Source organism: Adiantum capillus-veneris, chromosome 1, assembly GCF_014529385.1.
Source record: "Adiantum capillus-veneris isolate H3 chromosome 1, ASM1452938v2, whole genome shotgun sequence".
NCBI lineage: Eukaryota > Viridiplantae > Streptophyta > Polypodiopsida > Polypodiales > Pteridaceae > Adiantum > Adiantum capillus-veneris.
Genome location: NC_140931.1, coordinates 1,785,415 through 1,929,593, shown reverse-complemented (window position 1 = coordinate 1,929,593; position 144,179 = coordinate 1,785,415). Strand labels below are relative to the sequence as shown.

Genomic DNA, 144,179 nt, shown 5'->3' with positions numbered 1-144,179 from the left:
GGAAATGATTTTGGTAACCCAGGATTTGCTATTGATAGTATTCAGGCTGGTCTGGAGATTGGTGTACAGTAGTTAATTTATTGATGTCAGGCAAATGGAGTTGGAGCGCACGCATGGGGGAGGAGGGTGCTCTAGGAAATTTTGTGTCCTGTGCATATGGACTAGATGTGCCACATAGACATGCTTTTATGGCCTAGAGCTAACCGTTCTTTGGAAAGTCTAGGTGACCGTGTAGTGGAACCTTTGTGAGATGTGCATGACCTATATGTCCGAGCTGATCCAGTAGAGTAGTTGAACGTGTGCCTCACCCTCTTTGCATGGATGGTTTGTATGAGGCCAGTTGGTTAACTGAGCAATTTTTCCGGCATTCAACAGAGTTGAGATGTGGCCTAGCACTAGTAGAATACTTGGTTGCGGTCCCGTATTTGTTGGAATCGTAGAGCATGATGTGTGTGGGCATGTGCATGTGTAAACCCTGTGTGTTCTTGTTGGTACTCTTTGGAGGTCAACTAATGATGACTTGGGGAGAGTAGTAGGCATTCCACATAGAAACACACAAGGACGTGATTTCTTTGCGGTCATCCTCATCTCCCACAAGATCGTTGAGCTTCTGAATCATCAGATAACACCATTTTAGATGAAATTGGAAAATCTCACAACTTTGGGATTAATTTCAACGCCTATGGATTCCTATTTCCCATTAAATTTGAAAAATTTTCATTTAATTTGGGAATGTGACAAAGAGATAGATTCTCAAGAAAATGGTGGTGTTGAGAAACACCTTTTAAAATTTTTATTTTTATGTGGGTGTTTCAAAACACTTCATAAAAGAGATAGATTCTCAAGAAAATGGTGGTGTTGAGAAACACCTTTTAAAATTTTTATTTTTATGTGGGTGTTTCAAAACACTTAATAAAAGAGATAGATTCCCAAGAAAATGGTGGTGTTGAGAAACAACTTTTAGAATTTTTATTTTTATGTGGGTGTTTAAAAATACTTCATAAAATCATACATAAGTTGGGGAAATAAAACAATGAGCAAGATATGAAATGCTATTCAATTTCTCCTATTAAGCTAGCCTGTGCTTTCTCCATGACATTTGATGGGATCTTGATTGTTTCCGCAATTCTTCCACCCCTTGGAGTCCATGACCATACAATTGTATCAACACACTCCCAACGCTTTGGGTCAGCAAGATTGTAGCACCAACTCTTTTTCCAACAATCCTCATATTGTTCTTGGATTGTGGGATTTCGTTTTTGATGTTTTGATGCCCAATACTGAATCAGAACTTTCTTGTAGTTAGGAGATGATTTGTCTACATCAACGTTTGACTCTGCCACTCCTAGCCATATCGGATATTCAAGATCTGCGGGTTTCACAAGAACAAGATCCCCTTTTCTTACATCAATTTGAGGCCTAAAGGCCTCTTGTGCCCTTGCACTTTGAGGACCAACATAGTGATCATTCAATTCTTCATATCCTTGAAACTCATCTCTGTCTTCCTCTATCTCTTGCATTCTATGACTCCCTACAGTCTTTGGCCAAAATGTTGTATATTCACCAATGTGTTTATTGGTTGGTTGTTCAAGCTCATTGATTATGTTTTGCCAATAAGTGATAACAGGCTCCATGTATTTTGTGGAGTCATGGTCCTTTCCCTTTAATAGAGAACATCTTTTCCAAAATTCAAGATATGACTTAATCCCTTGAATAACAAGCGGACTATCTCTCACATAGTCTGCTATAGGTACCACATCTGGACAGCCTGTTGGTAATTTTGGTTTTCCCTAGTCATATTTTTTCCATAACTCAATTCCCGACTCCTTTGGCATCTAATCGGGTGATTTGGGATGAATTTCGTACTGCATTACTGGGACTTCACCTTGCATATAGAAACGAAATTGAAGTGGCTTAGAGTGTCCGACTAGAGCATCTTGTCCGTCACACATGTACCCTTGCACAAAGGATTTAAAGTCGGGAACTTGTGTCATCAAAAATGGTGCTGGAGCTGAGCTTTCACATTTTTGAAAATGTTCCATTAGATGTGGAAAAGTGAATGTCATTCCTGTTCGCAATCTTTCTGAGAACCTACTAAACATTGTATCTATGTCCTCATGTGTATGACCCACCATTAAGAATCCCAAATGCACGGTTTTGAAAACTCCTTTTGCTACTAACAAGGATAAGTATGCAAACAAATATCGATTTTTATTCTCTCCTGCACAATTATCTAGCTGTAGCAAAAGATTCTCAGGCAATTTTTGAAGTAAGGAGTGGATATGGTATCCACAACACATTGAGAGGAAGTTGATTGTATGTGTACAATCTCTTCATTACATCCCTGGATGGCCAACGGTGGTGTCATTGTTGATGCATTCCTCTCACGCTCTTGTTTCATTTTGTTTTGGAGGTCTAGAGCTCTCCTTGAGTTCAATGCATTGAATAACGTCACATTGCTACGTGGCATACCGTCATGGCATAAATCTCCTTGTCCATGGTTTTCTGTTCTTTCCAGATTCTGTAAGCATAATGCAAGGGAACCAATTGTAGCATTGGGATCTGAAGGCCATAGACCATTAAGTGAGAAGTGACCATACATTCCATGACCATGTCCATGTGTTATCATACCTGCTAATGATACTTGCAATTGATATGCGTTCGCATAATCTTTTGAGTTCACACGCAACCTAGGTATTGCTGTCTTTTTTTGATCCATTTTATCATGTATAATGCATAAATACTTATTCTTTTGCAACTGGGAGAACTAACGCCAGGTGTAGTACACATTCCTACAACTTTATTGTTGCAACATGTGAATTCGACGTTCATCCTTCAAACGTGCAATCATCTCGTGATCCTTTGTTGACTCTAGTTGAGACTTTATCCGACTACACACAACACATTTGGAGAACTCACTTGTTTTTGACAATGTCACATTAGCAAACTCTGTATTCCAAATCCTATTGAATGTTGTGCTAGACATTGGCTTGAGACTCATACTTTCAAGTGTTTTATTGACATCATGTAAAATGCCTACTTGCTTGTACGTGTTTGGTATTGCAAGCAAAGTTTCCCTAGTACCATCTTCCATGGTTCTACTCTTATGTGGCATTCTCTCTGAGTTTTCATCAACAAAAGAGTGCATCAATGCCCTTCCCATTTCTGTATGGTCTCTTCCTTTTCTCATGACACCATCATTACCATGCACTGAGCGTCTAACCCCATTCTCAAAATGTTCACGGTAACGATAAAATGAAGTTTTTGGAATGCCATGAATTTCGTACCAAGCTCTACTGCAAACCTCACTGCCATTAAAAGAAAACACATAGCATGTCTTTGTAGTTGTTTTGTTCTCACACCATGTAGTCAACATTGTATCATACACATAGTTTGTTCTATTTTGCAAACTCTGTCCCCAAAATTCATTGTGCATAGCCATGACCTTATCTCGATTGGCATATTGACAACACCTTTTGGAACAACAATCTATGGTTGAAACAAGCTGGACAGATGCTAGAGATGCTTGATTGGATCTCTTAGAAGCTTTCACTGACATTTTTGGCTTCCTATTTACAAAGCAATATTTCCGCTTTTTTGAAATAGGCTCTACCAAATAAGCTGATTCAATGCATATGTCTTGTGACGCATGCATAGCATGTAGATCCTCATAGCATAACAATTCTTTTCCATCCATAGTTGTCACTCTCTTGATAGGCCAACAAACTAGATTAATGCTGCATACACTAGCTTCTGCAGAAATAGTAGCCTCATCTGCATAGGATGTTTCGATACCAATACCAATGTTATCTTCACCTAGCTCACCAAAGTTTACAGAGTCAAACGGACACACGTACATGACAACCCCTTCGGCTATTATATGTGTTTTGCTTTCATCCCAAAGTTGAACCCTCTTATCCTTCCAAACCTCTCTGTAGCTCATTCCATTACATTGTGCATCCAATGCTCCTTCTGCTTTGTCAGCCTCATGCATAGAAGCCCCTTTGTACTGCATCTCATTTATATGCTGCAACAACCCACTACTCCATTTCACAATACTATGAAAAGCATCTCCCACTGTCAATGCATCCATTGTTGGAAAAGGGATGAGTGCTTTCTTTTCAAAACACAAATCAACTGACACCAATACATTGCCTTCCCCAATAAGCATTCCAGAACAATATGCACTTGGATTTATTTCAAATACAGTCCCAATGGCAACCTTTTGTGTCGCTACAAACATGCACACTCTATCACCATGATTGAAATTAGCCATACCTGCAAGAAGATTGCAAGAATAATTTTTAAACAAACCACTTGCAGAGTATATTGATTTACGTAGCATAAAGCATAACAAGTATGTATGTGAGTGTTTCATGAGAAGCACCCTGTGGCCTGAAGGTCATAGGGTTCCCTCTATGCTACTAAGAATCTCTTTGTGCTCTATGATCTATCGTATATACTCTGTGATCTATATTGACTTCCTATGGCCCCTAGATCACAAGGCGCCCTCATTGTTTTGCTATGGCCCCAGGGCCATAGCTCTCTATGCCGGTATAAAGCATATTTGCTCTATATTAGCTCCCTAAGGCCTGAAGGCCATAGGGTTGTCCTCAAGATCACCTCACGGAGTTTCATGTCAAGTATATATACATCCTATGGCCTTAGGGCCATAGGGAGTTTCATGTCAAATATATATACATCCTATGGCACCCCATGACCCTAGGGCCATAAGATCTCCAAATGAAACATACGACAATGTATGGCCCTTGAGCTTATACATTGCAACCCCATGACCCTAGGGCCATAGGATTGGCATATGAAACATACGACAATGTATGGCCCTTGAGCTTATACATTGCAACCCCATGACCCTAGGGCTATAGGATTTCCAAATGGAACATAGGGCAATGTATGGCCCTTGAGCTTATACATTGACACCCTATGGCCCTAGGGCCACAAGACTTAAAAACATACAAAAAGACAACCTATGGCCCTAAGCCCAAGGGTGTGAGTATTGACACCCTATGGATCTAGGGCCACAAGACTTCAAAACATACAAAAAGACAACCTATGGCCCTAAGCCCAATGGTGTGAGCATTGACACCCTATGGCCCTAGGGCCACAAGACTTCAAAACATACAAAAAGAAAACCTATGGCCACGATGTCAAAGGTGGCCAAGATATCAATGCAGCCCCATGGCACTAGGGCCATAGGATCTCTATATGGAACATGTGTCACCCTATGGCCCTCGAGCTTATACATTGCCACCCCATGACCCTAGGGCCATAGGATTTCCAAATGGAACATAGGCAATGTATGGCCCTTGAGCTTATACATTGCCACCCTATGGCCCTAGAGCCACAAGATCTCACAACATACAATAAGAGAACCTAAGGCCCCTAAGCTCAAGGGTGTGGGTTCAAGGGTGGCCAAGATATCAATGCAGCCCCATGGCCCTAGGGCCATAGGATCTCTATATGGGACATGTGGCACCCCATGACCCTAGGGCCATAGGATTTCCAAATGGAACATAGACAATGTATGGCCCTTGAGCTTATACACTGCCACCCTATGGCCGTAGGGCCACAAGATCTCACAACATACAATAAGAGAACCTAAGGCCCCTAAGCTCAAGGGTGTGGGTTTAAGGGTGGCCAAGATATCAATGCAGCCCCATGGCCCTAGGGCCATAGGATCTCTATATGGGACATGTGGCACCCCATGACCCTAGGGCCATAGGATTTCCAAATGGAACATAGGCAATGTATGGCCCTTGAGCTTATACATTGCCACCCCATTACCCTAGGGCCATAGGATTTCCGAATGGAACATAGGCAATGTATGGCCATTGAGCTTATACATTGCCACCCCATGGCCCTAGGGCAGTAGAATCTCCATATGGGACATGTGGCACCCTATGGCCCTTGAGCTTACATATTGTCACCCCATGACCCTAGGGCCATAGGATCTCCAACTACAAAGTAGGGCAACGTATGGCTCTTGAGCTTATACATTGGGGTGGACCTAGGGCCATAGGATCTCCAACTGGAACATAGGGCTACGTATTGGAGCTTATCTATTGTCGCCCCTAAACCCTAGGGCCATAGGATTTCCAAATGGAATATAGGGCAACTTATGGCTCTTGAGCTTATACATTGCCACCCTATGGCCCTAGGTCCACAAGCTCACATTGCCACCGTAGGGCCACAAGGATCTCACAAGATAGAAGAAGAAAACCCTAGGACATAGGATTTTCAAATGGAACTGAGTGCACGCTTTGATCCTTGACCTCCAACATTGCCGTCCTATGGTGTGAGCCCAGGGGTTGCTAAGGTGTCTTCATAACAATTTCGGCCATTCAAGGGATATCCACAAGTGGCATAAATTTAAAAAATAATTAAAAAATATATATATATTTTTTAACGCTACTACAAATTTTGTCATAATGGGTTTTCAAATATACTTATTGATATCGTACAAAAAAATAGCGCATAATTTTTGGGATAATTTTTTTAAAATTTAGATGTTTTTAGTGTATTTTTTACCATGCAGATTATGATTCTGAAGTCAAATTTTTCTTCATGGGTGTCGTTCCACTCGTACTACAAAGATATGGACATTGACAAAGCCTTGCATCAACTTTTTTTTTCCATACTCTTTTTTTTTATAAAGCTCTTTCAAGTTCGGAGCCGACGAGCTATGTCTCATTTTCGCACAAAGCTTAGAAACTCTAGTAATCTCGACTGCAAACCCGTGAGAACAACCCCTACATTCAAAATTCAAATTTTGAATTTCTAACCTAACCTAACTAACCTTATCTCTCTCTTTCTCTCTCTACCACAATTTTTTCCGCGCTATCGCTCTCTTTCTCTCTCTCGTTTCTTGCTCGAAACCTACACAGAACCCTGCACACACAAAGCTTGTCTTTCTCTGTCTCTCTCTCCCTCTCTCCCTACGCATACAGTTCTACGCCATCATTGCGATGCGCACACAGATCTACGCGATGCCATCGCCACAACCTTCAACAGAAGGACTGCTGTCTCGACCTCCCAAACACAGATCTGTTACCATCATCGTCGCGGCCTCAACACACCTAAGTTACTGCTTGCTACTGCTACAGCCGGTTTTCATCAAACACAGATTTACTCAGAGGTAACCTGTAGAAACTCTAATCTTTTTTCTTAATTCGGTTTTAACTGTTCTTAATCTAATTACGTTTTAGCTAAGTTGTGAATCACCTCTCTCTAGAACAATAAACAAAAATCATTAATTACATCTCTAAAACTGTAAAATTGTAGACTGTAGAACTATAAAACAAAAAAATCTCTAATTAGAGATCTAAAACTGTAATATAAAATACTCTAATTAGAGACCTAAAAATATAAAACAGAAGACACTAATTAGGGACCTAAATTTGTAAAACCAAAAACTCTTATTAGGGACCTAAATCTGTAAAACAGAAAACTCCTCATAAGTGACCTAATGCTGTAAAATTGTAAAACTCTAATTGCAAACATCTCTAATTACAACAAAAAATTATAAACGTGCAAATGCAAAAGACAACAAGTACTACAGAAAATGGTGAAACTATGGATACCTGTAATTGGGTTGTGGGGAGTTGGGTACACGTTGTAAGAGGACGAGTAGAGCACGCTGCTGTATGGGGATGGATTAGGGTTCAGTTTTGCAGGAGGATGGGGAAAAAAAAAAGGCAAGAAGGTGGGAAAGAAAGTGTACACTATATGTGCTTGTAAGATATGGTGTAATATAGTTTCTTTAAATTCATTTGTAGTCACTAAAATAAAACTAGACATTGAATCTTTAGAAGGGCAGACAGGGTGTGGCTACATAGGGTTTCACCTCATACTAAAGAGTAACATATGGCCCTAAGGCACCCTATGACCATAAGGTCATAGGGTGGTCTCACATCGTACTATAGGGTGACCAATGTCCCATCTGGCCATAGGGTGCCAATGTACAATCTCAAGGGTCATAGGGTTCCCTATGTTCCTATTGAAGATCCTCTGGCCATAGGGCCATAGGATCTCCAAAACATATATATGGAACTATGGCCATAGGATCACATGGTGCTCTATGTCCGATCTAGAGACCTTGTGGCCCAAGGGCCTTAGGGTGGCAATGTACAATCTCAAGGGCCATAGGGTTCCCTATGTCATTAGGAAAAAAATGGACTCTCCATGGGCCTTGTAAGAATCCCTAATTTAAAGGAAGCCTGCCAAGATTAAGGGGGACAAAGGCTTTGAATAGGGGCTATTTTGGTAGGGTCTCCTCCACCTTTGACCCCTAAAAAGGTAGGGGGGGGGGGGGGGGGGGGGGGGTAACCATTTAAAAAGTAGGGAAGGGGGGGGGGTAAACCATTTGAAAAGTAGGGGGGTAGGGGGTCTTCTCTCTCTACCTTTTTGGCCAACTTGTAAGTGGCCTTTTAACTCTCCTATGCCACCTAAGCAAATCCGTGGGTCAAAGAGGTCAAAAAAATGACTTTTTTCAAAAACTTTCAAAAAAACTCTATTCCCCCCTAAAAAGTACCCCCAAAATATACACATAATAAAAAAAAGTTTTTTAAGTTAAATTACTCAAAATTCAACATTTTTTTGACTCCCTCCAAACTTTTAGAAAATTCCCCCCAAAATTGAAAACTCTCTCTCCTAATCTAAGCTCCTCTCCTACACCCATCCCCCTTGCACCTGCACCTGCTGCTGCACCTACGCACCCATCTCTCCATCCTTCAAGCTCCATCTCTCCATCCTACAAGCTCTATCTCTCCATCCTTCAAGCTCCATCTCTCCATCCTACAATGCCTCTTGACGACGTGACCAATGTCCCAGCAAGCTTCATGCGGTAGGTCTCCAGGGCTTTTCCTACGTCTACCTCAAGAGTATGTTCCGACAAAGAAAACTTGCTTGGGTACATTACCTTCAGCCAACGAACGCCGCGCTCAAGGGGAGAAGAATGTGGATCTCTGGACAGACGGATGCTTGTATCCAAAGGATCCTTCTCTCAATGTTCATCCGTCTTTTACAAACATTCCATCACTGTTGCAATACGTTGGAAATGGAGAGCAAGGTTTGTTGGGCTACTGCAAGAGACTCAACAAACACGAGATTGCGCGGTCCGAGATCTACTTGCGTCATTGGCAGTTGCTCAATGGGAGTTTCCACAATCTTCAAGCTAAGCTGCAAACAGCTACTAGTGCACTTGAGGAGGCAAAGAGCACCATCACAACCAAGGAAAATGTAATTAAAAAGCTTGAGGATACTCTTTCACACATGAAGAGTACTGCCATGGGAGGTAGGGTGAGGAAACGAGAGTTGTTCGAAATTCAGACTCTTGCACCACGTGGAGGTGCAAGAAAACGAAGGGTGACAGCTATGAGGTAACATGTTCTATCCCTCATGTTGTTTAAGTTTAATACGGCTCATCATTGTTGTTTTGGGCAATAGGAACTTCGTCCAAGAAACGTGCGGCGACGAGAATGCGTCGGCTAGGGCTACTTTACTTCGTTCTTGTTTCAACAAAGAGGATTTTATTGGGATGCTTGATGCTCCAGAGGCAAAACACTTGAAAGACGCAATCACTAAGAGAGTTCTTAGAGATTTTTCTAATATTGTCACTGATCTAGATGTTCAGGATATTTGTGATGCTGTTGGGATTAGTACCAAGGGCTATCAAGCAATACATCAAGTGTTAAAAGATGCATTAAGAAGTCGAGGAGTCACGGAAAACCTATTCCCACTTCCTCACAGAGTGCAGATTGCCAAGAAGGTGTCAAATGAAGATGTTGTTCACCGATTAGGGGACTACTTGTATATTGAAGACACTATGCCTCTTCAGCCGCTCCGTAGCAAATCACAAAGAAGGAAGGGCCGCGGGAAGGGAAGCGGTGCTGTTTCTAACAGTGTGTTGCGGACCGAAGGGTTTGTTTACACCAAATTCAACAATATCTTTGTGGACTTGATACGATTGCAGCAGTCCATGGCTGTTTTCTACAATTTGAGTGATGTAGGTTAGTTTAGAGTTGCCTACATGCTCTATGATGTGTCATAACATGCATTCTGAGGTTTATGTTGTTGGCAGTTCTTGAAGGCAAGCTTGTGTTCGTGCTGAAGTTGGATGAGTGTGTAATTGTTAAAGGGAGAAAGTTGGAGAGAATGAGCATCACGCTTATGAATGAAGCCCTAGCTTATGCCAAGCAATCTTGCAGTTCAAGTGAAGCGACAAAGCCCTCTTTTAGTGTGCAATCAGAGAAGGATATATGGTGGCTTGGTGCAATTGAAGTTCCGAAAGAGACACATGAAGTCCTTGCATGGATTTTCAGTAGAATCCCATGGGTCACATAGGTCATTAAAGCTCAAATAAACGGTGAGAAGCTCATGGTTCCAGGACGTGGGGAGTTTGATGTTGAATGGCATTTAGGTGGTGATCTAAAGACCATAAAGTGCATGCTTGGATGCAAACAAGGTGCAAATTCTTTACTTCCCTGTCCATTCTGTACAAAAGAGCACAAGACAAGTGGAGCAACTCAAGTGGAAGGTCAGGACGATGATAATGATGACCGTATAAATAGGGAGTGGCAAAGTTCGGTTCTTTCATGTGATATGCTGCAGGTGCCCAATAGGGATAGCAAAGATCTTGAGTGGAACCCCATAATTCCCTTCTCCCTCAACAATGTTCACTTTTGCACATTGCATGCGTTTATGCGAATATTTGATAGGATCTTAAAGCATCACATCGATTATGCTTTCACAATGAAGCCCCTTCAACGGTCAAAAGAATCCTTGCAGGGGGTGGAGACGCTCCTTAATGAGATTGGATGTCACCGATCAAGGGTGAACATTGTAGCAGAGACTTGTAGGGAGAAGACATATGAGGTGGCACAGAAGGTTTCCATGAATGGAGCCAAAGCACGTCGATTTTTCAAGAAGATGTCAAAGTCTCCAATGCAGGTATCCAAGGCAAGTGTCGATCTAGCAAGTGAGAAGTGGTGGGAGTTGTGGAAAGATTTGTGTTCATGCACGACGGACAAAGATCCCAATGTGGAGGTTGCTAACCAACGCAAGCTAGTATGGTCATCCTTTCAAAAGGTTGTGCAATTGATGAATCTTTCAAGCACCACCGTTGAGCAGCGAGAGGAGTTCAAGAAGGTTATTTATGAATTCACAAAGGCCGCTAAGGACGGATGGTCTGAAAGCAAGATTACACACTACATGGTTCTTTGGCTTGAACCTAACAAACTCCGCTTTAAAGCTGTAGCTTGACAAAAAAGTAACAGGGCTCACCCTTGTTGCAGGCCAGCTCCTACAAGCAGCTTCCAATATGCCATAAGGTGATACTCATCCACTACCATTGGTTGTAATTTTGTGAATTTGTATCCTCATGCCAATAGAGGGCAAAAATCTGTCAGCATTCTTCTCCAACCGAAAATGATCTCAACTCAAAGCTGTAAATCTCCTTGTGGTTCATTAAGGCAAATCAAGCTGGCTCTGAGTTAAATTACTGCTAAAACCTGTAATTAGTGGCGAATCAAGCATCCCAAGGAGATCCTCAAAACCTAATCATCTGCTACCAGTGTTTCATCCAAATATTTACAGGAGCACACGTGTAACATTGGACAGTTCCTTTGTGTATCGTGATTCCATTTGTTTGTGTCACACACAGAAGTCAAGATTGCAGAGCTCTTGGACTTCTGATCTCCCAAGAATTTTATTCATCCTTGAATGCCATGAAATCCTGCATGTGGAAGACCATTAAATTTCACACCTCACATGGATGAGTTAAGGTTCCAGAATATTCAGAGAGATACTTATGCCAAATGCATCCAAAAGGGCATTACTACAGAAGATGCCATCCCGAGGACAAGTAAAGAGTTTCCTTGTCTTTCCAAAAAATACAGGTTTAGACACTTCCCTCATTGAAAGATGCTGAAAATAAGAGTTTGGTGTCACTCATCTCTGTTGTCGGGTCTACTTCTCTCTTCTTGCACGATATTGAGGGCATTGTATATGGGAGGCTGGCAATGCTAGCTTACTACCTATGTACACACATTAAAGGAAGGCTTCTTGTAGAACCAACTTACTCATAGTAACAAGGGGACGGGGACGGCATGCTAGGGCCGGGGAACGGGCGGGGTCAGTGTCGGACGGACAAGCACACCCTTTTGCCGCCAGATAACAGGCCAGGACCATTTGGAATGCCATTCCAAAACGGCATCCGGACTCTCTACCTACTATCTCTGCCTACTATCTATTCTAGTGTCTTGAGTCTCTATCTGCATCAATGGCGTCCTCTCAACCCATCACCTCTAGAAGATGCCCCGCCGTGCAAACACGGACATGGTGTGATGAGGCGAAGTGAAAGTAACGTTAGTTTTGGCTTACCTAGTATATACATACCTAGACCGATAGACTAAATTCTCTCATATCCAAACAAAGTGTGCGTTCAATATTTGCATGAAGAAGTCCACGAGGTGAGGTTTTGTGACAGCACCCCCAAAAAAAGAGCGGACCTTCTTCTTGAGAAGCTCAAGGCATTTGAGGCCGCCGAGGCGGCGAAAAGAGTCCGACATGTTGCCATTCATCCTCCACCATGACAAGACCGAGAGCGCAACCAGCAACGATGATGGAGATGGAAGGTGGCTTGCTTCTTCTAAAAGGACCACATTGCCTTTCATACGGCTCAGTGAGTAAAATTTATAGTTTTATGCAACATGGCAATTTGCAAAGCCTCTTTGATTGCATACTAATTGGATAAGGATACAAAAATATAGGAGTAAGAGCCCTCTCATGTGCCCCCATCATCAGAGACACTCCGCACAACTTTGCTTGATAGGGAGAAGCAGAATGTAGGGCAAGCCGCACAAACAACAAAAGAAAAATAGGCTACCAATGGGGTCTCCCTCATTGTCTATGGATGGAGCGACACCCGCAAGAGGTCCGTTTATGGAGTGGTGGCCTATTCTCAACGGGATGTACTTCATCGACTCTCATGATGCATCCGGGTAGTGGAAAGGCTGTTGACGTGCTTGCGGCAGAATGGGTGAGCCCTTCTTTCTTGGGTTTCTTGTCACTCTTCAAAAACACGATTAGGAATCGACATGCCCAAGAGAACTTGGGTTACGTGTGAATTTAACAAGCAAAGAAAATTCTTGTGGTTCTTTCCTTGAGTGATACAGAACACTGCCAAAGCTTTGATACCAATGTAAGGTGCAGCGGAATGAATGTTGAACTTTGCTCAAGATGAGTGCTCCAAACTGTGCTTAAGGTTCCTTTTACTTAGGGAAGGAAGAGCCTTCAGTTCTTTAATGAGAGAGTGCAAGTGATCAAAAACAAAGTGGATGAACACTGTGAATGAAGGTGCTGAGACTGAGAGATAGAGAGAGAAGAGAATACAACACCGAAAAGTTGTAAAACCCTCCTCCAAGGGCCCCTCTCTCGATGGCGAGAGAGGTCTACGCTATTGATTACACAAATCTGGTACAAGTGTAGATGCGAAGCTAAGTGATGCTAATGCGGGAAACTGAATGCTTCGAAGGCGACGGTGACGACGACGACGACCTCTATCTGCTGTTGTGGCCTTGAATGCTAAAAACACCTAACTCCTTGCTATTTCCAAAAACGCTGATTTGCTATTCAAAAGACGTTGATTGGCTGTTGACAAAAACGCTGAGTTGCTGAATGTATTTGCTTGAGAAAAATGTCGTTCCTGCTGCTGTTTTATTCGCTGAATTTCTGCTGGAAATGCTGGCCTGATGGGGTGAAACGCTGCTGCAAAACGCTGATCTATGGCTGCTGAAATCGCCAAGTTGTAGGGGGCTGAGATTGTTGTCTTGAAGGCTTTCAAAATGCTGAAGTGGATGCTTGGAATGATGATACACACTGTCCCAAAAACGCTTCCTATGGCCCTATGCCGGTGAAAGGGTTGCTGAAAACGTTGGGTTAATCTTGTGGAAAAACGCCAGCCTAATGGGGGGTCTTGCTTGAGAGAGAGAGAGAGAGGGAGGAACCTGCTGCAACCTGTGCCTGTGTTCTCCTTGCTCTTCTGCCAGAAATGCTAGCGCTAGGGATTGCTTATATATTAGCTTAGTCAAATTGCCCTACCCAGTTCTCAACAAAAGTCACTTAAAAATAATAAGTGAAAAATGTCAAAAATAGGGAAAATAGGTTCTGTGTACTGGAAAATTCTCTTGATGGATTCTGATGGTAATGTTGATGATCATGCTGTGTGCAACCAGAGGATATGCATCTACTCTAAGTGTCTGGACATGCACGGTCTACAAACAGACTCACAAAAGTGCCAGATCACTTCCTATTCTAGACAGACTTGACTGAACTGAACCCTGATCATGCTGGAGCTTGTCCATGGACACATAGGGCTGGATGTGTCACGTGACAGGAACATCGTTCCGAAACGGCATCCGGACTCTCTACCTGCTCTCTCTATCTACTATCTATTCTAGTCTCTTGAGTCTCTCTATCTGCATCAATGGCATCCTCTCAACCCATCACCTCTCGAAGACGCCCCGCCGTGCAAACACGGACATGGTGTGATGAGGCGAGTTCCAATGGTCGAGGCCAAGGTGGTGGTGCAAGAGCTTGGACTTGCAAGCTTTTGCAACTACAAGAGGACCGTCGGCACCAAACAAAAGTGTGCATTCACTATTTGCATGAACAAGGCCACGAGATGAGGTTTTGTGACATCACCCCCCAAAAAAGAGCTGACCTTCTTCTTGAGAAGCTCAAGGCATTTGAGGCCGCCAAGGCGGCGAAGAGAGTCCAACCTGTTGCCATTCATCCTCCACCATGACAAGACCGAGAGCGCAACCAGTAGCGCTGATGGAGATGGAAGGTGGCTTGCTTCTTCTACCATGACCACATTGCCTTTCATACGGCTCAGTGAGTAAAATTTATAGTTTCATGCAACATGGCAGTTTGCAAAGCCTCTTTGATTGCATACTAATTGGATAAGGTTACAAAAATATAGGAGTATGAGCCCTCTCATGTGCCCCCATCATTAGAGACACTCCGCACAACGTTGCTTGATAGTAGGGAGAAGCAGAGTGTAGAGCAAGCCGCACAAACAACGAAAGAAAATTGGGCTACCAATGGGATCTCCCTCATTGTCCATGGATGGAGTGACACCCGCAAAAGGTCCGTCCATGGAGTGGTGGCCTATTCTCAATGGGATGTACTTCATCGATTCTCATGATGCATCCGGTAGTGGAAAGGCCGTTGGCGTGCTTGCGGCCGAATGGGCGACGATCATTGGGCCCCAGAATGTGGTGGGCATGGTTTCGGATGGAGAGGCATCAAATGGGACGGCCGAGACTATCATTGAGCGCATGTACCCACAACTCACCTCCTCGTTTTGCATGGTGCATTGCCTCAACAACCTTCTCAAGGACATAGGGGCATTGTCATGGGTTGCGCCTACCATTGAAGAGGTCAACCATTTGGTCACCTTTGTCCGGTGAGGCATGAGTTCTCAAACCGGAGCTCTCTCTCCCTCTTGAAGTATTTAGAAACCTGCTTTGCCTACAACTTCCTCATGCTTGCCCGCTTGTCAACTTGTGGTGGAGTTTCTTGGAGAAACTTTGGAGTGTGTACAGCCACATTGCCTCTAGGAAGAGAATCCGTCTTGGGGTCCAAAGAGCATAGGAAGAGGAGCCGTCTTGGGGTCCAAAGGGCCAATAATTTAGAGTTTATGACAGCTAACTTGCGCATGCTTTGCAAGGAACAAACAAAGAAGGCAAATCCCTTCACTGAGTGGGAGATGACTCAGGATGAGGCCACTTCGGCCAATGAGTATTGAGAGGACGAGAGGACAGAGACCCAGGCAGAGGCGGCTCTTGATCTCATCCTTGATGACTTCGACTTCCATGACGTGGAGATTCATATTTTGCCTTCTCATGAGGCAAGCATTGATGTGCCATTGTGGGCTCAAGCCTCATCCCCTCTCTAGTTAGGCTTTAGCCTTTTTTTGCCTCTTTATCACTTACCATTTTGAGCCCTTGAGGCATGTACTTGTCTATTTGTATTCACCATCATGCCACCAATGTTTTTTATTGGCATATTTTGCTACTATAAGATGTTTCTTGTCTTTTTTGGTGCAATTCAATTAGCACTATGATACACACTTGCAGCTGGAAAAAAATCGTGCCATTCCGAGCCCCGAGCCCGTTGTCATGACGCTGTGCATCCATAGGAGGGAACTCAGAGAAGATACCTAGGTGATATCAACTTCAGACAAATTGTGGGAAGTTGTTATTGGACTATTGCAGTTGCTATGTATGCCAAACACGGGGCTTTGGAATGCCTTGATTGATATGCATAACAAATAATGTATTTGGCAATGCATTAACCGAGATATGCAATATGCTTAGCTAATGTGAGGATCAGCAATGCTTTAGCCGATAAGTATGTCTAATATGATACTTTAGCATGGACTTGGTCAGTGAATGTGCCTAATGGGTGTACTTCAAAAAGCCAAAGAGAGCTTGAGGATGTTCTTTTACTGAATGTGTCACAAACGGGAGCGCATAGCAATATAAAATATACTCGGATAAATAAAATTTTTCACTTAATATTGAAGCCAGAGGATATAGAGAGAAATAGATAGAGAGTGAGAAGATCGACACAGTACTGGGGACTAGAAGATGGGCTGGTCCCCCCCCTTAAAGAGAATCCTTTATTAGGGAGAATCTTTTTACAAGCACAAGAACCGGAGAAAACCCCTCCGTTCTAAATCTCTGACTCATTGGTCATTCCTTCCCGTAAGGGAAATCCGAGAGACGAGCTCTCAATCCTTTTTCCGTCTGTACTCGGAGTCGAGACTCCGCAAACAATTTCTGAATTCCGTTTCCGGAATTCCGAAGCGTAGGCCGAAGCCTTCTCGCTTCTCCTTCACGATGAAGTACCTGCAAACACACACGCAAACATACGACAACAATTCGTATGGAGAATCCACAATAGATACCTGTCGCTCTTGCGCGGGAAAAGGGACTTCCGTGCTTCTTAGTCTCGCGATCTCTCGCGTCTTCTGGCGGCAAAGTCTTCTCTTGCTACCATTGGTAACTCCTTTTCAGTGAGGGCATGTGGTGCTTTTATAGCTCCTTCACCACGGCACGAATAGCTGCTCACGTAGAGATCGCGGCCGTTTTTTTTTTTCTTTTTTTATGTTCTACCCGAAATAGGGAGAGAGAATTCGCTAGCTAGTTTTGTTGCTTTATTTTCTAAGTGACTGTCCACTTATTAAGTGGATTTCCTCTCGACTATGGATATCCCCTTTACGATGCACCTGTCACCCACCTTGTGACGCATCAGGAATACCCATCACCTAGTCCTTTCCTACCGAACTTACGATACAATCCCCTTCACGATGCTCTATGTCACCCATCCTATGACGCATCAGAGATATCTGTTCCCGGATGGTCGGATACTTCTTACTGATGCTCCTTGTCACCCATCCGTTGTGATGCATCAGAAGTACCCTTTCCTGTTGTCCTTACAGATATTCCCTTTCACAGTGCTCCTGACATTATTTTGAATGACGTACTAGGGATACTCTATACTCGGATGTCTCCAGTGAGAAAAACCCTCTCACTTAAAATTCCAATAATTCATTTCGAATTATTTTCTTGGTGTTCCAAGCGAGAAAACCCTCACTTATAAATCCAATAATTCATTCAGAATTATTTTTCTGTAAGATAAAGCCAATTTAGCAACAGAATGTTTACTCTTACAATGCACTGATAGTGGAATAAACCAAATGTAGAGGGTAGTGGCCGCCCAAAAAGCATAGCAAAGTCTGAAGGTCGCCACAAAATGTCCGCCCAATGGGGGGGGTTAGTAAGTGTGAATAAGGAGGGAAAATAAGAAAGGGCGAGGTCAAACAGGGCAACAGCAAACCCATCCTCACGATCTGAATCCTTCTTGCGGTCCCGCCGTCGTTTATAACATTTTGCTGCATAATGACCTTTCTTTCCACAATAGGTATAGATAATGTCAGGGCAAGAAGGTGTTCTACCAGGTCCAGACTATCCGGGAGCACTACCACCCCTACTGGATGTAGAAACCAATGCAGTAGCACCCACAGAGGCATCTGAGGTGGCTCTGTCTTGAATGCGCGAAGCTATCTGCTGCACAGCGGGTAAGAGCTCCTCCCAAGTGATAGAAGTAGGGCACGTGGAGGTAGTAAGTGACTGGAACAAGGAATCATAAGTTTCGGGAAGTTTGAGCAACAACCGAGTTTCCATGCCCTTAGAAGAGATCTGGTGACCACAAGCTGCTAGCTCATCACGGAGCAGAAGCATGCGGGATATAAAGTCCAGGATAGTCGAAAATGATGAGAATTGTAAGTCCATGAAAGTCTTTTCTAGAGCGAGGATCCTTCCAAGTGTCTTCGCCTCGTACATGTTGCAAAGGAAACCCATACCTCATGTCCAATGGTATGAGAGCGTAAAGACGTCAACACGCTATCCCCGCACAGTTGATCAGTAAGCAAGAGTAAACTCTGCGATGATTCAGATTCCACTAATCCACCATAGCGTGTGTAACCATAGTACCTGATCTGCCAGAAGCAGTACCATAAGAAGAAGTAGATGAGGAGCCAGCACGCGTAACTACAGAAGAAGTGGTAGCTAATGATGTCGATATAGGAGCACCAGATGCAGGAGCAAGGCCAAGACACATGGCATTGGCAGGATCGGTAAGCCAATCCCAAAGGTCAAACTGCATAAGCATTACCATGATCTTCATCTTCCAAACAACAAAGTTGGAGTCGTCAAGCTTTTCGCCCGGAGGAAAGATGGGCATGGCTGGGAGTGTTGTCATAGATACAGACAATAAATAACCAGAGAAGTCTCTTGTGTGAAATCAGAAGCAAAGGTGAGAACAGGATCGGAAAACCACGCCGGATATTACATCAAAAGACCGCAAAGTAGAGGGTAAGTGACGGGAGAGGCAAGGGAAACCCGAAGAGATGCCGATGAAGCAAAGTCGAGGTGTTGTCCAAACCTGAAATCGCAGCAAAAGGGAGCTCGAAACACCGCGAGAATGCACGGGTTTGAGCAAAAACGCTAGGTGATGAACATCGGATGCCGAGAAGGTAAGGTGAGGGTTGTAAATGCACCAAAAAAAGCTGAAAATCTGCACATAAATGATCAGGAAATCGCCGGCAATAGTCACGACTATTCAGCTTCCAAGCGGGAGACCAAGGGACAAGGAGCGGGGCTCCGACTGTTTAAGATCGTCAAGAAGAAAATGTTGAAGTGAAGGTTAAAATACGTTGGTCCAATGGTGTCCTGATTGCCACAAAAAATGCCAGGAATGCTGGCTGCTGTCCTGCCCAAAAACGCTAGGGATTAGGGCTGAAAAACGCAGATCAGTGGGCTGCCGTCCTGCAAAATACAATAGGCCAAGGATGGGAAAAAACGCAAGGCAAAGGAGAAGGCAGGTGGTGGTGATGAGGCAAAGGGAGGGAGGGCGAGAGCAGAGGCTTGCACAAGAAGATGGTTGTCCACAAAACGCTGGTGTTGTAGGCAAAACCGCAGGTCCGAAGGTGAAAATGCTGCTACCTAGAAAACACTGGTGGAGAGGGAAATCCTTCGCGATGAAAAGCTCTGCATGTTAGGTGCAGCGCAATGAATGTTGTTCTTTCTCAAGATGAGTGATCCATATTTGCTCAAGGTTCCTTTTAGTTCTTATGGAAGGGAGAGCCTTTCGTTCTTAATGGAGAGTGTTGTGATTACGAACAAAGTGAGTGGACACAGTGCGTGCAAGTGTATGAGACTGAGAGATAGAGAGAAGAGAGGTACGAAACCAGAGACGTTGTAAAACCCTCCTCCGAAGGCCCCACTCTCGTCGGCGAGAGTGGTCTACTTATGATTGCACAAATGGGTACAATGATGATGCATGTACTGATGCAACTCGACACTATGTCGGTGATGACTACGGGAATGGCGACACTCACCTAAGGGCTGAAATCTGCAAGCTTCTGACTGCTATCCAAAAACGCCAAGGCTAAAATCTGTTGCGAGTTGAAACGTTGATTTCGAGGCTGTTTTTATGTTGCTGAAAAACGCTGCTGTGCCTGATGGAAAACCCTGATGTCTATAGAAATTTAGGGCTGAAAACGCAGGTTTTACCTGCTGCTGAAAACGCTAATTTATCTGTTGTCGTTAGTGCTGAAAACGTTGGTGATTGGCAACCCTCTGATGGTGATGAAAACGCTAGATGCAAGGGAGGCTAAGCGGTTCGGATAGGGCTGAAAACGCCAAAGCAAAGAGCTGTTGGCGATGCTACAAACGCTAGGGCTGAAGCTGTTGGAAAAACGCCAATGGCTATGAGAGGGAAAATCGCCGAGGCTAGGGGGTTCTTGATGGTTCTTGTTGAGAAGGTGTCTGTTGAGCATGGAGCTCCTGCTGCCTCTTCTTCCATTTAGTGTTAACTTTGGTTTGCTTATATATTTTCTTACCCAAATTGCCCTACCTACTTTTGTTGGAAAGTCACTTAAATTAATAAGTGAAAAATGCCAAAAATAGGTAAAATAGGCTAAATGCACTGGAAAATTCCCCTGATGGAATCTGATGGATTCTGATGGGAATACCGATGATCATGATGTGTGTAACCAGAGGATATGCATCTACACTAAGTGACTGGGCATGCACAGTCTACGAATAGACTCACAAAAGTGTCAGATCACCTCTAAATCTAGACTGACTTGACTGAACTGAACCTTGATCATGCTGTAGCTTGTCCACGGACACATAGGGTTGGATGTGTCACGTGACATCCCCTCCTTTTCAAAGTGAGGTATTGGTACCGAACTGTATGGCGTCGAGGGAGATCGCCAATAGCATCCGGAATCCTGGAAGGGACTCTTCGCCGGCCCACTCTGATGTGTGGGTCGTGCGGTACTTGAACTTCATAAGGGTCTACAACGCTTGCTTCTTTGGGCCGCGCCGAAAGCGACACAAAGTCTTATGTGGCTCTTTCGATGCTTCAACTTCGTCTAGAGTCATGCTTCTTTCTTCTTCAAGAATCTCCATGGCTGAAAATTCCTAAAACCACTTCCAACACAAAACCATGAACATACCCATTCCATGTAAAGTGAATGGAAAAAATCTTGTCTTCTCTAAAGACTGTGTATGCAATGTAGATGAACATAGAGACGGAGTGACAAACCGTTCATCAAACACATGCAAACAATGAGATCGAATCTTTCTCTTTTGATCTAGAGCAACCAACTGAGGCAATTCACAACGGAAATGCCCATGCTTGGTGCTCATACTTTTATGTGCTCTTTCTACAACTGTGTCATGCCAACGAAGAGACATGGAATGTGACTTCCTTACATACATACTTTTCAGCTTTTCATGTGAAATCCGCATACATTCGTGCTCATCCATGAGTGAAACGTGCTCAGCGTACAATATGTCATGCCTACTAAAAGGGATCACATAAAGACGCTGACTAAAATACAGGAAACGATCACGAATGAAACACTCGAACAATGCGTGCGTATCAATCATGCGAACACATAATACTTCCTGTGAGGGTTCTTTGGACCTAGGCTCGAGAGCCAAGATCGATCCTTCGTGATTGATCGAATCTGCAACGAGGTTAGCTTCGCTAGAAAAAGCATCAACTAACACATCATCCTTGTGAACAATCACATCTTCTTAATGCAACTCATCATGCTCGTGAGAAATCACACCTTGATCATGCAAATCATCATGCTTATCTTTATCATAAAAATCATCATGCTGATCATTGTCAATCAAATCATCATGCTTGTCACAATCATGCAAATCCTGTGTGTCATGCTTTGTAGAAAAAGAGACTGAGAGAGTTTCCTTCTCATGAATCCGTTCAATCTTGTCCTGCATATTAGCAATGAGAGATGGAGAATGAACAATGTCCTCTCCATGAATGACAATGGGAGAATCACTTTTGGCATTGAGAGTGAAAATGTTAGCCTTCCAATCAATAAGAGGGTTAGCATCACGAAACCATCGAATGCCCAAAATCATATCACATCCCAAGAGAGGAGAGACAACAAATCTTCTAGTGAAGGCAGCTTTTTGAATTGCAAACAACACATCAAGGCACTCCTCCGTGATGAGAGCGTCCATACCAAGAACAAAGCCAGAGACCTCGATACGAGATCTTTGACTAACTTCTAGGCGGGCTCTCGCAACAAGAGAGGGACTGATCACATCATGCATACTACCTGGGTCAAACAATATGACAAAACGCTGCCCCGTTATATGACCATAACATTTAATGAGAGAATCATCAATGGGAGGGTCATGAGAAACTTGGGGCACACTCGTGTTATCATTAATTACATGGACAGAGGAAGTGGGTTCTGTGAATTCTTTAGATTCATTTGATTCAAGCTTAGGACATGTTCTTTTTATGTGACCCTTAATGTGACAATGAAAACAACGACCTTCCTTAGAATAAGTGCTTTGCTCTTCCGACGTGATGTATCCTCCTACAATTCCTTGTGCTACCTTTTCATAATGGTAAGCTCAGGTTTAGCAATTGTGTTAGCCTTACCCTTAGATTCATTGGAAGAATTCTTTTCTGAGAGACTGTTGGAAAATTGGTTAGAAGAGTTACCATTCTTACCGTTCTGAGGGTTCTAAGAAGTCTGCAAGGTTCCTTGAGAAGTCTTGTTTTCCTTAGGCTTTCCCTTGTTGTGCTTCATCTCGTGTACGAGAGCAATCGCTACCGCCTTGTTGAGATCGATTGGATCAAGTACCTCGACATCATGCTTGATATACTCGTCCAATCCGTAAAGAAATGCCTCCTTGCGCTCCGAATCCGATTTGCGTAATTGAGTGCCGAGCTGCCAAACACGATTAGAGAAAGACATAACCGACATACCATTTTACTTGAGAGCGCGCCAATCATCCTTCAATCGTGCGCGGTATTGAGGTGGCATAAACCGCGCCTTGAGCTTGTCTTGGAAATCAGCCCAACTGAAGGACAGGGGCGTGAGTTCGTCGGCTTCCTCTAGGTGCGCAGCTAGCTATGCCTCTTCCCATGTGTGGTACCAATTGATGGCATCACCGGCAAGGTCCATAGCTGCCGTCAAAACCTTGCTATTTCCTGTCTTCTTAGTTGTCGCAAAATAAGCATTGAATTGATGCAACCAAGAATGAATAACCGTAGCATCCATCTTACCATCATACTTACTGAAAGTCAAATTCTCTGTGACTGGGTTATTAGAATCCACATCGCGGCTTGCGCCACTTGAGGAACTCCCACGATCTTTGGCTGGTTCGGATTTCGAGGCAAGTACTTCTCGAATCAACTCTTGATTGCGTAGTTCCCTTTGAGCCTCGCGCTCGGCCTCCAAGGCCACTCTTTGAGCTACACGCTCGGCCTCCAAGGCTGTGCTTCGTGTTGCCGCTTCCTCTTTTCTTTGTTCTTTTCTTTCTTTTCGTTCATCGCGCTCGCGTTCTAAAGCAAGGCGATTTGCTTCTTGTTGTGCCAACGCATTTCGATTAGCTTCTTGTTGTTAGGCCATCATATTCATGCGACTCTCTTCTTGTTTGGCCATCATGTCCATCTTCTGCTTGACCATTGCCTCCATAGAGTTTGGTACACTTGGTAGCGTAGATGGCGAAGCGGGAGGGTCGAAAAAATCTCCTGGTGGGGAAAATCCTTCGTCACCTCTCTCATGCTCATCACCTGTATGCGAAGTATCCATTCCGCTTCAGGTGATGACCATGCACTATGATCTTTGGTTCTCAAGTCCACGAGGAACTTGGGTTCTTGAGGGTCTTGAGGTTCTTGAGGGTCTTGAGGTTTTCTTTCGCTTGCAAACCATGTTTGAGAAGGATCTTCTCTTCACCTGAGTTCCACTCCTTTCTGTGGGCGCACCCCTTGGCGGCCTTGCGCTCACACCAAGGCTGCTTTTTCCCACCTCAGGTCGATTGGTAGGCCGCTAAGTACACAGTCCGCTCTCAATGAGTGAAAAGAGACACAAGGGGAGGCTGGACGAGCCCTTCTTTCCTGGGATTCCTGTCACTCTTCAAAAACACGATTAGGAATTGACACACCCAAGCGAACTTGGGTTCGTGCGACCGCAACAAGCAAAAAAAGATTCTTGTGGTTCTTGTGGTTCTTTCCTTGAGTGATACAGAATACTGCCAAAGCTCTGATACCAATGTTAGGTGCAACGGAATAAATGATGTTCTTTCTCAAGATGAGTGATCCATATTTTCTCAAGTTTCCTTTTAGTTCTTATGGAAGGGAGAGCCTTCCATTCTTAATAGAGAGTGTTGTGATTACGAACAAAGTGAGTGGACACTGTGCGTGCGAGTGTATGAGACTGAGAGATAGAGAGAAGAGAGGTACGAAACCAGAGACGTTGTAAAACCCTCCTCCGAAGGCCCCACTCTCGTCGGCAAGAGTGGTCTACTTATGATTGCACAAATGGGTACAATGATGATGCATGTACTGATGCAACTCGAGGCTATGTCGGTGACGACAACGGGAATGGTGACACTGAACTAAGGGCTGAAATCTACAACCTTCTGACCGCTGTCCAAAAATGCCAAGGCTGAAATCTGTTGCGAGTTGAAACGTTGGTTTCGAGGCTGTTTTTAAGTTGCTGAAAAACTATGATGTGCCTCATGGAAAATGCTGATGTCTGCAGAGATTTAGGGCTGAAAACGTAGGTTTTACCTGCTGCTGAAAACGCTAATTTGTTTGTTGTCGTTAGGGCTGAAAACGCTCGTGATTGGCAGCCCTCTGATGGTGATGGAAACGCTTGGTGCAAGGGAGGCTAAGCGGTTCGGATCGGGCTGAAAACACAAAGGCAAGAGCTGCTGGCGATGCTACAAACGCTAGGGCTGAAGCTGTTGGAAAAACGCCAATGGCTGTGAGAGGGAAAATTGCCGAGGCTAGGGAGTTCTTGATGGTTCTTGCTGAGAGGGTGCCTGTTGAGCGTGGAGCTCTTGCTGCCTCTTTTGCCATTTAGTGCCAACTTTGGTTTGCTAATATATTTTCTTACCCAAATTGCCCTACCTACTTTTGTTGGAAAGTCACTTAAATTAATAAGTGAAAAATGCCAAAAATAGGTAAAATAGGCTAAATGCATTGGAAAATTCCCCTGATGGAATCTGATGGATTTTGATGGGAATATTGATGATCATGCTGTGTGCAACCAGAGGATATGCATCTACATTAAGTGACTGGGCATGCACGGTCTACGAATAGACTCACAAAAGTGCCAGATCACTTCTAAATCTAGACTGACTTGACTGAACTGAACCCTGACCATGTTGTAGCTTGTCCACGGACACATAGCGTTGGATGTGTCACGTGACAGTGCAGAGTCCTCCCAGGTGTAGGTGAGTGTTGTTCCTCACGCCTAGAGCTCTAATACCATGTCAGAGTGAGCAGAGAGAGAGAGAGAGAGACAGAGAGAGAGAGAGAGAGAGACAATGGTGATGGACACACAAGAGACAGATGGAAAAGGCTGGCAAGCCCCAATAACTCCATATGGTAAAAACTGATGTGTACAAGATGGCAAGATGAATGGGAGAGTGCATCGCCCCCTCCTATATATAGGAGAATAGGGAGTAGGTAGGGCAGACCAGAAGCCCCAACGACCTATGCACAAAAAAAAGCCATAAATGAGGAAAAAATGAAAAAGGACCAGAATAGGTCTGACGGGACAAAGTGTTGAGCAAAACCCTAAATGTGCCTCAAGATCCCTATCTAACAGGTGTACGGGTGGCCAACCCACAACCAAGGGCCAGTGCACATGATGTGTGTGAAGCGTGTAGGCAGGGTGCAAAGCATCTGGAGATGAAGAATCTAACAATTATCACCTTTATCGTGCATAGCAATAACTATGACATCCCTACTCACGTCGTCAATGTCCAAGAGTAGGTGCAAGTTTATACAGAGGGCATTCATGCTTTGAACGTACTCTACAAAACCAACGAACTGAGTTTTTATCACCCTCTAGAGGTGATGGGCATACTCAACCATGATAAAGGCTAGCATTTGTCAAGCTAGAGTAAAAATGTAAGGTGCAGCGGAAGTGAATGTTGAACTTTGCTCAAGATGAGTGCTCCAAACTGTGCTCAAGGGTTCCTTTTACTTACGGAAGGGAGAATATTCCGTTCCTTTAGTGAGAGAGCGCAAATGATCACAAACAAAGTGGAAAAACACTGTGAATGAAGGTGCTGAGACTGAGAAATAGAGAGAGAAGAATACGACACCAGAACGTTGTCAAACCCTCCTCCAAGGGCCTCACTCTCTATGGTGAGAGAGGTCTATGCTATTGATTGCACAAAACTCTACAATGGCCTAAATGCAATGGTCTTGCCGACGATGTCGATGATGACAAGACGGCTAAAAACTGAAAACGATAGGGGCTGAATTCTGCAAATCTGCAATCTGCTGAATTCTAACTCTATGTCGATGATGATGACGATGATGACGACGCGACGATGATGCGCTGAAAATGCAAGCTAAAATCTGCGAATAGCAGGCTGAATCTGCAAACACTGGCTGATCTGACCATGCGGCGAGGATCTGTTGGCAGGTGAGATCTACGAGGTTTGGGGACGGCGGTACGGATCCTAACTGCTGAAAATGCAGAACGCTGATGCAGAAAGTGGTTCTGTCGCCAAGGAACTGCAAAACGCTAGGCTGATTTGCTATTCCAAAAACACTAGGACTGATGTTGATTGTAAAGTGTGAGTTTTGTCCTAAAGTGTGAGTCAAGGAGAGAAGAGTGGAGTTATCCCAGATGCTGTGGAGCAAGGTTGTAGAGCTACTTAAAGCTAGATCGTGCTTATGAGTCCAAGCTAATTCTATCTTGGAACCTAATTCACTTGAGTGATAATCTTGCTTACACACACACTCACACACTTGCACCATGTTTCTCTTTCATCCACCCTAGCTAGCATGATCCCATTCCTAACAAATGGTATTAGAGCTTGGGTATGCTAGCTAGGTTTGCTATTACATATTTGCATGTTATTAGCTAGATCCGTTAGGTTTGCTCTTTTAATGCATAATGCATGTCTAATTAGTATTCCATTGGCTAGCATGAGCATGTTCTTGAGCTAAAGACTCTTGGGCCACTATTCACTGGATAATAGGAAGCTTAATTAGCGTCAGAGTTCATTAATTTTCATTGAACTTGCATTTTGCATTCAAAATCTACCCCTTATTTTAGCAAAATTGTCATTTACCATTAGTGTGTGCGTAGCCTGTCCTGAGAGCTCTCATTTGAGCCTATGCATGCCCACGCATGCCCGGCCTACCCCCGCCTACCCGGACACCTTGCCCACGCTTGCCCGATCTACCCGGATTGGCTGCCCGCTTCCCGACCTTGTAAGAGCCCCTTTCCACGGACTCATCTTCTAAGGCTTTGAAGCCTCCCAAACCACATAAGGGGCCAGTCCCACAAAAGAACCTTGAGCACTTAGCCAAGGCCTCAAACCCCAGAAAATTTCAAAGCCTCAACACGGGATTTCAAAGGGGGCCATCAATCTAGCACTGAGCACTCAAAAGGGGATCACTCCACATCGGCTTGGCTAGATATCAAAGCAATCAAAGAAGACATTTCTTGTGAAGAGTGACTTCACTCTGTGAAGAGGAGCTTCACAAAATTACAGCTCTCTCTCTCTCTCTCTCTCTCTCTCTCTCTCTCTCTCTCTCTCTCTCTCTCTCTCTCTACAATTAAACTCTAAAATCATTGCAATCAATCACGACAACTTGCCAATAAAATTTTTCAAGGGCTATTTGTGGTCGTGTAAAGAGGTAGACACTGGCTAGGAGAGTCTCCTAAGCTAGGACCCCTCAATTAGCACAAATGGGGGACAAGGGAATAGAAAAATTCAACGGGGAAGGGTTTCATACTTAGCAAACGAAGTTAAGAGGATACCTCATGAAAAAATATTTGTGCTCTGTCATCAGCACTGCCTTAGAGCAACAAACCGAACCCGATGGAGTGCACACTAGGGCAACTACACTCATAGCAAGTGCACAGAATTTGGCCAAAGACGAACTACCGTTAGGAATCATCAGCACCTCCTTGCATGACAACTACGTGCATTTCATAGACGAATGTAAGCATGCACATGATGCCTGGCATGTCCTACAAAGTAATTTTGGAAACAGGGCCAAAAGAAGTAAAGTTAGTCTCAAAAGACAGCTTTACCAAATCATTATGACTAAAGGGGAGGACATTGCTAGCCTAGTGAATAGGCTTAAGAGCATTGTCACGGAGCTCACTTACATCCAAGTCGAAGTACCAAAATCGACAAAGTGGCCATACTATTAAGTGCAATTCCACCTTCTTATGACCACTTAGCCACAATTCTTGAATAAAACGAATCGGCTCCACCTTTCCAAGATGTCATCAACTGAATCCAAGGAGAAGAAAGAAAGCAAAAAGGATCATTAACCTCATCAGGAGGGGGTTTTATCACAACATCCTCAAGGGGAAGATATTCGCCATCGATATCATCAACCGGAAGAAAGTGTTATGAATGTGGAAGAATGGGACACGTAGCGAAAGACTGCTACACAAACAAAGCTTGCAACAAATGTGGTAAGAAGGGACACCCTCCTTCTCGATGCTACTCAAATGGAGGCAGTAGCAGTAGAGAAAGCAGCAGCGTAGAAGCAGAAGCAGAAGCCACAAGGAGAAGAGACATATCATCAACCGGAAGAAAGTGTAATGAATGTGGAAGAATGGGACACGTAGCGAAAGACTGCTACACAAGCAAAGCTTGCAATAAATGCGGTAAGAAGAGACACCCTCCTTCTCGATGCTACTCAAATGGAGGCAGTAGCAGTAGAGAAAGCAGTAGCGTAGAAGCAGAAGCAGAAGCCACGAAGAGAAGAGACCTATCAAAGGGACAGCTCACATGGTAGAGGACAAAAAAGATGAAGGCGAGAACAACCTTGTTTTTTATGAAGACTCATTTTGAAGATGCAGCCTCTCTAGGGGAGGAATTTTATTTTCCTGTGTGGATTTTGTCATCCTATGTGGATATTACCATCATGTGTGGATACCATATACCTGGATGAATCCAGGATAATCCTGTGTGGATACCAACCTATCATCCTGTGTGGATATTGCATCTTCAGTACTTTGTCATAGTCCAAACCTCAAGGGGAGGATTGTAAAGTGTGAGCTTTGTCCTAAAGTGTGAGTCAAGGAGAGAAGAGTGGAGTTATCCCACATGCTGTGGAGCAAGGCTGTAGAGCTACTTAAAGCTCATTAATGAATAAACACAACTCTATTGCACTACATGCTTGTCAATGTTGAGCTTGTGCTAAGCTAAGTCAATACTCAAGATTGTGTTTATGAGTCCAAGCTACTTCTATCTTGGAACCTAATTTACTTGAGTGATAATCTTGCTATACACACACTCACACACTTGCACCATGTTTCTCTTTCATCCACCCTAGCTAGCATGATCCCATTCCTAGCAATATCTGCTGCAAAACGCTAGGAAATCTGTTGTCGCAAGGCTGATCTACAACTTGCAAAACGTTGGGGCTGATCTATAAATGTTGAAAACGCTAGGCTGTTCTTGATGGCTGAAAATGCTAGGTTGTTCCACGGGGGGTCTTCCTGAGAAGGTGCACTGCCAAACACTTGGTCCCTGTTGCCTCTTCTGCCAATCAAAAATGCCCTACCCAGTTTTACAACAAAGTCACTTATTAATAATAAGTAAAAAATTGCTAAATAGGAAAAATAGGTTCTATGCACTGTAAAATGCTCCTGATGGTTACTGACTGTAATCTAATAATCGTGCTCTATGCAACCAAAGGAAATGCAACTACTCTTAAGTGTCTGGACATGCACGGTCTGCGAACAGACTCACAAAGGTGCCAGAACACTTCCTAAGCTAATTGAACCTCTATCATGAAATAGCTTGTCCACATGCACATAGGGTTAGATGTGCACGTAACATCCCATCCTTTTTAAAGTGAGGTACTGGTACCAACCTGTATGGAGTCGAGGGAGATCGCTAACAGAGTCTGGAATCCTGGGAATAACTCTTCGTTGGCCGACTCTGATGCGTGGGTCGTGCGATACTTGAATTCATAAAGGTCTGCAACGCTTGCTTCTCTGGGCCGTGCCGAAAGCGACACAAAAACATCTGAGGTTGCTTCAATGGTCCAACTGTGTCTATGGACGTAGGTCCACCTTCATCAAGAATCTTCGAGGAGGAAAATTCCAAAAACGACTTCCAACACAAAAACATGAACATACCCATTCCATATAGAGTGACTTAAAAAAGACTATTCTTTCGAAAAAACTGTGCATGCAATGCAGATGAACAAAGTGACAGAGTGCCAAACCGTTCATCAAACACACACAAACAGTGAGATCGAATCTTGACTTTCTGATCTAAATCTATCAATTGTGGAAAATCACAATGGAAACGCCGATGCTTCATGCTCAATCCTTTGTGTGCTCTTTCGGATACTGTGTCATGCCAAAAAAGAGACATGGAATGTTAATTCATTGAATGCAAACATTTCATCTTTTCATGAGTAATCCGCATACATCCGTGCTCATTCATGAGTAAATCGTGTTCATCGTACAATATGGCATGCCTATGAAAAGGGAACACATAAAGACGGTGACTGAAATACAGGAAACCGTCACGAATGAAACACTCAAACAATGCGTACTGACTATTCATGCGTATACACAATACTTCCTGTGGGGGTTCTTTGGACCTCGACTTGAGAGCCAAGATCGGTTCTTCATGATTGATCGAATCTGCAATAAGGTTAGCTTTACTAAAAAAAGTATCAACTAAACCATCATCCTTGTGAACAATCACATCTTTATCCTGCAAATCATCATGCTTGTGAATAATCACATCTATATCATGCAAATCATGTGTGTCGTGCTTTGGAGAAGACAAAACTGAGAGAGTCTCCTTCTCCTGATTCTTTTCAATCTTCGCCTGCACATAAGAAATGAGAGATGAAGAATGAACAACTTCCTCCCCATGAATGGCGATGGGAGAGTCGCTTTTGGCATTGAAAGTAAAAGTATTGGCTGCCCGATCAATGAGAGGGTTATGCTCACAAAACCATTGACTGCCTAAAAGCATATCATATTTTCAAAGAGGAGACACTACAAATTTCCTACGGAAGGACGCTTATTTAATAGTGAACAACACATCAAGGCACTCTCGTGTAATGAGAGAGTCCATACCGGGAGCGAAGCCCGACACCTCGAAAGAAGATGTCTTGCTAATCTCCAAGCGGGCTCTTTCGACAAGAGAGTCACTTATCACATCATGCATACTGCCTGGATCAAACAACATGACAAAACGTTGACCTTCACATGACCATAACACTTAATGAGAGACTCATCAATGGGAGGATCATGATAAACTTGGGTCACAATCGTGTTCTCATTTATGACATTAACAGAGGATGTTGGTTCTGTAGGTTCTTTAGATTCGCTAGATTCAATCTTAGGATATGTTCTTTTTATGTGACCCTTGATGTGACAATGACAACATTGACCTTCCTTAGAATAAATGACTTGTTCTTCTGGCGTGATGTATCCTCCTAAAATTCCTTGTGTTTCTTTTTCATATGGGGTGAGCTTAGGTTTAGCAATTGTGTTAGCTTTACCCTTAGATTCATTGTGAGTGTTCTTTTCTGAGAGACTAGAGGAAGATTGATTAGAAGAGTTACCATTCTTACCGTTCTGAGAGTCAAGATTGCTCTCGCCTTGTTGAGATCAATTGGATCGAGTACCTTGACATCATACTTGATATACTCATCCAATCCATAAAGGAATGCCTCCTTGCACTCATCATCCGATTTGCGTAATTGGGTGCCAAGGTGCAAAACACGATTAGAGAAAGACATAGCTGGCATACCATTTTGCTTGAGACTGCACCTATCGTCTTTCAACCGTGATAGGTACTGTGGTGGAAAAAACCGTGCCTTAAGGTTGTCTTGGAAGTCGGCCCAATTGAAGGAAAGAGGCGCGCCTTCGTCGGCTTCCTCTAGGTGCACGGTCAACGCCTTTTGCCATGCGTGATACCAATTAATGGCATCACCGCCAAGGTACATGGCTGCCATTAAAACCTTGCTATTCCCTGTCTTCTTAGTTGTCGCAAAATAAGCATTAAATTGATGCAACCAACAATGAATAGCACTAGCATCCATCTTACCGTCATATTTACTGAACGTGATCTTCTCCATGGCGAGGTTGTTGGAGTTCGAGTCTCTGCTACTTAATGAACTACCAACATCTTTGACCGGCTCGGGTTTCGAGATAAGTACCTGTAAGACCAACTCTCCCATGCGTTGGTCTCTCTGCGCCTCACTCTCTAACTCCAAGGACTCTTGTCTGTCATTGGCCGCGACCCGTTGGGCTTTGCGTGTTTACTCACGCTCAAGCTCAATAGTTGCCTTTCTTTCTTCGTCCGCCAAGAGCGCTTATTCACGCTTCCGCTCCAAGGCTATTAGGTTTGGGCACGTTGTTGGCAATACCAATGAGCCACTACCCTTCTTAATTCATTGATTGGTGATTCATGACGCTTAATAATTGTGTGTGTGTGTGTGTGTGTGTGTGTGAGAGAGAGAGAGAGAGAGAGAGAGAGAGAGAGAGAGAGAAACTTTTCAATTAGTGTGGCATTATTTCCATGCTAGATTGATTGGGGAATCTCTCTCCTTACCAATTAATCGATTAATCATCTTCATTCCATTCAACCTTTTCACTTAACTCAGATTTTGCATGCTTTTAATCCTTTAATTACTCCTTGGTGAAGCCCTCATTTAAAGTGTGACCTGTGTGTGGAGATAGCCTATAGCAACACATTTCCTTAACCTTTGCATTTGGAAGAGCCTAGCATCATTAACTAATTTACAAAGCTTGTCATTTTGCTCTCTGAAATTAGTCTAGAACTGCAACATGTCATTTTGCTCTTTGCAATTAGTGCATAACTACAACTCAACATTGTGTGTGTGTGTGTGTGTGTGTGTGTGTGTGTGTGTGTGAGGGGGGGGGGGGGGGGGGGCATTATTGCTTAACCCCTTAAAAAGGCTTTTTTTTTTTTGTTGAGCACATGGGACAAGACCCCATTTTGGGGGTCAAAGAGAGGTAGCCACACCCATGAAGGACGCCCATCTCCCACCGCCCACGCTAGCACACCTAGCCCATAGTTACCAGGAACGGGAAACAGGAACGGGAACGCGGAACGGCAACTGCCACAAAATGCCATTCCCTGTTACGGGTACTCACGTTTGAAACACGGAACGGGGATTCGGAACGGGAACTTGGAATGGGAACGGGGAACGGAGACCTGAAAATGGCCATTCCCTGTTACTATGACCTAGCCCCCATCCAACAACCCTCTGCCTACGCACAAGTAGTGACCGGCTGCACATAGAAATCTTTCCGAACGCCCGACGCCACTGCCCGGTCAGTTGCCCAGCTTGTCCGCTCTACCTACTGCCTAGGGCCTCTTTCCCACAGGGTAGCACCACCAAGGATTACATCAAGCCCTTATTATGGGACCTATCCCACAGCCCTTGCCTCATACCTTGGGCTCTCCTTTGCCACAGTCTAAAACCCATAAGGGGTGATTCCCATGCACATAAGCTCAAGTACACAATTTGCAATGAATTTTCTATTCAATATCAATATCATACTTCCACAACCATAGGTTCTAAACATTGTCCAGAGAAGTTCTCTACAATAAGACCGCCCATCATCATCAGCACACACAAGAGCATTGTGAGTGAAATGTATGTGTGCTATACACCATCGGCCATGAAGGCCTCATCCTCTACAAATCGGATCATCGATACCTATGAAGATCAAGTAATTCATCATCAAATGAAGATGAAGATAATGACCATCAATGAAGAACAAAAACGTCAACATGAAGATGACAGCATCAACAATGGCACATGACAACAAAAAAGGCATGAAGACAATTTTGAAGAGGACACACATGGCGACCTCTTCACACATGAATGAATGAACGAATCAAATCTGTACTACTTAAGACTACTAGTGAACCTCCTAAGTCTCGCTTGTGAACCATAGCAATGAATCCAACTAAGAACCACTATGATGTATCATGGGACATTGAACCATGGTGATGAGTCAAGTTGAACCGCCATGATATATCACGTAGAAGAATCATGTTAGCCTAAGGGTACACCATGATGTGAGTACATGAACCAAAAATCTTTGTAAAATCCAAAGTTTGACTTAAGAGGACAATTGTTAAGGTAAGCCCAACTTGCTGCTCATATGGGAAAGCCCTCTAGCCACCCAAGAAAGAGTAGATGATGAGATCACAAGAAGATTTAGACATTTTCTCATGTAGGAAAATGGAGTCTTTCTCAGTGTTTTTCATACAATGCATAACATCATGAGCTTCTGCTCGCTAGGCACAACATACCTAGCTAGGTACGATTGGGGGCAGGGGACCCCCGGCCCCCCCATCGGGCCGGCGGTCCCCTGCCCCCAATCGTACCTAGCTAGGTATGCGGCGCCTCCCTCACAGAAGCTCATGATGTTGAGGTAAGTCACAATGTGAAAAATATTGTGAGAATTTGTCCAAAACTTATTGTGGGGATGGACCAATAGCAAGAGGATACAACCTCTCCAACCAATGATTGTAAAGCACTAAGCCTAACCCTAATCTAACCCTAACACTAATACCATGGTTAAGTTAAGGCTCTATCCTTCGTAGCCCAACTCACATCATGCACGCTTAGGTTAAACACACCGCATTCCAACAGTAGAAGTATACATTTCTTTTACAATGTTCACCACCTATGTGCACCTATTTCTTTGTGGGTATATAGTTAGCTTTGCTAAGGAAGATAGGAAGAACATATAAAATGTTATGGCATTCTGAACCTAACAAAATTCATTATTTGCGCAGAAGAATTGTTTGCGGAAATTTTGCATACCTTCTTTGTCACCGATGTGTGACACTTTCGCATTTGGACAACCACAACAGAGACCCCAACATCGCTTCTGTGCTGGCCGATCTGGCCATAATTCCAGCCTGTAAGGCACTTGCTAGCTAGCATTTGAAAAGGCTCTATCTCCTCCCATCACAGGCTAAGCGTTTCCTACTTGGCCACAGGTGATTTGCAGCAGAGGAATGCGGAGCAATTTTAACGGGCATTCACTTTTATTCATTGAAAAATGATGAGAGCAACCACCATGTTTTCAAATTTCGCTCATACAGGTAAACAGCACGCAGAGCTTAGTTGAGCAGAGCGGGGCTAGAGCCCATGGTTAGTGGAGTTTGATTGGATCGGTGGCCTACTCCTTTGAAGAGTCTTTCGAGTCTTTTCACTCCAACTAGGCTAGCCTACTGAATTATTGTTGAGCCAAAAGCCAACTCACACGTGACGTAGTTGCGTTCCCTCATGACATCATGACAGGGGGTTAAGGGGATCAAGCCTCAAGGGCTTCACGCACAAAGGCCAAGGAAATCGCAGCCCTGAATGTCAACTCAAAAATTAAACTTAGCCACGAATTAAACCCGTACAAATAAAGGGTTGTAAAACTGCACATGGGTACAACACGCATGCACGGGTGAGATGGCTAGTCCATGTGTCACAAAACTTGGGCTGCGAGGTCCTTGAGGCTGGGTCCAAACCAAGTGGCGAGAGACGCGATTTTTTGTATGTCCGGGTTTCGTTCTGCCCGATTTTCGTGCTGCCAAGGTTTCGCCCACCTCTGGATTCCGCCTTGGACTTCTGGGCCGTCAATCCCCTTAACCCCCCCCCCCCCCCCCCCCCCCCCCCCCCTCCCCGCGTCCTAAAAAGACTCACTTTTTAGTGGGCAACCTATTCTTCTACTACCTACACGCTTTCAATACTACACAAATTATGAAGAAGCAGAATCTACCTTCTTCCATCGTGCAGTACACTCATGTAGTCAGCCACTTGAGCTTGAGTATGCAGGCTTCCATCAGCAACCACCTGTAGTCCTTCCTATTGCTGCTTTGAATCTCCTATCCTCAATTCAGGGCGCCCTCTTCAACAAAAACTGTCCTCCCATGCTGTGATGTTGTAATTAGCTTCTCCCCTCCATTGTTGTGATGTTTCTAAGCCCGACATTGGTGTCCTCTCTTTCCCAACAGGAAACTACTTCTCAAACAAATATGAGGGAGTCAATCTATCAACAATTGGCTCTCTTGGTTGTGATGGCCAAGTCCATGTGCAACGATAACACATTGTAGATATCGACAACATGGAGGTGGAATGTGAAGAGGCAGAGCCCATTGCAGTCCTTAGAAAATAATAATAATCAGTTGCTTTGTGGATGCGGCAATCTCCTTCTATTGGATAGGATCTCTAGGGGTGCACTTTAAAAAATATTACGTATCATGTGCGATCAAGGATTGATTGAAAAACCTCTCTATACGTTTTTCAATTTTGAATAAAACCACCCACTTTATTTAAATCTACAACCTTTTTTGAAAATTGCATTAAAACCCCCCTCTTATAAGAATAAATCCATAGATTTAGTGGGAATAATGTACCCTCCTATTGATAAGCACACATGATACACCTACATACCTATAGGGTGAACACCCCGAAGACATGATCAATAAAAGTCTCCATTGAATTGCACAAAGGGTTTTCAAAGAGTGATCCATTAGCCACCTAATTCACTTCTATGTTAAGACTCGGGCAATCGATTGTGTGGAACTTTAATGTGATGGCTGCGTAAGGGGATAATCAATGCTTCAAACATTTATTTTAATTGCCAGTTTCCCTTCTATAAGAACTTAGCTTGTTCCTCTACGAGCACACTCACAAACATGGTATCCCATAGTCATTGAGGACAATAAGTGGGAGGGTGGTCTCAGTGGAGAAGATGGTAGAAATTTCCATATTGCGCTTAACAAGGGGAGGTAGATTGATTGAGGTAGGCAAACACTTGGGGGCATGTAAGTCAATTGTCTCCAAGATTTTCTTTCAGTTTGTTGATGGCTTACTCCTGTAGAGAATGATTTGTGGATGGGAACTATTCCTTCCACACGTATACTGTGGGGATGAAGGGTATCAACCTAACCCAAACACCAATCACAAAGAAGGACTTCGGCTTCAAGTTGTACTCCACAAGAATAGTGGTGGAGTGTCCATTTGGACGCCTCAAAACAATGCTAGCGATGGTACCATATACATGTGGTAGTGATGTGTGTGAAGGACTTCAGCTTCAAGTTGTACTCCACAAAAATTGTGGTGGAGTGTCCAATTGGACGCCTCAAAACAATGCTAGCAATGGTACCATATACATGTGGTAGTGATGTGTGTGAACACTTAGGACCGACGGGGCATTTTTTCCCTCACTAGGAGGTTTTTTCCCCCGTGCATTGTATATATGCCCATCATTCTAGGGCTATCTATCTTTCTTTCCATTGCACACTAAGTAATACACTCTCTGTTGCCTGCCTTAACCTTCTTTCGTCTTCTCCAAGCCTGCCTTGAGCTTCCTTGGTCTTCTCCAAGCTCAAGGCAGGCACTAAGTAATACACTCTCTGTTGCATGCCTTGAGCTTCCTTCGTCTTCTCCAAGCTGTGTATGTTTCCCTGCAACCCTAGTTCCAACAATTGGTATCAGAGTAGGTTGCATCCTCTCGGGCTTAGTCGCCAACAGCTCCAGCACACGCCTTCTCACTTTCTTCGATTTCAGTGAGCTTTGGCAAGCATTCGTAGGTCGACAATAATTTCGATTAAGCTCATAGAGCTTAGTTTGCTCAGATTTTTGATTTGAGCTCATTTCGTCCTCCATTTCCACTACAGGCAGTACTGCATAGGCTATTTCGTCATTTTGTGGAGAATTTCTATCAGTGTTGTTTTTTGCATAGCAGGTCCCTTAAATTCTTCTACGGTTTGTGCTATGTAGCACGTATTGTTCTCGCTTCATTTCTCCTCTTTTCTGGAAGTTTTCACATCAGGTGCAACATTTACCATGGTTGACAACAACACAGATGTGTTCAAGATGTTTGCTGCTAAGGACAGATTGGATGGGGATAATTACCCTATGTGGGCTTACATGATGCAACATGTTCTTGTGTCAAAGGGCATCTAGAATATTGTGCAAGGCATTGATGTATGTCCTGGTTCTGAGGATGTAGGCGATGTTGAGGATGTAGGTCTTGCTGCAAGGACTACTGCTGTTTAAATTGTTTTGCCTACAGTAGAACAAGCAGACAACAAGCTCGTTGGGATGTAAAGGATGCGCAGGCTTATGCGTTGATTGTGTTGTCTGTGAAGCGCACCAGTACTCCTCACATTCATTTAGTAAAATTTGCAAAACAGGCTTGGGATATTCTAGCTGGTCTTTATGTGAGCTGCAATGAGACAAAAATTGCATTGCTGCGTAAAGAGCTGGAGTCAAAGATTATGCACGAGGAAGATGTTTTTGACACTTTTCTTGCTAGTGTCAAGGATATCAATGAGCAACTTATTTCTACAGGTGAAGTCATTTTAGACACTTCCCTTGTGCATACTCTTCTTGATGGCTTGTCAGACTCTTACCAGACTTTTGCTAGTACTTCGAGACTTATGACCCAAGGAAATCCTGAAGTTGTCAAGTTTGATGCATTGTGCACATTGCTATTGGAAGAGTCACTTTCTAGAAAAAGCAAGATTAGACAGCGTGCAGTTGAATAGGATTTTATTGTTTCTTAAAGAAAGGGTGCTAATAGCAATGTTTTGCGAGTGGAAAATCACATGTTCCTAATGCTTATGATGGCAACAATTCGTCTAGAAATTTTGGTGATAATGGCAAAAAGAAGATCCGTTGCCATTATTGTAAAGCTAATGATCACTTGATCAAGCAATGTCCTAAGTTGAAGGCCAAAGAGGCTATGAAGAAAGAGGGTGGTCCCATTGCAAATGCTAGTTTCACTACAAATGCAGCTATTGTTGAGTCTTCTGTGAAAGGAGACTGTGATGCTCATGTTGATGCAGAATCGGCTTTTAGTGTAGAGTGTACCTATAATCCTGTTGTCCATGATGCATGCATGTCAATTGCTGCAAATTCACATGGTATTTTGACAGTGGTGCTACAAAGCACATCACCTCACATCGTGATTTGTTCACCTCTCTTGAGTCTATCCCTCATGGGAATTCGGTTACTTCTGCCAACAATGCCTCTTATCCGGTTCAAGGAGTTGGAAAGATTGTGCTTACTGTTGCAAATGGCAGTTCTTTCACACTTGTTGATGCACTTTATATGTTTGGCATCAAGAAGAATCTTTTGTCTGTATTTGCACTTGCTAGACTTGGTCTTGTAGTAAAATTTGTGGATGACAGATGTACAGTACATGATCTTAGTATCGATGATGAAATTGTTGCATCTGGCATTTTATGCCGTGGGTTGTATAAGCTCACTTTGTATGACAAGTGTGGGTAGGATTTTGCAAATGCAGTTGTGGATTCAAAGGCTATTTCGGATGCAAAACTTTGGCATGCACGTTTTGGTCATCTGAATTTTGTCAGTTTGTTGTGTTTGTGAAAATATGATATGGTTGCTTCTTTGCCGCCTCTTGAAGCTCCTGTCAAACATGTTTGTGAAGGCTGTATTTTGGGTAAGATGCAGCGTTCTAAACCCATTCTAAGTTTCCAAAGGATGGTTCAGTTAGGACCACATGCAAGTTGCAGCTTTTGCATAGTGATGTTTGTGGGTCCATGCAAACTCCGTCCTTGGGAAATTACCTTTACTTTGTGGCTTTCATTGATGATTACTCCAGGCATGCATGGGTATTTCTACTTAAAGCAAAGTCTGAAGTATTTATGTGCTTCAAACAATTTCTGGCTATGGCTCAAAATGTCTCAAAATGTACTATGGGCACCCTCCATTCCGATCGAGTGGGGGAGTATATGTCTCATGAATTTAATGCATTTCTGGCTAGTCGTGAGATAAAACACCAATGTACAGTGCCTTATACGCCTCAAAAAAATGGTGTTGCTGAGAGGAAAAACATGTCACTTACAAAAATGGCACGATATATGGTCAAAAGTCAAGCTTTGCCGCATTCTTTTTGGCTTGAGGCCATCATGTGTGCCACTTATGTACTAAACATGTGTCCTATGAAAGCTTTGCAGTCTACTACTCCATATGAAGCATGGCATGATAGAAAGCCTTCTATTGAGCACATGCGTGTTTTTGGTTGCTTGGCATATGCTTTGGTGCTGAAAGCAAAGGTTACAGGTTGTATCATCCTCAAACAAAGCGTATTCTGGTTTCACGGGCTGTTGTGTTTGTGGAAGATTCTGTTCAGTCCTCAAAACTTTTTTCAGTGGTGGAAGTACGAATGTAAATTCCAATGAGGCAAATGTACAACCTCTGGGGGTTTTTGAAAATGTTACAGATCAGCCTATTACTGATGTAGATGTATATGATATACTTGATGAGGAAAGGGTTGAAAATGATCATGATAGAGGTATGCCAAAATGGCTAGTGCATACATTGCATGATAGTAAATTGGATGCACCTTTGTCTAGTGGTACTCGTTCAGGCTCTCGCCATGCATCTTATGCATCAGATTGTTATGCTTTAGTTGTGTCTAGCTTACATGATGTTGAGGAACCTCTCTCTTTTGATGAAGCATAACAATTGGACTTTATGTGATTTGCCTCCTGGAAAAAAGGCCATTGGTACGACGAGGGTTTACAAGTTGAAACGCAAGCCGGATGGTGAGATGGATCGCTATAAGGCTTGACTTGGTGCAAAGGGTTATGCACAGCAAAAAGGCATAGATTATGAAGAGACTTTTTCTCCCACTTGTCGTATGACTACTGTGCGTTTTCTATGTGCATTGGGAGATCATTTTGGTTGGGATGTACATCAATCAAACATTGTTACTGCTTTCTTGAATGGTGACATTTTTTGAGGAAGTCTATGTAATGCAGCCTCATGATTTTGTCAAGAAAGGACAAGATGACAAAGTGTGCAGATGTAAGAAGGCTGTGTATGGGTTGAAGCAATCACCTCGTGCTTGGTATGAGAAATCTGACACTCATTTGGTCAAACGAGGCTTTCGTAACAATCCAACAGAAAGCACATTGTATGTCAAGCGTGAGGGCGATGTACTTCTCATTGTTGTTCTTTATGTGGATGATTTGTTGATCACTGGTCCGAACGAGGACATATTGCTGAATTTATGGCTGATTTAACTGCTACTTTCAAGATAAAAGATTTGGGGCTATTGCGTCATTACTTGGGCATACAGTTTAAGCAGTATCATGGTGGTATTGCCTTGTGTCAAAAACTTTACATAGAGACATATGTAAGTTTGGACTTGAGCATTGCAAACCTATTTCCACTCCCATGGAAACATGTTTGAAATTGAGTCTTCATGACGCTAGTGATCCTATAGATGTCACTCTTTACCAAACTGTCATTGGATGCCTCATTTATGTATGCAACATGAGGCCGAATATTGAGTTTGCAGTCTCACAAGTCATCAAATTTATGCATAGCCCAGGGTCTAAACATTGGCAGGCTATCAAGGCGATTTTTCACTACTTGAGTGGCACTTTACATCTTGGCTTGTTTTATCCCAAAAGGGGGGATCATTGACGCTAGACTTACATGCTTTTTTGGACTCAGATTGGGTTGGTTCTTTTGACATGTGAGTGTCCACAAGTGGTTTTTGTTTCATGCTTGGTAGTTCATGTATATCATGGTTGAGCAATAAGCAACCTACTGTGGCCACTTCTAGTTGTGAGGCTGAGTATAGGACAGTCTTCACAGCTATGGTTGAGTGTGTATGGATCAGATGCCTTATGGATTATTTAGGTGTTGGTCAGGACATTGCCAACACTATCTACACTGACACTCAAAGTGCATTGGCAATTGCAAGGAACCAAGTTTCTCATGCTCACACAGAGCACATCGAGGTGCATTACCAGTATGTCACAAGGAGAGGCTCTCAACCGAAGAGATCAACTTGTCTTATGTGCCAACACAAGACAACCTTGCAGATCTTTTCACAAAGGCATTGTCTCATGAGAAGTTTGAAGCTTTCCGCAAATCTTTGGGCATACTCCCCTTTTTTGTGGACTGATCATGTCCTCAAGGCATGGCACTTCCCTTTACTCATGTGCTAGCTCTCGTTCACCGCATTACTACAGGGGGGATTTGTTACCATAGACATGTGGTAGTGATGTGTGTGAACACACTTAGGACCACCAAAGCATTTTTTCCCTAACTAGGAGGTTTTTTCCTCCATGCATTGTATATACGCCCATCATTCTAGGGCTATCTATCTTTCTTTCCATTGCACACTAAGCAATACACTATTTGTTGTGTGCCTTGAGCTTCCTTTGGCTTCCCCAAGATGTGTGTGTTTACCTGTAACCCTAATTCCAACAAGTGATACTTGAATGGGAAAATTTTCCACCCCGTGCCAAGATATGTGGCAAAATGTGTAGTTGCCTAATGTGTCTTGCACAACATAGCTCTGAGTACACTCAGTGCAAGAGAGCTAGGTTGACTCCTTAGTTGGAGAGGAAGCTTACCCTCCATGGCCTACAAGGTACATGTAACCAAAAAGATTACTCATACCATGTTACATAGGAGTCCCTTTCACCAATTCCCTCTCTCTCTCTTACTCCCTTGATCTCACCCCCTTAACCTTCACCCACAACATATCTCTCCTTCCCTTTAGTCTATTCCCTTAAGCAACACATTCCCAAGTTTAAGAAAAAGGGAAATGGACCATGTATCATTGAAGATGTATCTCCAAGTGGTGCGGTTAAGTTGTCCACCCTAGATGGTGAACCAATGGCTAATTAGATTAGCGGATGTCGTTTAAAAAAATACAATTTGCCGCTAACCAATGAATTGCTAGAAAGAATGCATGCAGCCAAGCAAAGGAGGATAAAACGACAACAGGTTATTGATGAAGCCCAAGAAAAAGCTTGGTTTTGGGTACTCAAAAGGAAAGCTGCTCTCAAGAATCAAAAATACATATTCCCATAAACACGATGGAAATAGATGACCGACGATGGGAATTGCAGAAAGATGCGGTGTCAGCAGATGATGAATGGCTAGATGGAATGGACCTTCGAATCAAAATACAACTCAACAATCATAGCACAAATGCTTTGGTTGATACAGGAGCTAGAGTAAATGTTGTCAGTTATTCCACGTACAAGAAAGCAATAACTCAGTCATTGACAACAGGAATAGCGACTATCAAGGGATGCAACAAGAACCCAACACCAACATTGGGAGTAGTCAACTTGAACGTGATAGTACATGGATGTTCATGTCCTCAACAGTTTGTATGCTTACCAGATCAACACATGAATGAGACGATGATCCTTGGAATTCCCTAGATGCGGACATACAAATCAGTACCAGATTGGGATACAAATCAGCTCAAGGTATCACCTAAAGGCGGGCAACTCATTGTTCCAATTGCACCAAGCAAGGAGGAATGGAAAGGCAATTATCAGCAAAGCAAATCACGAAGTAATCAATCTTTCCATACTCTCAACAAGCAAATGCTACAAGTAGCATGCAAGGAGTCATGCAAATTTGGGTACAGAAAGCACAAATTAAGGACAAATCAATTCAAATCTGGGTGCCCAAAACATCATCAACAAAACCAAAGAAGGCTCCGAGAGGTCAAAACACAGAGACGCACTTCTCCGAGAAGGGAACTTAACACAAAATGGGTTTGGAAGAAAAAGGAGCACTTATCTTTCTCCGCAAACCACAAAACCAATCAAGCAATGGAGAGTTAAACCTCAGAAACCTCAACCACACCATTCTGACCAAGACAAACCTAGATATCAATGGCGAGTAAAAGCTCGACAATAGTCATTATTAGTACCAAAAGCTCAGGAAATGAGTGTTCTAAAGCATCCTGATGGTACAATCAAGCAAAGAGCACACAAGCTACAAGATTTGCTCTTTGAAAGACAACAACAACAAGCCGCAATATCAGAAATCCTTGAGTTAATTACTCAAGACCCACCTCTTGCACAGCATAATGGTTTGAACTGCTTTGATCTTCAAAGCATGGTAGAGTCAGCCACGGCTATGCATAGACACGATTGTTCAACCCATGCACACAATCATCCCGGAGTACGCCATCTATAAGGGGTGGAAGAGTACTAAGTAATTAAGGGCAATGTTTGAAGAGTGAGGAAAAAAGTTTGATGTTAACACGTAATTTTTTGCAAAACTACCTAATAATTCCCTTATATATCATCAATAGGGAAAATTCAACTGGTAATATCTCCCCGATGAGTGTAAATAGTGTATATACTATCAAAAAATCATCAAACAATAGTCTTTTTTGGTTATTTTTCATCATTTTTCTTGATATTGAGACTTAAAAATGGAGAAATCCAACAAAAAAAAATAAAGCCGTGTTTTTCAATGGATTTTCTTAATTATTGGATTTTCACTTTGCTTTTTTAGCACGTTTTGTTATTTACTTTGATTTTTCTAATAAACCGGTCAAAAATCAATAATAAATAGCAACGGAGCTCAGGTGGGAAAATTGAAGACACGGTGGTGATAAAAAACACAAGGCGGACAAGCACAAAAAATTTCAATCAAATCGGCAGATGGAAGCGGGAAGCCTAAATTAGGCGGCCAGACCTACTTTTGCATAATTCTTGCAGAATGAGCTACAGGAATCCGATTGGGGATATTTTTGAGTCTAACGTAGATTTCACGACCTAGTAGGACTAACATTGGAATCTGTGGAAAAATTGGTTTAGGAAGTCCGAGTATAGATACCCAAGGTAGGCTAAAATCACCTCATTTCCACATGTTGCCTTTGGAGAGAGAGCATTTCGACTTCTTCGCGCGTACTTTTCGGAGTCTATAGTTGTCCTTTTTCAGCGTCGTCTCACACAAGACATAAGGGGTAAGTTCTTTACTCATCAATGATTCATTTTGTACGGCCGGTAGCTAGTCTAAGCCCCTAGAAAAAACCCTAGAATCCGAGTAGTGCATGAAGACCTACGACCAAAAATCGACCATAGCGATTAGTCAGCTCAACCAAATCGGATGAGATTTGAACTGAATGCCCCAATATACTAGAACACTTCTATATACAACAGTTGACCATTCGGCAAAGGTCGAAAGGGTCCCAAGTAGAAAAGCTTTTTGGAAGATGCCAGAATTGGGTTCTGAATCCACAGACAGCTTACCTACGAAGTCTATACAAATGTATATGATTGGTTTCATGAAATCAATCAAGCAAACCCATCGAAAAGCAAAAAACGGCTCGAAGGCTACAAAGCGTCAAATGCGACGTACGAGGTCAAACTGACTCCACATGGACCAAAATTGGATGAGTTGTTTCAACGACTATGTTGCGGACAAGTCCATAGCCTTAAAAGTGACTAACCAACTCAACAGGCAGTGTAGTCACAAAAATAAGAGATTTCAGAGTTGACAAAGCACAAAGTGATGCCGGCAAGACCAAACTTTACTAAATTCAATTTAGGACTTGTTTTAGGTGTATAGAATGTGTTTAGGTCAAATTTTTTAAGTTTTACAAGAAAAATGTGACTGCTGTAAATAATCGCGATTATTTACTTTTGCACTTTTTTGGCTTGAAAGCTGCATCATCACCTCACCTATCACTTGTACACACCTATTACATGCCAAAATTCAAGTATGAGCCAAAATGATCACATATAACTTGAAAAATTGCCAAAAAAACGCAAAGAAGTCCTTGCAAGCCAAATTCTAAGTTATGAGCCATATTTTTTGATCCAAATCACCTCATATCACATATACAAGGTCTAAACAAAGCCTAGAACCAAGTTGTACCAAAAAATATTCATTTTGGTAGAAAAGTTAATAATCGCAATTATCTACTTTTTGGCCAAAATGGGAGAAATTTGCAATTTTGCCATCATACGTCCAAAGTACATGATGTCCTAAGCCCACTAGTCAAGTTTGAACAAATTTGGAGCTCAGAATCTCAAAATCTCTTTATATCTACTGTTTCAAAGACCTAAAGCCTAAATCTGGCACCATTTTCATCCTATGCATCCAAATGAGCCATATTTCACTCAGAGTATCTATTTGGTATATACTTCAAGCCTGTAATGCCAAATTTGTCAAAAGTTGAAAAAATTACTCAGCTGTAAATAACCGCGATTATTTACTTTTGTTGCAATTTTTTGTTTGCACTTTATAATTTTGTTCCTTACATGTTTTTATGCATCTATGCATGTTCAAAAATTGATTTGAAGCAAATTGGACCAAATCTCACAGCATTTCAGACTAAAGGACATTTCAAAGAGAATATGCCAAATTTGCTAACTTTGACACTCTACACACTGGACATGAGCCATGCAAGCAACAAAGAAGGCCAAGAAGAAGCTCAATCAAAAAGAAAAGTTGCAAGAGCTACCAACATACCAACTGGACCCCGATTCAGTCAAAATCGCCAAAGCAACCTATCTGTCAAGAGAAAAGGGACACTAGGTAGAGCTGCAACTTCTACCAAAAGAAGTATATGATGTCGCCGCAAAGCCCCATACCAAAAGCCAACAGGAGGCTTGGTCTTAGGGAATTTTGTGAACAAATGCCGTGTGTAGTGGACTTCCAAAAAGCTTATGAGCTTTTTTCCACAATCAAAGAAAATGAAACCGTTCAAATCTCTGACCCACGAGGGAATAAAGTTGAAGTGGTGATTACCAAGGAGATAGTGGCAGAGGCACTCAAACTGCCAACAAAGGGAATGACAATGAGGGTAAGAGATAGAAAGACGACAGGTACTTTCACCAAGGAAACCGCCGCTGCGACATTTGCCAACCTCATCCACAAACAGGTGGAAGAGAACGCAACGTTGTACCATCAGCATTTCCACTTTCTTGCCAAAAGACCGCCAAGGTATACAATACCAAATCATGCGGTTGCCACGACCTTTACGCAAGTCCTCAAATCAACCACCAGGCAACCAATTGACCATGCATAGGATGTTTTGTCAACATTGAAAGGGACAAAGAAAGAAGGGAAAATCACATATCTGGGTGCACCAAAGGTTCTGACCAGGATTGCTTACCATGCCATTAGCATGGCCGACAACTTGCCGCATGCACCAAATCAGAACACTTGGATAGTGTCAGCACAACCTTCTCTTCGAGCTACAAGATCTGCCAAGAGATCATGCAAATCTGATGAAAAGTCTGCTGAGAGCTCGCCACAACAACACAGCACTAAAAGCTCAAATAACGAGGAAAGGAGAGCTCGAATTGAAGAAATAAAGAGAAAAGCCGTGGCATCACACCAGGAGGAGCATGTACAAAAACATGCCCGATTTGAAAGAGAGAAGCAATCTTACGAACACAGCCGCCAAGCACAAGGCAAGGACCCAACAAGTGGGTACCCATTGAGCTTAAAGGACCAAGAACTAAGTATCATACCAGGAAATAGGTTGAAGATCCCACGGAATCACTGAAAAAGATGTATCAAGAAGCAGAGGCTTTGAAGATAAGAGAAGCCCAAGAAGCGGCAAGGAAAGTGAGAGAGGGGGCAGAACAGCAAAAGCAAGCAAAGGAAGAAAATAAACAAGGAGCAGCACAACATGATCAGGGTGATGTGTCTCCCTGTCCTTCTTCACCTGTTTCTGAACAGCATGATCACCCCATGCCGAGCCCACCACCTTCACCAGTAGATAAAGCCAAAGAACCTGAACTCAGAACGAAGACAGAGCCTCAACAAAGAGAAGCAACTGATTATGCACAACACGCAGCTGAATCTACAGAAGAGCAACAAAAAGTGCACGACAAAGAGCAAGAAAGGACAGCAAGTCCTGCACCAGCAGAGGACAACACAAAGTTTGAGCAGCCAAGAGAATAGGAGGCCGAGGAAACACCCTCTACCTCAACACAGCAAGAGAAGGCCGAGGCATCCACAAAGCCTCAGGATGACAAAGCGGAAGAGGATCAGCCACAGCCACAAGGGCAACAGCAACCAGCCGCCATGACGCCGCCAAAGGATACACAAGAATCTGCGGAAACATCAAGTCAGTTGGCACGAAACGAGGATTGGCATCAAACGATGAAGTGATCCTGCAAGGTAATGAGTATGCCAAGCAAATGCAGGACATGACTAAACGACTTCGCTCAGCAGCAATTAGTCGTAGCACAAGGTCCAAAGAATTAGAGATGGTGATTGACGCACTCCAAGGGGAGTTAGACGGCCGACTAAACGTCATCATTGATCTACAAAGGCAAGTGCAAGAGTTGAAGCGAAAGCTGAACAACATCAGCTCGCAAGAGATAAACAATAGAAAGAGATGGAGAAGCTTGGTGATTTTCTTACAAAATTGTCAGATGCATGCAAAGCAAAAGATGAACAACTGACAGAAGTTACAAACGAACTTCTAACTACAACACTATCAGTTCAAAAGATTCAGGTTCAGTTAGATGTAGCAAATGCCTCCCTACAGTACTAAGAACAAAGAATAGATGATCAGGCATTTTTCTTGTGGCAAATCAGAGAAAAGCTCGTAGTGGCCTCGATCAAAGGAACATACGAGGTCTACAAAGCATTAGAGAAAAATAATAAAGACCTCAAGTTGGAGCTTAAATCATTGCAGAGACCTGGATTTAATGCGGGTCCAAAGAGAAGACGAGTTGCTGAAAGAAATAGCTGAATTTAAAAGAGTCAACCAGCTATTGAGAGAGGGACAGCCAAAAACACAAGAAGAGGCAGGCACTTCAGAGCATCCACAAATAGAAATCCCCTCAGTTTCATTCGCTAAGATGGAGACACAGCCAGCAGTAGAGCTAAGTGGAGAAGAGGAGTTTCAAGTACACATAATCAAAATGGACACAGTGCCAATGGTCTAGCTCTCAAAGGCTGAGGAAGCTGCACTAAAGGAAAAAATTACACAAGACGTAGATGAGCAATGGAAGGCAACAATGGATTGGGAGCTGAGAGTTCTTCACTCCGTCAATGTTACACAACTCACTCCCAATCAAATCAATGCGCAATGGCACCAACAATCCCTGCCCTATCCTCTGATTAAAGTGGAGTTGCTACAAGTCAAAGAAAGGCTTTACACCGATATGCAAGTCGAGGACGCAGACCAAGACCACCCGAAGTGGAGGCTGAGCTGGTTGAACAAGAATCCAAGGTATTTGATTCCGACGATATCTTATTAAGTTTAAGAATTATTCTTTTAAAGATGCTAGATGGATGCAAAGAGCCTAGCTTAAGGATAATATGAACCTTGTCAATGCTTACAATGATGCCTTAAAATAAGCATATGAAAATGCATTTTAAATGAACAATGTTTTTGTCTTATAAGACTAGTTCTCTTTTTATTGTGCACAAATTTATGAAGTATGCATGCTTAGAATCATGTTTATGGTGACGACGTCTCCCAAACACCAAGTAGAACTTGTCACTCTACTTTGGAAGTATGATATGGACCAAAGAGCAGACATGCTTGCGGCATCTACGTCTCCCAAGAACCAAATGGATTAGTCATCCATTTCGAAATGATGTCGCATAGGTAAAAAGGGATCCTCTACCCGCTAAGAAACATGGAGTAATGACTAGGCTTTATCTTCTCTACCTCATAGTCGAGGACGACTATGATTTCAAGAGAGAGGTAATGTCATAAAATCTAATATTTAGCTTACCCAGATCATTTTTTCTCTTATTAAACTGATCATTTAATGTGAGAAAATAAACGAGAACAAGAGTTAGAATAGAGACATGTGCTTCTAAACCTATCTTAGCACGGGACCAAAAGGAGAGATGGTTGCATCTCAATACGGGTCTACCAAAGAGCAATGTGCATCTAACGGAGCTTAAAAGACCTTAGGGTTAGCTTCATTAAAGACCTCCAATGGTTAGTGTTAAAAGTCCTTTGACCTTAGGCAAGCTAGGGATGAGCTTGAGGTGGAAGCCCACCCGACCTAAGCTTGAGGTGCTTGTCGTGCTTGCTGACTAAGGTGCTTGAGGTGCTTGTCGTGCTTGATGGCTAAGGTGCTTGAGGTCCTTTCCGTGCTTGATGAGGACTAAGGTGCTTGAGGTGCTTGTCATGCTTAATGAGGAAGGTGCTTGAGAAGCTTCCTATGCATAGGGGGTAAGGTGCTTGAGTCAAAAAGAGACCCTACAAAGGAGGGGGAAAGCCCCAAAGTTAGTGGAATCTTTGACTTAACCTCCCACTCACCCAAAGGGCACCCCTTTTCTAAAGGGGCACATGGGACACATGTCACACTTTCCCTATGCTTAGCCACATGGTGTGCTTGAATGCTATTGGTTGGGTTAAAGAGGGGTCCAATGAACTTCTAGTTCCATCCAACAAATATCTAGATATTTTCAAGCTCTCTCTCTCTCTAAGGGGTACGGAGGACACTTGTCCAAAGACTACCCACGTACTTGAAATGCATGTTGCATGTGATTGGCTAGGGGGAGAGGGGTCCAATGAGCTTGAGATATGAAAAAAGGGTAGAACTCACCCCAAGCAAGCAAGGGGTGTGTTGGGGGGTATACACCACACACACACACACACACACACACTCATTTTGTGGATTCATTCTCGTCATTCTCACTTGGTGAAAGTCAAGGAACTCCACCTCCTTCTCCAAGCTTGTGAGAAGTGAGAGCCTACACCAACACTCTTGGCTATGAAATGCAAATCCAACCAAGATCCATGCTTCAATGCTTAAGCTTGCCATCTTCATTACTATGCTATTATGAATGCTAGCAAGAAGAGTGATGATAAGTGAGGAACCATTTCTTCCTCCTATGGAATGTTTCTTCTTCCTCTTCCCCATCCTCATTCCCCCCTAGCTCTCTCCACATTCGAAGGTGTTTGAGGCCTTGGGACTGAGGCTTGGGATAGTCAATGCTTTCCACAAAGTTTATGTTATGCTTGTGATGCATGAAGCTTTCCATCTTCATTGCATCACCTAGGTCACAAGGAGCACAAAGATTGTATTGTACCAAGTCTCTCTTGATGGGAGAAACTATAATACAAATGCCTATTGGAGGGGGGATCAGCTTCATATGAATCCGATCCTCAACTATTGTCATGTTCTCTAAAGTCTCTCTCTTGCAAAAGTATTGTTCATGCCAAGTTAACTAAGTACCATGTTTATGTTGCTCAAGTTCACCCGCTATGCTCACAAAGTAATCTCACAAAAGTGCTTCATCTAATTTCCTAATTCCGCTACTCTCAAAGTTCATAGGTCATTTCCATTACACACACTGTCGTATGCTTATAATAGGATAAGCTATGATTCAGACCATGTCTGCACAGAAGCTTTCATAAGGTGCATACAACACATTAGACTAAGGGGTCTCCCTCAACCCAGCATTCTCTCTCTCTCTCTCTCTCTCTCTCTCTCTCTCTCTCTCTCTCTCTCTCTCTCTCTCTCCACCTTTTATGGGAGAAAGGGGAAACTAGGCATGCTTTTATGTCAATATGGTAACAAGAAGGGCTAAGAGCCGTCTATTACCACCTATTTTGGAATGGCTAAGAGCCACAAATTTTGACGGAAGTTCCCTACGAGTGGCTATATGAAAGCGATAGTGCGTGAAGTGTGCAAATAGCTAGAGGCATGGAATTTTCACTTTGATGTCGTCGTCGCGCCGTCACTTGTGCGGTTTGACGGTAGTCCGGGCTTTGATGACCATTTTTGTAATAATAATTAAACTCTGTGAGTGAAATAAAAAACTAGTAGCAGAGCACCTCTCACCGTTTGACGGTGAGCCACTCTCTCCCCTTTAATTTTTATGCAACTTCGCTCTCTCTCACTCATGCTTTGGCACTTTAACACTCTCTCTCAACTTCTCTCTCTTCCTCCCGGACTCAACACTGAGAGAACCTCTCTCTCTTTCCCCTCGTTCGTTTGTGCTCGGGGCAAACCCCTCTCTCTCTCCTCCAATCTCTCTTTTTCTCTCTTTGGCCCGCACAGAGACTCTCTCTCTTTTTTTGTTTTCTGTGGGGACCCTCCCTTGGAGGGGGGTTAATCAATCTAAAGGATTAATAACTTTTAAGGCACAGAACTGTCTCTCTCCCTCTCATCGATTTTACTGCAGCCCACAAACTCGCTCTTGTCCTTGCTCGCTGCCTGCAGGCAGCCCACGAGGGCTCTCTTTCTCTCTCCCCTTTGATTTGCTACAGAGAGCGCCTTCTCTCTCTCTCTCTCTCTCTCTCTCTCTCTCTCTCTCTCTCTCTCTCTCTCTCTCTCTCTCTCTCTCTCTCTCTCTCTCTCTCTCTCTCTCTCTCTCTCTCTCTCTCTCTCTCTCTCCCCCCCCCCCCCCCAAACGCTGCAGAGCACAAAGGTTCCCAATCTCTCTCTTGGCTATGGCCTCTCACACAGAGGGTTGCCCGTTTTCTCTCCTCGACTCTCGGCACCCCCTCGTTTTCTCTCTCTGTGTCTGTTTGCAGGCCCACAAGGCTCACCTGGTCTCTTCCCTTCGATTGGCCTGCAGCCCCCAAAGAGGCTCCACTCTCCCTCCTTGTACAACCCGGCTCCAAGCCCTTCTGTCTCTTCTCTCTCTTCAAACACAATCACTCAGAGAGACTTCCCCTCTTTCAATCTCTCTCTCTCTTCGAATACAATCACTCAGAGAGAAAATCTAGTCTCTCTCTCTTTGATTCACTTAGAGAGACAATCTCTCTCTGGCTCGATTTGCAACAGGGTATTACCCACACTCTTTCTAGGTCTCTCTCTCTCTCTCTCTCTCTCTCTCTCTCTCTCTCTCTCTCTCTCTCTCTCTCTCTCTCTCTCTCTCTATGAAGCGCACACACACACACGTGCGCGCACGCAAACACGGTGTATGCTCTCAAATGGAAATGCTCATAGCTTGCTTCACTAGCAACCGACCCTTGCAAATGGAAGCCCCGACCCCTCTTCTCCCTTGCTAGTAGAAACGAGGCCCCAAAGGCATCTCTTCATTTTTTTTGTTTAATCATGCTTCTCTTTAAAAGAAATTGAACCTTAGACCTTTGAATTTTAGCAACTATAAAAAACTAGCATGAGTAAATTTCAAGCACGCTTTTGCTGCAAAAAGAATGCATGACGTCTGCGGGGTAATCAGTTTGTTCTCATGACGTTCGGCTGCATTGTCGACTTCAAATTTCTCCGATGCTTCAAGGACTGCAAAATAACCCAAGCTTTCTCGCCCAAGGGTTAGTGTGCACGACAATCAAATGGATACAAAGGTAAATGTCACACGGAAATTGCAATACATTTACAAACAAAATGCATGCAGCGATATACGAATTCATAAACAGATGGTAGCGAAAAAAATGCAACATCCATCAGTGATTTCTTTCAAGCTCAAACAATTCTATTCGACGGAGTACCCATCGATTATAATGGATAGGAAAGCGTCCTACCATTAGCAATTTTTTGTGCATGATTGTAGCAGTACACGCCTTAAGTGTGAGGATCAAGTGGAGTTTTTGAATGCCTTAAACTCGTAAGGGCTTATCTCTACCAAGCTGTATAGATGCAGTCATCATTTCAGACAGCACGCCTGCTCACAAAAACCCAAGATTATTGCTTTTTAGGTTTAGAAAAGACCTAGTTGTGAATACGATTCCACCTTCAGTAGATCTCCTATTTCATCTATAGCACTAAGAGTGTCTATATGTGTACAGTTTGGGAGTAAGACCCAGCTCGTGATTACTAAAACACTTATTAAGCGTGATGGTCAATTCTTGGAATCTTCCAACTTACACTTTCAAGGAAAGAAGTCCATAAAGCTACCAAGGGCTAGTGGATAATTTCAACTTCCAAAGTTGAATTCAGATACTATTGGATGCTAGTTGAGTAGTTCCATACAAAAGTCTAACCAAGGGGTTTGGCACTGTCAATTTTAACCAAGGGGTTTGGATTGCAACAGCAACACCCATGGTTACATATGTGATACTACTTGCATTCAGATTAGTGTTCCTAGGCCTTTATAGACGGGAAATTTGGGTAGGTGCCTTTCACTAACGACGAAAAAGTGAACACTATGTTCAACCTCCAGGTATGCATTTGATTTGGTTTTGTTTCTATGTTTTTATTTCCTTTTCCAAGTAGGATGTATAAACTTTTATGTTTTCATCCATTTTTGCTCTTCAACGAGATGACAAGGTCATGTAAGAGCCAAGAACTTTGGGCTATAGTGTCCAAAATAAGTTTTCGCATTACGCAATTATAGATCCACTTGTAGGGTTTGATTTGGCACATGTTGTCACATGGGATACAACATGGTCTAGGAACTCAAGGAGTTCGGTTTAGCGAGTGTGGAGTATGGATAATCATGGTCTCTCTCATGCACATCGCACGCGTGTTTACAATTACCTCCACACCCAAGTACATCTCGTACTTGAAAATGTTCGTTTTTCACATATCCTTACTTGAGACATATGCCACATGTGGAGAATTTGAGTCTCTGGGACTGACACTAGCGCCGCTACTTCGATTTTGTGTCGCAACGATGTCCCTAGGTGCAGCTAGTCAAATCCGTTTGCTAGATCATCTTTTAGCATGTTGTATCAGAAACAATCTCAGTGGTGGCCATAATATGTCGGATACTTACAACGACTTGGTAAGGTACAAGTACCGCTACCCAACCTTAACAAATGGTTGTTTATGCATATAGCACGGCTATGAGCTATTAAAGTTTCATTATTTGTACCTAGAAGTGATTATTGTTTCACCTCCTATTATGGTGCAGCTAGTCAAATCCGTTTGCTAGATCATCTTTTAGCATGTTGTATCAGAAACAATCTCAGTGGTGGCCATAATATGTCGGATACTTACAACGACTTGGTAAGGTACAAGTACCGCTACCCAACCTTAACAGATGGTTGTTTATGCATATAGCACGGCTATGAGCTATTAAAGTTTCATTATTTGTACCTAGAAGTGATTATTGTTTCACCTCCTATTATGGTTCCTCCTACTATGGTTCAAACGTTTGAGCAAGACTTGCACATGATTGCAGGAGAAAATATTTATAACTCTTTAATGTGTGCTAGGAGCATCACATTCGCCATAAGTATTGGCATGGATATGCAAGTTAGGATCTGTTTTTATTAAATGCATGCACACTAGGTGTTATGCACCCTAGTGTTTAGCAAAGACTGATTTGGAGGGGCATGCATATTCATCACAGTAGTTTCTTATGACGCATTTTGCACTCTGTGCAATATCTCTATGAGATTCCTTTTGGATCTACCAATCACCAGTAGAGGTCATGGTTTGGTTTGGGTGTTTGTAGATCTTTAAAGTTACCCAAGATTGTTATCATGACATTGTCATGTTCTTAGCAATATTTTACGACATTGTGATCCCCGTTTACCAGTCATTTGGAAGACTGTTTGTAAATCGTGGGGAATTCCCGACACCTCACTATTGTCAGTATCCAAGGGGATAGGTAGATTACAACAATTATGCTACTGTCAATATCCAAGGGGATAGGCAGATTACAACAGTTATGCTACTGTGAGTATCCACGGGGATAGGAAAATTAGAAAGTGTAATCTTGTGCTAAAGGATATGCAACGTGTGTATGTTAGCACCAATCAATCCAATTAGTAAGCATGTATTGCTGAAGTTTGCTTACTATAAATTAAAGCAAGTTTACGACTAGGTTTAGTCTCTTCAAGTATAATTTAGGTTCTCAACCTTAACCACTGGTTATGGTGAGGTTGTTTACTGATATGATGAGAAGATAACAAGTCAAGGACTTAACTTGACTGATGAGTTACATCAGCAAGTTGCTTTCATGGAAAGTGAGAAGAAATACTCTTTTGGGTACATCTTAGTTGTGATAACTCGTTTAACATACTCACATGAGTTCTAAATGGAGTTTACACGCTATGTTGTATATGAGACGGTTACACCAAGACGGTTGCAAAGGGACAACAATGTGGAAAATCAGGATGTTATTTAGGATTTCGTTGAACCTCCCGCAGAACCCTGTTCTAGTCAAATGAACAGTTGGATCCATGAAGGATGCCACTGTGGAACACATTCGTGTATCACCACTCTTGTTTTCAAGGACGAAAACGCTTCTCCAAGGGGGGAGTAATGTCATGCCAAGGGCATAAACCCCAGTGGTCAAGGACCAAGCTGAAGGGGCTGGTTGCTAGTGTGGATAGGGAATGAGGCCCAGGGGGCTGTATAAAGGGAGGTTGGGAGGATCATTCCTACGGCAGTCCCACCAGGGGCTTTACAAGCGTGGGCTGTGGAGGGAGGCAACATGGACTGTCACCCTTCATCAAGCAAACAGAGGCAAGAAAGAGAGACAACGAGCGAGAGAGAGAGAGAGAGAGAGAGAGAGAGAGAGAGAGAGAGACCCTTCATCAAGCAAACAAAGGCAAGAAAGAGAGACAACGAGAGAAACCCATCATCATCTGAGGAGAGAGCGAGAGAGTTTTGAGAAACCCATCATCAAGTGAACCTATTGTCCATTTCACAATTTCCCTTCCATCAATTGAATGGCCATTACTCCGTGCAATAATCACAAAATTTTTTTAAAAAATTCATTCGCAAAAAGAGTAGGCATCACGAAGGCCTCAGCCCCTTTGGGGCAAGCCGAAAACATTTAGTTTGGCCAAAACTTTCGCACGGTACACCAAAGCATGAATATTATGGATACTAGGTACTTTACATGATTCAAAAAAAATAAAAAGGTATTCCTAATTGCTTCAAAAAAATTCAAAGGTATTCCTAATTCAAAGATTTCCTCAACAACAACAAAAATGCTCTATAGAGCGTAGGAACGGCCAATGACGAAGCACGTCGATTTATAATAGTATTATCTGAGAAGGACGGATACAACATTGATTGATTGAGAGAGAGAGAGAGAGAGAGAGAGAGAGAGAGAGAGAGAGAGAGAGAGAGAGAGAAAGAGAGAGAGCAAGGACACTTTAAAGAGAAAAGAACGTTAACGAAAAAACAAGTAAAAGGGTCACGGTGGCTTTCTAAAACAATAAGAAAGTGATAAATCATTAGGTTGAGTTAAATTGGAATCAGTGTTCGTGAACGAATTGCCTCAGCTTAGCCTTGAGCCGGTTGAAAATCGAGACTAGCTAGTTACAAACCATGGTAAAGGGAAGAAAAACCGATGAAATATGTGAGAAAATAGTTCAAAAATCCTCCAAATTTCAAATTTTCTGCTAGTATTTTTGGTTGCTTCTTTGTGAGGAGGAATCTTGGCTACCAGTATTCAAGACAGGTGTGCCTCAAGTTAGTCTTGAGCCGTCTAAAAATCGAGATTAGCCAATTGCAAGCAATGGTAAAGAAAAAAAATCGATAAAATATACGAGAAAATAGTCCAAAATCCTGCAGGTTCAAATTTTTTTACTTGTAGTTTCGATTTGCATCTTTACATGCAAGAGACTCGGCCAGTTAGGAAAAAAGACTTTCTTGAACATTGTCGATCGCTATATATATATATATATATATATATATATATACATATACATGTATATATATGTATAGAATATGCTAGATTATGCAAGGTGAAGCTTCACTTTGGCATTCTAAAACAATAAAATGCAAGAAAAGTCAAGACATGTCAAGGATGTGAAATGAAAGGTGAAATAAAACTGTCCATCTAATATTTTAAAACCAAAATAACCTTTAAGGTAAGTCTCAATCATCACTTAATACATTGAAAGTATGCCTAACTCAAATCATCTCCGACGCTTCTTTTAGAAAACCAATAAAACAGAAGAGAGTCATCTCTTTATATGGACACAAAAGGTCTTTTGACTTTTGACCTTCATTTATCTTTTCATTTCCTAAACTCACCCTTCACTTAAGCACTTAATATGTTTTGAAAGACTTTTTATTTTTCGAAGATTGGGAAGACCTAGTTTAAGAATTAAAAAAGATTGGGGAGGCCTAATTTAAGAATGAAACTGTCCATTTAATATTTTAAAACTAAAATAACATTTAAGGTAAGTCTCAATCATCACTCAAAACATTGAAAGTATGCCTAACTCAACTTATCTCTTAGGATTCTTTTAAAAAACCAATAAAAGAGAAGAGAATCATCTCTTTATATGGACACAAGGGGTCTTTTGACTTTTGACCTTCATCTATCTTTTCATTTACTAAACTCACCCTTCACTTAAGCACTTATATATTTTGAAAGACTTTTTATTTTTCGAAGATTGGGGAGACCTAATTCAAGAATAAAACTATACATTTAATATTTTTAAACAAAATAACATTCAAGGCAAGCCTCAATCATCACTTAAAACATTGAAAGTATGCCTAACTCAACTCATCTCTAAGGCTTCTTTTAGAAAACCAATAAAAGAGAAGAGAATCATCTCTTTTTATGGACACAAAAGGTCTTTTGACTGTTCATCTTCATCTACCTTTTCATTTCCTAAACTCACCCTTCACTTAAGCACTTAATATGTTTTAAAAGATTTTTTATTTTTCAAAGATTGGGGAGACCTAATTCAAGAATTTAAAAAAAAAAAAGGGAATTACTAATGGATTCAAAAAAATTAAAAGATATTCCTAATTCAAAGATTCCCTCAACTACAACAATAGTGATGCGCTAGTCTATAGCCTGTAGCCACGGGTAATGATGAAGCACATAGATCTGCAATAGTGTTAGCTATAAAAGACGGTTGCAACATTGTGAGAGAGAGATAGATAGATAGATAGTTCTATTATTGTCCTCGGAGGTCAAATATGACCCATGGACGAGTGTCGCAATAGAGAGTCCACATCGTGGTTGGGAGAGGAAGGTATCTAGGGAGAGCTCATGGCTGAATATATGGAGAAAAGAGGACCTAATGTAGTCGAAAGCTGAGCACTCAAGTAGTGTGTGGTACTCACTCTCTCGCACTTGACGAGGGCATAAGGTGCAAAGTTGATGAGACTCCTCGCCAGTGCCCCATTGTCTTGTCTCGCAGCGTAGAGAATTGGAGCTAAGACGAATGGAGGCAATGGTGTGGATCGCACTCAACGGGATGGGCTCAAGGATGTAGGGATGGGTTCGGTTACCTCGTTCGGAGAAGAAGAGAGATTTCTAGTTTGGGGCAACGTGTGTGGTGTAATGGCTGAAGCAAGAACCTCCGGATTTCTCCCAAGCCGTGATACATTGGCGTTGTAAGAAGGCCTCATTAACTTGGGAGTCGATCGACGCATCCTTGACCAAGTGACATGCATCCCATCTTCCAAACCATTTCTTGATGTCAAGCATCCACCCCGAACTTAGTATTTTGCTCTTGCATGTCTTTTGGACCTTTTGACTTGCTTCATATGCGATTCTAGGAAGTCTGTGCAAAGGGCTACATTGTGTCTTAAGCATGTACTCCACAATGCTTTGCATGCCCAAGACCTCAATGGGAAGTGATCCGGACTCAAGAAGTAAGAGCATGTAGGGTGTTTGTGTTTTGACTTGAAGAAAGTTGGTAAGAAAACACTTTTGAACATTCTCAAACTCTTTCCAAGTAGACTTCGCGATGCTTCCACCCCACACGGCCTCCACTCCATAAAGAAGCACCGGTGTCACCAATGTGTCAAAGAGGTACTTTTTGAGAGCCCAACACTTGATCTCTCCAGCATTGCACATGTTCTCAAATGCATAATAAGCCCTCTTTCCGACTTCCAAGCGACACATTGCACAATCCTTCCATTTATGATTGGATGAAACCTCAAGGCCTTGCAAGGTACTTGAAGTGATCTACCACTTCAAGTTGCTCACTGTTGTATACAATGCATGGATTTTCGTCATTGAGGGTCTTTACAAGCATAACCTTGGTTTCGGATCCATTCACGATCAGCCCGCTATGTAGGCAGAAGTATTCCAAGTCACTCATAAGCTTTTGTGCATCTTCTAAGGTATGTGCCAAGAGCACTACATCATCGGCATAAAGCAAAAGCATGATCACCGCATTTCCGATCTTAACCTCTTCTATGCCTTCTTGCTACATAAAATCAAGAACCATGCATTCCAATTCATCAATGAGTAGCCCAAAGAGGGTGGGGGAAAGTGGGCATCCTTGTTTGACACCAATGGTGCTTGCAAAAAATTCTGAAATTCCATCTCCCATACGTAATCTATATATCACTTTTTGGTAGATGCGAAAGACTGCATGAATAAATTCTCTTGGCACGAAGGCTTTGCATACGTCTCCAAAGATCTCCTCACGGTACCATGTCAAAAGCTTTTTTGAAATCCACAAAGCAACAATATAACTTTTTTCCTTTCAATCGAAACGCTTCCATAAGAACTCGAAGAGTGACAAGGTGATCAATAGTGCTATGATGCTTTCAAAAACCTGCTAGACCAAGCGCACGTTTGCCATTCTTTTCAGCCTATTCACTTATCTTCATCTCCATGATACATCCAAATAACTTTGCCATCAAAGAACCAACCATTATAGTGCGATAGTTGTTCACATTGTTTACATCTCCTCCTTTGTGCAAAGGTTTGATCCAATTTGCACTCCAATCATGAGGCATGCCATGCTGAAGTATAAGGTTAAACATATCACATATCCAATATCGTGTTTTCTTGCTTCTCCATTTAATCATTTCAGTCTTGACACCTTGAAGGTCCCCTGCCTTGCGAGTAGCAAGTTTCTCAAGCGTGCGGCATATATCTTCAATGGTAAAGAAGGGAGACATAAACGGAAGGGAGCTACAACACTCCATCTTATCAACTTTGGGTTTCTCATAGAGGTTCTTGCAATGCATATACATATCTTCAAGAGTCAAGTCAATAAAGCTCTAAACACGCTTCCCTTTTAGATTTTGCCAAAACTTGCCGCATGCATGTGCTTTCTCTTGCGCTAAAAGAAGTTGTTTTTTGACTTCCCACCTTCTCCTCTTCATTTGAACAAGTGCTTTGTATGTGTGTGAAGATTCCAAGTAAACTTTCTTGTTTTTGCTTGCATCCAATTTTAGCAAGTGTTTTCGGGCTTGACTACATTCCATGTCAAACCATTTCTTCTTGGTGCTACCCTTCTTAAACCTTTTGCAAGACATGTGTTTCACCAAACAACATTCCTTCGCACAAGAGCAAATTACTTCTTTAAAAACTTTCCACTTGCATTTTAATGTTGAGCTCTCTTAATGCTCTATCATGCTTAACATTTGGTCCATCATAGCAGTATATATAAGTGCTCGTTTGAAGTCTAGACGTAGGTACAAATGATTCACATCATGATTGGAAGCTACATGCTCGGGTCGTTTACTACACTTGAGGTCAATACATAACATCCTATGATTCGATTCCGGATTCCATTCACCGAGTGTAAAGCTTTGTATGCATTTTAGAGTGGCTTCCGAAAACGATATATAGTCAATCACGCTATTACCATTGTGCTTTCTACATATAAAGTCATTGGTGCCTTGCGAGAGAGAGAGAGAGAGAGAGAGAGAGAGAGAGAGAGAGAGAGAGGATACTTTGAAGATAAAAAAATATTAAAGAAAAAATAAAAGAGAAAAGAAACACCTATTTACATGGACACAAAATATCTTTTGACTTTCCATCTTCATGTGTCTTTTGGCTTTCCATCTTCATATGTCTATTGACTTTCCACTTTCAGCTGTCTTTTCATTTTCTAATCTCACCCTTCACTTATGCACTTAATATGTTTTGAAAGAATTTTTATTTTTCAAAGATTGGAGAGACTTACTTTTCAAAGATTGAGGAGACTTACTTCAAGAATTACGAGGGCTTGTTACATCTTTGTATCTTCGCTATGTTTTGAACGGGTTCCAATTGGTGGTGGCATTGGGCAATTGCACCATCCTGAGTTAGTATCTCTCGAGTTGATCACTAGCTCACGTTGGCTGTCTGTCACTTCCTCCCAGGTCCGCAAGCGGGGCTGCAAGGGCCCGCCCAGATCTCTTCCTGTGCATGCACGCCTTTTGAGTCTCGACTGACAACAGCTGAGGGAGGAGCAAAGTTCAAAACAAACAAGGAAGCATCATGGCGGAGTCTCGTCGTCATCATCATCTGCTTTTCACCGTGTTCTTTACGAATTGACGCAGCATTCGTACATTCCCTCAGATCTAAGGCACGTGCGTCAAAGATTCTCGTGTTGGTCAGAGAGAGAGAGAGAGAGAGAGAGAGAGAGAGAGAGAGAGAGAGATGCAAACACAGACAATACCAGAGAGATTTTTCCACGGTTCCTATTTATGTGCAGTTTTGCTTGGACGAGCTTGAACTGTGTTGCTCCCATGGCCTCCTCAGCTGTTGCATCACAGCTGGGCAGCCTCCTGGGCGATACAAGTGACCATGTTGTGGTTATCTCCATCACCCTCATGGTGGCCCTCCTCTGTGCTTGCATGATCATTGGACATCTTCTCGAAGAGAACAAGTGGATGAACGAATCTATCACCGCCCTCATTTTGGTATGGCATTTCAAAGTCCAATCTTTGTGTAATACGGATGAGAGATTGTGCATGGTCTGTCATCTGCTGCCTTTACATGCTCCTCATGTTGTTCAGTATTTGTGTAGGGCTTGTGCACTGGTGTTGTCGTCCTAGGCATCACTCGCAGTACCAATTCCCTGGTTTTAGAGTTTGATGAGGAGCTCTTTTTCATTTACCTCTTGCCGCCCATCATTTTCAATGCAGGGTAATCAATTTTGTTCTATGCTTTATCCCAAGATGCACTTTAATCATTTCATACGTCAACATCGGTATGATCATAACCCTCAATTCTTTTTAACAGTTTTTAATTAAAGGGTGCAAGTGGACTTTTGTTGGGCATGAATGTCAGTATTCAAAGATTCAGTGTGATCTTAAGGTTTAGACCGATGGTGTAAACCTAACTGTTAGAGGTTCATCTGTGGAACTGGCTTGCACCATCGGTGTGATCTTAAAGTTTAGACTGATGGTGCAAATCTAACAAGTTGAGAATCATCTGTGAAACTGGCTTGGAGTTGTTGGGAAGGAGGGATATGCAATGTTTCAATCAAACGTAAGCCATTTTCTGGCTCAAGTGTATGCCAAGAAAAGCTGGCTAGGATGGATGTTGTCATGGAAAACTCTCAGTGTCAGCTGAGAAAATTGTAGTTCACATTACATTTACCCCATAGTTTTATGATTATCGAAGGTGAGGTTGTAGTCTTTATGAAAGTGTCCAAGTTGGGGGGAACTGTAAGATGGCCCAATCACTTGCATGCCCACTTTTGGAATTCAGTTCTATCCACTAGCACTCGGTTTGCTGCTGAATCAACTGGTTCCTTTTCTTAGAAAATGTTGCATTGCGTTTTTGAAGATTGTTTGAGAGAGGTCTGAGAGGTCAAGGTTATTCAGGGGAGAGAGCTGTAGAAATGCTAGTAAAGGGCCATGAATTGACTTGGGAATTGGCCAATACCAAACCTCATGGGAGTATGTTGACCTTGGCCCCTTGCGCTGTTGGATGTAGCAGAATTTTGAGATTTAGTGAGAATCGATCAATCACACATTCACAATTCTTTGTTGTTAACCTTGCCTCATTGAATGAGACTTACCGTTACTGATGGTTCGTTTCTGGAGAAATAGATCCATCAATGTAGTATGCGGATCTGTTCTAGACTTTCGAGGTTGTGCACTTGGGCTGAGAGTATTGGTCATGTCCGACTTGCCAGAGATGTACTTTGCAGTATGAGTTCTTGAGGCATTGTTTCTGGGTTTGTTGATATGCTCAGGCATTGTGGAGGGCGGTTTGTTGTATGTTGTTGTGTGTTGATCAGAGCGGGAGTTCATGAAGGATTTTTGACGGGGGTGGTTGCATGGCTTTTGCGATTTTGAGGGTCACACTCTTTTTGAGGGCTCTTTGACAGATCTAGCCTTCATGCTTACATCATTGGGCACTCTAGAAATGGTTTCAGATACTATCCATCAGTCGAACTACTTTTTTACTACGATTTGTGGCATCACTTTATGGATCATGTGGAAGGTTCGTTGTGCTCACAATTTTCCTCAACGTCGATCGCTTTGATAGTTATTTGGACTGAGATGCTGCATATTCTTTGTAGCCTGTGGGATACTTTAGCGGGCTCTTTGTTATTACACTACGGTGGGCATATGGCATAGTGTGCATGTAGTTTTAGGTTAGAGGAATCCAATGAGCCATTCCCTGCGTCAATCTGATTTTCGTGTGGTGGGTTTCATCCAAAACTTTGTTTTGTAAATAAATCAATTCAAATGATTTATTTTTAAGGAGCAGATCAGACAACGTTGTAGATCATTGAGAGACCAGCAGACATCAGCCTAGCGGTTTTGTAGAGACCAGCCCAGTGTTTTTGCAGATCAGCATTTGCTCATTGCTGTGAGCCATCCGTGCTGGATCAACCCTAGCAGCGGGTGTTTTCAGTTTTCAGCCTTTCCATCTCTAGAGATTGCTTGGATCTGCTAACCCTATCTTCCCTGTTGCAGCCCGGTACTTTGGCAGCCGAGCCTCTCGTTGGCCATTCCCTCTTCGCATCAAGTGCTCCCATTACTGTCCATCATCGGCTCCATCATCATCTGCGTTTTCAGCCCTTCATTCCTCTCACATCGAGAGTGCAAATCAGCCTCAGATCTACTGCTTGGTGGCCGTCTGCAACCAAATCAGCCCCGGAGGTGCTTCGTTTTGAAGAGCAACCTTCCCCATTCGAGTTAGTAGAGTCTGCATTTGAGGTATTGCATGTGTGTACATTCCATTTATGCCAAGGTTGTTTGTGAGGTGCAGCGGAATGAAAACGAATTCTGCAAAACAACTTGCTCAAGTGATGGACTGCCAGGCTCCCTCTATAGGCAAGGTTTTTGTCTTATAAATCTGTTAAGGGCTAGGTAGGGCAAACTGTCCACCGGACCCAACAAAATAAATCATAAAAATGATTTATAGGCCAGAGGGTCAATTTCTGGGGGAAACTGTCACACATCTGCCCATCGGGAATTTGATCGACGCGGGGAATGGCTCGTTGGATTCTTCAAACTGAGAACGACATGCTCGTCATGCAAGTGTCGTCACTCCCTTATCATCCATAGGGATTGTATCCACTTGTGCTGGCATCACCATATCAGCCTCTAGCATGAGCATGTCAAAGAACTCCAAATTGTTCATCTCCATGGTAGGAGGCATTTCTGTCCTAAGAGGATCGGTCCAAAGAGGATCGGTCCAAAGAGGATCGGTCCATTGTGTCTCGCTAGAGTATGGCCGCTCTAACTTTGCATCTACAGACATGTCGTGCACATCACTTTGGAGCTCATCCGCAAAAGTACATGTCTGCAAAGTCACTGATACTGCACCGTCTCGTACGTGTGACTCATTCTCTGCTCCCTGACTAGCAAAGCATCGAAATCTATCCACCACCGATGACTGCTCTAGTTGTGCGCGTTGCAAAAAAAGGATCGGATCCTCCGTAGAAGAAGAATCTTTCTGTGCTCTAGTACCACTGTAACAGGTTTGGACACTCCAAGCAAGAAATCAATAGCAATACACGAACATAAACTTCATAATTACCGAATTTAATAGAGTGAGAGATTAAGAGATTGGCCCCAAAGATTGGCGCCCCTTTCTTTTTCATTAATCATTGCAAAATACAACTCCCGCGGGTCCTCGGCTCTCAGGCTCTGCGAGGTTGGACTGCAAACCAAAAACGCTAGGGTTGATCTGCTGTTGCAGGGGAATCTGCTAACGCTAGGGCTGATCTGCTGTCTACTGTCGTCGTGAATCTGCAAGTGCAAAAACACTGGCTGATCTGATGCAAAAACGCTAGGCCTTCTGCAATGCTGAAAACGCTAGAGCTGTCGCGGGGGTTGGTCTTGCTGAGAAGTTACCCGTTGAGCAAGGTGCTCCTGCTGCCTCTTCTGCCAGAAAGTGCTAGCGCTAGGTTTGCTTATATATAAACTTAGCAAAATTGCCTTACCTACTTTCCAACAAAAGTCACTTAAAAATAATAAGTGAAAAATGTCAAAAATAGGGAAAATAGGTCTATGCACTGTAAAAATGCTCCTGATGGGTTCTGACTATTATCTGATGATCATGTTGTGTGCGGCCAGAGGATATGCATCTAATCTAAGTGTCTGGACATGCATGGTTTGCGAACAGACTGACAAAGGTGCCAGATCACTTCCTATCCTAGACTGACTTGACTGAACTGAACCTTGGTCATGCTGTAGCTTGTCCACGGACACATAGGGTTGGATGTGTCACGTGACATCCCCTCCTTTTCAAAGTTAGGTACTGATACCGAACTGTATGGCGTCGAGGGAGATCGCCAATAATATCCGGAATCCTGGAAAGGACTCTTCGCCGGGCCACTCTGAGGTGTGGATCGTGCGATACTTGAACTTCATAAAGGTCTGCAACGCTTGCTTCTTTGGGCTGCGCCGAAAGCGACACAAAATCATCTGTGGCTTCTTTAATGCTTCAACTTTGTCGATAGTCATGCGTCTACCTTCTTCAAGAATCTCCGAGGCTGAAAATTCCTGAAACCACTTCCAACACGAAAACATGAACATACCTATTCCATGTAAAGTGACTGGAAAAAATCTTGTCTTCCTGAAAGATTGTGCATGCAATGTAGATGAACAAATAGACGGAGTGCCAAACCGTTCACCACACACACGCAAACCATGAGATCGAATCTTATCTTGCTGACCTAAATCAATCCACTGTGGCAAAACACTACGGAAATGACCGTGCTTGGGGCTTATACTTTCTTGTGCTCTTGCTACAATTGTGTCGTGCCAAGGAAGGGGCATGGAATGTGACTTCCTTGAATGCAAACTTTTCAGCTTTTCATGAGAAATCCGCATACATCTGTGCTCATCCATGAGTGAAACGTGCTCAACGTACAATATGTCATGCCTAGGAAAAGGAACCACATAAACACGATGACTAAAATACAAGAAACGATCACAAATGAAACACTCGAACAATGCGTGCTGACTAATCATTCGAACACATAGTACTTCCTGTGAAGGTTCTTTGGACCTAGGCTCGAGAGCCAAGATCGGTTCTTCTTGAGGGGGTTCTTTGGACCTCGACTCGAGAGCCAAGATCGGTTCTTCGTGATTGATCGAATGTGCAATGAGGTTAGCTTCACTAGAAACAATATCAACTAACCCATCATTCTTGTGAACAATCACATCGTGGTCATACAAATCATCATGCTTGTGAGAAATCACATCTTGATTATGCAAATTATCATGCTTGTCATTGTCATCCCAATCAACATGCTCATTATTATCATTCCAATCATCGTGCTTATCATCATGCAAATCTTGTGCGTCATGCTTTGGAGAAGACGAGACTGAGAGAGTCTCCTTCTCTTGATTCTGCTTAAACTGCGCCTGCACAATTGAAAAGGGTCGCAAGAACTCTTTCATGTGTTGGTCGCTCTCCTCTTTTCTTGCTTTGTTCTCGCGATCAAATTCGGCTCATCTTTCTTTGGCTTCCAAGTGTGCTTGCTCGTACTTACGCTCGATGGCTGCCCATCTTTCTTTGCGTTCACGTGATATGGCTGCCACTCGTTCTTCGTATTTACGTTCTATGGCTGCCATTCTTTCGTCGCTTTCTAACTCCCTGTCCATAAACAAATGCGGCAACTCCTCCATAGGAATTAGTGCAATCCTTGTCGTAGATGGGGAAGGGGGAGGTCAGAAAAACCTCCTGGTGGGGAAAATTCTTCTTCGCCTCTCTCATGCTCATCACTTCCAAGCTAAGTATCCATTCCGCTTTGAGTGATGACCATCCACTGAAGTCGTGGGTTCTTGTGGTCTTGGGTTCTTAAGTTCACGAGGAACTTGGGTTCTTGGGGGTCTTGGTTCTTGGGGTTCTTGGGTTCTTGAGGGTCTTGAGGGTCTTCTTTCGCTTGCAATGTGTGTTAGAGAAGGATCTTCTCTTCACCCGAGTTTTGCTCTTTTCCGTGGGCGCACCCCTTGGCGGCCTTGCGCTCACACCAAGGTTGCTTTTTCCCACCTCACGTCGATTGGCCGACAGCTACGTGCACGGTCCGCTCTCAATGAGTGAAAAGAGGAAGAAGGGGAGGCTGGACAAGCCCTTCTTTCTTGGGTTTCCTGTCACTCTTCAAAAACACAATTAGGAATCAACACGCCCAAGAGGTCTTGGGTTACGTGCGACCACAACAAGCAAAAAAAATTATGTGGTTCTTTTCTTGAGTGATACAGAACACCGCCAAAGCTCTGATACCAATGTAAGGTGCAGCGGAATGAATGTTTGAACTTTGCTCAAGATGAGTGCTCCGAACTGTGCTCAAGGGTTCCTTTTACTTACGGAAGGGCGAGCCTTCCGTTCCTTTAGTGAGAGAGTGCAATGGACACAAAGAAAGTGAATGGACACTGTGCGTGAAGGTGCATGAGCCTGAGAGATAGAGAGAGAAGAGAATACGACACCGGAATGTTGTCAAAACCCTCCTCCGAAGGCCCCACTCTCTATGGCGAGAGCGGTCTACTTATGATTGTACAAATCTCTACAATGCTTGGACTTGCCGACGATGTCGACAACGACAAGGATGATGACGAGACGGGCTGAAATTTGAAAATGCTAAGGGCTAAAATCTGCAAATCTTTATCTGTTGAATTCTGACTCTATCGATGACGACGGCGATGACCACGATGCAACGACGACGCGCTGTAAACGCAGATGCTGAAATCTGCGTTTTGTGGGCTGAAACTACAAACTTTGCGGGATCTGACCGTGCGGCGAGGAACTGCTGCGGGAAGGTGAGATCTGTGAGGTTCGGGAGTTCTACTGCGATGCTTGATTGTTGAAAACTGAAAACGCTGTTCTTCTTGTTGGTCTTGTCGCGAAGGTTGCAAAAACGCTGAGGTTGGACTGCAAACCAAAAACGCTAGGGCTGATGTTGGAAACTGCTAACGCTAGGGCTGATCTACTGTCTACTGTCGCCGTGAATATGCAAGTGCAAAAACGCTGGCTGATCTGATGCAAAAACGCTAGGCCTTCTGCAATGCTGAAAACGCTAGAGTTGCCGCGAGGGTTGGTCTTGCTGAGAAGTTGCCTGTTGAGCAAGGTGCTCCTGCTGCCTCTTCTGCCAGAAAGTGCTAGCGCTAGGTTTGCTTATATACAAACTTAGCAAAATTGCCCTACCTACTTTCCAACAAAAGTCACTTAAAAATAATAAGTGAAAAATGTCAAAAATAGGGAAAATAGGTCTATGCACTGTAAAAATGCTCCTGATGGGTTATGACTATAATCTGATGATCATGTTGTGTGCGGCCAGAGGATATGCATCTAATCTAAGTGTCTGGACATGCATGGTTTGCGAATTGACTGACAAAGGTGCCAGATCACTTCCTATCCTAGACTGACTTGACTGAACTGAACCTTGGTCATGCTGTAGCTTGTCCACGGACACATAGGGTTGGATGTGTCACGTGACAGTGAGGCTACATGCCGGTTTCATGGTTCCATCGTTTTCCTCAAGAAGTGAGCCTTGGTCGGTTTATGGCGAAGACACAAAGCACAAGAACTTGGAATTCCACTATGGCTGACAGGATGAAAGACAACAGAGAAGAGGGTTCCTCTTCATAGGACAGACAGGCTGTTCCTCTAGTGTTGGAGGTTGGCGAGAGTTCACGGCCACCAGTGTCTGTACCTTTTGTTGATTTGAATGCGCCACAAGCTCAAGGGTTAATTAATGGGCAGTTAGACGAGGATGCGTTCCGGACACAGTTGGTTGCCACTGTGAATGTGTTTACTTGATTGGTGCAAAACCTCAGGCTTATGGAGTTTTTGCAAGCTCCACCAATGTCATAGCAAGCAAGGAAACTCACTCAACTAGTAGAGCTAGTTGAGGCTCAAGCCCAGGTCCCTTACGTGTGCTAGCAAGGCAGAGAGCATTCGCATGTTGCGGAGTCAGTTGGGGCTCCAAGGCAACCTTTTTTTGTCCACGAACAGGTGGCTAGGACGTCAATTCCACAGGATGTACCAGTTTTGCCAGCCACCTTTCAGAGTCCAAATGTTGGTTTAAATGGACAGAGAACTACCTTCTACGCTATGCATCAGATATTGCCGCCACCTACGGTACATCTTGGGTATTTTGGGGGCTGATCTGTGTTTCAAAGCATGAGTGGTTATGCGTCTCGAAACCAGCAATACATGCTAGGAACTGTCTTTGCGGGTATGCAAGGCATGATGCCAACCCCATGTATGGTAATGTCAGCTTACAGCCAAGGTTTCAGTGTATTGAGGGCGAGTTTGGGGTGCCACAGGGAAATTTTGGTACGGCTGGTTTTTCGAATTTGCATGCAAATATGGTGCCAAGCAGCCAATATCTTAATGGCCAAGGGGCACAGATGGTCCCTACCATTGTACCCATGTTGCTGACACTTCCCTATGATAATTTGGCAGTGTTGGACAAGCAAAAACCATACAAGGAAGGTGGTGCAGCTATGAAGTTTGATACTTTCTACGGATTTGAGGTCACGACGAAGGCTCTTACGTTCCTCCAACAATTTGATAGTGCCTATGCGGGGGGGGAATTTTATTGAGGCTTCGGAGGTTCATAAAGCTGCCACTTTCTTGAAAGGAAATGCACGTTCATGGTGGACGACATTGTTGATGCAAGGACAGGCACCCGCCACATGGGTTTACTTCAAACAAATGTTTGCATCTACATGGTTGTCAAGTGAATTTGAAGCTCATGTTATGATAGATTGGCACCGGTAACTTCTTACAGATTTGTGCCATTGATAGAGCAGATAGAAAAGTATTGTTGTGGGATGCCTAAAGGGCTTATGAACTATTGTACAAAGAACAAAGTGGAAACCCTTACTCAACCCTTACTCAACTTATGGAAGTTGCCAATACTGGTCATGCCTTGTTGAATGGAGAAGACAGTGGATTCCAGGGCAACATAAAAGGGGGCGAGTCAAAGGAAAAATTCAGCAAAGAAGCCCTTTGCAAAAGTGACTTCTGAAGCTTCCCAGGGGTTAGGAAAGTCAGAGGAAGCTAAGGACTGAGTTGAGGCTTATGGAAGACGGGCAAAGAAACAGAGAAAGCCTTTTTGTGCCCAAATCTTTCGAAGAGAAGAAGGCTATAATGGCTGAGAATAAATGTGTTACTGTGAGCAGCCAGGTCATTTTTGCTGCAGATTGTCCACAAAGGAAGAGACGAGCTGACTAAGAGAACAAGAAAGGAAAGAAGCCCCAACCCACGGTCGGTTTAGTGCCAAATATGGTGGGCGATAGGCCAAACTCTTATGCCAGTGAGTTATGCAGAGCGTGGGGTAAAGTCGGGGATCAGTCAACGCTTATTTTTTTTGATCCAGGTGCTAAGGCAAACTTTATCGCACCAGAGTTGGCTATCAAGTTGGGGATCAAATCTGAATAAATGGGGTAAACAGCAGAGGCAGGTTTCGCATGTCTTGGTCATTCGGAGTGTGTTACCCCCATCATTGGAAAGCTACGTCTGCATATTGAGTTATATGTGGACACATAGGAATTTTATATCATGCCACTGGAAGGGTGCGATGCGCTGCTGGGAATCCCGTGGATGTTCCGTATACATGGAGTGTTGGATGTCTTCAAAAAAAAGATCACCCTTCAGCATAGAGGTAAAACTGCTTAAAGGGGAGTCTATCCCTATTGTATTCGCTTCGGCTATCACTTCAGTAATTAAGAATCATCTTTTTTTGTACTTAATTTCTGCAAACGTGATGTTTCAGATAATTGTCAGTCAAATTTATGTGTGTTAGATAAAGAAAGGCTAGCATTTTTGCGAGAGTTTAGTGACCGTTTTCTGATTCATTACCGTCTCAGTTGCCGTTGGAGAGGCCTGAGGATCATGTGATAGATTTGGTGCCAGGTTGTAGCCCACCAAATAGGCCTCTGTACAAGGTTAGTGCGGCTCATCAGAAAGAGATCATGTGCCAAGTAGAGGAATTGTTAGAATGTGAGATAGAATGTCTTCAACATTTTATCTTTGTTCATTGGCAAGGGTGGTGATGATGATTAATTTAGTGCATCAAGACGTGCTAGAGGTCAACGAGGCCTAGATGTTATGGTTAAAGCATTCATTGTGGATCTTGGTTTGCATTTGAAGTCCAGTAGGGGACTAAGATGTGAATGTGATTGGTGATTATTGTCTGAATTCCAATGTGGTTTAGGATATGTGGTAGTGCATGCTAAGCGATTGTATTGTTGTGTGTGTGATGGTCAATGGTGTGTCTACATGGAGTGAGGGTCTCTATTGAACATTGGTTGTTAGTCTGTTTTGTGAGTGCGCGCGTGTTCGGAAGAGAGAGAGAGAGAGAGAGAGAGAGAGAGAGAGAGAGAGAGAGAGAGAGAGAGAGAGAGAGAAGAGACCACAAACGCTGGAGTAGGGAAGAGGGGTGATCAACTCCCCATGACTACTAGAACAAAAGACCCAATACACAATGACCAGATGATGGAAGTGCTAACCCCTCTGGCCCCATAAATAGGTGCCCAAGGGGAGGTAGGACAAAGGCTGGAAAAATCCCCCATGACCCAACAAGAAATAAACAAAGTATGAGGGCGCTTGGACAAGGTGGGCGGCCGGACAATGCAGAGAAAATGCATATGCAAAGGGTGGCCAGCCCAGAAGCACACTAGCCATACATGCATGCCTTAGACCGGTGAAGTAGTAGTGTGGTGTAAGTCTAACACCCCCTCTCAGCACTTGATACCGAACAAACCGTACGAAGCTGAAGATGTGAGGCAAATGATGAAGATGTCTGCTGCGATGTCCACTGAAGGGCAATACTCCACCAGCGTAGCAGTAGTCCGAGGTGTCACGACCGCCAAGAAATTTCCATGGTAAAGTGCCGTCACGAGCAGTGTAGCAAACTGTTGTACTCCGCCGATACAGGGTGAAGATATTGTCGCGAACTGAGTATGAAAACCATAGTTACAGGGAATGGCAATTTTCAGGTCTCCGTTCCCCGTTTCCAGTCCAACTTCTTGTTGCGAATCCCCGTTCCGTGTTTTAGGCGTGAGTATCCGTAATAGAGAATGGCATTCATGCCTGTTGCCGTTCCGCGTTCCGGGTAACTATGGTGAAAGGAGTGCCAATAGACTTGCAAGTGTCTTGCCCAATAGGTTCTGTGGTGTCTGTAGTCAAACAGTCTGGAGAATAATAGAAAAGCCCAGGAAACGTCATGAGTGACTGGAAGCCTATCAATGCATGAACTTGTAACCCAGTGTGGCCAGGTGGCTAGGTGTGTAAAACTCCAACAAGGTCAGATGTAGCAATCTATGCCGTAAACGTCCTCTGAAACAAGGAAAGCCAAACTAAATAGTTTGCACTGTAGAAGCTATCGTAAGCTGCAACAATCACCGGGAAACCGCACGGATCAACGTCGGATGGTGTCCTTTTAGTAGGTAGGGTAATCCAAGATGAGGGGAAAGCCAGACTCAACGGTCTACGCTGTGAAGGGCCTCTGAGAAGAGGTGTGGTCAGACCAAGCTGTCTGCACCGTGATCATCCTCTATGAAGTAGGGAAGTCAGACTGAGCAGTTTGCACTGTGAATATCAAGAGGTCGTCTTGTCTGTATCTCCTACCTCCAATCCTCCGGTGTCAACCTGTACGGTGCAGCGGAAGTGAATGTTGAACTTTGCTCAAGATAGTGCTCTGAACTGTGCTCAAGGTTCCTTTTACTTACGGAAGGGAGAGCCTTCAGTTCCTTTAGTGAGAGAGTGCAATGGACTCAAACAAAGTGGTGAACACTGTGAATGACGGTGCATGAGACTGAGAGATAGAGAGAGAAGAATACGACACCAGAATGTTGTCAAACCCTCCTCCGAAGGCCCCACTCTCTATGGCGAGAGTGGTCTACTATTGATTGCACAAATCTCTACAATGCTTGGACTTGCCGACGATGAGGAGGACGACGAGACGGGCTGAAATCTGAAAACGCTAAGGGCTGAAATCTGCAAATCTTTATCTACTGAATTCTGACTCTATGTCGGTGATGATGTCGATGGCGACGATGCGACGATGACGCGCTGAAAACGCAGATGCTGAAACCTGCGTTTTCTGGGCTGAAACTGCAAACTGTGGCTGATGTGACAGTGCGGCGAGGATCTGCTGTGGGATGATGAGATCTGCGAGGTTTGGGGGTCCTACTGCGATGTCTGACTGCTGAAAACTGAAAACACTGGTGCTACTGTGGATCTTGTCGCGATGGAACTGCAAAACGCTAGGGGCTGATCTGCAATTCAAAAACGCTGGCTGAAATCTGTATTCTGTTGTGGAGAACTGCTAACGCTAGGGCTGATCTGCTGTCCTTCTGTGGCTGGGCTTATCTGCAATGCAAACGCCAAGGCTGGTCTTCAATGCAAAAACACTAGCTCTTTGTTGATGCAAAAACGCTAGGTCTGCTGATGGGGGGGTGCTGCTGAGAAGGTGCCTGTTGAACGGAAGTTCCTGCTGCCTCTTCTGCTCAAAAGTGCTAGCGCTAGGTTTCTATATATATTTCCTTGTCAAAATTGCCCTACCTAGTTCCCAACAAAAGTCATTAAAAAATAATAAGTGGAAAATGTCAAAAATGGGGAAAATAGGTCTATGCACTATAAAAATGCTCCTGATGGGTTCTGATGGAATCTGATGATCACGTTGTGTGCAACCAGAGGATATGCATCTAATCTAAGTGCCTGGACATGCACGGTCTGCGAACAGACTCACAAAAGTGCTAGATCACTTCCTAATCTAGGCTGACTGACTAAACTGAACCCATGTCTTGAAGTAGCTTGTCCACGTACACACAGGGTTAGATGTGTCACGTGACATCCTCTCCTTTTCAAAGTGAGGTACTGGTACCGAATTGTATGGCACTCTTTGCTGGCCCACTCTGGTGCGTGGGTCATGCGATACTTGAACTTCATAAAGGTCTGCAACGCTTGCTTCTTTGGGCCGCGCCGAAAGCGACACAAAGTCATCTGTGGCTCCTTCAATGCTTCAACTTCGTCGAGAGTCATGCGTCTACCTTCTTCAAGAATCTCCGAGGTTGAAAATTCCTGAAACCACTTTCAACACAAAAACATGAACATACCCATTCCATGTAAAGTGACTGGAAAAATAGTATTCCTTCGAAAAAACTGTGCATGCAATGTAGATGAACAAAGTGACGGAGTGCCAAACCGTTCATCAAACATACGCAAACAATGGGGTTGAATCTTGAATTTCTGATCTAAATCAATCAACTGTGGCAAATCACAATGGAAATGCCGATGCTTGATGCTCAATCCTTCTTGTGCTCTTTCGGAAATTGTGTCATGCCAAGGAGGAGAGACATGGAATGTAAATTCCTTGAATGAAAACATTCCATCTTTTCATGAATCATCCGCATACATCCGTGCTCATTCATGAGTGAATCGTGCTCATCGTACAATATGTCATGCCTATGAAAAGGAATCACATAAGGACGGTGACTAAAATACAGGAAAGCATCACGAATGAAACACTCGAGCAATGCGTGCTGACTAATCATTTGAACACATAATACTTCTGGGGGGATTTCTTTGGACCTAGGCTCGAGAGCCAAGATCGGTTCTTCGTGATTGATGGAATCTTCCTGTGGGGGTTCTGTGGACCTCCACTCGAGAGCCAAAATCTGTTCTTCGTGATTGATTGAATCTGCAATGAGGTTAGCTTCACTAGAAAAAGTAGCAACAAAACCATCATCCTTGTGAACAATCACATCTTTATCCTGCAAATCATCATGCTCGTGAGAAATCACATCTTGATCATGCAAATCATCATGCTTATCCTTATTGCAAATCATCATGCTCATGTGTATCAGGCAATTCCTCATGCTTATCATCATGCAAATCCCGTGTCATGCTGTGGAGAAGAAGAGACTTAGAGAGTCTCCTTCTCCTTATTCTGTTCAAACTGCGCCTGCACAATTGAAAAGAGTCGCAAGAACTCTATGTGTTGGTCGCTCTTCTCTTTTCTTGTCTTGTTCTCGCGATCAAATTTTGCTTCTCTTGCTTTGTTCTCGCGATCAAATTCTACTCGTCTTTCTTCGGCTTCCAAGCGTGCTTGCTCGTACTTACGCTCTATGGCTGCCACTCTTTCTTCGTATTCATGATCTACGGCTGCCCTTCTTTCTTCGGCCGCCAAGCGCGCTTGCTCACGCTCATGCTCAATAGTTGCCTTTCTTTCTTCGCGTTCTAACTTCCTTTCCATAAACAACTGCTTCAACTCCTCCATAGGAGTTAGTGCAATCGTTGGTGTAGATGGGGAAGGGAGAGGGTCGGAAAAACCTTCTGGTGGGGAAAATTCTTCTTCGCCACTTTCATGCTCACCACCTTTATGCGAAGTATCCATTCCGCTTCGGGTGATGACCATCCACTGAAGTCTTGGGTTCTTAAGTTTACGAGGAACTTGGGTTCTTGAGTTCTTGAGGTTCTTGAGAGTCTTGAGGTTCTTGAGGTGGCTTCTTTCGCTTGCAATCTGTGTTAGAGAAGGATCTTCTCTTCACCTGAGCTCTTCTCTTTCCCACGGGTGCACCCCTCGGCGGCCTTGCGCTCACACCAAGGTTGCTTTTTCTCACCTCACGTCGATTGGCCGGCTGCTAAGTGCACGACCCGCTCTCAATGAGTGAAAAGAGGCACAAGGGGAGGCTGGACAAGCCCTTCTTTCTTGGGTTTCCTGTCACTCTTCAAAAACACGATTAGGAATCGACATGCCCAAGAGGTCTTGGGTTGCGTGCGACCGCAACAAGGCAAAAAAAAAAAAAAACCTTGTGGTTCTTTCCTTGAGTGATACAGAACACTGCCAAAGCTCTGATACCAATGTAAGGTGCAGCGGAAGTGAATGTTGAACTTTGCTCAAGATGAGTGTTCTGACCTGTGCTCAAGGTTCCTTTTACTTACGGAAGGGAGAGCCTTCCGTTCCTTTAGTGAGAGAGTGCAATGGACTCAAACAAAGTGGTGAACACTGTGAATGACGGTGCATGAGACTGAGAGATAGAGAGAGAAGAATACGTGTTAGGTACAACGGAATGAATGTTTGCACTTTGCTCAAGATGAGTGCTCCGAACTGTGCTCAAGGTTCCTTTTGTTCTTATGGAAGGTAGAGCCTTCCGTTCTTAATGAGAGAATGCTATGATCACAAATAAAGTGAATGGACACTGTGCGTGCAAGTGTATGAGACTGAGAGATAGAGAGAGAAGAGAGATACGACACCAAAGACGTAAAACCCTCCTTCGAAGGCCCTACTCTCGTCGGCGAGAGTGGTCTACTTATGATTGCATAATCTAGTACAAATGGTATGCATGAGACTCATGCAAGTCTAGGCTATGTCGGCGATGACGAGACCGACACTAGGGCTGAAATCTGCAAATCTTGCTACTGCTGTCCAAAAACGATATGGGCTGAAATCTGCTGCGGGTCCAAAAACGCTGATTTTTGGGGCTGTTTCTGTGGGTCTTTGTCGCTGAAATTCTGCAGGTTTAGGGCTGAAAAACATATTGGGCTGAATTCTTTCTATCTTTTGTGGTGCGTATGCCCTATCAACTACCTCATTTTTGTGCTAATTTTTTCGATTTAATGCTTCTTTTAGTGCTAGGCTTCATTATGGCTGAGTCTGCCCTTGATCTCCGGAGTCATGACAGAAACTCAGTACGCTGAACTTTGTGTTGATGTATGCTCATGTGCGTGTGCGTGTGGTGTGTGTTGTGTTGGGGAGCATATGTTAGTACCTAGTTCTACACCCACTATTGGGCACTGACGACGTTAGTGGGGATGTCGTGGTATTTAGTCAATACTATGCGTGATGGAGCTGATGGTTATTTTGTCTTGTGGGTGACTACCGTGGGTCTATACCTTGCACTTTCCTTCAAGGGTGAATCTGGGCTTATCCTAGATTCATCTAGGTATATATTGGGCTGAATCTGCTACTCTTCGAGGGCTGAATCTGCAACTACTTCATTGCTGAAAAATGTTGCAGTTGTAGCTCTTCAAAAACGGTAGGCATGCTGAGTTTTTGCAAAAACGCTATCTGCTGGCGATGATGCTGATGCAAAAACGCTATGCAATGGGGTCTTCCATCGCGATGATCTGCTGATGAGAAACGCTAGGATCTGGGAGGTATGGCGATGAAGAAAAACGCTAGCATGGGGGTTCTTGCTTGGAGGGGGAAACCGCCAAAGTCCTGTTGAGAAGTTGCTTGCTGAGCTTGGCTTCTGTTGCCTCTTCTGCCATTTTGTGCTAACTTTGGTTTGCTTATATATTTTCTTACCCAAATTGCCCTACCTACTTTTGTTGGGAAGTCACTTAAATTAATAAGTGAAAAATGCCAAAAATAGGTAAAATAGTCTAAATGCATTGGAAAATTCCCCTGATGGAATCTGATGGATTCTAATGGGAATGCTTATGATCATGCTGTGTGCAACCAGAGGATATGCATCTACACTAAGTGATTGGGCATGCACGGTCTACGAATAGACTCACAAAAGTGCCAGATCACTTCTAATCTAGACTGACTAGACTGACTGAACCCTTGTCGTGCTGTAGCTTGTCCATGGATACATAGGGTTGGATGTGTCATGTGACATCCCCTCCTTGTCAAAGTGAGGTACTAGTACCGAATTGTATGGTGTCGAGGGAGATCGCCAATAGCATCCGGAATCCTGGAAGACTCTTCGCTGGCCCACTCTGATGTGTGGGTCGTGCGGTACTTGAACTTCATAAAGGTCTGCAACGCTTGCTTCTTTGGACCGCCTCGAAAGCGACACAAAGTCTTCCGAGGCTCCTTCGATGCTTCAACTTCATCTAGAGTCATGATTCCTTCTTCTTCAAGAATCTCCATGGCTGAAAATTCCTGAAACCAGTTCCAACACAAAACCATGAACATACCTATTCCATGTAAACTGAGTAGAAAAAATCTTGTCTTCCTAATAGACTGTGCATGCAATGTAGATGAACAAAGAGACGGAGTGTCAAACCGTTCACCACACATAAGCAAACAATGAGATCGAATCTTTCTCTTCTGATCTAAGTTAATCAAATGTGGCAATTCACAACGGAAATGCCCATGGTTGGTGCTCATACTTTTATGTGCTCTTTCGGGTATTGTGTCATGCCAAGGAAGAGACATGGAATGTGACTTCCTTACATACATACTTTTCAGCTTTTCATGAAAAATCCGCATACATTCGTGCTCATCCATGAGTGAAACGTGCTCAACGTACAATATGTCATGCCTAATAAAGGGATCACATAAAGACGCTGATTAAAATACAGGAAACGATCACGAATGAAACACTCGAACAATGCGTGCGTATCAATCATGCGAACACATAATACTTCCTGTAAGGGTTCTTTGGACCTAGGCTCAAGAGCCAAGATCGGTTCTTCTTGAATGATCGAATCGTCCTGTGGGGGTTCTTTGGACCTCGACTCGAAAGCAAAGATCGGTTCTTCGTGATTGATCGAATCTGCAACGAGGCTAGCTTCGCTAGAGAAAGCATCCACTAACACATCATCCTTGTGAACAATTACATCATCTTCATGCAACTCATCATGCTTGTGAGAAATCACATCTTGATCGTGCAAATCATCATGCTTGTGAGAAATCACATCTTGATCATGCAAATCATCATGCTTATCATTAACATTCAAATCATCATGCTTATCATCATCATTCGAATCATCATGCAAATCATGTGTGTCATGCTTTGGAGAAGAAGAGACTGAGAGAGTCTCCTTTTCCCGAATCTCTTGTATCTGTGCCTGAACTTGAGAAAAGAGTCGCAACATCTCTTGCATTCTTGCTTTGTTCTCGCGATCAAATCTTGCTTGACTTTCTTTTTCTTCCAAGTCGTACTGACGCTCTATGGCTGCCATTTCTTCTTCGTAGTCACGATCTATGGCTGCTATCTCTTCTTCGTAGGCCTTTCTTTCTGCTTCTCTTGAGTTAGTGCAATCCTTGACATAGATGGGGAAGGGGGAGGGTCGGAAAAACCTCTTGGTGGGGAAAATTCTTCTTCGCGTCTCTCATGCTCATCGCCTCCAAGCAAAGTATCCATTTCGCTTCGAGTGATGACCATTCTGAAGTTGTGGGTTCTTGTGGTCTTGGGTTCTTAAGTTCACGAGCAACTTGGGTTCTTGTGGGTCTTGGGTTCTTGAGGTCTTGAGGTTTTCTTTTGCTTGCAAACCGTGTTCGAGAAGGATCTTCTCTTCACCCGAGTTCTGCTCTTTTCCACGGGCGCACCCCTTAGCGGCCTTGCGCTCACACCAAGGTTGCTTTTTCCCACCTCACGTCGCTGGCCGGCCGCTAAGTGCACGGTCCGCTCTCAATGAGTGAAAAGAGGCACAAGGGGAGGTTGGACAAGCCCTTCTTTCCTGGGATTCCTGTCACTCTTCAAAAACACGATTAGGAATCGATACGCCCAAGTGAACTTGGGTTTGTGCGACCGCAACAAGCAAAAAAATTCTTGTGATTCTTGTGGTTCTTTCCTTGAGTGATACAGAACACTGCCAAAGCTCTGATACCAATGTTAGGTGCATCGGAATGAATGAATGTGCTTTGCTCAAGATGAGTGCTCCGAACTGTGCTCAAGGTTCCTTTTGTTCTTATGGAAGGTAGAGCCTTCCGTTCTTAATGAGAGAATGCTATGATCACAAACAAAGTGAATGGACACTGTGCGTGCAAGTGTATGAGACTGAGAGATAGAAATGAAATGAAATGAAATGTTATATTAACGTCTTCAAAAGGCCATAATGACCTATGAGACCAGAAAGTTACAAGGTGGTGGATCTGATACAGTAACAAAATAACCTAACAACAATACAAAACAAAGATATATACTATGGGATCTTAGATTGGTCAATGTGATCTAAGCAAGAAACTAAGCAAAAATGGGCGGCTTGTTGGGATAGCTGAATCACAAAAGATCTAGCATCGGTCGTTGGCGAATCTCATCAATTTCCTCCATGGTTAGTAGTTTGACCGGGCGTCGTGCATGCCTGGCCAGCGTGCTCCGAATCCTTTGTCGTAGCCTCCGTCGATGCTGTGTATTCTTTTGCAGTCGTGGGCGCTTGGATTTCCCCAGTTCAATCGCTCGGTCGATCAGTGTGCCTCTGATGTGAGACGAGGGGGAGCTCTGCTGTGGGAGTGGCTGTTGCGATTGTCCCGTGTTTGCTCTGAAGAAGTCTGTGATCCGTCTTTGAGACTGGCTAGCCTCGCCATTCAGCAGTCTCTCTTTGTGTCTGCGCAGCTCGAGCAAGAACAAACCCAGGCATCTCTTATCTTCGTATCCCATTATTCTTGAGAGTGGTCCAAAACCCTCTCTGAACAAGCAATGGAAGCGGCCTCTTATCTCGTAGTAGACAGGGCAGCGGCATGTATAATGCAGCTCTGTCTCAGGTTCCAGGTCACACAAGGGGCATGTCTTGGCCTCTGCCGATACTCCGCTGTATCTCCCAGTTTCAATCCGCAGCTGGTGAGACGATATGCGTAATTGGCCAATAGCACATCGTATCCCATGAGACAAGTGGGTATCCATGTATCTTGGTCTTGTCACAAAACCATCTTCCGTGAGCTGGAGAAGGTGGTCTCTGTAGAAAGCCATCTTCGTGCCCAATTCCTGTGTTGGTTGTATCCATGTCCTCCTGGTGTCTAGCTGGGTCAGGTCTTGGCGGTTGAGCTTGGTGATCTTCGACTGTGTAAGATTGGGAGAGGGTGCATCCAGTGAGTACTGGAATGGTGGCAGCCTGTCTATGCTGAACCCATGCGCTTGAAACCATGATGTCATCTCCCCATACCAGCATGTTGTATCTCCTTGTATGGCTAACTGTCGAGAGGACTCCAGTGCTATGCGAGCATATTTGTCTCTGGGAAGTTCCTATGTGCGGTTTATGAAGGAGACTGATTTGGTGAGCGCCTCCACCACCAGTGGGGGGGCTGCTAGTTCTGCTCGGATAATGGCCCGTGGTACTGATGCCTTGGCTCTAATGAGCCGCGAGATCATAGAGACGAGAGGTTTCTCCATGTTCCCCCATCCGTCTGTGCGACCCGGCCTCCCGTGGTGATCCAATGAAGGTCCCCATATCTCAGCCCCATAGAGCAATGCTATAGCCACCAAGGTGTCAAAGAGCCAGAGCTTCGTCCGGGGCTCCTGAAACTGAACCTGCGAACACATCCTCTCCAATCTACCCAATGCTATGTGGGCTCTAGTCAGTCTGGTCTCTACTGCTCTTCTGAGTGAGAATGTGGGTCCGCTAAAAACCACTCCAAGGTAAGTGTAAGCGTCTGTGTACTCCACAGTCTCCTGGCTGTATGTGAATGTAGGTGTTGACCTCCTGATCCACTGTGGGGTGGTATTAAACACCATAACCTTGGTTTTACCAAGGTTGACAGACAAGCCACTTTCGTGGGCAAACGTATGCAAAGCATCCAATTGATGTTGCATTCCCTCTTGGGATTTGGAGATCAACACAATATCGTCAGCATATAACAAAAGTGGAATCCATGTCCCTGCCAGCTGTGCACCTTTATCCCCATCGCTGTCAATGTAGTCAGAAACCTCATCCACATACATACCGAAAAGAGTAGGAGAGAGCGGGCAGCCCTGCTTCATCCCAATAGTGGAGTGAACCGGTGTAGAAAGTCCCTCCGGGGTGCGTACATGCCCTACTACTGATCTGTACAATGCCATGATCCCCCAAATGAGCTCTGTGGGTACTCCCATTTCCTTTAATCTGCGCATCAATCTAGCTCCGGGTACTGTGTCAAAAGCTTTGCGGAAGTCAATAAAGCTACAATAGATCTGTCTCCCATGAGATCTGCCTTCCTCGATGATGGCCCTGAGTGTCAAGATATGGTCAAGAGTAGAGAAGCCTCTCCTGAACTCTGCCTGCCCAGTTTCACGCATTCCTTCCTTCTTTGCCCATCTACTCAGCTGTTGCTCAAGAATGGACGCATACAACCGTGCCAGTGTGTGCCCAATCATAATAGTGCGATAATTCCCAGGCTCCATGGGGTCTCTTGACTTGAAGATAGGTACGATCGTAGATAGGCTCCAAGTGTCCGGTAGGCCCTCACACATGGCACGGTTAAACATAACTGCTAGAAGCTCTGCTAGTAGGTCTTTGGCATGCATGAAATGCTCAGCGACTAAACCATCATGATCATATGCTCTCCCAGTCCTCATCCTGTCAATAGCTTTCTTCACCATCTCAGTGGTGAAAAAAGCACATGTGTGGGGGCATGGGTCGGGGGGGTTGGGGAGGGGCGGTTGTCCAGGTACTGTGTACAAAGATGATGCGTACTGACCCCAGGTCTCTGTGGAGGAAATAGCAGGGGGGGGGGGGGGGGGGGGATTGCTCATGAAAGAGCCGCCACGCCTCACGCGAGTCCTGACTCAAGAATAGCTGATATAGGTCCTGTTCGAGTTGAGCCAAAAAAGCCCTCTTCTTCCGCCGCACCAGGCGTCGGAAGTCAATCTGTGACTGTCTGTGAGTGACGTCCCCCAAAAGCACCTCCCTCTGAAGTCTGGCTCTAGTCTTAATCTGGCGGCACTCCTCATCGTACCAGCTGTTCTGAGGCATGCTCCCTGATCGGCGTCTCTGCTCAGGCTGGGTGTGGGTATGCCTCTGCTGCTGCCTCATGTAATGTCTGTGTCAGTATATTAGTTAGCTCCTCCAGAGGTTGCCCCGGGTCCTCAGTGCATAGGCGTCTGTATATCCCGTCCATGTATACAGAATCCGTCTCCCGTGTGAATGTGTAGCGAGTAGGGGCTGCTACTCGTGGCCTGTGTGCTACATTGACTTGGAAAGAGATGGTCATCGACACCAGAGCATGATCTACTGCTACCCCGACCGGTTTGGGCCCAACTGTGAGATCCTAGATACTAGAGATGAGATTCGACTGTGCCATGACATAGTCCACTGTGCTGGCTTCATGCCTGTGTGGGAAGTAGGTAAAACCTCCCGCAAGTAGGAAATCTCTGTAGGCCGTTCAGGATGGCCAATCCATGTGCAGTGCCCATGTCTATCAGGTGTCGCCCATACTCAGTATATTCCACATCGTGTGATATTTTGGACAGGCCCGTCTCCACAGCATCTAGCTCTCTTAGCATCTCCTCTGAAGTATCATAAAACACTGCCTGGTGATGGGCAGTCCTAGCATTGAGGTCCCCTAGGATGATAATGTCACCATCCCTAGAGAACTCCCATATGTCATCATCCAGAATAGAGAAAGGGGACTGTCCTCTGGGTGATGCATAAACTGATGTACTCGGGGGAAAGTAGCAAATAGCTAGGTAGAGATATCTGCCTGTCTCTGCTTTCAATCTCACCCACATGTACCTAGCCTGCTCCTCCCTGTGGGCTATATGTATTAGTGGCTGCAGATCCTCTCTAAATAACATTGCCACTCCCCCCGAGCCCCGCCCTCTGTGTTCTGAGCGTGTTTCCTGTCTGTAAGCTGTTTCCCACCTGTATCCACTGATGTGAGGCATGGATTGCCCAGGGGCCTGGTGTGTCTCAGAGTAAAAGATGATGTCTCTTCCAGTAAAGCTATCCTCAAAAGCACCTACATCAAGACGCATAGATCCGTTGCAGTTCCAGGCAGCCACTTTGAGTGTGGTCCCATAAGTCTCGCACCGTCATGTGGAGCGTGGCTCTAGTATTACCACTTTTCCGTCTCGTTAAAAGGCAATCTTGCCTTTTCCCCTTGCCGCTCTAATCTCCGGCATTACTTCCTGCATATGAGCGATTTGCAAGAGGGTGAGATCATCCCCGAGAAAGATGCCAGTCTCTTTAAGAGTTGGTCGTTTCTTCAAGAAGGACTTTTCGCTTCCATGGAGGGAAAATGGAGGATGAGTGCTCTTTCTTTTGAGGTTTCTCCACTGCTTTCATTTTTCTTTATGTTGCCCACTCTCCATGCCCTTGTGTGCGTCGGCTCATGAACCCCCATCAAGGCTGTGAGTTCTTTTACTTCTTCGTCCACATTGCCTTTGTCCTTAAGGCCGCAAATTCTCACATGTAAAGCGCGCACCCGTCTCCTTTGCTCCTCCTCTAGTGTCTGATTAATGATAGTGGGTGTGGACGTGTGCGTTATCTCCTTGCCTTTTCCTTTCTTGGCCACTTTGATCCATTTCTCGGCTTCATCCGCCTTCTGTTGAGTTTTGGTAAGAACATCCACCCAAGACGTCGTCATTTCTTTGTGTTGCTCTTCTCCCTCTTTGATGGCCTGTACTTGCTCCTTGATTGTGTTGATTTCTTCGATTACTGAGGGTTGCAGTTCGCCCTCTTCCAGTGTGTTTCTTGATCGTGCTTCGGCGAGATCTTTCTTGAGCGACGCAATCTCTTCCTCTTGAGTCGTCACTTGGTCTTCTAGCGTACTTATCTTGCTCTCTTGGATCAGCACGCGTCCTTCGAGCATGTTTATTGTGCCCAAGAGATTGCGGTTCATCTTGGTAATGATCTCCGTCATTTCCTCTCTGCATTTTTGAATGGCATTCTCTAGGGGGTCGGCTTTATCGTTCAACTTCTTCATGCTTGATCGCCGTCCGCCAAGGAGTCACTAAGCACATACGTGTGCACCCACACTAGCAACGGACGCGGTAGCTGGGCGAGTGGGGTAGTGTGGGGCTGTGTGGCAAGGGAGGGGGAGCGATAGAGTGCATACGAGAGATAGAGAGAGGGGGGGGGGGGGGGGTATCAAAAAGAATTAGAATAAAATGAAATGAACTGATATATTAGAGTGCAGACGAGAGAGAGAGAGAGAGAGAGAGAGAGAGAGAGAGAGAGAGAGAGAGAGAGAGAGAGAGAGAGAGAGAGAGAGAGAGAGAGAGAGAGAGAGAGAGAGAGAGAGAGAGAGAGGGTTATCAAGAAGAAAGAAAATAAAATGAAATGAAATGATATATTAACGTATTCAAAAGGCCAAATTGACCTATGAGAGTAAGCTTATACAACCTAGGGAATCTGATACCGTATCCCGACCAAAAAAAAAATAAATGTCCTTTTGTGGCCGGGGCTGATTTGCAATGCAAACGCCAGGGTTGGTCTTGAATAAAAAACGCCAGCTCTGTGCTGATGCATAAATGCGGGGTCCTGCTGAGAAGGTGCCTGTTGAACCGAAGTTCCTGTTGCCTCTTCAGCTCAAAAGTGCTAGCGCTAGGTTTCTATATATATTTCCTTGTCAAAATTGCCCTACCTAGTTCCCAACAAAAGTCACTTAAAAATAATGACTGGAAAATGTCAAAAATGGGGAAAATAGGGGTATGCACTGTAAAAATGCTCCTGATGGGTTCTGATGGAATCTGATGATCATGCTGTGTGCAACCAGAGGATATGCATCTAATCTAAGTGCCTGGACATGCACGGTCTGCGAACAGACTCACAAAAGTGCCAGATCACTTTCTAATATAGGCTGACTGACTGAACTGAACCCATGTCTTGAAGTAGCTTGTTAACGTACACATAGGGTTAGATGTGTCACGTGACAACCAAAACAGAATCCGTGCCAACAGCGCCACCAAACCGCAACTCGGTGTGGCTCTCAATGTGAATGAGCTGGGAGTGGCCTACTGCCCAGGTCGGGGGATAAGTCTGGGGATAAGCCTGTTGTAAGGCTACCGAGGGTGAGTGTAAGCAACTCTGAAGGTAGCAATCCAAGTGATCAAGAGTGCACTACCATCCAAACCAAGCTCCGGGTGACTCTGAATGTAGTCGCGGGATGCCTGATCTCGGGCATCTCGCAGGTAAACTCCCAAGAGAGTCTAAAGAACTGTAGTCCCAGTGCCCACTCTAGTCTATAGATCCAAGCAATGAACCTGTCCAAGAAGAGATCCAAGATCCTCTCCCTAAGGCTATGTAGATGCTCTTGTGTAAGCAAGTGATCTGACGTGTCGAGGTCTAGTGGTAAGTGTCTGTTCACCCAAGATGGTGGTTTCTCGTCTGGGAATGTTGGAATCCCATATGTCATGAGCATGGCCATATCTCGTGTGAATTCCTCTGATGAGTGCAAAAGTGTGTCCATAGCAAACCACAAGTCACCACCCCCTTTGGAGTGCGCAACCGCCAAATGATGGTTGGAATGAATGGATCCCCCAAGGATCAACGAATAGATCTTAAGTCGTTGAAGGTACCGTCTCCAAAGCTGTAGCAGTCCAAGATAACTGCTCAAACAACCACCGGATGGTCCTGACGAGCAATGGAGTGATCGACCACGCAGTAGGCAAAAAGTCAGCCTGCTGTCTGCCCCAAAAAACGCTGCAAAGGGTGCTGAAAATGTTGCTGTAACAGAGATTTCAGCCTGCCTGTATGCCTCCGATCGGTACGTGAGCGTCATAGAGGTTGCGGGTGAGGGATCCTCGCACTTCTCAGCCGTCGGAGGGCTTAAATCAGAGAAAAAACAGCAAGTAAATAATGCCAAAAAAGTGCCGATTTTGCGTAGATACCTAACCGTGGGGATGGATCTGCAAGTACCAGGTAGTGTTGGAGACTGCTGTGGATGTCTTGGCAGCTCCCGTGTATGCAAGAGGCTTAACGTTTGCGGAAAACGTAGCAACCTCAGAAAACGCAGCAACTTCTGGAAACTCAGATCTGTTTTAGAAAACGCAAGGCTGATCTGATGCCTTGGGGTGCATTTCTTTGCAAGGAGGGGGCGCCAAGAGAGGAAAGGGAGATCGATGCCTTCAGATGCAAAAACGCAAGGCTGGTTTGCAGAAAACGCTGAAGGAGTCAAAAAACGCTAGACTGCTGCAAAAACGCTAGGGTGTTTTGCAGTTTTCCCGCGACAAAATTGTGCAGAATTGCTAGCGCTAGGCCTCGACAGTGAAACCAATGATGATTCTCCAAAAACACTGGCTGTTGTGATCCCTTGGGAGGAGAACGTGCTGATGATGATGAAGCACTAGTCCCATAAAGAGCCTGAAGCTGTTGATATCATGTGAGAGTGCGCGTGTGCGGAAGCGTGAGAGAGGAGAGAGAGAGAGAGACAGTAGACCACAAATGCTGGAGCAGGGAAGAGGGGGCGATCAGCCCCTCATGACTACTAGAACAAAAGACCCAATACACAATGACTAGATGATGGAAATGGTACCCCCCCTGGCCCCGTAAATAGGTGCCCAAGGGGAGGTCTGGAAAAATCCCCCACGACCCAACAAGAAATAAATGAAGTATGAGGGCGTCGGACACGGCGGGCGGCCGGCCCAAAAGTGGGATGCCGGACAATGCAGAGAAAATGCATATGCAAAGGGTGGCCAGCCCGGAGGGACACTAGCCGTACATGCATGCCTTAGACCGGTGAAGCAGCAGAGTAGTGTAAATCTTACATGTTTTACAGGCATAATCGAGGGCAATTACTCCTTTTTTTTGTTTGGGGGGTGGGGGCGGATGTCACAACTTGGTGAGGTGGCATGACCTGAACTGGACCTGAAGAGAAGCAGCAGCGGAGCCGACGAGACCAGTCTCCTGAGCTGGAAGAACCCAAAAACGTAGGATGTACAGGTGGCTGCTGAGATGGCACCATACAGATGCTGCTGATGTGGCATGTTTTATGCCGGGAGAGCTTTCGGATGACCATTTATTGAAAGTGTTACTTTTTGAGAGCTTTTGGACGACCAATCTGTAAAGCAGTGCCTATGTGCCTATAAATTTGTAGCTCAATGTTTGAGTGGGCTCACAGTAGCAGTTATAACTAATCCCTTGAGCAATATAAATAGAAGTACCGCAAAGGGTAGAGGCCAGTGCATTTGAGCGGGGAACTCTGCCGCATTCTGTCTCGTCTCCAATGTTCTCTTTTTCAGTGAAAGACTTTATGCTTGCTGTTTTTAGTCTATTCATGGTGGTGTTGTGTTGTTAATACCGCCTTGTCAGGTGACTCCCTTGGTTTCAACCTCTGAGCCTCCCTTTACTGCCCCATCAGCAATGCTGACATGTGAACTGCCACATCAGCATGCTGCCACATCAGCACAGGTGTATCGACAACCAGCTGTTGTTAATTCCAATTATCACCTGCTGCAAAGAGGTTGTGCAGTGTGCACATTAGATTAGTGGTCTGGTCTGGCCATGCAGGTCCTTTGAAAAGGCTCAGTAAAGTTATTGTTTTCTAGGCTTCCTAGACTAATGAAGGTACAACCTGCCCAAATGGCACAGCAAGCGGCATGTGCATGCCAGATGATTTATTGATGAAGGTTTTTGCAGAGCTAAAAGGAAAGGGGGCGCGTGGTCTTAAGACAATACACTATAGTTATGGAGGTTCATATATCTGCATTGTATTGAACTTTTGGAAATAATATATATTGACCCATTGTTACATAAGTCTTCTCTTTGCTCACCTCTTTCTTAAATGTTACTTTGCTGTGGATGAAATAAACTTAGACTTGAAGCTAAGCCAACTGGAAAATTATTTTCTTTCATGTTTCGCCGGAAATGCTCACTTGGAGTGTGGTAGTTGTTACGCGTACAATTTGCAGCTACTCTGCCTTTTGATTTTATAGGATTGAGAAGGCAAATGCTTTAGCTGGACATCTTTGTTTGGTTGTCAATTCAAACTGAGAAAATTGCCATCCTTCACAGGTTTCAGGTTAAAAAAAAGCAGTTTTTTCGCAATTTCGTTGCCATAGTGCTGTTTGGAGTAATCGGTGTGTTCATTTCTTTTGCTGTCATTGCTGGAGGTATAAGATATCATTTCGCTCGCAATCATTTATTGCTATCAATACATTGTATGCTGTAATAAAGCTGTACTTGGGTATGTTTTCAGGCTGTAGATTGATATTTCCTAAATTTAATGTAGAAGGTCTTGAAATTCGAGATTATCTGGGTAACCCCTGTTCTCTTCCCTTGCCAGTTTGATTATATTAGCTAACCTATACTTAGCAACTCAAATCTTTTCTTCTTGCAGCTCTTGGGGTGATTTTTTCAGCTACCGATTCTGTCTGTACTCTGCAGGCAAGTTTCAAATATGGAAGTGGTTTTCTTTTGAGCTCACAACACTGCTACCTTTGATTTAATAAATGTACATATGCTAGGTCCTTAGCCAAGATGACACACCACTACTTTATAGTCTGGTGTTTGGTGAAGGTGTGGTGAATGATGCTACCTCGGTTGTGCTCTTTAGAGCTGTTGAAAACATCAATTTGACAGAGATAGATGTATTCAACATTCTGGAGGTTTTTGGAGAGTTTATTTATCTCTACTTCTCCAGTACATTAATGGGCATTGCTGTAAGGAACTTTCCCTATATTGTGATGATATTCAGGCTATATCGATTTGTGTCGATTTCAGCTCATGTTGCCCCTGGTTTTTGCAGGTTGGGCTTATAAGTGCCTATGTTATCAAGAAGCTTTATTTTGGAAGGTTATGCATTCTCTAACAGTTGTCTCTTTACTTTCATAAACACATGGGTGCAATTGTGTGACACATATACACTTGCACATGCACAGGCTTGTTGCACACACGAGATACACATATGCATACAGATATACATACCCAAACGTTTGCATTTACATTTACATCATAGTGAGTAAATGTGCAAGTACATATTGTATGTGCGTGTGTCACACATATGTACATTGGTATGGTGCACCACGCGCATGCAAATGATGATACAAACTTGCTCAAACTCGTGGGTATTGATGAAGTGAGTAGGGATGTTGTGACTTGTATGCATGTCCAAGCTCAATTTGTTGGATTAATGAAACGAGGTCCTGCACAAAACTCTGGGCACTAATGATATGTGTAGTAATTTTGTATCTTTTGTCCAGCTATGAACGATGAACTAATGATTGTTCACTATACTTTGGAAAAGAAGTGAAGTTAAAATTGGAGTTTTGAAAATGAAGTGTTCAAATTTTTGTGTGAGTCATCTTGAAAAGTTGCAGTTTCCATTTAGATTATGGCAGATTTTATTCAATAGTAATTGCAATTTTGTTATGGGTGGTTTTCTTTGTTGATATGATGACTATGTTTTTGTGAAACAGGCATTCAACTGACCGGGAAATTGCCATCATGATCCTCATGGCTTATTTTTCTTACATGATTGCCGAGGCAAGTTATGGAGCATCTTATTACTAACAAGAATGCTTTCTTGTTCTTACATGCTAAGGTCATGGTGGTTGCTCCACTTACAGTTGCTGTATCTGAGTGGGATCCTCACTGTTTTTTTCTGTGGTATTGTGATGTCTCATTATACTTGGCATAATTTGACAGAGAGCTCTAAAATAACCACAAGGTGAAAAATGCATTATTGTGGTATTCTTTGACATTGAATTTTATTAAACTAAGAGCCTGATTTATAACATATGCATTTGATACCCTATTTGCTGTGCTTTCTTTGTGCAGACATACCTTTGCAACGTTGTCTTTCATTGCTGAGACATTCATATTCCTCTATGTTGGCATGGATGCCTTGGACCTAGACAAGTGGAGTAGGACAGATGTTAGGTGAGTTGAGGGCAAAACATTTCAACAGTTTTGTGCAGTTTTTGAGTTTAATATTCATGTTGCAACATGTATAAGAAAAAGATAGGAGGGTGTGCTCTGGATCTTAAATAAATTGAAGTGGCTCAATAAAAATATTCTCTTCACTGTTATAGATTAGCGAGACATCATATTGATAGCTTGGGTAGCCCCGTTGAAGGAACCCCTACTCAAGCACATCTTCTATTGGGGCCTGGATGATGCTAGCTTGACTAGTAAATAGGGGCTAGTAGTGTGATGTCCATGCCATCATGACATCAAAATGAATATCATTGCCTTGAAAACTTGGATCTCTCAGCACGTGTAAACACTTCCCAGAACTTGTGAAACGAAAACCCAAAATTTTGCAGAACGGAGAAAATCATGGTTTCTTTCCAACAGCATGCCGTCTAGAATTCTATCTAGGTCTTCACTCACTGTCACAAACGAAGCTATCAACACTTCTGAGAACATTGCTAACGAAACCCCACAATATTACAGATCTGAAAGAAATCATTGTTTTTTTTTGGTTTGCTAAAATCAGGCCTTAATGGAATGGTTTCAAAGGCGTATTTCTGTGAAGGCCGACCACGTTGACGGCTAAGATTATATTCTAATACTTTGTGCTCCACAAAAGCGGTCGGTAACATGAATGAGAGGTCCGAGGTGGCTACTTTCGGCAGATCCCACCTGAGACCATGTGCCTCTTTTCCCTTGCTTTGTCTTGTCGTGCATTCTGCAGCTGACTTCAGTTTGTGTCTGTACCAGCAAGCTGTAGAGAGTGTATCCGCTTTGACTCTACGTGCTCACATGCCAACTGACCTATTTTAAGGGGACCATGCCTGCCATCTCTGACCTTTAGAACTCCTCTGGGCCTCCTGTGATCTCTCTTTGTGCTCACACGTCAATGGATCTATTTTCAGGACACCATTGCCTACAATCTCCGAACTTGAGAACTCCTTCCCGAACTTGAGAACTCCTTCGGGCCCCCTATATGACACCCCTAGTTTGGTACTGGATGGAGCTAGCTAGTCTTTGTGCATATAGTTCCACATCCATTGGAGTTGGAGCTCATTCGTCCTGATCTCTCATACACATGAACACACACCCCCATGTCAATCTATTTTATGACGTAAGTTTACTTCAGCACTTTTGGCCTTTCTTCTGGGTACGTAGACGACACACACATGCACACCATTTTGTCTCGTAGGCTGACTTCAGCCTCTAGAGGACGTTCATGATGGCGTTTACCAACTAGACCCCTCAACACCACTTGAGGAACTCACTACTCAGCTTTCTTCCATCTTGCACACACCAGCCCTCAACAACTTCCCACACCAGCACTACACACTCTAGGACTATGCCGCAGACCCTCACCTGCTGCAAAAAAGCGGGAGTTCGAAGAAGCCTAGAAGCTAGAGTTGTATTACCCACTCATGAGTTGCAATTCAGTTGTGGCATGGCGCCTAGGCAGCCACTGATTCCAGAGCCTTTAGTGTAAGGTGTGAGCTTTGTCCTAGAGTCACTAGTTAAAGTGTGAGTCAAGGAGGTAAAAGGTGGAATTATCCCACATGTATTGGTGCAAGGCTGTAGAGCTACTTAAAGCTCATTTCGCGAATGAATAAATCAACTCTATTTTGCATTACATCTCCCTTGTTATAGCGAGCTTGCGATGGCTTAGCAACTACTCAAGATCGTGTTTATGAGTCCTAGTTAATTGATCTTGGAACCTAATTCGCTTGAGTGATAATCTAGCCAACACACACTCACTTGTGTGCATGATGTTTCTCTTTCATCCCCCTTAGCTAGCACGATCCCATTCCCATCAAGTGGTATCAAAGCTCCAAGTTATGCTAGTTAGGTTTGTTGTTACGCTTTTTTGTGTTAGATTCCCTACTCTCTATTTGCATTAGCTTAATAATCCCAATCCCTAGTCACCACTTGGGCAAGAGCACGCTCCACTAACGATTAAGTGCACTAACTCAGTCGGATTTGAGCAAGGAGATAGTCGATGGAAAGCTCTCGATGATGGCTTCATACACACACAAAATCGCAAAGCAACTGAACAATACAATGAGAGAAATGCTAATGTAAAAATGGGTTGAAAGTGAACACAAAGGATGCACACTGATTAAAAACTTGCACACATGATCAATGCTAAATGCAAGTTCCCGTTCACCTAATCATCAAAGGGTTATCGAATTTTCTCCATTAAGTGCATTATTAGCTTATGTAATCCCTGCAGTTTGAAACTCAGAGAGAGTGTGTGTGGGGCTTTTACAACATTTAATGGTCAAAGAACCTTTTAGGTGGAAGAAGAACAATTTTTTTTGGTCTAGTCCGGTGCAGTCTTACGCGTAGCACTTCCAGCTGTTCTACGCGTAGCAAGTCAAGCAGTCCTTCTACGCGTAGGAAGTCAAATATCTCCTACGTTCAAGTTTATTTCATTTTAAGCCTTAAGGTAAAATTTAAGTTTAAAGAGATTTTAAGCCTTAAGACCATTCTCTTTACGTTCAAGTTTAAAGAGATTTTAAGCCTTAAGGTAAGCTGGTTAAGTTTGCCATATTCTCAGCCCCTCACCCTAGTACCCTAGCACCCTACCCCACATTTGTGGCCCGGTTTCGATGGATCCGCCTACCGAAGGGGAAGGGCCGGGTGTAGAAGGGGAAGGGCCGGGTGTAGATAGCTACACCACCCCAAAAAAAAACAACGGCTACTTTCAAACGGAGAAACAGAGATACTGTACTATCACCAGGATCATTGCGAGTTGGGAAAACCTCCAGGATACATGATGAGCTACTGATGGAGAAGGTCTAGGTGATGCTCAAATCAGAGCTAAACTATATGAGGGATGACATCAAGAAGGAAATGCACGCGAACGCTAAGAGCTACAGGAACTCCATGTATGGAGACATGATGAGAGAACTAAGGAGAGAGATCCGGGGGATACAGAATGAGGAAATTCAGATCGTGAAAACGGAATTACGAAACCTAATCAAGGCCGAAGTAAATGTAACAGAATGCGTTATGCAAAAGAAACTCGATGAGGCAGCAGCAAGTTTTGAAGCATGGAGAACAAATATGGAAAAGCACATGGGGGAAAAAGATGCAATAATCGAGGAGCTAAAAGGAGAACTTGCGGCTTGCAAATCTGCAACTAAGGAGAAGGGAGACGACCAACCTTCGGTGCTGAAGGAGCTCGAGGACATGAAGGATCAGATGAAAGCTCTACGGGAAGGAGATGAACAGAAATAAAAAACGGCATCTTCATGGGCGGAACGTCTTGTTAAGACACAAGAAAAGGTTGATGAAGCAGAGAAATGGATTGAGGATGCGAAGAAAGGGAAGGCCCAGATGCCTGAGACCACACCTACCTCCACCATTATTAATATGACCATTGAGGAAGAGCAAAAAAGGAAGAATCGGGCTCTGCATGTGCGGGTCACAGGGGTCAAAGACAAAGAGAATGTAGATGAAGAAGTGAGGGAACTGCTACAACGCATGGGCATCACAGAGCCTACTCACACAAGTGCATGGAGAGTGGGCAAGAAAGGAATCGATGAGAAGGGAAACGTAAAGGATAGGGCACTTATTCTCCGGTTCCCGAATATAGAAATAAGGAAAGAATTTCTAACGAAGAGGCCAACTCTTAAGAAAACCGGTATTTTCCTGGGAGATGACCTTACATTGGCACAAGTGGCACACATGCAAGAGTTGATGCCAGAGATCAGGGCAGCAAGAGAAAAGGGGAAAATCGCCTTTTATAGAGGAGGGAAAGTAGTGGTTCTGGAAAAGCGCTCATCATGACGGTGCGAGACCTATGGGGCGACGCTCCGGATAGCGGCGTGGAATTGTAATGGATCATATAGGCTAGATGTAGGTGCCTTTGAAGACAGCTTTAGGGACAGAGACATAGTTTTCTACTCAGAGACACACCAGATACCGGGACAGCTTATGCCACATGTGAAGGGGTATTTATGGGAAACAGCTGGTCGACCAGACAAGAGATCTCTACGAGGTAGCCGGGGTTCAGGAGGAGTAGCAGTCTTATTTAAAGAGGAGCTGAAACCACTACTACAGATTATCAGGAAAGATGAACAAGCAAGGTATATGTGGGTGAGAATGAGAGTCGAGCCAGGTAGATTTCTATATATCGCTATATGCTACTTCCCTCCAAGCACATCAGTCTACTCCTCACCTAAAGGACAATCCCCTTTCTCCATATTGAATAATGACATATGGGAGTTCGCTAGAGATGGAGACATTGTTCTCTTAGGAGACTTTAATGCCAGAACGGCCAACTCTCAAGCAACTCTCAAGCAGTATTCTATGATACTTCCGAGGAAATGCTCAGGGAAGTGGATTTATCACAGGAGGGGCTTACTAGAAACTCACAGGATAAAGAACACACTGAATATGGGAGACATCTCATGGAGATGGCAACTACACATGGTTTGGCCATACTTAATGGTCTAGGGAATTTCCCTTTATCTGGGGGATTCGCATGCTTCCCGCACAAGTACAGTGGATTATGTCATGACTTCACCAAGCATTATTTCTAGTATCGAGGATTTTAAGGTGGCACCCAGACTGGTTGGGATTGTAGTGGATCATGCTCTCTTGACCTTATCAATCTCCTTCCAATACAATGCCTCTCAAGTACAAAGGAAGAAGACACACACAAGATATACTTTCACGCGAGAGACTGACTTAGTCTATGTAGAAAAGATCTATAATAGGATGTGGGCAGCTCAGCCAGTGTATACTGTAGAGGAGATTACTTCTCAGCTAACAGAGATACTACATGGAGCAGCACAAGAGGCATACCCACATACTCAGCCTGATCAGAAGAGAGGAAATGGGAACATGCCTCAAAACAGTTGGTACGACGAGGAATGCAGAGAGACGAGAACCCAGGTCCAGAAAGAGCTTACACTTGGGATCATCACATATAAGCAGTCTCGGATTGCTCTTCGGCGTATAGTACGTCGCAAGAAAAGGGCATTTTTAGCCAAACTGGAGAAGGATTTATATCAGCTCTTCTTGAGTCAGGACTCACATGAGGCCTGGCGTTTATTTCACGAGCACTCATCGCCTCCAACAATTACTTCTCCTGAGATTTGGGGTCAATATGTAACATCATTATATATGGTATCTGGACAACCTCCATTACCAGATCCGCTAGAGCCATGCCCTGCTACTAGTACTTTCTTTACTACCGAAATGGTGGAAAAAGCCATTGATAAGATGAAGACAAGAAGAGCATATGATCATGAGGGTGTAGTAGCAGAACATCTGATCCATGCAAGGGATCTACTTTCAGAAGTCCTTGGTCGTCTGTTTAATCGGGTCATGTGTGAAGGATTACCCGAATCTTGGAAATTATCTACTATCGTACCTATTTTCAAGTCAGGGGATCGTATGATACCTGGGAACTACCGTATCATTATGGTGGGTCACCCATTGACCCGACTGTACGCATCCATTCTGGAACAAAAATTGAGTAGATGGGCAGAGAATGAGGGTATAAGGGCAACAGGACAAGGAAGAGCAAGCGGGAGAAGGATGTATTGTTGCTTTGTGGATTTTCGGAAAGCTTTTGATACAGTACCAAGGGCCAGATTGATGCGCAGAATGCAAGAGTTAGGGGTCCCCAAAGAGATTATCTTGGGGATCATGGCCTTATACGGGTCAGTAACTGGTTATTTACGTACTCCAGAAGGGGATTCCGACATTGTTCATTCCACTGTTGGAGTAAAGCAGGGATTCTTATTGTCCCCTACTTTATTTGGTATGTATATAGATGAGGTATCAGATTACATTGATAGAGAGGGTGACAGAGGTGCTCAACTTGCAGGGTCATGGATCCCTTTGTTGTTGTATGCAGATGATATTGTAGTGATAGCAGAATCACCAGATGGAATGCAGAGGCAATTAGATGCATTACATAAATTCGCAGAAGACAGCGGATTGTTGGTGAGTGTGGGTAAAACCAAAGTTATGGTGTTTAACACCACACCGCAGTGGGTTAGGAGATCGGCACCTACATTTGCATATGGCCAGGATACAATAGAGTACACAGATGCATACACATACCTTGGTGTGGTATTTACAGGACCGAAGTTTACTCTGAAAAAAGCAGTGGATGCTAGATTGTCCAGAGCCTCTGCGGCCTTGGGAGGGTTGGAGAGGATGTGTTTACAAGTGCAGTTTCAGGAACCACGAACAAAACTTAGGCTCTTTGATACTGTGGTGGCTTCGGTTATGCTTTATGGGGTCCAGATCTGGGGACCATCTGTGGATCGGGATAATTGGAAGTCAATGGAGAGACCTTTGGTATCTATGATTTCCTGAATGGTTAGAGCCAAGGCCTGTGTACCACACACGATTATCCGAGCGGAACTAGCTGCCCCTCCGATAGAAATTGAAGCTCTTACCAGATCAGTGTCCTTTATACATGGTTTGTGGGATACAAATAATTGCCGATATACTAGATTCACCCTCGAATCCTGTTGACAATTAGCAATGAAAGGAGATACATCATGCTGGTATGCGCAACTGTCCTCGTGGTTTCAGAGACACGGGTTCAATATGGAAAGATTACCCCCCTTCCAATACTCTCTTGAGGCTCCATCACTGGCAATCACACGAACGGAGATTAATAAAATCATCCGCCAGGATCTTATACAGTTGGACACCAAGAGGACATGGGTAGACCCTACACAAGAATTGGGCACGAAGATGGCCAACTACAAAGAAAACTTCCTACAGCTATCTGAAGATGGTTTTGTGATATGCCCGAACTACATGGATACCCACCTGTCTCATGGTTTGAGATGTGCTATTGGTTAGATTCGTACATCCTCACACCAACTGGAAATTGAATTTGGCAGATTTAGGGGAATCCCACCTGAGAGGAGAATTTGCATGTTATGCGGAATGGAGCCGGAGACAGAATTACACTACATATGCCATTGCACCGTATACTATGAGATATGTGGGCGTTTCCATTGCTTATTTAAAGAAGGCTTTGTACCCCTAAATAGAGTCATGCAATACCAAGATCAAAGGTGCTTAGGCCTGTACCTACTGGAACTACATCGGCACATGGATAATCTAATGAGAAGACAAAGAGCACTACAGCCTCAGAGGCAGATCACAAATTTCTTGGGATCGAGAGAAGCAGGAATGGAAGGAGAAACAAGAGGCCAGCAGCGAGCACAAAGGAGTACCCACATTCATGCCAAAGGCACCCTCATTGACAGGGCGATCGAGCGTAAGAAATTGAGACGACCACGACCGAGATGCAGAAGCACACTTCAGCGGAGGAGACTACAGCAAAGGATTACAAGCATTCTAGCCAAACACCCAGAATGCTCCTAAGAAGTTTATCTAATACTTTGTATTTAGTTTTTCGCATTTATTTTCACACTTTCACACTTTTCAGACATTGTAACAGATTCACCACTTTTGTATCAGTTTGGTCTCATAGGTCACTCTGGCCTTTTGAAGACGTGACGTTAATACAACATTTCATTTCATTTCATTTCTCTCTCTGTCTCTCTCTATCTCTCTCTCTCTCTCTCTCTTTTAAGTCCAGAAATTTTGCAGCCAACCACAATTTTTGCAATGTATGTCACTACATCCATCATTAAGGAGGTTAATGTCATTGTGCTATTGTAAGGAGTCTAGACAGTCGCCTTTGAGAGTCTCCAAGTGCAAAGACCGCTCCAAGGTAGCATGGGAAAATTTCAAATTCACTTCGAGGGGAGGGAAAATCGGCAATAGCATCATTAGCATCCGCATTAGCAGCTCTTTACATTAGTATTTTTGCATTGCATTTGTTTTTTGAATAAAGCCTTATTGCACAACAAAAGGAGGAAAGAAGCACTTATTTGAGTGTAGGACACGAAGACAAAGACCATGAATTAGTCGAAGACAAAGCTTTGAAGAAGACGAAGGTGCTCTTGGATTAGAGTGAATCAGACGTTTTTCAGGATTTGGCTCTTGGATTAGAGCATTTTTTTGCTCTTGGATTGGAGTGATATGATGTTTGTCTCTTGAATTGGGGATGTATGTTGCTTGTGCTCTTGTGGATTGGAGTGTTGTCTTTCTTCATCAAGTTGTAGCCCAAAGTTCAAGGGGAGGATTACTCTTGTATTGAAATCCTTAGTGGAGACCATGTGTCATCCTTAGTGGGTAAAGAACCTTCATTGTATCTTCCTAGTCCAAACCTCAAGGGAAGGATTGTAAGGTGTGAGCTTTGTCCTAGAGTAATTAGTTAAGAGTGTGAGTCAAGGAGGTAAAAGGTGGAATTATCCCACATGTATTGGTGCAAGGATGTAGAGCTACTTAAAGCTCATTTCGTGAATAAATAAATCAACTCTATTTTGCATTACATCTCCCTTGTTTAGGGTGAGCTTGTGATGACTTAGCAACTACTCAAGATCGTGTTTATGAGTCCAAGCTAATTGATCTTGGAACCTAATTCTCTTGAGTGATAATCTAGCCAACACACACTTGTGTGCATGATGTTTCTCTTTATGTGCTCTTGACTAGAGTCTAGTCCTTCTCTCTCTTTTGTTCTCTTGACTCTCGAAGTCACGGCCGCACCTATCGCGCATCGGTAAATATATTAGGTTTTGTATCTTTTCATATATTTATGGCTTGTTACCTCTCTACTCATGTACTTGTTGACCGGAAATGTTTTTAATCGTTTTTAAGAGTTTTTAAAAAACACAATGTATTTATCAAAACCATACAATATAAATTGAAATACATTGTATTTGCCCGTACGAAATTGTACCGTACTTTACTGTACGACTGTACTTTGCAACCCCTGAGATTTATCTTTCTGTGTCTTTCTTCAAGCTGATAACCTTGGAGAACCAGTTTGAACGCCATACCATTGGACTGCCATTATTTCTATAGGAATACTATTTGTCCAAGCAAGTTTTGACTATCTAGGAGCTTATGGACCATGTTGCGGTCGGCTACAAATTTATGAAAGGAAGATTGGAATTTGTCACGGAAGATCAACCAATGAATACCATGAATCCTCGACAACAACGTACAAATTCTAGGGATTCTCGCAAGAATTCAACTCAACCCGCAAGACCTTGCTTGACACTTCTCCAACGAGAAACTCTACAACGAGAAGTCCGTTGCTTCAAATGTTTCCAAAATGGGACACCTTCTATGTATGCCCAAATAGAGGGGATAAAACTCGAGAGCAATTGCTTGCCAAGAAAGACAAATCTGCAGTAGGACTTGTTCCTGATATTTATGGCTTCTTTGTTTTCGATGTTTCCAAAGAATTATGTAGAGCCTATGGACAGATATGTGGCCTTAAGACACTTATCTTCTTTGAACCAGGAGCCACCGAAAATTTCATGTAATAGACTTGGACACCCCAAGACAAAGATCTACAACAACACAAGTGAGAAAATTGAAAACAACTGAAATGAACTTAAACAAGGAGAGAGAAAGAGAAAAAGAGAGTCGACTGGAAGCGGCGGAATTCTGCTTCCAGATGCACTTGACACTAGCCCCAAAGACAGGCACCCCTTCTCCGTATTTCTTCATTCGTATGCTTTTGAAGGTACAATGTCCGAGGGTCCTTTCTCTATAGTGCTTCCAAGCTGATCTGCCTGAGAGAGAGCCCTAATTCTGCTTATAAATGTTTAATAGATGGCCTCTGGCTCAAAAGCAACTCATATGAAAAGTCGGGCTTCCTAAAAGCTAGCACCCTCTGTCCCTAGCGCAAAACGCCAGCCTTTTCGTGTACGCATTGCCACGTCGGCGCTTTTTTTACGAATTTCAAAGAGGTCTGTATAGTTTTCCACGTCCGCATCTCTACTCAAATTAACCGTACTTTTATTTATGAGGTTTTAGGCCCCTCAGCCAACTTTGGTAACCCCTTTTGGCGTGTCGGCCAGAATCTGCAAGTTGGAAGCCACGCCATGGCACAAACTTGATATACCCCCTTCTTGGACAAAAACTAGCTCAGTAGACACCGACTCTAAGTACTGATGTACTAGACTGCACAAAGACATTAGTCACATCACATTCACATCATTATCCCCGTCAAGATCTCAAATGAGAATTAGGATCGTTGTAACTTATTTAGTAACCACAGTCGGTTACTAAACCTGCTAATTTTGTAACTTATTCAACCTGCTAATTTATTGGTAACTTTCGGAATAGTCGGTGCTAAACCAAAAGCCTCAAGGTAAAGCTCTAATACGTGAGGAGAATCTGCTAAGTCGTCCTCCATCCACTCAACATCAAGAGCCGGATAATTCTTGAACTTGATGTCACAGGACTTGGGCACCCCAAGCAGGGAATCAGACACAGCACACGAGAGAATTACTTAAAATATTTCACAACTTTAAAATCACAATTCAATTTGTTCGACACGGCCCGACGGAGTTCCATGCCCAGAGAAATTGGCCCCAAAGACTGGTGCCCCTTTCGGTATTTCTTTTATATTAATGCTTGATCAAAGTACAACTCCGGCGGGTCCTCGACTCTCAGACTCTATGTCTAGATACTCTGAAGAGTGAGGCCCTTGGGCTCCTTTTATTCTTACAAGGGATGCCAAAAGCAGAGCCCTAAAAGCAATTAAACTCAAAAGCAAACTAGTCCAAAAGCTTCCAACTCAAAAGCAAAAAGTCCCACGAGCAAGTGGTCCTCAAAAATTGCCAAAAAAGCACAAGCGCAAATTGCGGAAACGTACAAGCTGCCATGTCATCAGCCAACGCAAAAAGCAGGATTCCGTACAATTTGCCACGTCAGCTTGCCAGTGCGTTTTGCGGGGGTCCGTACTGCTGCCACGTGGCATTTTTGCCGCTGGGTCATTGTGTGTGTGTGTGTGTGTGTGTGTGTGTGTGTCCACGCAGGGTTGCCACGTCATCATTTTGTGACACTTGATCAAATATTTACGGACCAGCTTACCTTTTGCTTTCCCTTCCTTGTTTGCTAGTACTTGTTTTGGAATGAGAATCTCTTTCGTCTCTTCCACTTGTGATTGCTCGCCTGCCTCCCTATCCATTAATACTTCATGCCACGTGCACATCTAATTCTATGTGTACGTGGACCAGATGTTCCTACCTCTAGGGTTTAGGAAGCCTAGTAAGTATTCTGACAACCTTGTGAGCCTGTGTGCAGGCTGTGGATGTCCAGGCACTTAGAGTAGCTGCATACCCTCTGATTGCACAACCTAAAGCATGAGCATTACCAACCAGTACCCACAGCATGAGCATTATCACCCGCATGAACCAATTTCTTAACTGCACATGAACCACCCCTTAGCACTTAATGTTCTAAGTGACATTCACTTGATAAATTAAAAGGGAAAATCGTGGAAGTTTCCTAAAAGCTGCTTGACCCAGCAAATGGGGAGTATAAAGGGAGGCCTAGTGCTTGAAGAAGGGGCAGAAAGCAAGAAAAGAGCTCTAGGCACAAGTCAGCAGTGCAACAAGGGGGCCTTCTCCAATGTTTTCTCAGCAGAGCAGCAAGCGTTTGGACACCAGCTTCAGCGTTTTCAGTTTCAGCACTTAGCCTCGCGAGATCCTTCAACACCCGTTTTTGGCAGAGCCTCGCTGGAGTACTCGTCACGACCCAGTTCAACCTGGCGTTTTCAGTTTCCAGCAATCACAGCTAGCATTTTGCTATTTCAGCCCAGATCTGCCAGCGTTCGCTGTTTTCAGCCCTTAGCGCCTCATCGAATCCGATCCGATCTAGTTGCAGATCTTTGTCGCAAGTCCCAGCGTTTTGCAGTTCCATCACCGATCAGCCAGCGTTTACATTCAGCCCATGCTCGTCTCGAAGGTTGCAGATCAGCCCCGTGGCGGTACGTCAGTTGCAAATCCATAGCATTTTCAGATTTCAGCCTTAGCACTGTCGTCGTCATCGTCATCTGTCGTCATCGACATAGCCTCATCTAGCATCATAACATCAATACCATTGTACCAGACTTTGTGCAATCTAAAGCAAATACCTAGCAATAGAGAGGGGGGCCCTTGGAGGGGGGTTTGGGACCCCATCTGGTGTCGTCTCCTCTCTCTCTCTCTCTCTCTCTCTCTCTCTCTCTCTCTAGCACTCTCTTGCACACTCACTCACAATTTGCATTCCACTCGTGTTTTGTAATGATAGACGTTGGCATGTATGCATAAAGGCATTGTCTGCTGCAGGATTAGATTGAGTTTTGCAGGTCTAATTGCGGGCGATTACTCTTCTCTCAAGAGGGGGGTATGTTACAAGTTAGTGACGTGGTATTAGATGGGTTAGGGTTTTTAACCCTAAACCCCCAACTTGCAGAATATGACTAAGGGACCTAAAACCTAAAGAGAAAGAAACCATAAAAATTGCGTAAGAAGCTGATTGGCGGAAGGTTGACGGCGTGGCATGCTATACAAAATTCTACGTTTTGCGTTGGCTATTTCTACTACCAGTTTTTGGACGCAGATAGCTTTTTAGGAGGAATGCTTTTGGGAGGCCAAGGGCCCTCAAATATGAACTTGGGGGTCTCACTGTGGCATTCCAAATTTCGAGGAGTAGAGAAGCCCTGATGCTCTTAACTTGTTGAAGCAATATAAAGCAATACCGAGAGGGGCGCCAAGGTTTTGGGGCGAGTGCACTCCGGCAATCTAACTCGCCACTTCACGTCTCTCGCATGGATTTTGTGTGTGTGTGTGTGTGTGTGTGTGTGTGATTGGTTTTAGGGTTAGCGTTTTGTGTCGAGGTCATAGATGCATTTGATCCATGCGTTCGTTTGGCGAGTCACAGATTCACTCTCCCTAGGAAGGTAGTCCATACCAATCTCTTAGTCAAAGCTAGAATCTTCTGTGTCATGAACAGCTCTCTCTATGTGGGATTTGCATCCGTGATCATCTGCGTGGCACTAGGACATCTGAGTGACCTTCGGGTCGTGGGCTAACTTGACCGAGAGAAAAGATAAGCTGTTTTGCAGGTGTAATTGAGGACGATTACTCTTTTTTAAAAGAGGGATATGTGACAAGTTGATGCTGTGGCAGATTCTACGGAATTTTCGCAATTTCTGTTGGTTGCTGACTGTCACGTGCACATCTAACCCTATGTGTGTGGACAAGATGTTCCTACTTCTAGGGTTTAAGAAGCATAGGAAGTGTTTTGGCACCTTTGTGAGCCTGTGCATAAGCCGTGCATGTCCTGGCACTTAGAGTAGCTGCATATCCTCTGATTGCACAACCTAGGATCATTAGTATCATGATACAATACCAAGCATGAGTATTTTTTAGAGCATTGAACCCTTTTTGCCATAGTACACATTTTTCACTTATTTTTTAAATAGTGACTTTTGTTGGAAAAGTAGGTAGGGCAAATTGCTAAGGAATTATAAAAGAAACCTAGTGGGCACTCAGTGGAGGTAGAAGACAGAAGAGAGGCTCAGTGCACAAGTGCAGAGTGCAAACAGATAGCTTGCCTAGCGTTTTCTGTCACGGGGACGTGGCAATTGTTAACTATGTCACGAGGACATGGCAAAGTATGTTGTTTTCTTTCCAAGGGGTTTTATTTTATTTTTGAGACCCTCTTCTTGAAGTAGGAAACGGTCGGACATTGTATGGCCAATGTGAACGGTAGTTTCACCCGCAGATGGGTAGTGGTCGGCATTGGAATTCGTATGGTAAGAGGATGTCTAAGCTCAGAGCAAGATCATATAGGTCCCCCCGTCGCACTTAGCAAGTTGGTGGATACTAGGAAGTGAACTCAATAAAGGCCTAAAGTCAAGGTGTGACTGCCAATAGAAAGTATCCTACAATTGGGCCGCATTGCACTTTTGGATGCGGTCCCAATGAGGATAGATGGTCAGATGACCACAGGGAGCCCAACGGAATCATCTCCTAAAATTTAGGGAACTGCTATTTTGGGCCACGAAACGTGTTCACGTCATTACCTCCGGTATGACTAGGGGAACATTTTACAACTCTGCCGCGAAGTCAACTGGGCGACCAGTTGGGAGATTTTTAAGTGGCGAACCCGAAACGGGAAAATGCTTGTAAATGCGCCAAGTGGCACATTTCTGTGCACTTGCCCCACAAAGGAAAAGTTGGTGCTGAAATTTAAGCTGGGAGGAGGCTCTTTTTGCAAACTGTCACAAGTTAAGAGCTATGGAGTGCTTCCTTTCCCCCTTATGTACAGTGCGGTGCCAGGAGTGATGCCCTGCACGCTACGCACTGCTCTCTCTCTCCCCTACGAGCAGTATGTTATGCCTCACTAGTGGGCTTTTCATTTGACCAATGTACAATTATGTGGGTTCATGCGCGATTGCCGAGGCAAGAGCCTCTTGCACAGGTACTGGATTAGCTAGTGGCTAATCCCCCGTAGGTACAGGTGAATTCGGAGAGGTTTCACGTCAGAAATCTCGTCCGATTCAAAGGGCAAGTAGCCCTACATGTGCGGGAGCTCAAGGTCTTGCTACAGATGCGACCGGCACGCGAAACGGAGCCCAAAACAGGGAATTACAGCCTGCTGTGTATTTTTGCAGGTTTAGGGTTTCGGCCCTAAATGGACGCTAATACCCCCAGGAGGTTCAAGGACGTGAGGGGAGCGCTGTACGGGTGAATTGGCGCATTTTTGGGGCAGAAAACAGAGAATTCAGCGTGCTGCAGATTCTCGCCAGGTTTTGCAAAGTGTCCGTATGCGTCGGGAAAGTCACCTATTGCGTGGGGATACTGACCGTGAAGCGTCCTAGTATAGTTATGTTGCCGAAATCGGGCCAGAACAGGTGTTTCTTAGCCTAGATTGTGCGGGGCAGCTTGTAGGAGATCACAGGTTTTATTCCCACTGTTAAAGAATAAAGAAATACCGAAAGGGGCGCCAATTTTGGGGCCTACAGGTTGTCGGCGTCTGCTCGGGGCATTCTAGCTTCCGAGCCATGTGTGTATTCAAGTGTTAATTTCCCGTTACAGGTTACCTTTGCAAAGTACTCTGTGTGTGTCTAAAGTAAAGAATTTCGGGTGAAAGCCAACGCCTACCGCCCCACGGGCCGGTTTTATGGTTTGATTGCCGGGATATCAATCACTTTTTCCTTTAAGAGTGAGCCTCAATTGTTTTGGGTATAGACACAGACTACAGGAACGCGGGATTACGCTATGTCCAACAAGGGGAAGGGCATTATGGAAGAGGGTTCCTCTTTAAAGGACATGCAGGAGATCCCTATGGTTTTCGAGATTGGTGAGAGCTCACGGCCACGTCAGTCTGTACCTCCTGTCAACGTGAATGTCCCTCCAGTAGTACATGGCTTTATGACTGGGCAACTTGAGGATGATGCGTTCAAGACTCAATTAGTTGCCACGGTGAATGTCTTTTCGCAGCTGGTGCAGAATCCAAGGTTTATGGAGTTTTTGCAAGCGTCACCAGTGCAACAACAAAATAGGCAGCCTACGCCGCGTAGGGAGCTTGTTGATGCTCAAGCCCAGGTACTTCATGCGGCTCAGGAGGAGGGAACACTCGCATGTTGCGGAGTGAGGGGCTCCAAAACAGGTTCCTCCCGTGCTTGAACAGGTGGCTAGAAGGCCTATTCCATAGGTTATGCCAGTTCAGCCCACCACCTTTCAGAGCTAGCATGCTGTCTTGAATGGACAGGGAACTGGATACCAGGCTATGCACTCAGTTTTTCCACCACCCACGGTACATCCTGGGTATTTCGGGGGTGGATTAGTGTTCCAAAGTATGGCTGGTTATGTGCCTGGAAGTCAGCCGTACCTGCCAGGAACAGTGTTCGGGGGTATGCAAGGCATCATGCCAAACCCCATGTATGGTAGTATCGGCATGCAGCAAGGTTTTCACTGCAACCAGGGCCAGTTTGGGGTGCCACAGGGACATTTTGGCATGGCTGGTTTTTCTGGACAGCAGCCAGATATCGCACCTCTGATGCAAAATGTGAATGGCCAAGATGTGCCGATCATGCCTACTACAGTGCCCATGTTGCAGACCATCCCTTATGACAACTTGGGGGCATAGAGAAGCCGAAGGCTTACAAAGAAGGTGGTGCAGCTGTAAAGTTCAGTCCCTTCAGTGGTTTCGAGGATAAGACGAAGGCTCTTACCTTCCTCCAGCAGTTTGATACAGCATATGCACGAGGGAATTTTACAAAGGCCTCGAAAGTCAGGAAAGCTACCACTTTCTTAAAGGACAATGCGCTTACATGGTGGACGACATTGTTAATGCAAGGACAGGCACCCGCCACTTGGGTTTACTTCAAGCAAATGTTTGCATCTGCTTGGCTGTCAAATGAATTTGAAGCCGACGTCATGACAGATTGGCACCAGCTTACTTCAGCTTCGTGCAAGAGCTTGCTGGAATACAATAGGAGGTTTTGTAAAGCGTTATTCTCAGTGACCTCCTAGAGATTTGTGCCATTGATAGAGCAGATAGAGAAGTACTGTTGTGGGTTGCCTAAAGGACTACGAGATTACTGTACAAAGAACAGAGTGGCTACCCTCACTCAGCTTATGGAAGTTGCGAACATTGGTCTTGCCTTGTTGAAAGGAGAGGACAGTGGATTTCCGAGCAGCGACAAAGGAGGGCAGCAAAAGAAAAATTCAGCGAAGAAGCCCTTTGTGAAAACGGCTCCTGATGCGTCATAGGGGTCAGAAAAGGCCACCAAAGATAAGGATTCAGCCAGGACTTCTGGAGCGCAGGAAAAGAAACAGGAAAGGAAGCCTTTTGTGCGCAAGTCGCTCGAGGAAAAGAAGGTCCTAATGGCTGAGAACAAATGCTTTATATGCGAGCAGCCTGGTCACTTTTCTATCAATTGTCCACAAAGGAAAAGGCCAGCTGACTCAGAGGATAAAGAAGACCAGAAAGGCAAGAAGCCTAAACCCACGACAGGTTTAGTGCCAGACATGGTGGGTGACAGGCCCAGCACAGATGCCAGTGAGTTATGCAGGGCATGGAGTAAAGTTAGGGATCAGATGGCACTCATCTTCTTTGATCCAGGTGCCATAGCCAACTTTATCTCACCAGAGTTAGCTATGAAGCTGGGCATCAGAGCTGAAGAAATGGGGTATATAGCAGAGGCAGGGTTGACATGTCCTGGTTACTCAGAGTGTGTTACTCCCATCATTGGAAAACTGCATCCGCATATTTAGTCGTATGTGGACACAGAAGAGTTTTACATCATGCCGCTGGAAGGTTGTGACGCCTTGTTGGGGACCCCGTGGATGTTCTGAGTGCATGGAGTCTTGGATGCCTACAACAAAAAGATCACTGTATAGCATAGGGGCAAAACTCACATCTTGGATATAAAGCTTAAAGGAGAGTCAGTCCCTATTGTATCTGCTTTTGCTATCACTTCTGTAATAAAGAATCATCTTTCTGTGTACTTGATTTTTGCACGTGATGTCTCAGATAGTGATCTGTCAAATTTATCTGTGTTAGATAAAGAAAGGTCAGCATTTTTGCAAAAGCTTAGTGACTGTTTTTTTGATTCATTACCGTCGCAATTGCCACCAGAGACACCTGAGGACCATCGGATAGATTTGGTGCTAGGGTGTAGCCCACCAAATAGACCTTCCTACAAGGTTAGTGTGGCGTAGCAGAAAGAGATTATGGGCCAGGTTGAGGAGTTATTAGAGAAGGGGATAGTTCTTCACCCTTTTGCTCCGTTGTGCTCCTAGTGCAGAAGAAGGATGGCTCATGGCGCATGTGTATTGATTACCATGCGTTGGATAAGAATACCATCAAGAATAGGTTTCCTATTCCTAGAATTGATGATATTCTTGATCGTTTAGAGGGTGCTGCATTTTTCAGCAAGATAGACCTTAAGAGTGGGTACCATCAGATTCGTATAAAGCCAGAGGATGTGCACAAGACTGCGTTTAGGACGACATTTGGTCTTTATGAGTTTCTAGTGATGCCGTTTGGGCTAACAAATGCTCCTGCCACGTTCAACAGAATGATGGACCGGATTTTCGGCTCGCATCAATAGTTTGTTGGGACGTTCTTCGATGACATGATAGTGTATTCGAAGAATGAAGAGGAGCATAGGCGTCACTTGACCATTGTGTTCAAAGAGCTGTGCAGTCACAGGTTACTTGTCAATCCTAAGAAAAGTGAATTCGTCCTCCAAGAGATCCACTTTCTTGGCCACATAGTCTCAAAGGATGGTGTTAGAATGGATCCCGCAAAGGTCGAAGCTATCAAGACATGGCCAGACTTGAAGACTGTGCACGATGTGCGAAGCTTCTTGGGATTGTGTTCCTACTATAGAAGGTTTATCAAAAATTTTGTAGAGATAGCATCGCCTCTTCACGCTTTGCAAAAGAAAGAGGTCACTTTCAGATGGACCCAGAAAGAGATTTCAGCTTTTAGTCTCTTAAAGGAAAAGTTGACTTCAGATCCAGTTATTGTTTTGCTAGATCTCAGGAAGTCATTTGTGGTCCAGTGTGACGCGTGTGGCAGTAGCATCGGAGCAGTGCTAATGCAAGATGGACGGGTAGTAGCTTATGAAAGCTGAATTTTGCAAGGGCCAAAGAGGACTATGCAAGTCTATGAGAAAGAGCTCTTGGCCGTGATTCATGCGCTTTCTAGCTGGAAGCACTACCTCTTAGGTGCTGATTTTGTTGTCCAAACAGATCATCAGACCTTGCGATACTTCTTGACACAGTCAAAGTTATCCGAAAAGCATATGCGATGGGCAAACATTCTTTCCATGTTCCACTTCCAGATTATGCATGTGGAAGGCAAGAAGAATGTTGTGGCTGATGCCTTATCAAGAAAGCCACAAATTTCAGCTGTGTCAATTTCTTATCATCATGAGTTAGATGACATGAAGGAACAGTATACTGTTGATGAAGATTTTGCAAGGATCTTTGAACAGATACAAGAGGGGCAACATCACGAGCACTACCTCCTCAGAGATGGTTTTATGATGATGCATGGCAGACTTTGTGTCACTAGGCCACTGCGACATAAGGTCATGGAAGAGAGTCATGTCCCACCGTATGCAGGGCATCGTGGCATTGATGCAACAGTTAAAGCGGTAGAGACATTCTTCTATTGGCCTACCTTGAGGAGAGATGTGGATGCCTTTGTGCGAGCATGCATAGTTTGCCAAAAGATCAAATTTGACAGGCAAAAGGCACCAGGGTTGTTACAACCGCTGCCGATTCTGGATAAGCCATGGGAAAGCATTGCTATGGACTTTATCTTTGATCTTCCAAGAACGCCAACAGGGAATGATGGTATATGGACCATTATCTGCAGGTTCAGCAAGTAGGCCCATTTTATCCCTGTCAGGAAGAAGATAAAATCTGATCAGATGGCACGCTTGTTCATGTACAATGTGTTTAAGTACCATGATATGCCACAATCGATTATCAGTGATTGTGATCCTTGCATGACCAGTTTGTTATGGAGAGGATTGTTTGAGAACATGGGCACTACGCTCAAGTTCTCGTCTTCGTTTCATCCACAAACTGATGGACAGTCAGAAGAGGCTAATTCTACTGTCTTAGATCTGTTGAAATGCTATGTGTCAGATAATAAGGGCAAGTGGGAACGGTATTTGCCTATGCTTGAGTATGCGTACAATAATACGGTGCATTCGTCTACTGGCAAAGCACCTTTTGAGATTGTTGAAGGCGGCAAAAAGGTTCCTCCCATTTTGCATACAACGGACAAGATCTTTGAGGCAGATCGATATGTTGAGAACATGGATGAGATGTATAAGAACATCAAAGTTGCCTTGGAGAAGACTCAGGCAAAGCAGATAAAGGTTGCTGATCGTCATTGTCGTGAATTGCTATTATCACCTGGTGATTGGGTTCTTTTAAGGTTCGAAAAGGCAAGGTTAAAGAAGATGGAAGGGCAAGGAACGGCTATTTCCTAAGCTCAGCATGCGTTACTATGGGCCTTTTCAAGTGCTTAACAAGATCAGCGATGTGGCTTACAGGTTGAAATTGCCTGATGCGTGGAAGATTCATAATGCGTTTCACGTGAGTCTTCTAAGACCCTTCGTGGGTGATGTTCCAGAAGATATGCCAGACGAGGATCAGCCAGAAGTTGAGGAACTTGATGAGATCCTGGTACCTGAGCAAGTTTTGGCACATAAGGACAGAAAAGTTAAAGGACAGGTTGCAAGACGCTATTTGGTGAAGTTGAAGAACTATCCACCTATGGATGCAAAGTGGATGGAAGAGCATGAACTGTCAGAGTCACCAAATGTATTGCAGCTTTACCTTGAAGCCTTTGGGTTACAGCCTACTTATGCCCCAACCCAACGTGTGCAAAGGAGGGGTAATGATAGAGTTAGTACATCAAATGTACATATGAATTTAGTGTAATAGATGGAAATGACAAAAGTATGAAGGCCTCATTAAGTCATTTATATCTATGTGTTATGACTTTTCTTGCGGATACATGCGATGATAAAAGAGTGTTAATAGCACAAGATCATCAGTGGCGTGTATATATGGTATGCAATCGAGGACGTTTGCGATTTCAAGAGGGGGGTATGTCACGGGGACGTGGCAACTGTTAACTATGTCACGAGGACGTGGCAACTGCTAATTTTAGTTGTTGTTTTCTTTCCAAGGGATTTTGTTTTATTTTTGAGACCCTCTTCTTGAAGTAGCAAACGGTCGGACATTGTATGGCCAATGTGAACGGTAGTTTCACCCGCAGATGGGTAGTGGTCGGCACTGGAATTCGTATGGTAAGAGGATGTCTAGGCTCAGAGCAAGATCATATAGGTCCCCCCGTCGCACTTAACAAGTTGGTGGATACTAGGAAGTGAACTCAATAAAGGCCTAAAGTCAAGGTGTGACTGCCAACAGAAAGTATCCTACAGTTGGGACACATTGCACTTTTGGATGCGGTCTTAATGAGGATAGATGGTCAGATGACCATAGGGAGCCCAACGGAATCATCTCCTAAAATTTAGGGAACTGCTATTTTGGGCCACGAAATGTGTTCGCGTCATTACCTCCGGTATGACTAGGGGAACATTTTACAACTCTGCCGCGAAGTCAACTGGGCGATCAGTTGGGAGATTTTTAAGCGGCGAACCAGAAACAGGAAAATGCTTGTAAATGCGCCAAGTGGCACATTTCTGTGCACTTGCCTCACAAAGGAAAAGTTGGCGCTGAAATTTAAGCTGGGAGGAGGCTCTTTTTGCAAACTGTCACAAGGTAAGAGCTATGGAGTGCTTCCTTTCTCCCTTATGTACAGTGCGGTGCCAGGAGTGATGCCCTGCACGCTACGCACTTCTCTCTCTCTCCCCTACGAGCAGTATGTTATGCCCCACTAGTGGGCTTTTCATTTGACCAATGTACAGTTATGTGGGTTCATGCGCGATTGCCGAGGCAAGAGCCTCTTGCACAGGTATTGGATTAGCTAGCGGCTAATCCCCCGCAGGTACAGGTGAATTCGGAGAGGTTTCACGTCAGAAATCTCGTCCGATTCAAAGGGCTAGTAGCCCTACATGTGCGGGAGCTCAAGGTCTTGCTACAGATGCGACCGGCACGCGAAACGGAGCCCAAAACAGGGAATTACAGCCTGCTGTGTATTTTTGCAGGTTTAGGGTTTCGGCCCTAAATGGACCCTAATACCCCCAGGAGGTTCAAGGACGCGAGGGGAGCGCTGTACGGGTGAATTGGCGCATTTTCGGGGCAGAAACAGAGAATTCAGCGTGCTGCAGATTCTCGCCAGGTTTTGCAAAGTGTCCGTATGCGTCGGGAAAGTCACCTATTGCGTGGGGATACTGACCGTGAAGCGTCCTAGTATAGTTATGTTGCCGAAATCGGGCCAGAATAGGTGTTTCTTAGCCTAGATTGTGCGGGGCAGCTTGTAGGAGATCACAGGTTTTATTCCCACTGTTAAAGAATAAAGAAATACCGAAAGGGGTGCCAATTTTGGGGCCTAACAGGTTGTCGGCGTCTGCTCAGGGCATTCTAGCTTCCGAGCCATGTGTGTATTCAAGTGTTAATTTCCCGTTACAGGTTACCTTTGCAAAGTACTCTGTGTGTGTCTAAAGTAAAGAATTTCGGGTGAAAGCCAACGCCTACTGCCCCACGGGCCGGTTTCATTTTCTCAGCAGATCAGCCTAACGTTTGCAAATTCAGCCAACATTTTCAGTTTTCAGCCCTTAGCCTCGCGAGAACTCGCTCCCATCCGGTTGCAGATCCTAGCCAGTTTTCCCGTCGACCCAGATCAGCCTAGCGTTTTCAGACTCAGCAGATCAGACTCGCGCTTTCAGAATTCAGCAGATCAGCCTGGCGTTTTCAGATTTCAGCCAGATCAACCAGCGTTTTTGCATTTCAGCCCTAGTCCGGTAAAGCAGTTGCATATTCAGACCGCAGTACCGCCATAGCAGCAGATCCCCAGTAGAGCATCTAGCGTTTCCAGTTTTCAGTTTTCAGCCTTGACGTCGTCGTCATCAACACCATCGTCGTCGTCGACATCGTCATCGTCATCATAGTCCCTATCTTGACGACAACACCTTCGTCGCAGATCTCGGACTTCACGACGACACCTTCGTTGTCATCGTCGTAGTCTCCATCGTTGTCATCGACATAGTCATTATCAAGTACCACACTATCTAGAAGCATTGTACGAGACTTTGTGCTATCTAAAGCAAATACCTCTGTAGCAATAGAGAGGGGGGCGCTTGGAGGGAGGTTTGGGACCCCATCTGGTGTCGTCTGTTCTCTCTCTCTCTCTCTCTCTCTCTCTCTCTCTAGCACTCTCTTGCACACACACTCACAGTTTGCATTCCACTCCCGTGTTTGTTCATTGCACATTTACTCTCATTAAGTTGAGGAAGGCTCTCCCTTTCTCCAAGTAAAAGGAACCTTGAGCACTTACTGTTCACTCATCCTGAGCCGCACACATCATTCGCTTCCGTTGCACCTTACACTAACGTGGCAGATTGTACGGAATTTCCGCGCTGGCTGTTGGCGTGGCAGAATTGTACGGATTTCCGCCTTTTATGTTGGCCAATCTTAGCAATTTTTTTAGCACTAGCTTTTGATACCAGTTGCTTCTACAAATAAGTGCTTTTGACTTGATGCTTTTGTGGCTCTGCTGTTAGCATCCCTTGTACTCTTTATAAGTGCCCTAGGGCCATTCTTTCAGGCATCTAGAAGATTTGGACCCAACGGAAGTTGTACTCTTACACATCAATAGTAAAGAAATACCAATAGGGGCGCCAATCTTTGGGGCCAATGCGTCTGGGCTCAGAATTACGCCACGACGTGTTGTCTTTTGTCTCTTTTATTCTAGTGTTTGAAGGTTAAAGTGTGAAATTTGCAGTTATCTCTGTGTTTCCATCCGATCCCTCATCGGCCTCTCTCTCTCTCTCTCTCTCTCTCTCTCTCTCTCTCTCTCTCTCTCTCTCTCTCTCTCTCTCTCTCTCTCTCTCTCTCAGCACGTAGGTCTCTGCATATCAGCACGCAGGTCTCTGTTGCTCTCTCTGTCAGGTCGCAAGCAGGGTTAGGTCACGTAGGTGGCTGTTCGCGAGCAGAAACGTGCAGGCAGGTGGTTACAGCAGGCAGCGCGAGCAGGTGAGCAGCTGGCGAGCAGGTGACGAGCTGGTGAACAGCCCCATCGCCATCTCTGAACATCAGGCAGGCAGGCAGCGCACGCAGGCCATGGAGCAGCACGCATTGGAGTAAGGTTACAGCAGGCAGTGCACGCAGATTTGGGGAGTGAGCAGTAGCATAGCAAGTGCACTGGAGGCTCGCGTTGCCCTGATGTCCCGCGCAGTCCTACGCGTAGCACGTCAAGCTGTTCTACGCGTAGCAAGTCCAGCAGTCGCCCCAACTGTTCTACGTGTAGAATGTCAATATCCCTTACGTTTATTTCAATTTTAAGCCCTAAGGTAAATTTTAAGCTTAAAAAGATTTTAAGCCTTCTCTTTGCGTCCAAGTTTAAAGAGATTTAAGGCCTTAAGGTAAACTGGTTAAGTTTGCCATACTCTCAGTTCCTCACCCTAGTACCCTAGCACCCTATCCCACATTTGGGGCTCGGGCTCGATGGACCCGCCTACCGAAGGGGAAGGGCCGGGTGTAGATAGCTACACCACCCCAAAAAAAACAACGGCTACTTTCAAACGGAGAAACAGAGATACTGTACTATCACCAGGATCCTTACGCGTTGGGAAAACCTCCAGGATACATGATGAGCTACTGATGGAGAAGGTCCAGGTGATGCTCAAATCAGAGCTAAACTATATGAGGGATGACATCAGGAAGGAAATGCACGCGAACGCCGAGAGCTACACGAACTCCATGTATGGAGACATGATGAGAGAACTAAGGAGAGAGATCCGGGATCAGAGCTAAACTATATGAGGGATGACATCAGGAAGGAAATGCACGCGAACGCCGAGAGCTACACGAACTCCATGTATGGAGACATGATGAGAGAACTAAGGAGAGAGATCCGGGGGATACAGAATGAGGAAATTCACATCGTGAAAACGGAATTACGAAACCTAATCAAGGCCGAAGTAAATGTAACAGAATGCGTTATGCAAAAGAAACACGATGAGGCAGTAGCAAGTTTTGAAGCATGGAGAACAAATATGGAAAAGCACATGGAGGAAAAAGATGCAATAATCGAGGAGCTAAAAGGAGAACTTGCGGCTTGCAAATCTGCAACTAAGGAGAAGGGAGACGACCAACCTTCGATGCTGAAGGAGCTCGAGGACATGAAGGATCATATGAAAGCTCTACGGGAAGGAGATGAACAGAAATCGAAATGGGCATCTTCATGGGCGGAACGTCTTGTTAAGACACAAGAAAAGGTTGATGAAGCAGAGAAATGGATTGAGGATGCGAAGAAAGGGAAGGCCCAGATGCTTGAGACCACACCTACTTCCACCATTATTAATATGACCATTGAGGAAGAGCAGAAAAGGAAGAATCAGGCTCTGCATGTGCGGGTCACAGGGGTCAAAGACAAAGAGAATGTAGATGAAGAAGTGAGGGAACTGCTACAACGCATGGGCATCACAGAGCCTACTCACACAAGTGCATGGAGAGTGGGCAAGAAAGGAATCGATGAGAAGGGAAACGTAAAGGATAGGGTACTTATTCTCCGGTTCCCGAATATAGAAATAAGGAAAGAATTTCTAAAGAAGAGGCCAACTCTTAAGAAAACCGGTATTTTCCTGGGAGATGACTTACATTGGCACAAGTGGCACACATGCAAGAGTTGATGCCAGAGATCAGGGCAGCAAGAGAAAAGGGGAAAATCGCCTTTTATAGAGGAGGGAAAGTAGTGGTTCTGGAAAAGCGCTCATCATGACGGTGCGAGACCTATGGGGCGACGCTCCGGATAGCGGCGTGGAATTGTAATGGATCATATAGGCTAGATGTAGGTGCCTTTGAAGACAGCTTTAGGGACAGAGACAGTTTTCTACTCAGAGACACACCAGATACCGGGACAGCTTATGCCACATGTGAAGGGGTATTTATGGGAAACAGCTGGTCGACAAGACAAGAGATCTCTTCGAGGTAGCCGGGGTTCAGGAGGAGTAGCAGTCTTATTTAAAGAGGAGCTGAAACCACTACTACAGATTATCAGGAAAGATGAACAAGCAAGGTATATGTGGGTGAGAATGAGAGCCGAGACAGGGAGATTTCTATACATCGCTATATGCTACTTCCCTCCAAGTACATTAGTCTACTCCTCACCTAAAGGACAATCCCCTTTCTCCATATTGAATAATGACATATGGGAGTCTAGAGATGGAGACATCGTTCTCTTAGGAGACTTTAATGCCAGAACGGCCAACTCTCAAGCAGTATTCTATGATACTTCCGAGGAAATTCTCAGAGAAGTGGATTTATCACAGGAGGGGCTTACTAGAAACTCACAGGATAAAGAACACACTGAATATGGGAGACATCTCATGGAGATGGCAACACACATGGTTTGGCCATACTTAATGGTCTAGAGAATTTCCCTTTATCTGGGGGATTCACATGCTTCCCGCACAGGCATGGGGCCAGTACAGTGGATTATGTCATGACTTCACCAAGCTTTATTTCTAGTATCGAGGACTTTAAGGTGGGACCCTGACCAGTTGGGATTGCAGTGGATCATGCTCTCTTGACCTTATCAATGTCCTTCCAATACAATGCCTCTCAAGTACAAAGGAAGAAGACGCACACAAGATATACTTTCACACCAGAGACTAATTCAGTCCACGTGGAACAGATCTATAATAGGATGTGGGCAGCTGAGCCAGTATATACTGTAGAGGAGATTACTTCTCAGCTAACAGAGATACTACATGGAGCAGCACAAGAGGCATACCCACATACTCAGCCTGATCAGAAGAGAGGATCTGGGAACATGCCTCAAAACAGTTGGTACGACGAGGAATGCAGAGAGACGAGAACCCAGGTCCAGAAAGAGCTTACACTTGGGATCATCACATATAAGCAGTCTCGGATTGCTCTTTGGCGTATAGTACGTTGCAAGAAAAGGGCACTTTTAGCCAAACTGGAGAAGGATTTATATCAGCTCTTCTTGAGTCAGGACTCACATGAGGCCTGGCGTTTATTTCACGAGCACTCATCACCTCCGACAATTACTTCTCCTGAGATTTGGGGTCAATATGTAACATCATTATATATGGTATCTGGACAGCCTCCATTACCAGATACGCTAGAGCCATGCCCTGCTACTAGTACTTTCTTTACTACCGAAATGGTGGAAAAAGCCATTGAAATGATAAAGACAAGAAGAGCATATGATCATGAGGGTCTAGTAGCAGAACATCTGATCCATGCAAGGGAATTACTTTCAGAAGTCCTTGCTCGTCTGTTTAATCGAGTCATGTGTGAAGGATTACCTGAATCTTGGAAATTATCTACTATCGTACCTATTTTCAAGTCAGGGGATCCTACGATCCCCGGGAACTACCGTACCATTATGGTAGGTCACACATTGGCCCTATTGTACGCATCCATTCTGGAACAAAAATTGAGTAGATGGGCAGAGAATGAGGGCATAAGGGCAACAGTTAAAGCTGGATTCAGGAGGGTTTATTCCACTCTAGATCATATTCTTACGCTCAAAGCCATTATTGAGGAAGGAAGAGCAAGCGGGAGAAGGATGTATTGTTGCTTTGTGGATTTTCGAAAAGCTTTTGATACAGTACCAAGGGCTAGATTGATGCGTAGAATGCAAGAGTTAGGGGTCCCCAAAGAGATTATCTGGGGGATCATGGCCTTATATGGGTCAGTAACTGGTTATGTACGTACTCCAGAAGGGGATTCCGACATTGTTGATTCCACCGTTGGAGTAAAGCAGGGATGCCCACTGTCCCCTACTTTATTTGGTATGTATATAGATGAGGTATTAGATTACATTGATAGAGAGGTTGAAAGAGGTGCTCAACTTGCAGGGTCATGGATCCCTTTGTTGTTGTATGCAGATGATATTGTATTGATAGCAGAATCACCAGATGGAATGCAGAGGCAGTTAGATGCATTACATAAATTCGCAGAGGACAGCGGACTGTAGGTGAGTTTGGGTAAAACCAAAGTTATGGTGTTTTAACACCGCACCGCAGTGGGTTAGGAGATCGGCACCTACATTTGCATATGGCCAGGATACAGTAGAGTACACAGATGCATACACATACCTTGGTGTGGTATTTAGAGGACCGAAGTTTACTCTTAAGAAAGCAGCGGAGGCTAGATTGTCCAGAGCCTCTGCGGCCTTGGGAGGGTTGGAGAGGATGTGTTCAGAAGTGCAGTTTCAGGAACCACGAACGAAACTTTGGCTCTTTGATACTTGGTGGCTTCGGCTATGCTTGATGGGGTCCATATTTGGGGACCATCTGTGGAGCAGGATAATTGGAAGTCAATGGAGAGACCGTTGGTATCTATGATTTCCCGAATGATTAGAGCCAAGGCCTCCGTACCACACGCGATTATCCGAGCGGAACTAGCTGCCCCTCCAATAGAAATTGAAGCTCTTACCAGATCAGTGTCCTTTATACATGGTCTGTGGGATACAAATAATTGCCGATATACTAGATTGGCCCTCGAATCCTCTCGACAGTTAGCAATGAAAGGAGATACATCATGCTGGTATGCGCAATTGTCTTCGTGGTTTCAGAGACACGGGTTCAATATGGAAAGATTACCCCCCTTCCAATACTCTCTTGAGGCTCCATCACTGGCAATCACACGAATGGAGATTAATAAAATCATCCGCCAGGATCTTATACAGTTGGACACTAAGAGGACATGGGTAGACCCTACACAAGAATTGGGCGCGAAGATGGCCGACTACAAAGAAAACTTCCTACAGCTATTTGAAGATGGTTTTGTGATTCGCCCGAACTACATGGATACCCACCTGTCTCATGGTTTGAGATGTGCTATTGGTGAGATTCGTACATCCTCACACCAACTGGAAATTGGATTTTGCAGATTTAGGGGAATCCCACCTGAGAGCAGAATTTGCAAGTTATGCGGAATGGAGCCGGAGACAGAATTACACTACATATCCCATTGCACCGTATACTATGAGATACGTGGGCGTCTCCATTGCCTATTTAAAGAAGGCTTTGGACCTCTAGATAGAGTCATGCAATACCAAGATCAAAGGTGCCTAGGCCTGTACCTACTGGAACTACATCGGCACAGGGATAATCTAATGAGAAGACAAAGAGCCCTACAACCTCAGAGGCAGATCACAAATTTCTTCGGATCGAGAGAAGCAGGAATGGAAGGAGAAGCAAGAGGCCAGCAGCGAGCACAAAGAAATACCTACATTCATTCCAAAGGCACCCTCATTGACATGGCGACTGAGCTTAGGAAATCGAGACGACCACGACCGAGATACAGAAGCACACTTCGCCGGAGGAGACTACAACAAAGGATTAGAAGCATTCTAGCCAGACACCCAGAATGCTCCTAAGAAGTTTATCTAATACTTTGTATTTAGTTTTTCGCATTTATTTTCACACTTTCACACTTTTCAGACATTGTAACAGATTCACCACTTTTGTATCAGTTTGGTCTCATAGGTCACTCTGGCCTTTTGAAGACGTTAATATAACATTTCATTTCATTTTCATTTCTCTCTCTCTCTCTCTCTCTCTCTCTCTCTCTCTCTCTCTCTCTCTCTCCCCAGTTGTTTGAAGTGCTTAAAGTCTATTCTAGTATGATCTTTTCAGTTGGCACGTGGGCCCTCCTGTTATAGATGATCTCCTGCATCATCTGTGGAAACCCTCCATCCCACACGACATTATCAAAGCGGAGCTGGCCTTACTGCCGATGTTAGTGGGGCTCTCTTTCATTCAAAGATTTGAGGGAGCTACCGCAGGACGGACTATTTCACTGAGCTCTCGAGGCATCTAGGGAGTTGGCATAGGCAAGTGAGAGTAGATCATGGTATGCACATACGACGGAGTGGTTCAGAATGCGTGATCTGGATATAGAGCGGCTCCCCCCATCTCCCGCATCGTCTGTGCAAACCCTCCATCCCACACGACATTATCAAAGAAGAGCTGGCCACACCGCCGATGTTAGTGGGGCTCTCTTTCAATCAAAGATTTAAGGGAGCTACCGTAGGACGGACTATCGTACAGAGCTCTCGAGGCATCTAGGGAGTTGGCATAGGCAAGTGAGAGTAGATCATGGTATGCACATACGATGGAGTGGTTCAGAATTCATGATCTGGACATAGAGCGGCTCCTGCCATTTCAGTACGACGTCACATCTCCACTTCTTATGTGCTTTGTGTTAGCTGAACATGATGCATGGGTTAGATTTTTGTCTGGTGGTGGATGCCTAGCATATGCCTACATTTACATGCTCCCAAGATTCTTTGCATTTCTCTCGGAGTTTTAGATGCCAGGGTTGACGTTTTTTTGGAGAGATTGGATAGGTTCTATATTGGTGATTGGGCAGCTATGTGAGGAGGTGTGCTCTCCATTTTTGCAGAGACACTGCTGTCTGACCATGCCCCCATTCATTGCATTACTACCCAGGCCTGCTCAGCTTCTCGCTCTGGCTCTTGTATACCTAATAGTGAACTCTCCGACTGAGAGTTGAAAGAGCATCTACTTTCTCTTTGGAGTGCTCCTTTGAATCTTGCACACACTCCTATCGATCATATGGCTTCTTGCATTACTCTGTCTACCACTATGTATCGCAACTACCATGTCACCCAGGGATATGTTGCAGCGACATGAGTGTTGGTATAATACTGCTTTGGCTTCTATCCAGTGTCTGCTAGAGCAGTTTCTGCAGGATGCTTTTTTCATTGAGAGAGATCAACAAGCCAGACATGAACTGTTGCATGTACAACAGTTGAGCTCTGCGTTTGTCCATCATGCTTCGGTTTCTAATGAAATACTAAAGCAGATGGGATGTGTCACGAGGACGTGGCAATTATTAACCATGTCACAAAGATGTGGCAACTGCTAACCTTGGTTGTTGGTTTCTTTCCAATGGGATTTATTTTATTTATTTTGAGACCCTCTTTTTGAAGTAGCAAACGGTCGGACATTGTATGGCCAATGTGAACGGTAGATTCACCCGCAGACTGGAAGTGGTCGGCACTGGAATTCGTATGGTAAGAGGATGTCTAGGCTCAGAGCAAGATCATATAGGTCCCCCCGTCGCACTTAGCAAGTTGGTGGATACTAGGAAGTGAACTCAATTAAGGCGTAAAGTCAAGGTGGGACTACCAACAAAAAGTATCCGACAGTTGGGCCACATTGCATTTTTGGATGCGGTCCCAATGAGGATAGATGGTCAGAAGACCAGTGGGAGCCCAACGGAAGCATCTCCTAAAATTTAGGGAACTGCTATTTTGGGCCACGAAATGTGTTCGCGTCATTACCTTCGGTATGACTAGGGGAACACTTTACAACTCTGCCGCGAAGTCAACTGACGCACCAGTTGAGATATTTTTAGCAGGGAAAGCCCAAACTCGGAAACTGGGCGACGTGTCAGCTTGTGAGCGATTCTGCCACTCTGGGAGGCAAAAACGAGCTGCATATCATCAAAGGGAGCGCCATTTTCAGCCACAGGCGGATTGTCACAGGTTAAGAGCTATGGAGTGCTTTCTTTCCCTCTATGCACAGTATGGTGACGGGAGTGATGCCCCGCACGCTACATACTGCTCTCTTTCTCCCCTACGTGCAGTTATGTGATGCCCCACAAGAGGGCTACTCATTTGACTGATGTACAGTTGTGTGGGTTCATGCTTTTGTGCTGAGGCAAGAGCCTCCTTGAGCAGGAACAGGGGTAGCTAACTGCTGCTCCAAAGCAGGCATTGGTGAGGGTCATAACCTCACCGTACAGGTGCAAAATCAGCGCTGTGTATGCGCTGTAAATTCACTGTTTTTCAGCCATACGGACGCCAGGATCATTGGGAATCGTGCCCCACTGGCAAAGGACAGTTAGGGGACTGTTTGGGACTGAAAACAGGACAAAAACCAGTAAATACAGCGTGCTGAATTTACTGTTTTTGGACAGGAATCAAAGGGTATACGACAGTGCAAGCGAGTTCCAGCAGGGGAATTGGTTTCGCGCAAGTTTTGGGGCTGTTATGCTGCCGAAATTTGGCCAAATCAAATGGTATCTAGGTGGATACACGTGAAGGATTCCCAGGACCTTACCTTGTAATTTACTCTCCTAAAGAATAAAGAAATACCGAAAGGGGCGCCAATTTTGGGGCCTACAGGTTGTCGGCGTCTGCTCAGAGCATTCTAGCTTCCGAGCCGTGTGTGCGATTAAGTGTTAATTCCCATTGCAGGTTCTCTTTGCAAAGTGCTCTGTGTGTGTGTATAAAGTAAAGAATTTCGGGTGAAAGCCAACGCCTACCGCCCTACGGGCCGGTTTCATGGTTCCATTGCCGGGACATCAATCACTTTTTCCTCAAAGAGTGAGCCTGGATTGTTCAGGGTAAAGACACACAGTGCAAGAACGCGGGGATTACACTATGGCCGACAAGGGGAAGGGAATTATGGAAGAGGGTTCCTCTCCAAAGGACAGGCAAGAGATTCCTATGGTTTTTGAGATTGGCGAGAGCTCACGGCCACGTCAGTCTGTACCTCCTGTCAACGTGAATTTCCCTCCAGTAGTATAGGGCTTTATGACAGGGCAACTTGAGGATGATGCGTTTAAGACTCAGTTAGTTGCCGCGGTGAATGTCTTTTCGCAGCTGGTGCAGAATCCGAGGTTTATGGAATTCTTGCAAGCGCCACCAGTGCAACAGCAAAATAGGCAATCTACGCCGCGTACGGAGCTTGTTGAAGCTCAAGCCCAGGTACTTCATGAGGCGCAGGAGGAAAGGGAACACTCGCATGTTGCAGAGTCGGGGGCTCCAAAGCAGGTTCCTCTCGGGCTTGAACAGGTGGCTAGAACGCCTATTCCACAGGTTATGCCAGTTCAGCCCGCCACCTTTCAGAGCCAGCATGCTGTCTTGAATGGACAGGGAGCTGCATACCAGGCTATGCACTCAATTTTTCCACCACCCACGGTACATCCTGGGTATTTCGGGGGTGGATCAGTGTTCCAAAGTATGGCTGGTTATGCGTCTGGAAGTCAGCCGTACATGCCAGGAACAGTGTTCGGGGGTATGCAAGGCATCATGCCAAACCCCATGTATGGTACTATCGGCATGCAGCAAGGTTTCCACGGCAACCAGGGCCAGTTTGGGGTGCCACAGGGTCATTTTGGCATGACTGGTTTTTCTGGACAGCAGCCAGATATCGCACTTTGACGCAAAATGTGAATGGCCAACATGTGCCGATCATGCCTAGTACAGTGCCCATGTTGCAGACCATTCCGTATGACAACTTGGGGGCACTAGAGAAGCCGAAGGCTTACAAAGAAGGTGGTGCAGCGGTAAAGTTCAGTACCTTCAGTGGTTTCGAGGACAAGACCAAGGCACTTACTTTCCTCCAGCAGTTTGATACAGCTTATGCGGGAGGGAATTTTACAGAGGCCTCGAAGGTCAGGAAAGCTGCCACTTTCTTTAAGGACAATGCGCTTACATGGTGGACGACATTGTTAATGCAAGGATAGGCACCCGCCACTTGGGTTTACTTCAAGCAAATGTTTGCATCTGCTTGGCTATCAAATGAATTTGAAGCCGATGTCCTGACAGATTGGCACCAGCTTACGGCAGCTTCGTGCAAGAGCTTGCTGGAGTACAATAGGAGGTTTTGTAAAGCATTACTCTCAGTGACCTCCTACAGATTTGTGCCACTGACAGAGCAGATAGAGAAGTATTGTTGTGGGCTGCCTAAAGGGCTTCGCGATTACTGTACAAAGAACAGAGTGGCTACCCTTACTCAGCTTATGGAAGTTGCGAACACTGGTCTTGCCTTGTTGAAAGGAGAGGACAGTGGATTTCCGAGCAGTGATAAAGGAGGGCAGCAAAAGAAAATTCAGCGAAGAAGCCCTTTGTGAAAACGGCTCCTGATGCGTCACAGGGGTCAGAACAGGCCACCAAAGATAAGGATTCAGTTGGGACTTCTGGAGCGCAGGCAACGAAACAGAAAAGGAAGCCTTTTGTGCGCAAGTCGCTCGAGGAAAAGAAGGTCCTAATGGCTGAGAACAAATGCTTTATATGCGAGCAGCCTGGTCATATTTCTATCAATTGTCCACAAAGGAAAAGGCCAGCTGACTCTGAGGATAAAGAAGACCAGAAAGGCAAGAAGCCTAAACCCACGGCAGGTTTAGTGCCAGACATGGTGGGTGACAGGCCCAACACAGATCCCAGTGAGTTATGCAGGGCATGGGGTAAAGTTAGGGATCAGACGGCACTCATCTTCTTTGATCCAGGTGCCAAAGCCAACTTTATCTCACCAGAGTTAGCTATGAAGCTCGGCATCAAAGCTGAAGAGATGGGGTACACAGCAGAGGCAGGGTTGGCATGTCCTGGCCACTCAGAGTGTGTTACTCCCATCATTGGAAAACTGCGTCTGCATATTCAGTCGTATGTGGACACTGAAGAGTTTTACATCATGCCGCTGGAAGGTTGTGACGCCTTGTTGGGGATCCCGTGGATGTTCCGAGTGCATGGAGTCTTGGATGCCTACAACAAAAAGATCACTGTACAGCATAGGGGCAAAACTCATATCTTGGATGTAAAGCTTAAAGGAGAGTCAGTCCCTATTGTATCTGCTTCTGCTATCACTTCTGTAATAAAGAATCATCTTTCTGTGTACTTGATTTTTGCACGTGATGTCTCAGATAGGGATCAGTCAAATTTATCTGTGTTAGATAAAGAAAGGTCAGCATTTTTGCAAAAGTTTAGTGACTGTTTTTCTGATTCATTACCGTCGCAATTGCCGCCAGAGAGACCTGAGGACCATCGGATAGATTTGGTGCCAGAGTGTAGCCCACCAAATAGACCTCCCTACAGGGTTAGTGCGGCACAACAGAAAGAGATTATGGGCCAGGTTGAGGAGTTATTAGAGAAGGGGTTGATTCAGCCTAGTTCTTCACCCTTTTGCTCCCCAGTGCTCCTAGTGCAGAAGAAGGATGGCTCATGGCGCATGTGTATTGATTACCGTGCATTGAATAAGAATACCATCAAGAATAGGTTTCCTATTCCTCGCATTGATGATATTCTCGATCGTTTAGAGGGTGCTGCAATTTTCAGCAGGATAGACCTGAAGAGTGGGTACCATCAGATTCGTATAAGCCCAGAGGATGTGCACAAGACTGCGTTTAGAACGACATTTGGTCTTTATGAGTTTCTAGTGATGCCGTTTGGGCTAACAAATGCTCCAGCCACGTTCAACAGAATGATGGACCGGATTTTCCGCTCGCATCAACAGTTTGTTGGAACATTCTTCGATGACATGATTGTGTATTCGAAGAATGAAGAGGAGCATAGGCGTCACTTGACCATTGTGTTTGAAGAGCTACGCAGTCACAGGTTACTTGTCAATCCTAAGAAAAGTGAATTCTTCCTTGAAGAGATCCACTTTCTGGGCCACATAGTCTCAAAGGATGGTGTTAGAATGGATCCCGCAAAGGTCGAAGCTATCAAGACATGGCCAGACTTGAAGACGATGTCAGAAGCTTCTTGGGATTGTGTTCCTACTATAGAAGGTTTATCAGAAATTTTGCAGAGATAGCATCGCCTCTTCACGCATTGCAAAAGAAAGAGGTCACTTTCAGATGGACCCAAAAAGAGATTTCAGCTTTTAGTCTCTTAAAGGAAAAGTTGACTTCAGATCCAGTTATTGTTTTGCCAGATCTCAGGAAGTCATTTGTGGTCCAGTGTGACGCGTGTGGCAGTAGCATCGGAGCAGTGCTAATGCAAGATGGACGGGTAGTAGCCTATGAAAGCCGAATTTTGCAAGGGCCAGAGAGGACTATGCAAGTCTATGAGAAAGAGCTCTTGGCCGTGATTCATGCGCTTTCTAGCTGGAAGCACTACCTCTTAGGTGCTGATTTTGTTGTCCAAACAGATCATCAGACCTTGCGATACTTCTTGACACAGTCAAAGTTATCCGAAAAGCATATGCGATGGGCAAACATTCTTTCCATGTTCCACTTCCAGATTATGCATGTGGAAGGCAAGAAGAATGTTGTGGCTGATGCGTTATCAAGAAAGCCACAAATTTCAGCTGTGTCAATTCCTTATCATCATGAGTTAGATGACATGAAGGAACAGTATACTGCTGATGAAGATTTTGCAAGGATCTTTGAACAGTTACAAGAGGGGCAACATCACGAGCACTACCTCCTCAGAGATGGTTTTATGATGATGCATGGCAGACTTTGTGTCATTAGGCCATTGCGACATAAGGTCATGGAAGAGAGTCATGTCCCACCGTATGCAGGGCATCGTGGCATTGATGCAACAGTTAAAGCGGTAGAGACGTTCTTCTATTGGCCTACCTTGAGGAGAGATGTGGATGCCTTTGTGCGAGCATGCATAGTTTGCCAAAAGGTCAAGTTTGACAGGCAAAAGGCACCAGGGTTGTTACAACCACTGCCGATTCCGGATAAGCCATGGGAAAGCATTGCTATGGACTTTATCTTTGATCTTCCAAGGACGCCAACAGGGAATGATGGTATATGGACCATTATCTGCAGGTTCAGCAAGCAGGCCCATTTTATCCCTGTCAGGAAGAAGATAAAATCTGATCAGATGGCACGCTTGTTCATGTACAATGTGTTTAAGTACCATGGTATGCCACAATCGATAATCAGTGATCGTGATCCTCGCATGACCAGTTTGTTCTGGAGAGGATTGTTTGAGAACATGGGTACTACGCTCAAGTTCTTGTCTTCGTTTCATCCACAAACTGATGGACAGTCAGAAGAGGCCAATTCTACTGTCTTAGATCTGCTGAAATGCTATGTGTCAGATAATAAGGGCAAGTGGGAACAGTATTTGCCTATGCTTGAGTATGCGTACAATAATACGGTGCATTCGTCTACTGGCAAAGCACCTTTTGAAATTGTTGAAGGCGGCAAAAAGGTTCCTCCTATTTTGCACACAAAGGACAAGATCTTTGAGGCAGATCGATATGTTGAGAACATGGATGAGATGTATAAGAAGATTAAAGTTGCCTTGGAGAAGACTCAGGCAAAACAGAAAAAGGCTGCTAATCGTCACCGTCGTGAATTGCTACTATCACCTGGTGATTGGGTTCTTTTAAGGTTCGAAAAGGCAAGGTTAAAGAAGATGAAGGGTAAGCAACGGCTGTTTCCTAAGCTCAGCATGCGTTACTATGGGCCTTTTCAAGTGCTTGACAAGATCAGCGATGTGGCTTACAGGCTGAAATTGCTTGATGCATGGAAGATTCATAATGCGTTTCACGTGAGTCTTCTAAGACCCTTCGTGGGTGATGTGCCAGAAGATATGCCAGTTGAGGATCAGCCAGAAGTTGAGGAACTTGATGAGATCCTGGTACCTGAGCAAGTTTTGGCACATAAGGACAGAAAAGTTAAAGGACAAGTTGCAAGACGCTATTTGGTGAAGTTCAAGAACTATCCGCCTATGGATGCAAAGTGGATGGAAGAGCATGAACTGTCAGAGTCACCAAATGTATTGTAGCTTTACCTTGAAGCCTTTGGGTTACAACCTACTTATGCCCCAACCCAACGTGTAAAGGAGGGGTAATGATAGAGCTAGTACATCGAATGTACATATGAGTTCAGTGCCATAGATAGAAATGGCAAAAGTATGAAGGCCTCATTAAGTCATTTGTATCTATGTATGTTACGACCTTTCTTGCGGATACATGCGATGATAAAAGAGTGTTGATAGCACAAGATCATCAGTGGCGTGTATTTATGGTATGCAATCGAGGACGTTTGCGATTTCAAGAGGGGGGTATGTCACGAGGACGTGGCAGTTATTAACCATGTCACAGAGATGTGGCAACTGCTAACCTTGGTTGTTGGTTTCTTTCCAATGGGATTTTATTTATTTATTTTGAGACCCTCTTTTTGAAGTAGCAAACGGTCGGACATTGTATGGCCAATGTGAACGGTAGATTCACCCGCAGACGGGAAGTGATCGGCACTGGAATTCGTATGGTAAGAGGATGTCTAGGCTCAGAGCAAGATCATATAGGTCCCCCCGTCGCACTTAGCAAGTTGGTGGATACTAGGAAGTGAACTCAATTAAGGCGTAAAGTCAAGGTGGGACTACCAACAAAAAGTATCCGACAGTTGGGCCACATTGCATTTTTGGATGCGGTCCCAATGAGGATAGATGGTCAGAAGACCAGTGGGAGCCCAACGTAAGCATCTCCTAAAATTTAGGGAACTGCTATTTTGGGCCACGAAATGTGTTCGCGTCATTACCTTCGGTATGACTAGGGGAACACTTTACAACTCTGCCGCGAAGTCAACTGACGCACCAGTTGAGATATTTTTAGCAGGGAAAGCCCAAACTCGGAAACTGGGCGACGTGTCAGCTTGTGAGCGATTCTGCCACTCTGGGAGGCAAAAACGAGTTGCATATCATCAGAGGGGGCGCCATTTTCAGCCACAGGCGGATTGTCACAGGTTAAGAGCTATGGAGTGCTTTCTTTCCCTCTATGCACAGTATGGTGACGGGAGTGATGCCCCGCACGCTACATACTGCTCTCTTTCTCCCCTACGTGCAGTTATGTGATGCCCCACAAGAGGGCTACTCATTTGACTGATGTACAGTTGTGTGGGTTCATGCTTTTGTGCTGAGGCAAGAGCCTCCTTGAGCAGGAACAGGGGTAGCTAACTGCTGCTCCAAAGCAGGCATTGGTGAGGGTCATAACCTCACCGTACAGGTGCAAAATCAGCGCTGTGTATGCGCTGTAAATTCACTGTTTTTCAGCCATACGGACGCCGGGATCATTGGGAATCGTGCCCCACTGGCAAAGGACAGTTAGGGGACTGTTTGGGACTGAAAACAGGGCAAAAACCAGTAAATACAGCGTGCTGAATTTACTGTTTTTGGACAGGAATCAGAAGGTATACGACAGTGCAAGCGAGTTCCAGCAGGGGAATTGGTTTCGCGCAAGTTTTGGGGTTGTTATGCTGCCGAAATTTGGCCAAATCAAATGGTATCTAGGTGGATACACGTGAAGGATTCCCAGGACCTTACCTTGTAATTTACTCTCCTAAAGAATAAAGAAATACCGAAAGGGGCGCCAATTTTGGGGCCTACAGGTTGTCGGCGTCTGCTCGGAGCATTCTAGCTTCCGAGCCGTGTGTGCGATTAAGTGTTAATTCCCATTGCAGGTTCTCTTTGCAAAGTGCTCTGTGTGTGTGTATAAAGTAAAGAATTTCGGGTGAAAGCCAACGCCTACCGCCCTACGGGCCGGTTTCAGGATGAACAAGGAATTTTTTCATGTTTATCGGGAGAGCCCCTGGCAGTATTCTTCGTGCTCTACAGGACGCAGACAGACATGTTTGTACGGACTTAGACAGAGTCTTGGAGATTGCTATGGAGTTCTACTTTAAGTTGTTCACAGCTCTGCCGACCGCGTAGGACGTGGCATGCATGGTTCCCAGATATGGTGTGTTAAATGAAGGCTGTTGGCATCGCTCGATCAGATATATTTTTAAGGTGCTTCGCTGTCCTTTTCTCACTGCTCACCCTTCATTGGTTGTTTATAGTGGATTTAGATGAAGATGAGGAAAGGTCTACCTCAGATCTTAGAGGAGTCTGATCATTAGCCGTTGATATGGACCCCTCTGTTTAGGACTTTTGAGGGGCACTGGTTGGAAAACGGACTCACATGGATTGGGCTGGCTGGACAGAGAGCATGCAGCATCCCTTGCTCAGTGGTCACAACATCGTTGTTTGGATGCAGAGTTCATTGATGGTGAGTTTGGTCTGCGTAGAGGGATACATACTCAAATTGCAGAGATTGACGATGCGCTTCCCCATTTTGGAGCAAGGTGATGCAGGGCACTGCTGATCTGCCTACTCATGATAGATGGTGGGGTATGTTTGATGCTAGTCGTACTCCACTGGGTGCTCGCCTTGGTTGCATTGGTTTTGCAATTGACTCTATGCAGTCCGCCGTATACTTCATGTGGTTAATGCTTCATGCTGGGTTGCTAGTGGCGACATGGGCTGGCAATGTTGGCCTTGATCGGACCTGTTTTGTGTTGTGCCTTACATGTAGAGGAGACTATCTGTCTTTTGGATTATCCACATGCACATATGGTTTGGCGTTCGGTTTGTGCGTTGCTCTGTCGGGCAGCTGTTTACACATGCTTTTCTTTTGGGGTTCCGTTTGTTGTCTGCTACAGTTCCCAGGCTCTCACCTTGCTTTTGAAGCAGAAGGTGACGATCCTGTTTTCCATTGAACAGATCTCGGCTGTCAGCTGGGCACACACTATACGTTGCCAGATACTATTGAGACGCACTCCACGAATTGATTTCTCTACTGCGATTTAATTCACCTCATGGATTTGGAAGGCCAGATGCTTACATGATATTGGTGGTCATCCGTGCACTTCTGCAGATACACTCAGTGGTATCTGTACAGGGCTAGTTTTCACTCTCTGCTGTCAGTGGGGTACCTTAATCGGCTCCTCCAGGGCAGTGGAGGAGGGCCGCCATGCTTTCTTGAGCTGGTGGGGGTGCATTGCTTCGTTCTTTACAGTGTCACAGGGCCAGTTACCTGGCACCAGGATGGTTCATTACTCTAGGACTCCTACAGACCACCCGGAGCTTGGAGGCCTCGTACATATGTTTTGATTGGTACGGCTCTTTGAGGACAGGCTGAACATCCTCAAGGACACCTAGTACTCACTACAGACTTTTCTTTTCCCAAAAAGAAAAAAAAGTAACACGGTTATGTTTATTTATTTTGACCTTAGAGCGTCAACAAACTCAGAGGACGTGGTGAAACATTTTCAATCCAAAATACATATTTTTCCAAAGCTGGATGGTTGCCTTTGACGCAATAAGAGGTATTGGCATATGCAATGGTGCCTATTGTAACCATATTTACCGAGGGCATCACTCAGCATCTGTTTTTTTAATTTCACTTGTTTTATCTCATTTCCTTGGCCTTATGGGAGAGCGCAATGAAGTTTAGATTTTCTGGGTTTCTTTTGTAGCTGAGACTGATTTTGGCAATATTTTGAATCTCTTGACATGGTAATGTCTTTTTCATGCAGTGTTGCAACATCAGCTGGCCTTTCTGCAACTTTGATGTTAGTGGTTCTTTTAGGGAGGGCTGCGTTTGTGTTTCCCCTCTCTGCTTTTTCGAACTTGGTTCGACGGGCTCCGGGTACTAGGATAAATGGTCGGCAGCAGGTAGTTATATGTGTGTTACTTGCTCAATTTCTAGAGCTGCATGCAAATGATTTTTTCCTTCAAATCTCAACTTAAATAATGCTATTATTGTGCAGGTGATCATTTGGTGGGCTGGTCTGATGAGGGGGGCTGTTTCAATTGCCTTGGCTTATAACAAGGTATTTTCTGTGAGGGTTGTATAACTGAATAGCCACCCACGGCGCCTTTGACATGGAATTGACCAGACATTGTTTTCTGCATTGTAGTTCACGGCCATAAGTGCAGTCAATGCAACAATGATCACCAGTACAATAATTGTCGTTCTCTTCAGTACTGTGGTAAGCTGGGCATGAAATTTTTAATACCAAAATATTTGCCTTCAGGCCTGTTATAATAAACAGGATAGATTTCTTATGAGCTCAATACGGTAGTGCAGGTCTTTGGACTTTTGACAAAACCATTAGTGCTATGGTTAGTGCCTCCCCATCTCAGGTCATTGGTCGATTCTGAGCCAACCACTCCCAAGGAAACCAGTTTTAGCTCAGACCTTCAAGTCCCTTTTCTGGAGGACGATGAGCCAGGTGAGGGTGTGACAGTACAGCTTAGTAATCCTAGGCAAATTGGGCCTAGTAGCAGTCTTCGAATGCTGTTGAGAACCCCTTCTTCATCTACTGTGCACCATTTTTGGCGGAAGTTTGATGATTCATACATGCGGCCTATGTTTGGAGGTAGGGGTTTTGTACCAAGTCTTCCACGCATTCCTAGTGGAGAGGCATTGGATGCAAACAACCATTGAAACGATGCTGACATTCTCTTGCCAATCATCAGCTGATTTTTCTTTAAACCTGGACACATTTGAGATCCTAGTGCTGAGTTCCAGCTACAATCGGACAAAAAATCAGCTTCACTCAGAATCTGGAAACGAAAGAGGAATCCGTGTAAGAGGCTATGCAGCTCTATCTTGGGTGGTTTGCATGGTATAATTTTGTAATCATCTGTAGGTTCCCATTCTTTCATTCTTTCTACCTGGCACAATTGTCCAGCTGTCGAGCATTCTGCTCGGTATTGTGTTAGGCACAAGAAAGGAGCTTTTTGTACTCCATGTTCAGACCTATTTTGTAATGCTCAGAAGGAATTGGAATGGTGATATTCAGTGACGGTGGAAAAACTAAACAAGCTGGTTGTGTAAAATTCAACAAGCTTTGTATTCTAAGAATAAAAATTACCAAGCTTATGCTGTCTGGCATTAAGCCATATTAGAACAATCATGCTCATTATTTTGGCTTGCCAAAAGTCTTGAATATTAGTGTTGCCCTTACCTTAACTTATCACTAGTATTTCATATTTGCTACAATTTGATAATCTATAGATATATCATAATGGCTCTAACTTTGAAAAAATGAATTAACTTGTTAAATGATTCTTATAGGAAATGGCCAAGGATATTACACCCAACACGTAAGGGATGTGGTTGTGTGTGTGTGTACAAAAATCATCGCCCTGGCGTTTCCCTATTGTAGATTCCATCAACAAGATTTACAAAAAAAAGAGAGAGAGAGAAAGAAATGATATATTAACGTCTTCAAAAGGCCAAAATGACCTATGAGACCATCAGACACAAAGTGGTGAATCTAATACAACGTCTGAAGTACAAGTACAAAAAGTACTGAAAGTAAAAATGAAAACTGAAAATGAGTGTGAAATGTGAAATGTGAAATGTGAAAATGTAGAATAGGCCCTCAAATGACAATCTGGGTGTCGTGCTAGAATGCCTCCGATCCTCTGTTGGAGTCTCCGTTGATGGAGTGTGCTCTTGTGTCTCGGTCGTGGTCGTCTCGATCTCCCGAGCTCAGTCGCCCGGTCAATAAGGGTGCCTCTCGTATGAATGCGGGTACAACCCTGTGCTAGTGGTTGGTCTCTTGGCTCCCTCGATCCAAAGAAGTCTGTGATCTGTCTCGTGCTCCATGTCTCCTCAACAGAGTATCTCTATGTCGGTGTAGCTCAAGTAGATATAAGCCAAGGCATCTCTGGTCCTGATACCTCATGACTCTATCTAGGGGTCCAAAACCCTCCTTGAATAAGCAATGGAAGCGCCCTTGTATCTCATAATACACAGTGCAGTGGCATATGTAGTGTAGCCCTGTCTCTGGCTCTCTACCACATAGTTGACATATCCTAGACTCTGGCGGTATCCCTCTGAATCTACCCGTCTCAGTCTCCAGCTGGTGTGAGGATGTGCGAATCTGACCAATAGCACATCGCAGACCATGAGACAAATGAGTGTCCATGTAGCTCGGACGAGTCACAAACCCATCTCCCGAAAGTTGGAGAAGGTGCTCTTTGTAAAAAGCCATCTTCGTGCCCAACTCTTGCATCGGCTCTACCCATGTCCTCTTGGTGTCCAACTGTATTAGATCTTGTCGAATGAGTCTGGTGATCTCCGTCCGTGTGACTGGCAGGGAGGGTGCATCTAGGGAATACTGAAAAGGAGGCAATCTATCCATGCTGAGACCATGTCTCTGAAACCATGAGGTCATCTGCGCATACCAACATGATGCATCTCCTTGCATCGCTAACTGTCTAGAAGACTCAAGAACCAATCTAGTATATGTGCCTCTATGTGTATCCCATAGACTGTGCATAAAGGACACTGATCTAGTAAGAGCCTCAATCTCAATAGGAGGGACGACCTCCGCTCGAATAATCGCATGTGGTACGGAGGCCTTGGCTCTAATCATCCGGGATATCATAAATACCAAGGGTCTCTCCATGGTCCTCCAACTGTCATGATTCACAGATGGTCCCCAAACTTGGACCCCATAGAGCATAGCTGAAGCAACCAAAGTATCAAAGAGCCATAGCTTTGTTCGTGGTTCTTGAAACTGAACCTGCGAACACATTCTCTCTAGCCCTCCCAATGCCGCATAGGCTCTGGACAATCTAGTCTCTGCTGCTCTCCTCAGAGTAAACCTCGGTCTCGTGAATACCACCCCCAGATATGTATATTCATTTGTGTACTCCACAATGTCTTGACCATATACGAGTGTAGGTGCTGATCTCTTGACCCATTGTGGTGTGGTGTTAAACACCACAACCTTGGTTTTACCAAGGTTCACAGACAGTCCACTATCCTCTGCAAAGTTGTGCAATGCATCTAACTATCTCTGCATGCCCTCTGGCGACTCTGATATCAACACAATATCATCAGCATATAATAATAAAGGGATCCATGTCCCTGCTAGCTGAGCGCCTCTGTCACCCTCTCTGTCAATGTAGTCAGAGACCTCATCTACATACATACCAAAAAGTGTAGGGGACAAAGGACACCCCTGCTTCACTCCAATAGTGGAATGAACAATGTCAGAAATCCCCTCAAGAGTGCGTACCTGGCCAGTCATCATTGAGCCGTATAAAGCCATGATCCCCCATATGATCTCTGTGGGTACTCCGAACTTCAGTAGCTTGTGCATCAATCTGGCCCTCGGCACTGTGTCAAATGCTTTGCGGAAGTCCACAAAGCAACAATACATCCGTCTCCCATGTGCCCGACCCTCCTCAATAATGGCTCTGAGTGTAAGAATATGGTCCAAAGTGGAGAAACCCCTCCTGAATCCAGCTTGTCCTGCTGCTCGTATGCCCTCATTTTCTACCCATTTACTCAGTTGTTGTTCAAGAATGGATGCATACAACCGTGCCAATGTGTGTCCTATCATAATAGTACGGTAGTTCCTTGGCACAATGGGGTCCCCTGCCTTGAAGAGAGGTATAATAGTAGATAAGAGAGAGAGAGAGAGAGAGAGAGAGAGAGAGAGAGAATTATCGTCCACAAAGGTCAGATATGACCCATGGGACCAAAACAAAACATTACAGCTGTTCTTCTAAGGTGGAGGCTTTAGATACATATCAATTAGGGACTGAGGGTCCACAAGGGAAAAAGGGAAAGAACAAGAAATAAAATCTAAGGGGGGTCAAGTGTGGGAGTTCGAGACTCCTGGATGATGGCTTTACCGCCACGATAGATTGCCCATTTATCTTGTTTACGGGCTTCATGCATCTTCTTGAGCTCGCTTGCTTTAAGCTTGAGTTGATTTGTGGTCAATTCCTCGGCGATCCAAATCTTTGTCCCCTTGAGGCGGCAGGATTGTCGTAGCAGGTTCGTCCATTCTTCCTTGTTCTTGAAAGTGAGGATGCATTGACCAGGTGGCACATGTTTATGCGTGTCGTTGATCCAAGAAACATTGTCGGGCTTGATGTTAGCTGGTTGTAGAATGTTGTTGAGCTTGGTGATGGCTTCTTTGAGTGTGTCCTCCTCGGTGCAGCATGGTTAGGAGAGTCCTTCAATCCTAATCTTGAGAGCAAGGGATTCTTGTAAGGTTGCTTGTATTTTGTTATTGATCTTCTTATGTACTACCTCATGGGCTTCTTTTTGGGCTGCCTTGATTGACTCAATGAGAGAAGCTTCGACTTCATGTGTTTTTGCTAGCACAATTTCGTTCTCCTTTGCCTTCGTCTCCTCAAGCTTACTCAAGCGTTGTTTGAGTTCGGCATTCTCCAAAATAAGCTCTCGGATCTGAGTCTCCAGGGCTGTGATCCTTGAGTCTTGACGAGCAGCGAGCTCTCGGATCTGAGTCTCCAGGGCTGTGATCCTTGAGTCTTGACGAGCAGCGGGATCCTTCTTAGGTGCAGCTGCCACCGTAAGAAAACTCTTGTGAGTGCTGGACATTGGAGCTTCTCGCCTCTCTTATGTGGGTACGCCTGAACAAGGCTAGGCTTAACTTGCATAGGTCACGGCTATGGGAACAAGATCGAGGCTATTAGATGTTTGAGAAGAGGTTGAGAGTGAAGTGAAGCTTAGGCAGGGAATGGGTCTTGACTCTTTGTTATGTGGGGACGCCTGTACAAGGCTAGGCTTAACTTGTACAGGTCACGGCTATGGGAACAAGGTCGAAGTGATTGGATGTTTGAAAGGAGATTGAGAGTGAAGTGAAGCTTAAGCGGGGAACGGGTACGCAGAACGTCGAAGCACACAGTCGATGGGCCCGATGAGGGGAATGGCTCTGCAGCTCGTCGAAGCAGATGGTCTAGGTCACGCCTGGCGGGTTGTTGCTGTCAGCATTCGAAAACAGGGTTGTTGTTGGTGAGTTGTTGTTTGCTCTCACCTAGAGAGAGAGAGAGAGAGAGAGAGAGAGAGAGAGAGATTTACAAAAAAATTGTGTGTGTGTGAGAGAGAGAGAGAGAGAGTGATTTATCGTCCGCGTAGGTCAGATATGACCTATGGGACCAAAACAAAACGATACAACAATTCTGAATGAGAGTATGTGATACATATCAGTTAAGGTCCCAGGGACCATCAATAGGGAAAAACATAAAGAACAATAGAAAACCTAAAGTGGGTCAGGTGATGGGGAAGCCAATCTCGGAGTCTGAAACTCTTGGATAATCGCTTTACCACCTCGGTAGACCGTCCATTTTCCTTGTTTGCAAGCTTCGTGTACTTTCTTGAGCTCGTTTACCTTGAGTTTGAGTTGATTGGTGGCCAGTTCCTTTGCGATCCAAAACTTGGTTCCCTTGAGGAGACAGGATTGGCGAAATAAATTCATCTGCTCCTTTCCCTTGAAGGTAGAGAGAGAGAGAGAGAGAGAGAGAGAGAGAGAATTCACATATAATGTTTCTCTTTTACAGGCAAATGAGACTCTTCATTCCATCTCCCCTACACTATTTGAGTTTCCATATCTTTGAACAATTTTTCATGTTTCATCTCCTCTACACTTGGACTTCCACATCTTTAGGTCCATTCATTCTCACATTTCCTACCATTAAAATGAAAGGGTTGCACTATTGGCTCAATCAACATAAAATGTCTATACTATGTAGAGGAAGGAAAGCACTGAGCAAATGCTAAAAGTGTGCAGTACTTTCATTATAAACCAAATCATTAATTTTATTGTTTTATAAATTGTGTGGAGACCTAGTTGTTTAAAACAAGCTTATTTTTTTCTCATCTCTTCTCACAACCTTGCCTTGGTTATGTGCCTTGAAAAGTAGTCACTCTAATGAGTTATGGATTAGGCTCCTAGTACAATTTAAAAAAGTTAAAAATTACGAATAATTGGATTGTTGAACCAAAGAGGCTATTGGAAGGCTTTGCCTCTCCCATATCGTCAGATAGCCCTTTTTCTTCTTCTCTTCTCGCATAGGATTGCAATTGCTCTTCTCCTCCTCCTCTCTTGCATGCACTCATGTCCACTGCTTTGTACACCTTGAATAGAGTCCTTTGTTGACTAGCCCCACTATTAGGGGGTAGTCCATGAGGCATAGTTTTTAGTTATTGTTCTGATAATTAAGTCTCTATAGAGGTCATGTAAAATGAAACATAATACAATTATGTAATGAATATCGCAACTATGGTGGAAGTTGCAAAGGTTATTGGATTGAAGCTTGTAATTAGTATGCTTTTTGTTGCAGCTCCACCATGAAGCAGCCGTTGTGTGCAACGTGGCTTGATGGGAGTGGGCAACACCAAGGTCCTTGCCTTGTTCAGGCATATGGCTTCAACCATATCCATTGTCTATCGCACTCCTGTTTCCTTGCGATTGGGTGTTGGAGCCATAATCAACGGTGCAATCGAGGTCCTTGATTGCCGATAGCCCCTCTGTGTGAGCGTCCTCAACTGGTATGGTAAGCTAACTCCACCCCCACTCATCCGTCCGGAACCATGTAAAGTTGGACTTGCGGAGGTTGACGCTTTCCTGTGAAAAACGTCCCTGATTGGTTTGAGAAAAAAAGAAAGTGCATGGCCAATTGTGCCCACTCGCACAACCCTCACCCTACCATTAAGCTACTTCACATGGTCATTACGGAAAATTTGAGCTCATTTTGAGGTTGCCTATTTAAGGCAAAAGACAAAAAAAGGGGGACGTTGCCCACCCGTTGAGCGGATCCCAAACGAGGTGCTCAATCGAAATTGATAATCCAGGCGGGTCTGCCAACCAACCGATCAGCCGTGGTCATCATACTCTGACCGGCAATCCCCTACATCTCTGCTGCGAAAGGTCGCAGGCCCAATCAGCTACAAGCGGCGCCTCATAATTTATCCCATCCGTTCGGCGTACGCTAAGCCCTTGCGGTAAACTCAAACTTATTGTCATTTCGGGTCAGCCCTTAAAGGGCCCCCCTTCTCAGGCGCTGCGCGATCCCATTCCCATCATTTCCTTCACATAAACTCTTATTTTCATCACTTTAATAACGATTTTGTTATCTCACAAAATTCAACACATTCTCAATAGTGTCAAAATAATCTAACTAAATAACCTCCAAGTGGTGGTGCAACATGTATATCACACTACATAGGAAACCTCCAATCAAAGTCATCTCCACATCATGTGGCCATCATGTACAAAACAAACACAAATGAAATGTATAGAGAGAGTAACATACCAAATCAGCTTAAGGACCCTCCAAACCAAACTACAAGTGCTAGTATGTCATTCATCTCATACTACAAAAACACCAAAATGCCATGTCAATGTCATATGGATGCCATGTACATAAAACACATAAATCAAAACATCAAGATGTACTGTTAGAATAGAGTTTCCTAAACCAAGTGTGCATGCGCAATCAAAATTTCACAGGTTCACATGCAATGTCGGATAAACATCTTCCATAGAGCACGTCATTTAGCTCTAAACACATGCAATGCCTCATATCTTCCGCACAAGCTCGGCCCAAACCACCACACCCCGCAAACCAGTTTAAAACATAGTCATGAGGCTCAGTAAATGTTGCCAGCAACAACCACTAGATCATATAAAAAGTAAAATAGAAACGTGATGCAAACACACATATACTATAACATTCACTAGTATCATACATTGGACTAGTATTATCGAAAGAACAAAGAAGGCCGCTCTGCCCCGCCTCTAAGAATAATACCATCAATCTCCATGAGGAAAACTAAATCATCTATCATGTGGCTACAATCTGTTGGAAACAATCTCTCGACAATTTTCTCCCTTGCCTCTCTATCATAGGGTGACATAGGATGTTCAACACGATACCAAAGACACATGGTAAGATCAAGTACCTGCATAAATAAATAACTCAAAGAATGAATGTCTTCACTACAATGTCTTTAGTTAGGAAATAAAATTATGAAACTAAGTTTGTTATCTCACCACCTCTCTAGTGAGTGGATGCCGATATGCCTTCTTATTACACATGAGGGTCCATGTACGTAAGAGCACAAGTCCTACCCTAGTTGTATCTGCAATAAAATCTCAAATATGCTCTACCATGCACATGGTGACTTAAAACTCCCCATCGGCCAAAAACTGACGTGCAATATCCATGCACCCTGTCACTAGACCCTTGGAAAATGTGTTCCACTTGGGAGAACTCATGCCCTCTACAAAAGTGAATGATGACGTAAGGATACAACCATAGTAAGCTCTAGGTACTAGTCCAAAGAGTAGTTACTTACCCAATGGGATTGGTCCTAGACCATCGACAAGTAAACTTGTAGGAAAATCTGTAAAGATAAGCCTAGCAACCTCACAACACGATGCTACAAGAAAACCAAACAAACAATGCAAAATAACATGCAAATTAAGTAACCATTATCCAAATCTACCTATCAAGGACAAACTTATCAATTTATGAGATATCCACAAGAAAAACATCAACAACAATTTGGTAATGCAACCTTGCAAGCATTATCCAAATAAGATTTGGATTAGAAAACATGGAAGATAGATTTGCAACAAATTTGCAAATAATTTTCTTAAACTTACCAACAAATCATGTGATCAGACTTCTCTCCCAAGCCTTGTGCCCAAGTGAAGACTCCGCAACAAACGAAGTAGTGTGCACCAATGAGGATGTAGTGGGCACATTAGAAGAGGGTGCCATATGAAGTGTAGTGGTCGCCAAAGAGGACATACCGAGCTCCGTAGATGGAACAATGGGAGGCATAGAAGAGGGAGTGGGTATCCTTGATGTACTTGGAGGCTCCATTTTCCCTTTACCCTTCTTGAGTGCATTGCTTACTAGTGGAGTACCTTGAGAGCCACTCCCAACAGTGTTTTGAGTAACTCCATGAGCAACGGGAGGAAGAGACTCTTCTTCTGTCTCCTCTAAGTACTCATCACCCTCATTTTGAAACCCTTCACTCAACAACCATATAGCATAATATCACATACATTAGCACTAAAGTAATATATACATTCTCAAAAGAACAAGAGCCACAAGTGTTAAGATACTTACTCTTTTGTAGCTCAATCTCTTGCTTTGGAATAACTCCTACTGGATAATCTAACCACCAAGGACAACAATTAATGGCATCCCATGTTGTCACATTCCTTTCAAGAAAAGAGGGAAGTACATTGTTTTCTCATCATGCACATTAATCCACTCTCTAGTGAGAATAATGGGGCTTCATTCAATTCCTGTGCCTCAACACATTGCATAACCCATCTACACAATTTTTAGAGCATCATCCACTTTAAAAAGCACATACACGCAATGACATGTATTGATTTTTTTTTTCACCAGAGTCTCCTTGGTATGGAGAACACTTTTTCAAAATAAGCCACACCCTATCTTGGGCTCCCACAAGAGATTTAAGGGTTTTCAACATAGACATTATACACGACCTTATTGTCAAAAAAACCATCCATCCCATATCGTGATTCCATAGGGAATTTAAGGATTGTTTGTAAACACAAAATGATATTTTGTCATACTCAAAATGACCCACTATCATAAAACACGACAAAAAAATTAAATGCACTTTTTTTTTTGCAAAGAGTGCAAGTGAAAGATGCAAACCTGTAAATAACTCTCTTAGCCAACAACACAAGTTCCGACATCTTTTCATTAGAGTCGGTAGACTTCACCGCATCCATTAGATAAATAAAACCCTACATACATAGTAACAATTGAAAAACACACTCAAGTTGATCTCATGTAAAATAAAATATGTCTATATTTTATTAAAAACAATGGTCAAATGTCTACTTGCAAAATATGATTCTTCATGCTCATCTTGTAGAATAGGTCAAAAGAATTTAGAAATTGTGGACCTTCTTCTTGTAGCCTTTCAATCATAAGTGTAGCCTCTCCATGCAAGTGATACCAAAATGTTTCCTTTTTCATGTAGCTTCTAAAACGTTTGTAGTCACCAAAATGAAGATATTGTGGTACTTTAGACTTAGTGAGACTCATAAGGTGCAAAACTATCTTCTTTCTACAATAAATAAGGCAACATATCAATTAATCATATAGAAAAATGAAATGGCACAAACATAATTATTAAATGAGAAACGAATAGCTTGATTACCTCTCGGGAGTGATCTTTGAGCTTGTCAAACAATAGAGGTTATCTCTAGTGATCTTTAGCATGCCAGGTTCATCCCAGTTAATGCTAAATAGAAACTTGAATAACTCATCACCCGTTAGGAGGATTGGCGGTTGATAGGTACTTGTATTTTCTATCTTTCAAATGTTCCTCTTCTACCTTTGTGGCCTTGTCTAATCTCTTCTTCTTCTCAACATCATTTAGTCCAAGTGCACCAATATTTATTAAAACCATAATAAAATGTTACATTAATCTAAAAACATTTAGTGTAGGTATCACCTTCCACAACTTGAGATATCAATCCGCATGAAGTTTTGTACCATGGTGCAGCACCATGGGAATACCTTGCCGCCACAATCATCTCCACCCTAGCCCATTCTCTCATATGGGTGTCAATTTTTGAAGAATTGAATCTTTATTTGCCATGCCAAATCTTTGAAACATATAAAATTCATGATTGATGTTTGGCATGACATGTGCCCCTAGAAATGGTGTAAAAAAAAAGAAAACAAAGAGTTGAACACAAGCATCGTTTGTTAAAACATGAGAGTTAGTATGCGATTAAAAAACTTACGCATTTGAAGGTGTCAAGTGCAAGAAGCAACTCCGCTTCTTTTGCTCTGAACAACTCAAGGAATTGGCAACAAACACTAACATGATATTGAGCATTGTCCAAGGACTCTATCAAAGGAAAAACATAATCATCATTTGTAAAAACAAAGATTTACAATAAAATAGTGAAAAAGGTGAAAGATCTCACTATCTTTCATTCTCTCCACCAAGTCTTTAGCCTATGGTTGCCATCTCATACGAGAAACGTTTTCCTTTGAGCTCTTGCCACTCTTTACCAAGTACTCTCTCAAACTCAACATTTCTTTCCTGCTAAACTGGTCCTCATTCTTCCAAATCCGCTGCGGTCACGTGTGTGGTATCTCCTCTAGAATCCCCAACCTACACAAGAAAATGGCCCGTTGTCATCGTCAACTACAACATTCCCCCGTGGTTGACTACGAAGAAGGGGCACCTATGGCTAAGCTTGATTGTGCCAGGGCGATATAAAGTGGGGAATATGGATGTGTATCTTCGTCCACTATTGGAAGAGCTACATTAATTGTGGATTGGCATAGAGGTGGCGGCGCTCCGAGGCTTCGGCGTGGATGAGACGAGCTTCACACTTGTCTAGACACCGGCGCTCTAGTGGCGACGGTGGCGGTTGTTGTGGGGATTCCGCCACCGATGCCTCCACACCGCCTCGTGTTCGACAAGGCTCTTTACCCTCCCCTTCTTTGCCCGCCCCCACACCAGCCACAGCATCGCCATCTACGCCAGGTTTTGCACGGCTGACTGTTCCTAGAAGCTACACACCTCTACCTACTCCGCCAGGAGCCACCCCACTCGACATTCCTCGCTTTGGGGCCCAGACGCCGGTGGAGACACCTGACGTCCGTACCCCCATCGACACGCCGCTAGAGACCCCTGCCGGGACACCCAGGTTCACGCGTCACCGGCTAGAGGGCTTGTCTTACTCTGTCGACTTCAGCGGCGTCATCATCATGGATGATGACGGCAAGAAGGTGATCTCGCGCATGTGTGGTCTTTGCTCTCAGTTGTTTAGACACTACATACTAAACAAATGGAGTGAAGTACCAAGTGATTTAAAAAATAGAGTCATCAGCATACTTCATGATGAGTTTCCCGT

General features: G+C 44.2%; 2 protein-coding genes across 2 annotated transcripts; one reads left to right on the top strand and one right to left on the bottom strand.

Moving 5' to 3' along the window:
- Positions 1-61,927: 61,927 nt before the first annotated feature.
- Positions 61,928-133,388, top strand: LOC147464208 (sodium/hydrogen exchanger 3-like). Its single transcript, XM_086513633.1, has 16 exons — positions 61,928-62,059; positions 62,189-62,396; positions 62,504-62,622; positions 89,500-89,597; positions 89,684-89,743; positions 89,825-89,871; positions 89,952-90,146; positions 90,233-90,279; positions 90,903-90,969; positions 91,053-91,153; positions 91,264-91,365; positions 132,006-132,144; positions 132,240-132,302; positions 132,390-132,461; positions 132,560-132,704; positions 132,856-133,388. The coding sequence occupies exons 2-16, from the start codon at positions 62,223-62,225 to the stop codon at positions 133,104-133,106; spliced, it is 1,680 nt and encodes a 559-aa protein (XP_086369759.1). The 5' UTR covers positions 61,928-62,059; positions 62,189-62,222; the 3' UTR covers positions 133,107-133,388.
- Positions 133,389-135,922: 2,534 nt separating this feature from the next.
- LOC147464207 (uncharacterized) lies at positions 135,923-137,290 on the bottom strand. The gene has a single exon (XM_086508469.1). The coding sequence runs from the start codon at positions 136,844-136,846 to the stop codon at positions 136,448-136,450; it is 399 nt and encodes a 132-aa protein (XP_086364595.1). The 5' UTR covers positions 136,847-137,290; the 3' UTR covers positions 135,923-136,447.
- Positions 137,291-144,179: the final 6,889 nt, after the last annotated feature.

What these genes read in the sequence shown, in the direction of transcription:
- LOC147464207 (XM_086508469.1), bottom strand. Translation starts at nt 136,846, where the DNA reads ATGTCCAGCACTCACAAGAGTTTTCTTACGGTGGCAGCTGCACCTAAG.
- LOC147464208 (XM_086513633.1), top strand. Translation starts at nt 62,223, where the DNA reads ATGGCCTCCTCAGCTGTTGCATCACAGCTGGGCAGCCTCCTGGGCGAT. An exon ending in CTATCACCGCCCTCATTTTG is followed by an intron (nt 62,397 to 62,503) that starts GTATGGCATTTC and finishes GTATTTGTGTAG; the next exon opens with GGCTTGTGCACTGGTGTTGT. An exon ending in TGGAGTAGGACAGATGTTAG is followed by an intron (nt 91,366 to 132,005) that starts GTGAGTTGAGGG and finishes TTTTTCATGCAG; the next exon opens with TGTTGCAACATCAGCTGGCC.